This window comes from Boleophthalmus pectinirostris, unplaced genomic scaffold (assembly GCF_026225935.1).
Source record: "Boleophthalmus pectinirostris isolate CB_2022bp ecotype Guang Dong unplaced genomic scaffold, ASM2622593v1 HiC_scaffold_11, whole genome shotgun sequence".
Classification (NCBI taxonomy): domain Eukaryota; kingdom Metazoa; phylum Chordata; class Actinopteri; order Gobiiformes; family Gobiidae; genus Boleophthalmus; species Boleophthalmus pectinirostris.
The window spans coordinates 13991308-14135486 of NW_026570994.1; the positions used below are offsets into that span (position 1 = coordinate 13991308).

Genomic DNA, 144179 nt, shown 5'->3' on the forward strand with positions numbered 1-144179 from the left:
CATAACGATAAATATGAATCACTCAGGACCCAGAACGACAGTTTGAGAACCACTGCTTTTATCTCATCAAATTGAAAATCTTTGCTGTGTTATTTTCTGAAAAAATACCATGGTATAAACCCCCCTTTAGAATACACGATAGCTTATTTTTTTTATTTTTTTTCTCTCTTCCTCTCACCCAAAGCAGGCTATATTCATTGACACACGAAAACTCACAGAACTGTTATTGTAGCTACATTGACTCTGCAGCTTTAAGCATCTGAGTGACTGTAGATCGGTCATGCTCATTTGCACGTCTGGATATCTGCAAGTTAACAATTGGCACGCCATAAAAGAACACAAAGATACATTCATAAAAAAGGATTCGATGAGTGCGCTGATGTGGGTTTTGGATCTGCGCCATCTATTACGGCAGGTAGGTAGGTCTGTATAAATATGCCCACATTAAAAAGAATGATAAACGGAAAAGTTACATGCACTGACAGCCAGCCTAGCCTTCCCTTCCTCCTTCCATCCATCCTTCCGTCTACATTTACGTTTTTTCCCTTTCTCCTTTTCGAACATTTTCAAAACAACAAATACAAATCCTAACTGCAGATTCACAAAAAATAGAGAAATGGCACTTTTGTAATAGTCATATATAATTCTTAATATCTATATATAATGTCATATTGATATAACATGAAAGGTTGGTTATGGTGGGCGTAAGTTTCGGCCAGTGTGTCGAAACCATGCGAAATCTTATCATGCAGATTATGATACAACTGTCCAGTTATTTACACGTACATTCATGCTTTCTCGTGCACCAATCCGGTCTCACGCCCTCCAAGATCCCTTTTTTTCAGTTTTCTTTTTGTTGTTATGTCTCGCGTAAATCCATATTGTCCGGTTGCGGCAACATAGCAGAGGAGAGAGGACAGAGGAGGCCAGGGTAGGAAAAGGAAAAGTGGTCGGGGGTAGTCTCCTAGGGTGGCGGGCATGTACATATAATACAACTGTGCAGCGAAATAAAGTCTTTCAAGTTGTTTTTGTGTGTTTTTTTTAAAGTTTTGTAATCCGATTGTACAGTTAAAAATCGTCTCTACGCGTCATTCGGCGAGGAGAGGTGCGTCGTGCAATCAAATCCTCTATGGGCACCCCCGTCCTGATGGTACGCTCCACTGTGCCAGTAGGAGGAGTCACATACTGTCTGTAGGGAGTTGATCTCGGACGCGGACGAATTCCCCTCGCGTCGCTTTGACCTCTTCCGGTTTCGCAGGATGAAAACTAGCATCCCCACCACGGTGAACGCGGAGGTGACGAAAACTAGAAGCAGCCCGGGCACCAACACGGAAATGGACACCCTGTTTGGCTCTACGAACGAGTTTGAGCGCGTTCCAGAGTCTAAAGTGTACGTGCTGTTTTTGGATAGCGAAGTGGGGGAGATTTTGTCGTACATTTTGGGGCACATGAGGTCGTTTCGGACGTAGCGGAAGTCGCGTTTCCAAAATTCCTCGGGCGACTCGCACTTAAGGTCGCTCACGATGACGTCGGCGCCCAGCTTTTCCGTCCACTGCTTGAATGGGATGATGTTGCACGAGCAATCCCACGGGTTCCCATGCAAATCGATCTGAATAATGGAGTTGAGCTGGTCCAGGACGCCGGCCACGGGGAGATACGTAAAGTAGTTGTTGTGTAGGCTAATTTTGGATAGCGAAATCCCATAAAACGAATCCACCGGTAAGGATTTGAGCAGGTTGTTATTGAGGAACAGAACTCTCAAATTGGGCATGTGGCTGAAGGCGCTCGCCACTATCAGCTGGATGTCGTTGTATTCCAAACTTAGGTATTCCAGGTTCACAAGGCCGGCGAACATCTCCGCTAGAAGTGTATCCAGATAGTTCTTATCCAAATACAGCCATCTCAGCTCGCTCAGGTTCTGAAAGGTGCCATTGTCTATGACCTTGATGTTGTTGCCCCCGAGGTCGAGCAGGTTGAGGCTGGTGTAGCCCAAAAGCTGGTTCTTTTTCACAGCATGTATGTTGTTCTCTCTCATGTTGAGTTCATGAGCTGAGAGGGGTTTAGGTTTTAGGTTCGACAGGCTTTCAATCTTCTTGCTCTCACAGTTGACCCCCAGCCCCTGTCTGGAGCCCACCAGTTTACACGTGCACGGCTGCGGGCACGTCACGTTGTGCGCCTGTTCTCTGTCGCTGCTCATGCTCGTCACTACCGGGGTGGGCTTGGTCTTCAGCTGCCAGTTCTCGCGAGATTTGGAGCGTGATTTTGGCCCGTGCCCACCTCCCCCTCCTCCTACGGGCGTGGGGGGTCCGCTGGCGTCTTTGCCGGGCTTGTAAGGCGTGGGACGGGGGTTGGGAGCAGCAGGGTTTGAGGTCTGGTCCTGGGTGGGCGGAGCTACCAAGCTTGTGTCCGCCCCCTCGCCCTGTGACGGGCAAAGCTCCGCCTCCGACGTCTCGTTCAAGTCGCTGCCCTGCAGGCGTGTGGGCGCCTCGCATATGACCCGGCCGATCAGAGCGTTATGCGGTATGTTCTCCAGCCATTCCTTCAGAGAAACCAGGTCGCAGTTACAGTCCCAGGGGTTGTCCTCCAGCAGCACCTCTGCAATGCCCGGGATCTGCTCCAAAATCCCCTCATAAGGCAACGTTTTGATCCGGTTCCCTCTCAGGTCTAAGTGCGTAATGGGCACATTCTGAAAGACGTTTATAGGTAGTGCACTGATGAGGTTATCGTTCAATATTAACACTTCAAGTTTATTTAGGTCCCTGAAAACAGCGGGGTCAATGTCCCTCAATAGATTAAAATCAGCTTGGAGATACTCCAAGTCGTCTAATCCCAGAAATGTACTCTTCCTGAACGAGCGGATCTTATTGTTATTGATGTGCAGCCGCTTAACGAGCTGCAGTCCCAGAAACGCGCCTGGCACAATGTCGTGCAAGCCGTTGTTTTCCAAATGCAGGCTCACCGCGTTGTAAAAGTTGGCGAACTCGTTTGGAAAGAGCCTGGACAGAGAATTCCCGTGCAACAGCAGGTGATAGAACTGCGAGCTGGGACCAGTCAAATGCTGCAGCGTGGTCAGGCTCCGTTTTTCGCAGTCTATGTGCACATCGCCTTCGATCTCGTTGCAAGAGCATATCTGCTCCTTACAAACGTCCCTTGTAACATTTCCACTGGCAACACAAAGAGCCGCATTCAGTAGAACAATCCAAAGCAGCATTTTTCAGCGTGGGCAATTCATTCCCGCTTTAAGACACACGAGCTGGGGCTGTAATCACGCGGAAAGCAGCCGTGAAAGCACACATAGACGGCGCGCTTGATAAAGACGCACATCCACGCTGCGTCTGACCTGCTCGTCTCGTGTCCGGAGTTTGAAAATGACCACATAAACGTCTCTTTCACAGCGGAGCGATCCCCAGAGCCTCGGCGCGGTGGCGAGGGCAGGCAGGAGCGGTCAAAAGCGCCGAAAGCACCATGGCTCTGTCCCGCATCGCTCAGTTCATTTAACACTGACCTTGGCGAGGGAAAAAGCCGAACAAATCCTCATATGTTTCTCTGCGCTTTCCTCCGCGCTGCCTCTGCTGCTGATGCCGCTGCGTCGGAGCTGTTCCCTCTCCCCCCGGTGCTGAATTCACACACCCAGCGCTGGCGAACACCATCCCCTCCTCTCTTCCTCTCTTTCACATTCACCCCTTTTTTTGCTTTCTTTGTGTTCACATAAAACGGAACGCGCAGATCATCCTTTACGCGGTGCCTCTTAGAAAGATCTGACACCCTCTGCTGAGCTGTGAAGGCAAGCGGACTGAGGGAATGCCGAGGGGAGAGCGGAGAATCAATCCACGTCCAAATGTCCACACTTTTAGTCCGATCACTGCAGAGTTTTTTCTTCTTCTGAAAGCGCAAAAATGAGTCAAAAAGACGCGTTTTTTAATCCGTTCCTTCCATTACGCGACATCCTGGTGACTTTTGCTTTCTCCTCTCGCTTGGGAAAACACTGTTGAATGCGGTAGAAAAAAACAATGCTCCGCTACAGGCATGCCTCGGAAAAAAAAGCACACACAACAACCGATGCGTCAGAGCGGACTCCGAACATGCGCAAGTGTATGTGGCATTCAGTCCCTCTTTTTCTACCCTTCCAGTCTCGTCTTTTGACAAAAATAGACCCCGAAAACGAGTATGTTTACGCAGATGTCCCAGCCTGCGTTTTCATCTGCTCCTCTTTGCGATACATGGAGTTTTGAGGTAGTTATTTTACCCCAGCCCTCACGCATCTCACGCACCGCGCCACTCGCCCCCTCCCCTCCGCTTCATCTGCAGTGGAATTAAGAGGAGGGCAAGCGAAGCAAAAAAAAAAAAAAAAAAAAGTAGGAAGTTAAATATCCCTCGTCGGTGGGAGCTGACATCATGTCGAGAAGCGGAGGAGACGTGGAGGAGATTCGGGCGGTGAGGATTCATTAGGACTCCCAGATCGTGCGCCGGTGACTGGGCTCGTCTCTAACCACGGTCTGTCTGGGTCTAACCTGTTGGTTTTAAACGCTGTCTGCCTCGGCAAATGTCTCATAATGGCGAATTTATGTCCCCGCGCGCTTTTCCCTTTTTCACACACACTAAAAGCTGTCAAATCTCCACAAATCACGGACAGGCAAAGAGGCACTATGCGCACACACTGTTCAGACTGCGTTGAAACTTGGTTTGGGGCATAATTTAGTGCCATCTCTGCAGTCCTTGTCCCTAAGTAAGAAAACATCAAGTGCGTACGATGTCCAACTTGTGGTCCCAGGGCCAGAAATGGTCCGGGATTTGCAGACTGACGGTCCACTCATTCTGTATTGACACCCACACAGTATAATGTAATTCCAAAGGTGCCATAGTATAGTAATACATAGTAATTCTTTTTTTTTTCTTTTAAATTAAATACAAACCCAGCGTAACCTTCTAAACTGTATTTTATTTTATTATTTATTCATTAATTTAAACTTTGCGGTACTTTATTTGTATTCATTTTCATACATGCATTTCCTATTTTCTTCTTCTTCTTTAAATACAAACTGAAGAACCAAATATAACCGTATAAACAATTTTTATTTTATAATTTGTTTATACATTCAGCCTTTGGAATACTTTATTTGTGAACATTTTCTAATATTTAAATGTTTTCTTTTCATTCAGTACAAACAGAAAAAACAAACATAACCTCATAAACTATATTTCATTTATTTTTATTACTTTAGTTAATTAAGTAATTCAAGCTTTGGAGTACTTTTGAGAATATGTGCATCTTTTTTTGAAGAATCAAACATAACGTTAATTTTATTTTATTCACATTTTTATTTTATTCACAGTTGGAGTGCTTTTTTGAGAACATGTGCATACAGCTTTTTTTTTTTTTTTTTTTTTTTTTTTTTTTTTGAAATACAAACAGAAGAACCAGACATAACACATAACCTTCTTAATGTGACTTTATAGACATTTGGATACTTTATTTGGGAACATGTTAACATGCTTTTTTTTTCATTGAATACAAACAGAAAAAAATAAATAAATAACCACATAACCTTATAAACTGTACTTTTTTTTTTTTTTTTTTTTTTTTTTTTTTTTTACTATTATGTATTAATTAATTAATTCAAACTTTGGACAAATTTATTTGGGAAAGATTTTAAATTTTTATTTTTATTTTTATTTAATTAATTTATTTTTTTCAAATAAATACAAATAGAAGAACCAAACATTACCTTCTAAACTGTACTTTACACCAAATCATTGCACTCAACATCTGTCACTGTTGTCAAATCAAAACACAATACGTCAAGGCTACTTCTAATGACTAGCTTTAATCCTTTTCTTTTCCTGAGTAGCAGACCTTAAAAAACCTGTAATTTAAAATAAAATGTTGAAAAGTTTCCACTATTCACACTCTCCTGATCTGAAACTTCTGCGTGAACTCCAAACCTTACCTCACCCCGGAGACTCCAGACTGTATTGACAGAGGCAGTCATTTAAACTTGTTGAACGGGGCGCTTTTGGCCAATCACTGTCTTAATGTGCGGATCGCCTCATTAGGCTGTATTTACAAAAAGAGTCTAGAAAACTCACAGAGAAAGTCCTTGGTGTCTGGGGAATATTCTTGTTTTGTTCAGGGACTGTGAGGGCAGCAAAGGGAGCGCAAAACTGATGGATCTGAACTAACTTTTCTATTTTGTGTTTTAGGACAAGACAGGTGTGTCCAGGAAGTGTCACGTGTCTCTCAATTAACGGAAGAAAATGAGGTAAGATCAAGTAAGGTAAAATTTAGTATTTTTGTTATAATGTTGACACAAACCCTGCGTATTTAAGATGAGTTCTTCTCTCAAACATAAAACACTCCGTCCCGCTTTGTGATGTCATGTGATCTACAGTGGTCCCTCGTCAGTGTTGGGAAGGTTACTTTTAAAATGTATTCCCCAACAGATTACAGATTACATACACCAAAATGTAGTTTGTAATGTAATCCATTAAGTTACTTAAAGTGAGTAACGTAATCTGAATACTTTGGATTACTTGATACTTGTAGAGCAGCAAAGTCGAGGATATCTTCACATAAGATGTTTTGTCTGCTAAAAGACAATAAAAAGCCCAGACTTTACTTAACCAAATTAAAAATGTTATTGATAGAAGACGAGGAGACATGGTCCGCACAGCATGGTTAAATCCTGTTAAGTCCTGTTTGAGACATAGTTTAGACCTGGTTTAGTCTTGGTTTAGTCCTTGTTTAGTCCTGGTTTGGACCTGGTTTAGACCTGGTTTAGACCTGGTTTAGACCTGGTTTAGACCTGGTTTTAGACCTGGTTTAGTGTCGGCAATGAGTGGAATTACCAAAAAAAAAAAAGAAAAAGAAAAAAAAAAAGGGATATAGCCCAAAATGTGAAAACAGGAAAATACCTCTGTGTAATCCATTTATTTCAACAAAGTAACTGTAATCCAATTACCACTCATTGAAACAGTAACTGTAACTGAATACAGTTCCTCATAATTTGTACTCTGATTACGTAACTCTGGTACACGTAATCTGTTACTCCCCAACACTGTCCCTCGTTTATCCCGGGGGTTACGTTCTAAAAAGAACCCCCAATAGGTGAAATCTGTGAAGTAGTCAGCTTTATTTTTCACAGTTATTATATCTGTTTTAAGTCTGTAAAACCCCTCACCACACACTTTATACACTTTTCTCAGAGAGGACAGTTACAACCCTTCTTAAAACTTACTGCTGCTGTCATCCTGATGTTTTCCTCCTTCTTTATGTAACAAACCGAAGATTAATTTATTCCGCAATGGACCCCTACAGCCACGTAACTTCTTACTTTCCTTCAGCATGTCCAGAAGTCCAAATTTTTGTGCGATGGTTTGCATCTTCCTCTGCCTTTTGGGTGCGACCGCAGGAGCCTTTGACGGTGCAAAATGTTTTGTCGACTTTGTGGGTTTTGTCGGGGAGAAAACTTGCAAACATGCAGCACTTCAGAATCACACTGCTAGAGATTGAACATTTATGTAAATTTTGCAAACCGGACGCATTCTGTACAGGAGACACAGCACAGATGAGACTGATTGAATACTAGTGGTCTACAGTCCCTTAGCCAATCAGGACGCAGGGGGAGGAACACAATGCAGGTTCATCTAAAAAAATATCTGCGAAACAGCGAGGCAGCGAAAGGTAAACTGCGTTATAATGAGGAACAACTGTACAGGAAGTGCTCCACTGAGTATTTAAACTCCATACACCTTCTCTAGAAACATTTGGATAACAGGAAGTAGAGTTACGATCGCAAATCTGCAGCTTTACCTCGATCCGTGCGCTGTGTGGATGTAAACAGACACACGTGGAACTACTCGCCTTTTTACTTTTAACGCTTCAAACTGGATTAACAGCGCAGTTTTGTGCACTGGATGACATTACTTGCAGAGGACAATTTCTATGGATAATGTGAGTGAGATGCTGCACTTTAAATTGACCACTTTATGACAGGTAAAATAAAGTCTTCTCATTATTTTCACTATATCCCAGGTTTGTATTTTGCATCTCTGTGTTCGTTAGAGGCTGCACAAACAATATCCTACATGTGTCTTTAGATTTTAATTGTTTTGGGTTTGGACACAAATATCTTAATGCTTATTGGGCTTGGGTCCGATTCGATCACTGCTCTGTCGGACGAAAAATTCAGCGTGATCCACACTCAAGGCTGGACTGAGTTTTTGTGAATGAGTTGAATAAAGTTTGATTTATCTGACTGTTTTGTTTCGCTTAATATGGCCTATAATCCGGCGCGCCTTATGTATGAAAATAGACAAGAGAATTCAGCATTATTGATATTGCACCTTATAATCCGGTGTGCCTTATAGTCCGAAAAATAAGGTAGCTGAAAACTACCTCTATATGAAATCAAAAGGTGGGGCAGAGCATTTTGAGCTTTGGAGATGTAGACAGACTAATAATAAAGGATTACTCAGACATGTGGGAATGAAACAAAACAAAACAAAAACATGACTCCAGGTATGTTTTTGAGGAGGAAACAACATTATAACATGGCTAAAAGTTCACAGGAATAAATTTTGCATAATATAGACCCTTTAAAATATGTAGTGTAGATATCCAACAAAGGGCCCAGGTACTAACTATGGTCCGAACTTGACAAAGTGTGGCCCCCTCATTTAACGTTTTCTCCTATCACGATAAAAACATACTGTATTTTCTGCACTATTAGGCGCTCTGGATTATAAGGCGCACTGTCATTAAATTATCTGTTTTCAAACTTTTTTCACAAATAAACCGTCCCACCGGACGTTAAACGAAACACAATAGTTAGATGGTTCAGTCGGACTTTGTTTGGTGCATTCACGGTGACTCTGGGCTTTGTTCAGTTGTGGCGTGTAGGGAGGGTGTTGTCTGGGACCGCTGGATTGTTGGCGTGTTCGCAGTGACTCAGTTGTTCAGTTGTGGCTCAGAGTGGCGCATTGCACTCGCTTTTTCGGTTCGTTCCTCCGTTCCATTCCTCGTCTGTGTGGAGTGATGAGTGCGGCTGCAGGTGTGTTTCGCTGTGTGGTCGCTGTCTGCTCCGTGCGTGTTTGTGTGCACTGCGGGTGGTGCGGCTTTGTAGTTTACTGAAGTCATGCTGGGACACCCGAATGGATTCGTGTATAGGGTGCTCTGGATTGTGGGGCGCGCACTTGTTTTTTGATAGGGTTGGAGGCTTAAGAGTGCGCCTAATAGCCCGGAAAAAGTGCATTATGTAACTTTTCTGGTGAAGAGTCTGCCATCTGTTTGTTTGTTTTTTTCTGGAATGTTCCACACTGTGACATTAAACCAGTGCTTCTCCTGTAGGAAGGAGGGCAGTAATGTCTTTTCCTTTGATAAAATTCACCAAACATTCTCTTTGTTCCAGCTTTAAATCCTCAATCTCGAGAATCGTTGCCAACCCAGAATATATGGCTCTTCGCTGATTGGCTGGTGCCCAAACTCACACTTCTGGGGTTTTTGCGAACCATCTAGTCTATTCTGATTCCTGACCTAGTCGCTGGAGAGAAATGAAATTGAGCGGAGGCACTAGGTGGCGTCACCCTGACTCGTAGAACATTGCAGGCAAAAGAGTAATATCTTTATGGAGACACGTGTGCGGTTGTGTCTTCATGGTAACTTGTAAACACTCCACCATTAGAGATACATGTAGAACACCCCTAGCACAATGTCACGTCAAACTAGTGTCGAATTTCACTACTTCTCTTTGTTTGTATGAATCTGTTTGGCCAACATATTATTAAGTCTAAATAGAAATGCTGTAAACACATCTGCAGCTAAATCACCTTGAACATGAATCCATTATGATCAATTTTCACTTCAATGACACGTAATACGACCTGCTAAGTGTTTGTTTGACACCCCTGTCTGCCCGGTACGTGCAAGCTTAACAATATATAATGCTTCTTTACGTTACTCCTTCAGGGACCATTTCCTGTGACGCTCCTGGTCTTGCCTCAGTCCCTCCTCGCGCCGTAATGGCCGCTCGGCTCGCGTACGCTCAAATTGGCCGGGACCCCTGCGGAGACGGCGATCAAACGTGCGCGCCGGTGTTGTCTGTGCTAAAGCGAGTTAGCAATAGTCGATGGCGGTCCCTGGCGAGCCTGAGTGCAAACAGGAGCGCGGGGAGGGGGAGGTGGCGGAGGGGAGGGGGACGGGGGGGGTTGAGCGGACTGGCGAGCTGACCGGAGCCAAGGGCGTATCACTCATTCAGGCTAATTAATTGGATGTGTGGTGAGCAGTAGGGGTGTAGGTATGTGAAAAGGCCTGCTGATTTTGTCTAGTGTAGTGGACGAGTTTGTATTATTATAGGCTTGTCAAAAGTATCGAAAAACACATACTAATCGATGCTTAAACTAGTATTAAAACTACTTGAAGATACTCATTTGGGCAGGTTTCGATACTAAAAAAGTCACATTCACAGGACAGAAGTGAACTTTTCTTGAATACTTAGACAAACTTTACTGATCCACAAGGGAAATTACTTGGACACAGACAATATGAAAATAACAAGAATAAATAAATGCTAATAATCAGGGATGTAACGATATCCAAATCTCTCGGTACAATATTATCACGATATGCATCTCATGGTTCGATATTTATTGGGATATTTTGGTTTGGACAATTTAAACGTGCAGATAAGACATGTTTTTGCTTTTAAAATACCCTGACAAGATTTTGGTGTCAGTTATTTCCATCATAATCTCAAGAATTCAAGTAAAAACATATCTCGTCATGTTGTCTGCACTGAAATGAATTATGGGATATGTAGTTCCCTATGTTTATAAGCTGTTTCTATTGTAAAACCATGTATTGAAGCAAAGGAACTTGTAATAAACGATATTATTGTGAGACTTTTGACGATACCATATCACAATATTTCGGTTATTGTTAGATCCGTACTAATAATACATTCCAAAAAATAAGTAGTAAAAATAAGAGACTCCTGTCAAATAAGGCATAACTATATAAATGTTTATGTACAAGTAAAAGTAAAATAAAATAGAAATAAGTACTAAAAATATCTTCTCAGAATACAAGAGGTCATAAGGAAAACAGTGCAAAGATAATATGGTGATTGACAGGACATAGAGTTATCTGTTATATAAGAGTAAGTTGATGTACAGTTTTATGGAGTATGGTATGAATCTAGTCCTGTATCTCTCACAAATCAGATACTAATTGATACTAAAACTATTATTGAAACTAGATACTCATTTGAGCAGGGATCGATACTAAAAAGTCGCATTCACAGGACAGTAATGAAGCATTCCCGAGTAGCTTGAGCTGTATCAGAACAAGAAAAAGAGCACATAGACTAGTATACACCCATGGACCACTATGGGACCTTCCTGGACCACTGAGGGATTACACCAGGGTTCTCCAACCAGTAGCTCTCCACCCCCTTCCAAGTAGCTCGCCAAGAGATTTTAGAATTATATCATTGTGCTGAATAACAACAGTGTGGTTAATTTACTTGTCTAACTTTGTGCACTAATAAATGGACACTGGTTTATGTTTTATAAGCATCTAACTGTACCCTGTGCCCTCTTTATTATAATAGTGTCAATTTCTTGCAACCGCTAAAATTAGTAGCTTTATCGCATTTTTGTTTTGTAAATGTAGCTTACCAGAGGAGACCAGGACCAGGACTGAGACAGGGACCAGACCTGGACCAGACCAGGACTGAAACCGGTTTAGTCCTGGTTTAGACCTGGTTTAGTCTTGGTGTAAACCTGGTTCAGTCTTGATTTAGACCTGGTTCAGTCCTGGTGTAGACCTGGCTTAGTCGTGGTGTAGACTTGGTTCAGTTTAGACCTGGTTTAGACCTAGTTTAGTCGTGGTGTAGAACTGGTTCAGTCCTGGTTTAGATCTGGTGTAGACCTGGTTTAGACCTGGTTTAGACATTGTGTAGACCTGGTTCAGTCCTGGTGTAGATTTGGTTCAGTCCTGGTTTAGACCTGATGTAGACCTGGTTCAGACCTAGTTTAGTCCTTGTGTAGATGTGATTTAGTCCTGATTCAGTCCTGGTTCAGTCCAAATGCGGCGCAAAAGTCCGGCATTGCAGTTTAAGTCACGGAAATGGGAAACTGTGGTTATTTGTTTTTTCCATTATTCATTTAAACACAAAATCAAAAACTGGAAAAAAAAAAAAAAAAAAAAAAAGCAATTTTCATTTTGGTTTTGGAGACAAATAATGAAGAAAATAGCTTTTTAGTTTTCTTATTTTTGGTTTTATTTTGAAAAATGAATGAACGAATGATACATGGATTGTTTTTGATGAGGAAACAACATTATAACATCTGTAAACAGCATAATATGAGAGCTTTAAATAATGAGTTTTATCTATCATATATTATTTGCAAATTCATATTTTCCAAAGGGCAGTTTATTGTAAAAAATATTTCGACTTCTGCTGCTGCTTTAGTCCGCAGCTCAAAACAAACACATCAATCCATGAATTAAACGAAATAAGAATAGCTTTGTACACTATAGCAATTTGCATCCTTACCTTATACCTTCCTCTCTCATCCCCTCATCCTCTCATCCTCTCATCCTCCTCCTGTTATCCTAAGACCCCCCGCTGCTCCTGTTGACACGACCTACCACATATTCACTGTACACATGTCCCGTACATTACATATGGGCTTTTTCCATTGTCAACTTGGTCACGCTTCACTGTCCCAGCTAACAGCCCAACAATGCTGACACCACCCCCTCTTCCCTCCTCCCCACCTCCCCCACCTCCCTCCTATCCCACCCCCCCTCCCCGAATAATCCTCTAAACAGGATACATCGCATTTGTACATTGAGGGGTGTAGAGAGAGAGAGAAAAAAAAAAAAAAAAAAAAAAGCGCCCTGATCTTATAGTCAAAACTAATTGGATTATGAATATGAATTTATCCCGAGGAGCAGATTGCGCGGGGCTAGCAGATACGATGCGACGCGGATACTGTCGGCCGGCATTAGCGTGACGCAGGACCAGTGGAGCCTGGATGTCACTTGCATATAAAGGCGCAGGGCAAACAAATGGCACCAGGGATGGGGTCTGGAGCATCACATGGGACCAAGGTGAACGGTGTCAAAGCGAGAGGCTAAAGAGGGTGGAGTCTGGAGCTCTTATTAAAGGTCCTATGTTAAAAATTAACTCTTGTGAGGTTAGTTGTTGTGTTGTTACCTCGTCTAAAATATACTCAGAGTTGTGTTTTGTTTCATTCACACGTTTTAGCATCTCTTGATTATTAGTCTGTTTATATCTCCAAAGCTCAAAATGCTTGGTTCAACTTGTGATGTCATGAAGCAGTGGTTTTGTTGTTAACAGCTCCTTTTAACTTTCGTTCAGTAGAGATTGGAAATTCCGGCTCTGAATTTATCCCAGCGATTCTAGTGAAGTGTATGGAGTTTAAAAAACAGAGGTTGGGATTTGGACTCAAGTCAGACTTGAGTCTCTATTTTTAGGACTTGAGAGTTGACTTGATAAAATGGACTAAGACTTGGGACTTGACTGGGATTTGAAGATCAGTGAGTTGGGACTTGACTCAGACTCAATGCTCCTCCTAAAAATATATATATGTTTTTAGAAAATCGTTTCTCTTTACAGTTGATTAATGCGGTGCTTAATTTTACAGGAACAAAGTGGAACATGTCCCTCCCACTTCTGTTTGTTACTTTGGCTGCAACTAAAGTACTGTGAGATGGCATCCTTAAATGTACTACAGTAATATACAGTACAATACAGAAAAAACAGACATAAAATGACATAACATAACAGCATAAAATATAATCCCTCCATTTCAGTGCAGCCTTCAGGACAAAATAACTGTTATTTAGCACTTTTAAATCTTAATTCTTTCTTTTCTGACTGTAATGATTCACACTAAGATCTTGTAATTTAAAAAGAAAAAAAAAATGCATTTCTACAACTCTTATATAAATATACCATGACTTTTTAAGTACAAATTATTTAAAAGTCATAGAAACTGCAAAAATCTAAAGACTTGAAATGACTTGAAGCTCAAAGAAAACAACTTGGACTTGACTTGGACTTATGGGCCAGTGACTTGAGACTCGACTTGGACTTGCCTGCAATGTGACTTGGGATTTGACTCAGACTTGAGGTCAAAGACTTGAGACTTGCAAAACAATGACTTGATATCACCTCTGTTAAAAACACAATAGAGCACTTTCTGCATTACCATATGACATCACAAGGTGGAACAGAGTGTTTTTAGTTTGAGAGAAGAGCTCCTGATGAGAAAACAACATTATAATGTACAGTAAATCAGGAAATAGCTTATGAATACCATGGAATTGTAAAGGCAATATAGCTTTTAACTTACTTTAACTACCACTTCATGACATCACAAGGTGCAAGAGAGCATTTTGAGCTTTGGGGATGTAGACAGACTAAACAAAACACAACTCCAGATATGTTTTTGATGAGGTAACAACATTATAACATGACTTAAAGCTCATTTTGTGTAATAGGACCATGACGGACGTTAAAAACACAAACTATCCTGGCTTCTGTATAATTTGACTTGTTATAAATAATATCCTTAGCTACAATAATTAGACACAAGCCTTATATATTATTTAGTGTTATATAAAGCTTACATTTGCATGCCATTTCTGAATGACTTGGCTGGTAATTCAAAGCTCCACTCCGCTCTATTTGAAATGTCCAGGGAGCCAATAATATTTTTAATCAATGCAAATTCATTAAAATCGAAAGGTCCATTCACCGGTCTGGCTGTCTATTACAAAACCTACGTCATAGCATAGGATAATTTGATTTGTCCGTAGGTTGTCAAGGTAACACCAAGGCCAGTGACTCTAAAAGTTTTCACACCATCTAAGGAAAGAATGCCAGATCTAAACCAGGTCTGAAATAGGACTATTTGTGGTCTAAGGACAAGGTCAAAGTGGGACAAAAATATGAACAATGAACAAAATAAGCTCTTAAAGGGACAGTCTTGAATTTTGGACATAGGACCTCATTTCATAGTGAGTCAGAATGTTGGAGTTGTGTGGAGAAACTTTTTTTTAGTTTTTTAATATTCCGTCCAGTCCTTGTATTTGCAGGACAATTATTAAGCCAGACTGTCAATGTGAATATCTGTGTTGATAGAATAATTTTAGAAGTAAAACCAACCTTGCATTTGAAAGATTTATGTCTGAGCAGCAGCAGTGAGTTGTACTTCCTGATAGAAAGCTTTGCAGCGGCGGACTGATATATGAGAAAATAGTCCCTCAAAATGTGACGATTCATACAATGCAAGGTTAGTTTTTTTCAAACATTATTTTATCAACACAGACATTCACATCGATAGTCTGGCATAATAATAGATTTGCTTTGGGTCTTTTGTGAAGTGGGAAAGACTGTTTTTAGTGGGAGGCTAACTATGGCCATTGACTTGCACTAGCCTAGCACTAGCCTAGCGACCTCTGCAAATACTCTCTGCAAGGACTGGATGGAATATTTAAAAAAGTGTCTCCACACGTCTCCAACACTCTGGCTCACTAGGAAATATGGAGGAGTCCTATGTCAAAAATTCCAGCCTGTCCCTTTAAAATACTACAACAATTAATATGTTTTTCCTTTTTTCTCGTACTTCTTAAAAGGCCCATAATATGCTATTTTTTGATCTATGTTATAATGTTGTTTCCTCATCACAAACAGACCTGCTGAGTTGTGTTTTGTTTCATTCACACATGTTTAATGCACAAACCCTGCATATTTAAGCTGAGTTCTTCTCTCAAACTGAAAACACTCTATTCCAACTTGTGATGTCTTGTGGTAATACAGGAAATGCTCCACTGTGTTTTTAAACTCCACACACCTTCACTAGAATCATTTGGATCATTTCAGACCTGGAATTACAAACACAACTCTGGGTAAGTTTAACGAGGAAACAACATTATTACATGACTTAAAGCGCACAAGAGTCAATTTTGTGTCATATAGAACCTTTAAATTTGAAAATAAAAAGTGTCTATAATTTAAAACGACATGCAAAATGCTAACAAAGCTACGTTGTCTATATTGTGTCTTCATCATCATATGTGCAGTCAAGCTGGGGGAAAAAAAAAAACAGTTAACTCACCACATTAGTTTCATTGCTCCCTTTTCTCCCAAACACATTTCTTGCCCTGATGGATCTGTGTGTGTAAAGAATGATATCATTATTATTGACCTGTGAGATGGAGTGTTTTGTTTATGGTGAAGTTGTCACTGATGGGAAAAAACACAACACAAAAGCTGATCAATATCATTCAATCAGAGGCTACAAGATGGCTGGCAATTTCACCTCTCCCCCATTCCTCCACTCAAATCTGGTGAGATTCTGAACCTGCTATTAACAGTAATCACCACTAAGAGCCACAGACAGAGAGCCCAGGGAGATATATACTCCGTTATATGACAGAGCATTTCTGTAGTGGGCCAGACGGGCTCTATGCTATTATCTGCGTGATCAATTATTGTGGCTTCTGATACTATAGAATCTAATAAAGAAATTGATGAATAAATGAGCAAGTGTGAGCCAGTCAGAACGTGGCGATTTAAATTTTGGAAGAGTCAATAATTAGGTTTCAGAATACAAAATTCACTCCATGCAATCATGTTAAGAGCTCATAATATGCTGTTTTCTGAGCTGTTATAATGTTGTTTCCTCATCAAAAACAGACCTGGAGTTGTGTTTTGTTTTGTTCACAGATGTTTAACACGCAAACACACTGTGCCACCTTGTGATGTCATGTGGTAATACACAAAGTGCTCCACTGTGTTTTTAAACTTCTTACACCTTCATTAGAATCATTTTGATGATTTCAGCCCTGGAACTGCCGATCTCTACTGAATTAAAGGTAAAAGGTCTTGAAAACTACATGACATCACAAGGTGGAACAGAGCATTTTGAGCCTTGGAGATGTAAACATATTAATAAACCAGAATTACTCAAACAGGCGTGAATAAAACAAGACACAACTCCAGGTATGTTTTTGAGGAAGTAACAGTATTTTAACATGAAGAAAAGCTTTAAATATTCAACTAGTAGTAGTAGTAACAGTAGTAGCAGTAGCAGTAGTAGCAGTAGCATTAGTAGTTGCAGAAGTAGTAGTTGTAGTAGTTGTAGTTGTAGTAGCAGCAGCATGAGTAGTAGTAGTAGTAGCAGTAGTAGTAGTAGTAGTAGTAGCAGTAGCAGTAGTAGTTGCAATAGCAGTAGTAGTAGCAGCAGCAGTAGCATTAGTAGTTGCAGTAGTAGTAGCAACAGTAGTTGTAGTAGCAGCAGCAGTAGTAACAGTAACAGTAGTAGTAGTAGCAGTAGCAGTGGCAGTAGCCGTAGCAATAGTAGTAGTAGTAGCAGTAGTAGTAGCAGTAGCAGCAGCATTATTAGTAGTAGTATTAGTAGTAGTAGCAGCAGTAGCGGCAGCAGCAGTATCAGTAACAAAAAAGTAACACATTTGTTTCTGAAAAACAAGAATTTTAGCATTTATTTAATTAGAATTATTTATGACTATGTTTTATTTAAAGGTGCACTGTGTAATATTTCTGGTGAAGAGTTTGCCGCTTGTCTCCATGGCGATGCTGTTCACGGACCTCAAGCTATGGCAACGGTCTCCATCATCACAGCAATTAAGCAAGTTAATTCCAAATATTATATCTTTTGAATAGTGAAAGGTCATCACGAAATCCTTCAAACCAGGAAGGAATTTTTAAATTACTTTATCGAGAATGTTCAACAGCATTAATGCATTAATCTTAACCATCTCCACGGAGACAAGAAGGTTAAGCTATTGGCATATCTGATCTGATGTGATCTGTGTAAAGATGGCCGTAAGAATGCATGTTTTTCTAGTTATCTTCAGACACTTTAGTTTGTATTTAAATGCAACTGTCATGTCTAATAATTTATTTCCTAAACTTTTTTTTCCTGGACCTGTCATTTCTGCTTCAAAACTGCTTCCTCTTGTCACCAGTAAGTTAATTCACATATAATCCTCCCCTGAGAGAAACCTATTCAAAATTCTTCAGTGCGGCAAATGCTATTGTAATATTGCGGAGCTTCCTGACCCAGCCCCCGGCCTCCTCTTTTTAAGTCCGCTTTTTGAAAAGATTAAGATATTTGGAGATTATACGATTTATCTTTTAGCAAGCACATCAAAACCACCTCGCCGCTAACACCATCGCCACGGCAACGTCAACAAAACACTCCTTTAGTTTAGAAGGAAAGTGCCGCATCGAGAGTTTGGCCCCGGGCTCGTCTCTTCTCCTCCTGAGATTGTCACATGCCATGAAACTTTGGTATTTCTGAGCGTCGCGTGTCTGCACACTTATCTTCGGTTGACCTGGTTTCAACTACGACAGCTTGAGTCTGGAGATGTTTAAGTGTTCAATTAATTACAAATGACTCACCTTCAAGACAAGTCGTGGTTTGTTTTAATGGCGCACCGTGTACATTTTCTGCTTGTTTCCACGGAGATACCCAGAATGTTCCACAGCATGGTGTTAAACTTTTATATCTTACTTTTTTTTTTTTATTATGTGTGGTTTTATTGCTAAAGAATACCTGGAAAGTATGCATTCCTGCTGTGAGTGTGGTCACCTCTCCACAGCTCTGATCTGTAACTTCTAAACATAGATAGATATGTTTAATGCCATACTGTGGAGTAGTGAAGCAGCAGCATCTCCATGGAGACAAGGGCAGATGGCTTTGCTTTATTTATTAAAATGGCAAGAAATGTATACGTTTATGTGCAAGTATAAGTATTTATATGATAATATACAAATACATTACAGTATACCAGCAAAGTTATTAAGTAGCAGTAGTAGCAGTAGTAGTAGCAGTAACAGCAGTAGTAACAATAGCAATGGCAACAGTAGTAATAGTACTAGCTGTGGTAGCAGTGGTACTGGTAGTAGTAGTAGCAGCAGTAGCAGCAGTATGAGTAACAGTAGTAGTAGTAGTAGTAGTAGTAGCAGAAGCAATTGCAGTAGTAGTACCAGTAGTAGCACAAGCAGTAGCTGTAGTAGTGTTAGCAGCAGCAGAAGTAGTAGTAGTAGCAGCAGCATTGGTAGTAGTAGTAGTAGTAGTAGTAGTAGTAGTAGTAGTAGTAGTAGTAGTAGCAGTAGCAGCAGTAGAAGCAGTAGTTGCAGCAGCAGCAGCAGCAGCAGCAGTAGTAGTAGTAGTAGTAGTAGTAGCAGTAGCAGTAGCAGAAGTAGTAGTAGAAGTAGTAGGAGGACCAGCAGTAGTAGTAGTAGAAGTAGTAGTTGCAGCAGCAGTAGTAGTAGTAGTAGTAGTAGTAGTAGTAGCAGCAGTAGCAGTAGTAGAAGCAGTAGAAGCAGTAGAAGTAGTAGTTGCAGCAGCAGTAGTAGTAGTAGCAGTAGTAGTAGTAGTAGCAGCAGTAGCAGTAGTAGAAGCAGTAGAAGTAGTAGTTGCAGCAGCAGTAGTAGTAGTAGTAGTAGTAGTAGTAGTAGTAGTAGTAGCAGCAGTAGCAGTAGCAGTAGCAGAAGTAGTAGTAGAAGTAATAGGAGGAGTAGAAGCAGCAGCAGCAGTAGCAGTAGCAGTAAAAGTAGTAGTAGTAGTAGTAACAATAGCAGTAGCAGTAGCAGCAGTGGCAGCAGTAGAAGTAACAGTAGTAGCAGCAGCAGCAGCAGTAGTAGTAATAATAGTAGTAGTAGTAGTAGTAGTAGTAGTAGTAGTAGTAGTAGTAGTAGTAGTAGTAGTAGTAGTAACCTCAGCATATCCAGTTAAGTGCCTTGTTTTGGTGAATAAAATCTTCTTATTACTTGAATCAATACAGCGTGTTATTTTTCGCTTTGTAACCACTCTGTCCGTGTAATACTCCTAAGGCAGCCCTGAACTGATTAAGCACTAGACAATGAATAGAATATTTTTAATTTGACCGTTTTAAACCAATCAATACTTGTTTTTCTACAATTATGAAACTCCAGACAGTACAACGGATTCAAAAACAGATCAATAAACAACTATCATCAAAATAAATATGTCATGGATTTGCTTGGAGAAATCTTATCACTAAAAGCTCTCTTTAACTTGGAACATTTTAGTCAATTCTTTCTAATCCTCGTGTAATATTTTGAAGTATTCTAGCGCGGGGGTCTTGGACGTGTCACGAGGAGAAAAAGATGGTTCAAGTGCGTAGTGGAATTCAATATGGCCGCCGTGCCCCCAATGCAACGATCGGCGGTGCTCTATGAAGAATCAGCAAGACAGGAGACTGGAAATCAATACACATCTATCTGCAAATGTACACACAAGCAAGAGCTGGGCGCGAGCAGTTCAAGTACAGCTCAGAAATATAGGCGCAATACATCGGAGGGTTTTGTGTTTTGGTCTCGTACTTGTGTCGGGCAGGTGATGAAAAATTCTCTTTTTTTAATGCAACAGATGAGTACGTTTAAGGTCTCAGAGGAGTAGTTTTAGGTCTTATATTACGCAAATTGACTCTTGTGAGCTTTTAACCGTGTTATAATCAAATCAAAAACATACCTGCAGTTGTGTTTTGTTTTATTTACACGTTTGAGTAATACTTTAAGAAATAGAATAAAAAAATAAAAGGAATAAAATCAAGCTAGAACCAATTAAAGGAAGGCCAAACGATAAAATTAGTCTTCAGAAGTCTGAGTCTTATCTCCTCGGGCAGGTCGTTCCAAAGCCGAGGCACCCGGACCAAAAAGGCTCGATCAACCTTCGTCTGGAGCCTGGTGGTTTTGGAACAGTTAACAGTGACCCGGCTGAGGATCTAAGGTGCAGGGAGAGCTCGTACGGGGTTAAAAGTTCTCAAATGTAACTTGGTGCAAGACTGAAACGAGCTTTAAAAGTGATCAGTAAAATCTTAAAATCAATTCTAAAACACAGTGTCAGTCAGTGAAGTTCACGTGACATCACGAATATGGCTAAAATTATGATAGATTTTACAAGGTCAAGTATAAGTACTCAATATACAATAAAGTATCAGAATACCAGCAAAATTATTATTGCGTCGTTAGTAGTAGTAGTAGTAGTAGTAGTAGTAAGTAGTAGTAAGTCGTAAGTAGTAGCAGAAAGTAGTAAGTAGTAAGTAGTAGTCATAAGTAGTAGTAGTAGTAATAGTAGTCATAAGTAGTAGTAGTAGTAGTAGTAGTAGTAGTAGTAGTAGTAGTAGTAGTAGTAGTAGTAGTAGTAGTAGTAGTAGTAGTAGTAGTAGTAGTAGTAGTAGTAGTAGTAGTAGTAGTAGTAGTAGTAGTCATTAGTAGTAGTAGTCATTAGTAGTAGTAGTAGTAGTAGTAGTAGTAGTAGTAGTAGTAGTAGTAGTAGTAGTAGTAGTAGTAGTAGTAGTAGTAGTAGTAGTAGTAGTAGTAGTAGTAGTAGTAGTAGTAGTAGTAGTAGTAGTAGTAGTAGTAGTAGTAGTAGTAGTAGTAGTAGTAGTAGTAGTAGTAGTAGTAGTTAGTAGTAGTAGTAGTAGTAGTAGTAGTAGTAGTAGTAGTAGTAGTAGTAGTAGTAGTAGTAGTAGTAGTAGTAGTAGTAGTAGTAGTAGTAGTAGTAGTAGTAGTAGTAGTCAGTAGTAGTAGTAGTAGTAGTAGTAGTAGTAGTAGTAGTAGTAGTAGTAGTAGTAGTAGTCAGTAGTAGTAGTAGTAGTAGTAGTCAGTAGTAGTAGTAGTAGTAGTAGTAGTAGTAGTCAGTAGTAGTAGTAGTAGTAGTAGTAGTCATAAGTAGTAGTAGTAGTAGTAGTAGTAGTAGTAGTAGTAGTAGTAGTAGTAGTCATTAGTAGTAGTAGTAGTAGTAGTAGTAGTAGTAGTAGTAGTAGTAGTAGTAGTAAGTAGTAGTAGTAGTAGTAGTCATAAGTAGTAGTAGTAGCAGCAATAGCAGTAGCAGTTGCAGTAGTAGTAGCACAAGCAGTAGTATTAGCAGTAGTAGTAGCAGCTGAAGTAGCAGTGGCAGCAGTAGCAGCAGTAGTAGTAGTAGTAGTAGTAGCAGTAGCAGTAGTAGCAGTAGTACCAGTAGTAGCAGTAGCAGTAGCAGTAGCAGTAACAGCAGTAGCAACCAAGCAAAAACCTCTTTCCAAAGTCAGAAAATGGGTTCATTCGGACTGTCTACATTTTTCAAGGCCCATTCCACAATTTTCACAACAATGCACAAAGTGAATTGGTGTCATGCAAAATGCAAAATCTTTATTTGTTTTTGTTTATGGTGTTATTATTATTTATTATAGCAATACAACAGGGAGTCATGGGTAATTTCAAATTTTATGGCAGCATGGCTCACATCCAAAAGTTATGTTACTGTCCATTTACAGTAAAGTTGTATAATTTTAGTGGTTGTAATAATAGAAGTAGCAGCACTGGCAGTTGTAATGTGGCCTGAATATTATCTCAAATGGCCCATATTAGACTATGGTCTGTGTTATAATGCTGTTTCCTCAGCACAAACACACCCAGAGTTACAGTGTGTTTTGTTTCATTCACACATGTTTAACACACAAAACGTGCATATTTAGTATTCCTCTGAACCGAAAAACACTTTGTTCCACCTTGTGATGTCATGTGATAATACAGGAAGTGCTCCGATGTGTTTATAAACTGTATACGCCTTTCATCCGCCGAATTCTATCTTCTCTCATTTGTCTTTGTGGCGGGTTTTGTAGTGACGACACAGATTATATCCTTTGAAAAGCGTCACATTTTCAGACAAACTGCATAATCCTGACACTGAACAAAAAAATAATAATCGGTCATCCACTGTTCTTTGAAAACTCGGCACACTATAATTATTTAAATATAAATACATCATATAAATATTGTTTTTAATTGAAAAAATCAATAATTACAAGATGCAGACATGTTAAAATAATTAAAAAAAAATAGGCCATGACAACTTTTGAGGATTGATGATTGATTGATGACCCCTGCACTAAAGGTAAACCATAGATGTTAACTTGAAAACTACTACTTCATGACATCGCAAGGTGGAACAGGGCATTTTGAGCTTTGGAGATGTAGACAGAGTAATAATAAAGGGTTATTCAGACATGTGGGAATGAAACAAAACACAACTTCTGAGGCGGTAACAACATTCTAACATGACTAAAAGCTCACAAGAATCCATTTTGTGAAATATAAGACTTTTAAAGCTCACAAGTGTCAAGTTTGTATGATGTAGAACCTTTAAATGGCAGGATTTCTTGCCAAACAAACCTTCTTAAATCACTATTTTGGTAAGTAAACTCTTGAAATCAGTATTACTCTTTGTACACGTGAAGTGAAGTTTCCCCGCTGTTTACCCCGGAGAGCTGCTTCTACCTCTCACTGCGATAATAACTGCGTCCAATTACTTTCATATCTGTGTGTACGTTTTCAAGGAGACAGAGCTAGACCAGCATCACTGTTGAGTTTGTGAAGTACCATCGCATTATTTTTCTCAAGGCCAGTGACTAAAGCGCACGCTGGAATCACTCTGATGAAGAAGAAGTCTTTTTTGTAGGAGCACAGATGGAGGGCTCCGAATGAGTCAAATGCCAATTGAATCAGCCTCTCTGCTCTCTGTGGTAGACTACAGCAGGTCAGGAGGGACAAAAGACACTAACAATGTAGTTTTCTGAAAGGAGCTTAAAGGTACATTGTGTAACTTTGCTTGTGGAGCGTCTGCCACCTGCTCGTACCTATGGATGTCATTTCTCCACCTGGAATGTTCCACAGTATGACATTAAACAGCTTTACTTTATTTTTATTAAAGTACAGGTGGTTTTATAGCTCAAAAATACAGAGAAAAACAGGCATTCTGACTGAGCGGTGTTTCATCTCCACTAGGCATGGGCGTTCGATAAAATTTTCTTGATTGGTCATCAGGAGCATTAATGTTTTTATATCAAAATTATCATCGCACTATTACTAATAAACTCAACTTTACAACATATAAACCATCAGCCCGTTTGAGATTAAAATGTGTTTAATGCAGCTTTGAGCACATTTGTTTACGTTTTACAGAAACAAAACTTAAAACCGCATGGCTCATTTGCATAAACTATCAGCGCTGCTCTTAGCTCTTTATTTCATTTCAGTCACTTCACTCACTTTATTTATGTTGCTCACCTTAATTATTTTGGCTACTGTTGTGATGAAAAGACTGAAAAGTGATTGTCTTTTGGATGCTCAACTTTAGGTTGCAGTAACCGGGATATTGCGTGTACGTGCACCAACGACGAAACCGGGATACTCAAAAAACCCGATCATAACCAGGATACTGATACTGATGTGCATGAAAACGCTGTCATTGAGTAATATAGTGATCTCCAAGGAGGTTCTAGAGGCCAAACTTGGGACTGTGAGGCTTCAACTCCGGTGTTTGCACTGTCAGACGCAGCCTTGTCTCCTTACGCTACGCACCTGCAACCTACAATCGGTTTGTTGATTAAAAACGAACGTGATCCATGAAATTCTTAACAATCATTTATCAATTAATCAACTAATCATGCCCATCCCTACTCTCCACAGATCTGACCTGTAACTTGGTTTGGTTTGATCTCCATAAAGATAGAAAGTCTAATGCCTCACTACTAATCGTTCCAAAGCAATAACATCTCCACAAAGAAAAGCATTTGACTGACCCTCCACCAGAAAAGTTACACAATGCACCTTTACCAAGAGGCAGCTGTGATGAGTTAGTAACTTTGGAGCATCAAATGATAGAGCGTTTGGATCTAAAGTTTGCCGGTTCAATTCCTGCTCCTATACGGCATAATATTTTATTTATTCATGTTTGTTTTGTTTTGTTTATGCAATTATTATTATTTATTACAGCAATAAAATGGGGAGTCATGGGTAATTTCAACTTTTATGGCAGCGTGGCACACATCCAAAAGTTATGTCATTGTCAATTTACAGTAATAATAGAAGCAGCCGCACCAGTAGTTATATAGTGGCATGAATCGTTCTAAATAATAATACTTAAAGGGCTCATATTACACTATTTTACGATCTGTGTTATAATGTTGTTTCCTCATCACAAACAGACCTGGAGTTGTGTTTTGTTTCATTCACGTTTAACAAACAAACCCTGCATATTTAGTAGGGATGTATCCAAATCTCCCGGTACGATATTATCACGATATGTGTCTCACGGTACGATATTTATTGCGATATTTTGTAGAGGCTAATCAAACTGTAGAGAGGACACTTTTTTGCTTTTAAAATACCTTGACAAGATTTTGGTGTGAATTATTTCCATCAAAATCCCAAGAATTCAATTAAAAACATATTATTTCATGTTATTTGCACTGAAATGAATCATGGGATATGTAGTTCACTATGTTTATAAGCTGTTGCTGCTATAAAACCACGCATTTAAGCAAAAGATCTTGTAATTCGATATATTGTGAAAGTCCATGATATTATTGTGAGACTTTTAATCTACAATCTCTGGCCATTCCTCTGTACCATTTGTCATAACTTGAAGCATTAAATCAGACTTGCGCTGTCTCAAATCCTCTCCCAACATTAGTTCAGTTGCTTGTAGAGTCCCCTGCTGCCACTTTAGAGCAGGGCCTTCCATCACTGTCCCATTTAAACATTCATGAGGAGCTCGCCATAACGTGTGGCTCTGGTCCAAGACGAGAACTGTCCACAAAACTCTCCTCTAATGACAGTTTAAGAAGAGCCAGCGATACTAAAGACCGCTGCGCTGCTCTGTCTTATCCAACAGGCTGTTTTAAAGGTGCACTGTGTAACTTTTCTTTTGGAAGGTCTCCCAGTTTTTTTTGTCTACATGGAGATGTTCATATATTTTGTATCTATTCAGTTACAGATGTTTGTATTGCTTAAAATTACGTAAAAAATGTCTATAAGCGGGGTTGTTTCTTATTTAACAAGCTTTAACAGGCAGGTTTTAAAAGTGCACTGTGTAACTTTTCTGTTAAAGGGTCTGTTAACTTCTTATTCCCATGGAGATGCCCACATATCTTGCATCTATTCAGTTATAGGTGTTTTGTTGGTTAAAAATACCTAAAAAAAAATAAAATAAAAAAAAAAGCAAAAAAAACATGCTGCTTCTATTCAATTACAGATGTTTTTATTGGTTAGAAATACCTAAAAAAAAAAAAAAAATGCTATGAGTGGGGTTGCATCTCATCCAACAGGCTAGTTTAAAGGTGTACTATGTCACTTTTTTTTTCTGTTTGGGTGTCTATGAACCTTCTTGTATCTATGGAGATGACCACATATCTTGCATTTATTCAATTACAGGTGTTTTTATTGCTAAAAAATCTTTAAAAAACATGTATGAGTGTGGTTGCTTCTCATCCAACAGGCTAGTTTAAAGTTGCACTGTGTAACTTTTCTTTTGGAAGGTCTCCCAACTTCTTGTCTCCATGGAGATGTTACATATCTTGCATCTATTCAATTACAGGTGTTCGTATTACTCAAAAATACCTATAAAAACATTGCTATGAGCATGGTTGCTTTTCATCCAACAGGCTAGTTTAAAGGTGCATTATGTCACTTTTTTTTTTTTTTTTCTTTTTGAGGGTCTGTCAACTTCTTGTATCCATGGAGACAGCCACATATCTTGCATTTATTCAATAACAGGTGTTTTTATTGCTTAAAAAAAAACAAAAAAAACTTAAAAAACATCTATGAGTGAGGTTCTCATCCAACACGATACTTTAAAGGTGCACTGTGTCACTTTTTTTTTTTTTTTTTTTCTGTTTGAGGGGTTGTTAACTTCTTGTCTCCATGGAGATGTTACATATCTTGCCTCTATTCAATTACAGATGTTCGTATTACTCAAAAATACCTATAAAAACATTGCTATGAGTAGGGTTGCTTCTCATCCAACAGGCTAGTTTAAAGCTGCACTATGTTGCTTTTTTTGTTTGTTTTTTTATTTAAGGGTCTGTCAACTTCTCGTTTCCATGGAGATGTTCATGTATCTTCTATCCATTCTTTTTTGTTCAAATTACTCCAAAAATACCTTGAAAAACATTGCTGCGATGCCAGAAAAGTTACATAGCGAGCTTTTAACTTGTTATTCCATGTTATAACTCAGATTAAGATTTGCTTGTTTTCTACAGTCTACTTGAAATCATGTAGGCGTTGTTTTTTTTTTTTTTTATTATTTTTTATTGCTTTTAAAAATATTGTCCTCTGTGAAGGGAAGTTTTCAGTCTCATTATGAGTTTCCAGCTGCTAGTTACGTAAAGCTTTTCAGAGGACTGTTGGAAATATATTGTTTGGATTTAGTTGCTTTAAAAATGTATATATGAGAATAAATGGGTCTGTATTAACAACGGCGTTTTAAAGGGATCTGAGTCTGAAAAGCAGCTGTTTTTATGACTTTGTGTTCATCTCGATTTGAGATTGTCACTAATGTCTGTGGCTCCCCTGAATCACAAAACATACTTTGTCAATGGAGAAAACACTATTATGCAAATGGGACGTTTGTTGCAATTTACATAATAATTTCACACACACCTGTCTCTGCGCTTTTAACACTGGCTTACTTACAAGATTCTGATTTCTGCTTTAAAGGTGCACTGTAACATTTAAGATTAAACCTATGTATCACGATGGAGACAGGCAGGTTACAGTGCTACGGTACATTACAAATATGATCTGTGGAGAGGCGCCTCTATTCACAGAAGGAATTATTGTATTTTTGAGCAACAGAAATGCCTATAATGAATAAATTATAGATGGATATGTTTAAAAGATTTTCTGAAATGGTATAATGTTGTTTCCTCATCACAAACATACCTGGAGTTGAGTTTTGTTTAATTCAGTCATGTTTAACTAGCCTGATTCATCACTTCATAGAAACCATCTGATCTCGCAGTGTTAGAATTTGTTCACTCGATGGGAGGCGGGTACTTTTTATTATTTAACCAGTCGATGCTATTTGGTTGTGACGTATGTAATGTGACACTAACAGGGCTAGCTGGTATGTTAAGCTTTTTCCCAAATCCCGTAGGAAGAAGAGCAATAACGTCTTTCCCCTTGATGAAATTCACCAAACATTCTCTTTGTTCTGGCTTTAAATCCTCGATCTTGGGAATCGGTGACAACACAGAATGTTTGGCTCTTCGCTGATTGACTGGTGCCCGAACTTGCACTTCCGTGGTTTTTGCAAACCGTCTATTGTATTTCGATTCCTGACCTAGTTGCTGGAGAGAAATGAAACTGAGTGGAGGCACTAGGTGGCACCAGCCTGACTAATGTTTAACACACAAACCTGCATATTTAATATGAGTTCTTCTCTCAAAAAGAAAATACTCTGTTCCACCTTGTGATGTCATGTGGTAATACAGGAGGTTCTCCACTGTGTTTTTAAACTCCATACACTTTCACTAGAATCATTTGGATAATTTCAGACCTGGAATTGCCCATCTCTAGTGAACAAATGAACCACTTCAGCTTTACCGATGCAGACACACTAATAATCCAAGATTACTCAAATGTGTGAATGAAAGAAAGCACAACTCTGGATATGTTGTTGATGAAATATAACCATTATAACATGGTTACGGTGTAAGTTTTGCTTAATATAGGACCTTTAATGTCATACCATGGACCATTCCAGGGAAAGCAATAAGTTAGTTAGTTGCTTCAAACCTGTGCGTACAATTCACATAACAACATAACATAACAATACACATGCAGATACAAACATGGATGGTTTAAAAAGGGCATGGATGATGCAAATCTTATACATTTCCAGTCCCCTCCCACACTTCACAGAGCAACACTAACTAACTAACTAATAACATCTCCATGAGGACATGCAGAAATGTTACACAGTGCACCTTTAAGTCCATAAAGCACAGCCCATCCACTCATTTTGTCCAGCTCTGTATTTTCAACATGATGTAGAAAATTACATCATTATCCTGCACTTAATCTTACAATTTAGTGACGAATTAAGAGCCTTTAAATGGCAAAAGTCAAGTATTCTTTCATATTTTATTTCTTTTAGGTCGTCACAATTAGTGCCACCGTGTCTCTCGTTGCTGTGGAAACCGCTTCATCTTGCCAGATCAGATACCCCCTTCAAATGTTCATGTGCGTGAGCGGGCCTGATCCGATGGTAATTGGCAGAAAATGATATCAGAGAAGCCCTTTTTGGGGAGACATTTTGTTATAAAATGGTGTCAGAGAGATGCAAAGACGGGGAAGTATCAGGGAGGAGTTTTTTAAGTGTTTATCCAGATGTGAAGATTTGAATAAAATGTGTCGCCTCATCTGAAAAGGTCAGTGTCTGAAAGAAATGCAGAGATAGTCGCTAAGTGTCCAATAGACAAACTTCTTGAGCTTCTACCACTTTAAAAGGACCATATTACGCTTTTTTTCTGATCTATGTTATAATGTTGTTTCCTCATCACAAACATACTTGGAGTTTTGTTTCATTCACACACATTTAACACACAAACACATCAGCATATTTATCTTATTTCGTGCTTCTTTCAAACAGAAAACACCCTATATGACATCACAAATTTGAACAGAACATTTTGAGCTTTGGAGATGTAGATACACTAATAATGCAGGGTTACTTAAACATGTGTGAATGAAACAAAATGCAACTCCAGGTATGATTTCGATGAGGTAACAGTATTATAACATGGCTCACAAGAATCAAGTTTGCGTAAAATAGGACCTTTCAAGGTGCGTGCCAAGGGTACGCCAACAGATTTCTTCCATGGAGATGTTGCTACTTTGCACAAAATATTCTACAATATGACATAAACCCTGTACCCTTGAATTAAAATTTCAAGCAAACATACTGAAAAGACATCTGTTGTATAATATAAGAGCAAACTAACACTAGGGGTGAATGATCTATCATTTTGGACTGAAAATTAGGATCTCAGACATGATTTTAGGAGTGTCAAGGTCCAATTTAAGGGCGTAGTTTAGTTCTGTGTTGACTCAACGCACACTGTCGCCGTCGCCTTTGTTTCTGATTTATGGGTCTGCGTCGAGGTCAGTGCACCGCGAAGTAAGTCACCACCACAACGCTAAGAGGCGAGGATTTAAACCTGGCGTTTAGTTTAACATGAACCATCTCCAATGTGATAGAAGCACAGAACAGACTCACCATCATCAGCACATCCTCTGTCACAAAAACAACACATATAATCCACCGAGTCGTGTCCTTTAGTCCGACAAAAGTTGACCGCATCAGGTCACAACGAGCGAGGTAGAAAGAACCAATCACAGCCGTTATTGTTTGCGGAAATTGGACTTTACGATCCAGCGTCAAATCGTCTGTGCAGGGCCTTGGTATGATGTAAGTTTCTGTGGTGTTTACGAATGTTCATGTGCACTGAAACTTGATTTGAAAAAAAACAAACAAACATTGCAATATATACCATAAAAATCACAATTAAATTTTTTTCTTAAAATCGTTCAGCTCTAAGTAAAACTATAACTGTCTACATTATTGCTTCTTAAAGGTTGTATAGAGAATTTTCCAAGGAACGAGAAATCCAGCGACTGTTTGTCGTTTTTCAAATGTTGCGCATACGTGAAACCACCCCTCCCCCACAGCTCCCTACGTAGAAACGCCTCCTCCCGCCTCCTCCTTACGCCAGAAACAGGTTTGTTTCTTGAAAACAAGTACTCATCGCTGCACATGACTTGTAAACAACTAACTACAGCGTTGGTTAGGCGAGGTGGAGAAGTGAGGAGCGGGGGGAGCGGGTGCGTGGACATTTCGTGCACGGAGAAGAAGTGAGAAGCAACAGGAAGAGCAGAGCGGAGAGAGGATTCCGTGCACGGAGAAGTGAGGAGCGGTGCAGAGGAGAGAGGAGCGGTGCAGAGGAGCGGTGCAGAGAAGGGTGCGCGGAGATGCCGTGCGAATGAACTAGCTACAACATGCAGCGGCAAGCAGGCTCATTCTTTGCCTTGAAAATTACGTTTTCAGACATAGGATATTGCATTCGTGTCCTGAAAAATGTTTGAATAGCTCTTGGAAATAAAGTACGTTTTCATAATAAGCAAAACTTACCTGTCCAGGAGTAATTTGTGGACCAGTGCGTCAGTCTTTAGACCCTGCGTCTGCTTCAGTCGCGCCATCGCTGGAATGAATCTCCAAGAATCACCTTAGTTTGGCTTCGCTGCTTTTCCCCTTGTCTTCTTCTTTCAGCGACCTCAAAAACTGACTTTCTTTTGGGGCTAACTGCTCCTGGATTCTTGTCGCCATTGCAACAAACTTTGTGCGAACTGCGAGGAAGATATAGGTCAAAAAAGCCGCTAAGAACTGTTGCGTTGGTGGAGTAAACAGCGTCTGTGCGTCTTGCGTCTTGCGTCTGTGGACTGCGTGACAGGTCGTACGTAAACCACGTACCGGCGGCGCGCAGGCAAGTCAGTTACGCTAGAAACGTAGGGAGTTTGATTGACAGCCTGTCAGCTCACAGATAACGAGGCAGTGTCGTTATCTATTGGCAAATGTTTAGCCCCACCACGTCCAGAGTTGATGAATTTTTATTCTCTTTTTTTTGGTCATCATAATTACAAGGCTACTATGTCTCTATAATGCTATCATTGACAATTTGAAACAAAAAAAAATCCTCCATACAACCTTTAAAGTGGAGATTTGGGCCTATATTGAAACCAACTTTGCATTTCTGCTGGTGTAGTGTGTGTCCACTGATCTGAAGGTTGGCGGTGCGACTCCAGCTCACACAGATGAATACCTTTATTGTGTGCTTGGGTAACACACTTAACCCACCTGGCCCCAGTGTCTGCGTGCTCTGGTGTATGAATGTGGTGTGAACGGGTGAGTGGTTCCTTGATGTAAAGTGCTTTGAGAGTCTTGAAGGTGAAAAAGCGCTATTTAAAATGTGACCATTTCCCGTGACCTTTTAATAATAATAATAGCTATTACACTTCACAATACTTCTTACGTCACTAAGTTTGACTCAACATACGTGCCATTAAGGACTGTAAAACCACTTCAGAGGCTAGTTTAGCACCAGTGGTAGAAAAGTGACAAGAAAGTGTTGTAAATTGTGGATATTTGTACTTTACTTAAGTACATTTTAGAGTGTTTTACCTTTACTTCACTACATTTGAAAGCAGGTATCTGTACTTTCTACTCCACTCCATTTTGGAACATAACTGAAAAGTAAAAGTGTGTCTCAAAAATGTTAAAATAAACCAGAAACAAAACAAAATTCAGCACAAATCTATCAATCTATCACAACTTTTGAAGCTTTATTAGATCTGCGTGAAGCAATTTTACTTTTGACTCTTTAAGTACATTCTCAAACGGGTACTTGTGATACTTTTACTTATGTTTTTGTTACAATATCTGTATTTTTACTTTAAGGTACACTGAGTAACATTTCTAGTTGAGGGTTCACCTCCTGATGTTTACTTGGAGATAGTATTGTAGTATAGAGATAGTATTGTAGTATTGTAATGTTCCACAGTATAGATTAATCCTATCTACTCGGGGAGTAACAATAACCGAAATATCGTTGATATAGTATCGTCAAAGTTCTCACAATAATATCGTGGACCGTCACAACATATCGAATTACAAGTCTGTTTGATTAAATTAAGAGTTATGGTGCAGCAATAGCTAAAACAAGATAGAGGGAACTACATAGACCATAATCCTTTGCTGCATTTCAATGTTCAATACAAAATAACAGTTCTAAGCACTTTTAAGTCTTAGTTCTTTGGATTAAGTCTTGCCAAGTCATTTTAAAAGGAAAAAAAAAAGCATATTAACAGTTTTAGCTGTTTAGTTTCCACAGAATATTGCAATAAATATCATACCATGACATGTATATTGTGGAAAATCTGTCATTGTTTAATAGGGTTAGGTGTTATAAGTATTTTTTATTTATTTCTTTTTATTTCAACCTAAACCCTTTCAGTCATGATCTATGGGATTGGAGTCTATGTTTTGTTTTGTAGTGCTGCAAAATGACCGAATAAACTACTACTACTCCTACTACTACTACTACTGCTACTACTACTACTACTGCTACTACTGCTTCTGCTACTACTACTACTACTGCTACTACTGCTACTACTGCTACTACTATTGCTATTACTACTGCTACTGCTACTGCTACTGCTACTACTACTGCTACTACTGCTACTACTGCTACTACTATTGCTACTGCTACTGCTACTACTACTACTACTACTACTACTACTACTACTACTGCTACTACTGCTACTACTATTGCTACTACTACTACTACTACTACTACTACTACTACTACTACTACTACTACTACTACTACTAAAATATCGTACCAAAAGACTTAGATATCGTTACAGCCTTACTATCTACAGTATCATGGGCGAGGCAATCAGGTTGGAGCACTATACTACATTACAAGTCAGATCTGTGGAGCGTCGCCCCTGTTCACTGAAGGAATTATTGAGCCTTAGAAACACCTGTAATGAATAACTTGTAAATGAAACATTCCAGGCAAAGCAATAACATCTCCATGGAGACCAGCAGGTAGCGGACCCTCCACCATAAAAGTTACACAATGCACCTTTAAGTCACACAAATGAGTACTTCTTCTACCACTGCTCACCACTATACCATTCTAATTTCCATTTTGTGAACTCCTTTCTCGCTGTGGTCCATCCGTGCTCTTTGACAAGCTCCTGTCTCACATCATATTTGTTTTTAGCGTGAAGGCTTGATGCTGCTGACAGCCCGAGCAGAGGGAGGAGAGAGAGAGAGAGAGAGAGAAAGAAGGAGAGAAAGCGAGGGAGAACAAGAGAGAGAGAGAAACTGACATCTTGTAGCAGCGCTGAACTTTGGCCTCTGGGTTGTAGCAGTTGTGTAATTACCTCCTCAAAGCTGAAGGAAAACTGAACAGCGGATCACGACGGAGAATGGTTCAGACAATCAGAACGCTACAGAATACTAGTCTCTGGAGGTTAATAAGGGCTCTGGGGGTTAATAAGGATTAGATTGGCTTGGCCTCTATTGTGAATAAAGACTCATATATATTCAAACCATACACTTTATTCCATTTTAAACATAATGTAATTAATCAGAGGTGCGGTAAATACACAGCGCTTTTCAACTTCCTGTTTATAGGCGACATTCTGAGGACTTTTGACCATCCAAAATATAACAGGCTATTTTGTTTTGAATATTTAAAGGTCCTCTATTACGCAAAATGGACTCTTGTGAGCGTTAAGCATAGATCGTATATTAAAATGGACATGGCTAACGTTTTAACCTCGATGTTCCAAATAGGGAGTGTGCCAAGAGGCTCTTCCGGCTCCTTCCGACCCCGTCTCCAGTTGACTTACATTGGGATCTTGTTGCCCCTTTTTCTGTACCTGCTGTGAGCCTCGTTGTTTCGGTCTTAAAATGTTCGTATTTGCCCGCTCTACATGATCCTGAATGTTTCATTTCGCCATTTTGATCCTAAATCCATATATGAACAAAATATATGAAATAATGGACCAATCAGAAGCCTTCATTCGCCAAGGTCGCTCCCTCCAGCGTTAGCAACAGGTTTGATTGACAGCTAGGGCGTTTCGTTGCTGAGTAAGCCACCCCCTTCCCGCTTTTCGGGGAGAAGGGCGGGCACATTTAGAACAGAATAGAATAGAAAGCCTGTATTGTCATTATATACAGTATAATGAGATGCAGAGCTGCTCCTTCAAAGTACAAAAAAAAAGTGCAAAGTTGAGTTCAGTATAGTGACAGCTTTGGGAAAGAAGCTGTCCCCGAGTCTGTTTGTTGTGGCTGGTAAGGCAACAGGTTGAAGAGGTGGAAGCCGGGGTGTGTATTATCCTTTATGATGTTCCTAGCCTCAATCATGATTGGCTCTTGTAGTTGTGTTAATATTCACAATGTATAGGTGATGTCACACTCTCTTAGTCCACTTTTTGCTAATACTCTGTAAAGTGTCTTTGTGACATTTGTCTGTGAAAAGTGCTATATAAATAAAGACTTACTTACTTACTTTTTATATACAGTTATGGCGTTAAGTTGTTACCACATCAAAACCACACCTGGAGTTGTGTTTTGTTTCATTCACACATGTTTGAGTAATCCTTTATTATTACTCTATCTACATCTCCAAAGCTCAAAATGCTCTGTTCCACCTTGTGATGTCATGAGTTGGTAGTTTTCAGCTACAGTATTTTTCGGACAATAAAGCGCACCGGATTATAAAGTGCATTATCAATAATTTAGTAGAGATTTGTAATTCCAGGACTGAAATCATCCAAATGATTCTAGTGAAGGTGTATGGAGTTTAAAAACACAGTGGTGCACTTCCTGTGTTACCACATGACATCACAAAGTGGAACAGAGTGTTTTCTGTTTGGGAGAAGAAATCTGTCTAAATTTGCAGAGTCTGTGTGTTAAACATGTAAATTAAACAAAACACAACTCCAGGTATGTTTGTGATGAAGAAACAACATTATAACATAGATCAGAAAATAGCTCAATATGGGCCCTTTAGTTACTATGGCAACAGTACACATTTTTATCACTCTGAAACCCATGGATGAACAATGAACAATTTTTAACATCATTACAATTGCCTACAGTATGATTTTTATTATTTATATTTCACTTACACAATATATTAAACAATAAATAAATAAATAAATAAAATTGCTTTGTAAACTGAAATTACAGACTTCAGTTAAAGATTCAACCTTTACAATCTCGGTGCATTCAAAACAGCAGGCCTATGGGAACCAATGTTTACATCTTAATTTGCATATTTTATATTTAAGTAATTATTCTTATCTTTGTTTATTTATTTTTTTATGTGTTGAGTAATTCAGCTTTGTCAATTGTCAGTTCTGCTTCCTGTTTATATGTTGTGATTTTACTTTTTAAATCATTCCTCTCTATTGTATTTCCTTAACTTGACTTCCTGTTTTCTTCTTCTTCTTGTGTTGTTGATTAGCCTCTTTAGCTTCAGGTGTCCCACAATCCTTCACTCCAGCCCCTGCATTTGGAAACCCCTTTTCCAATACCAGCTCCTCTCCTCTAAATCCTTCTCGGTCTTTTTGCAGTATTTCACCCACTCATTTGGAGCCGGCTGCTTTGGGGATTAACTTGGACATTTCATTGTATGTAAATGACAGAGCTACATCCGTGCACTGTTGTCATGTTCGGCTGCAAATGCTTTGAAAACTGTCGCTTTTATCATTACATAATTATTTATTTTTAATTTCACTTTGTACCTACAGGTCTTTGATGCTGTTTGCAGTACTTTGGCCCATGCTGTGACAGGTAGGAAGCTTTAGACTTTATTTTCTGTTGGTTTAATGTGTATAATATGAGACCACATGGAAAAGAGAAAAACAAAAAAACACAAACAAATCTGATTATTTATTATTTTGAGTTGAAAATTACATTCTACTGTCTAAAAAATAGTATATGTTTTATCATCATAATTTCACTATTATCAATGTGGTGCCAACATCTGTATAGAATATTGAGAATTTTCTTGAAATTTGATTATTTTAGAACAATTCTAATTTTAGAAAGAAGCCACACACATTTTGTATTTTTTTATATTTCACATTTGTATTGTTTCTGTAGTTTTGACATAATAATCGTTGTATTGTGAGCAGTGGCAGAGTTAGTAATTTGGGGGCCCTAGGTGAGCTTGAGTTTGGGGCCCTCACTATAATTTTTTTTTTTTTTTTATTGTCTGTTTATCCCCATTGTTCTTGAGACATGCACATGGTGGATTGGAAACTAGTCGCTTACTAGATAACCAGAGGTGGAAGTAATTAAATTTTTTTGCATCCATTGTTTACATCCATTACATATGATTATTATTATTTTTCTTATGATTATTATTGTAAGTAAACCACTCTCAGAGAAAATCGAATTGCTCTGAGGCCTCGATCATTACTGGCACTGAAGGCAATTGGTTGAGGGCCCCCCAAGGCTTAGGGGCCCTAGGCAGCTGCCCACTTTTGCCTAATAGTAGTGCTGCCTCTGATTTTAAGCCACTTGTGAGAAAGTATCATATATTTTCAGCATAAAAAACAAAAAAGATAGTGCTGTTGAAGACACATATTTTCTGATCTATGTTTTAATGTCAGACATACTTGGAGTTGTGTTTTGTTTCATTCACACATGTTTAATACACAAACCCTGCAGATTTAGACTGAGTGATGTCCACCTTGTGATGTCATGTAGTAATATAGGGAGTGCTCCACTGTGTTTTGAAACTCCGTACACCTTCACTTGAATGATTTGGATAATTTCAGCCCTGGAATTGCTCTACTCTACTGAACTAAAGGTAAAAGGTGTTGTTAATTTAAAGCTATCACTACATGACATCACAAGGTGCAACAGAGCATTTTGAGATACGGAGATGTAGACAGACTAATAATAAATGATGAAATGAAACAAAACACAAATCCAGGTATGTTTTTGAGGATGGAACATTAGATCGAAAACTCACACATCAATTCTGTGTATACTAGGACCTTTAACTTAACTGTACATTGTGACAATTTCTTAAAAATGCCTTTATAACAGATTTGACCAGCCTTGATTCTTATATAACCCATTGTAACAGTTATATAAATTGACCTCACATAAAATAACACATCATTAGGAGCACATATGTGGCGGATCTTATTCTTAGACACATGGAACATTATAGCATCCTTTGTGTCCATGCTTCCTCCTTGTTCTCCCAAAGATCTGAGCTCTCCTCCTGACACGGCCAAGGCCCACTGACAGGCCTCAAGATCACATGAGCTCAGCTTTTACTGTCTTATGTTATTTACAGTTAGACTTTTTACACGACGGCTTTATCATTGAGAATAGCTTTTATTGTCTTAAAGGTGCATTGTGTAGCTTTTTTGGTGGAGCGTCCGACCTGCTTGTTTTCTATGGAGATGTTTTTACTCTGCCTGGAATGTTCCACAGTATGACATTAAACAGCTCTACCTTACATTTATTCAATTACAGGTGGTTTTAGAACTCAAAATAAAACAGGCATTCTGACTGTGAGCAGGGTCGACTCTCCACAGATTTGGCCTGTAACTTTTTCTGGTTTTGTCTCCATGAAGATAGAAATATTTAATGCCGTATTGTGAAACATTCCAGACAAGGCAATGACATCTCATTTGAATACCAGAATAGTTACACCAGAATAGTCGCACAATGTACCTCTAAGCTGACCTGGAAGATACTACTGGACATTTTTAGTCATGGTTAAAGGTGCATTACATCACTTTTCTTGAGAAATTTCCACCGCCTACTTGACTCCATATTATTGTTTTGCTTGAATGTTCCACAGTGTAGCATTAAACATAGATTGCATATTTCCAATTACATGTGTTTGTATTGCTAAAAATGTATGTGACCTGTCATAATATGCCAGATGCTCTTTAAATGTTTTAGATTATTATTAAATGTTAAAAGCAAAAAAAAAAAAGGGTCATTGATTTATTTATTTATTCAACTTTAGCTAAGAATACCATAAAAAGTTTGGGCCCAAAGCATGAATAAGGCATGTCTCTAACCCATGAAGTTTACATTGATTTCATATACAACAAAACAGCCCGCATAGAAGAGGAGAGAAAGAGTGGGAGAGAGAGAGTCGGGGAGAAAGTGGAAGAGAGCTCGACATTTAAAGGTGGGAGAGGAAGAGGGAAAGGGGGAGAGTGAGGTAGATGGATGGAGAGAGTGGAGGAGAAGAACGGTGAGGTGAGGTAGGTGGAAAGAAGGAGGATGCGAGAGAGAGAGAGAGAGAATGAAAGGGAGGAAAAAGAGGATATACGGTATATGGAATTACACAGAGACAGAGAGAGGGTGGAAGGAAAAAAAGGGGGGAAAGGGGAGATAGTAGGGGACAAAAGAGAGAGGGAGGAGAGAGGGATGGGAGGGATAGAGGCAGAGAGGGGGAGGGGGGTATAGATCGAGAGAGCGAGGGTGAAGTATAGTGAGTGGAGGGAGGTGGAGAGAGATTGGGCGAGGAGAGAGTCGTGAAGAGGGGGGAGAGATGGGAGGAAGAGAGAGAGAGAATATGGATGGAGAGCGTGGGTGCAAAGTACAGTGAGATGAGGGAAGTGGAGAGAGGAGAATGGGAGAGGGATGGAATTATAGAATGACAGAAAGAGAGAGGTAGAAAGGGAGAAAAAGGGAAATAGAGTGGAGAAACAAAGGAAGAAAGGATGAGAGAGAATCAGAGAAAGAGAAAAGCAGATAGGACGAAATACTCCTGGGAGAGACGGCCAAAGAGAGGCAGAGAGAGAGAGTGGTGAAGTAGTGGAGAGAGAAGGAAAGAGGGAGCAAAAAGGGGAAGTTTGGAATTACAGAGAGGAAGAGAAGAAATGCGGGGGGATAAAGGAAGAAAGTGTGAGAAAGAGTGAGGAAGAGAGAAAACAGGAGAGAGAGAAGCAGATAGGGTGAAAATACACATGGGATGGACGCAGCCAAAGAGAGGGGGAGTACAGAGAGGTGGAGAGAGAGAGAGAGAGAGAGGGGGAGCAGTAGTCACGCATTGCAGAGGCCATTAAACTGTCTGCACACAGTAAATATGCATGTGTGTGTGTGTGTTTGGGCTCTTATCATAAAACAATAGAGTCTACTATATAGCCTACTATAGTGGGAATCTCCACTATCTCAGCATCTGTTTACCTAAGGCTCAGAATCAGGTTTAAAACTCACCTGCATGGAAAATGGGTCAGATATTATGACACGAAACAGCTCGACTTTATGTTTATTCAATTACAGGTGGTTTTATAGTGCAGCAAATACCTAGATAAACAGGCGTTCTGACTGTGAGCGGGGTCGCCTCTCCACAAATCTGACTTGTAACTTGGTCTGATTTGGTCTCCATAATGGTAGAAAGATTTAATATCATACTGTGAAACATTCCTGCTCGATTATGGAAAAAATCATCATGATTATTTTGGTCAAGTATTGAAATCAGGATTATTTTTTAGTTACACGATGCATTTATACAGCATTTTTCTCTCTAAAAAAACACTTTGTTATTGATGATTTACGCAAAACTTCCAAACTGAAAATAAATATAGGTTATAAATACGTACCTGAAGCATTACTGTGAAAAGAGTTCATTTATGGAATAGTCTTGACGAAGATATAAACGAATCAAGTACAGTGACGGCATTTAAAAAACACATTAAATCAAACGCAATGTGTATGTATGAAAAAGAAAATTAAGTTGATGTACATAATCCATGTATCATTCGTTCATTCGTTTTTCAATACAAAAACCAGAGTGGGACCAGAGCGAGACCAGGGCGGACTTCGAGCTTTGACTCCAAGCCTCCGCGGGGTCCGAGCCTCAGCTTCTAGCTCTGGACCTGCCTTGGGCTCTGAGCCTCTGGTCTGGTCCCAGTCTGGTCCTGGTCTTGTCTCGGCCTCAGGCCTGGTCTGGTCTCGGACCTGGATCAGTCCTGGTTCAGTCCATACGCAGCGCAAAAGTCCAGCATCGCAGTCAAGGAAGTCAAGTAAACGGGAAACTGTTATCCGTTTTTTCCATTCTTCATTTAAACATAAAATTAAAAACTGAAAAAACAAATTGTTATCTGTTTTTTCATTTTGGTTTTGGAGACAAATAACGAAGAAAACAGTTGTTTTTTCATTTTCTTATTTTTGGTTTTATATTGAAAAACGAATGAACGAATGATGCACGGATTGTACATAATAGTGAAGATTTCTGTTTGCAATTGATTAATAATTGTGCCTGAACTGAAATGTACTGATTAGAAATGTTGTAAAGTAACTATCGGTGTTGATGTGTTGTGTGGAAAAGGGAAAAGGGGGCAGATAACAAATAAAAGACGACTCTTCTTTCTGCTCCTTTTTATTCATTTTTTTGTATGTTTGATGTTGTGACACTGTTGAGGTCTTTTTATACTTTATAAATGAAATAAATAAATAAAAATAAATGAATAAAAACACCTTAGAGCAGTTTTGCGATGTGTAAAGAATGAATAAAATATACTTTGAACATGAAATAAATCATAGAAAAACATAAATGTACCCAAAATTAACTATATATCCAGCCGTTCTATAATCTCTATATTTTAAATAAATAAATAAATATACTTATATACGTCTCCATGGAGAAAAGTGTTTAACAGACCCTTATAATGAGTAGAAGAACTGAAATTAGAGCTGGACATGTCAAGAAAGACTGATCATTTTTCATGGCAACTCGTAAATGACAACAGCAACAAATAAATAAGCAATCTATATTAATACGTGCACTGCAATGCCAAGAACTCCATTACTGGTGCATGCTATAGTTTTTATGTGTCAATCTATATTCAATAGAACAAGTGTCGCTGTATTAAAATTGTATATTTCAATCACGCTGTTGTATTTAGTTTTCTGTGTTAAGAATTTGAATTTTTGTAAATTCAGTATTTTTTCTCGGTCCAGTCAGTGCCTTTTGGTTGTCCGTTGGTTTGTAGGCTCGCCGGGCTCATGTCCAGCCATTTGAATTTGAATCCTGGTTTTCCTGTGAGCTCAGTGTAGCAGGACTAATGCGAGCAGGCTGTGTCACAGACAGTGTGCAGGGTGAGGAGAGGAGAGAGAGGACAGACTGACAAGAGCAGAGGGGCTGCTATACAGGCTTTGGGCTGGAGAGGAAAAATGAGCAATCTACAAACTCATGTTTTATGGAGATTTGGCTTTATTCGACCTTGCAATAATCTGAAATAACCATAGTAAAATAAATGACTGCGAAATGACTCAAATAAAAGTACAATTGTTTATTTTATTTCAAAGGGCCTAGTAAAAAAGTATGTGCATTGAAACAAATGCAAAAAAAGAATATATTTTTGTCTCCCCCTTGAACTGCCACCTCACTGTGGTGGGGGAGTTTGTACTTGAATCATACTAGGAGCGACTATGATGCCAGGCCTGGGGTTGGGTCTTGTACGCGGGTGCATGGTGCCCGAGCCTTTGCCCACGGGCCCGGTTAGGCTCATCCCCACAGATGACGGGTAGGTTCACTCACAGAGGGGCAGAGTCCTGCACGGGTCCATTTTTGAAGACCTGCACCCACCCGCACCCGTTGACCCGTTGACCCGTAATTATATCAAAGTTAATCCCGCACCCACCCGGACCTGTTAATGTTTCACCCGTCACCCGCCCGTGCCCGTGATAATCTAAAAGCATTCTAACTGAAGCATCCATCAAAATATGAATTGAAAAGTTACGACTTCAAGAATTACAATCACGAAATTAAATGAAACGAAACAGTTCCACTTCAGTACAAATACGAATTCACAGACACGACTCGACGTCATCACTTCACAGGTTTTATTTACTCAGCTGAAGAAATATTGAGCGAGATGCCGCACTTTTGCGCCGCACACGCCACGGACTGAACCAAGACTAACCCAGGACTAACCCAGGACTAATCCAGGACTGATTCCAGGACTAACCCAGGACTGATTCCAGGACTGTACCAGGACTAACCGACGACTGTACCAGGACTAAACCAGTACTAACCCAGCACTAATTCCAGGACTGTACCAGGATTAAACCAGGACTGAACTAGGACTAAAACAGGACTAAACCAGAACTGAACCAGGACTCACTCACTACCCGACCCGGTGCAGGGCTCTGTAGTTAACAGGGGTCAGGTGCAGATAGGACCGGGCAGTGGTTGAAGGAGGACACCTCAACATCCTCCTGTAAGGTTAGGAGCTCAGTCGCACAGAGCTCGGAGTAGAGCCATTGCTCCTCCACGTCCTGGGAACACCTCAGGGTCATTCAGGGATTTTATTTTTTTTCAACAAATGAAGATGTAGATGTGTGAATTGTCAATCTTAACAAAAACTGGTCCGAAATTGGTTCAAATAGCCTAAATTGCTGCCCTTTAAAAAATATCCATACCTTTTACTTTATATAGAAAGAGCCATTAACCTGAGTCGATGTTCAGTGGACCAATAGTTCTGTCAAATATGGTGAGTCTAAATTCAGCCTCTGTATTTCTAACTTTACAGAATACCATGTACCAAGGCACTGACATCTGCTGATTATCTTATGCAAAAAGATTTCAATTGCACTGTATCCATGGTTACCTGTAGATAAATGGAAACAAAAAATGAATGCTGTTTTATTTGGGCTTCCAGGAAAATTCAGTTTCTACATGTTTTCATTGCACTTTTTCACCAGCGGAAATGAAGGCAAGTTCAGGTGGCCACGATGTTACTAATCTCTAAATACTTTCTTTTTACAATGAAATTTTAATATCAAAAGCAACAGAAATCCCAGAAGGCGAGCTTTGCGATGTTGAAAATCTCATTCAAAACACCAAATGGGAAACTGCTCGCTCAAAATCACCCCAAAACAAGCTCCAATTGTTTCATAAAAAGACACATTTTCTGCAGCACCTGTTCCTTATGTGGTCCCATCATGGCCGCCCCCTCTCTCGGTTTAATGAACGTAGGAAGAGCTGAGCGAGCCAGTGGTGGATGAACTACTAGTTTTGTCATTTAAAGGTGCACTATGTAGCTTTGGTTGGAGATCCCACACCTGCTTGTTTCTATGGAAATGCCATTGCTCTGCCTCGCATGTCCCACAGTATGACATTAAACAGCTCTACTTTACATTTATTCAATTACAAATGGCTTTATAACTTAAAAATAAATAGAAAAACAGGCATTCTGACTGTGAGCGGGGTCAACTCTCCACAGATCTGACATGTAACTTTGTCTGGTTTGGTCTCTGTGAAGATAGAAAGGTTTAAAACCATATTGTGAAACATTCCAAACAAAGCAGTAGCATCTCCATGGAAACAAGCACTTGAGAGATCCTCCACCAGAAGAGATGCACAATACACCTTTAAGTACAAGTAAAATACATCCTAATATCATTTTAAAAGTACTTTTTACTGTTCAGTCCAGTTCAAAAATGTAGAGTAGAAGAAAGTAAAAATACCTTCTCTCAAATGTAGTGAAGTAAAAGTATAAAGTATCCACTGTAAAATGTTAAAACAAAAGTAAAATGCATATACCTAAAAATACTACTTTAAGATGTATTGCACAACTTTTCTCCATGGAATGAAACGTGCTATGACATTAAACATATCCATCTAGCATTTATTCATTACGGGTGTTTCTATTGCTCAAAAATACAATAATTCCTTTCGTGTATAGGGGCTAATCTCCACAGATCTAAATCGTAATTGCAGGTTAATGCTGTGACCTGCTTTTCTGCCCGGTGATAGATAGGTTTAAGCTATACTGTGGAACATTCTAGACAACGCAATAACATTTCCACTGAGCTAAGCAGGTGGCGGACCCTCCACTGCAAAGGTTACACAGTGCACTTTTACATATAGTACTTTACTTCTTGTACTTCATTACCTTCCAGCACCGGAGCTCTCACAGATGTATTGACATTCTCGGCACTGGTCCTGCACAGTAATTGACAGCATAAATGAATACGTTGGAATAATCAGGTGTAAAGGTTACCCTCCAAATGTGATTCAGCACATTGGGAGAAATACAGGAGAGAGTATGGGGGATAGATACATGGAGCTCCAGAGATGTCCACACTGCCTATACTAGCATGGAGGAGATGGAGTTTATGATTCGGCGCGGCGTAGTCTAATACTGTACATTCTTTTTCGTTGCTGGACTAGAAGTTGTCAGTGTAGTAGCATTAGTAGTAGTAGTTGGTAGTAGCAGCAAGTTTTTTGTTTTTTTTTCCCTTTTTTGGCCAGATGGCTCGATTATTGTCATCATACACTGTTCAAAGAAGTAAACTAAGCCTCCAGTCAAATGAAGCTCATCGAGGATTGCAGGTAAACGGGCAGATTTGGACCCGAGTTATGAATGCAAATTTATTTGTGGACAAAATTGCAAAATAAAAACACCAGGAGTGGATTAATACGAACATTTTAACACCAAAATAACGAGACCCACTGCTGTTTTCCAATGTAAAGCCAATTGGAGCCAGAGTCGATGGAGCCGAAAGTGCCCCCATGCTCATTTCCTATCTGTTTAGCTATGTCTTTATACAGTCTATGGATTACGTTTAAAAGTTCAGTAATGGGTCAATATAGTGTGAGTTGTGCTCTTTGGCTATACACTTCACCCACCTTGTTTGGTTTGGATGCAGTGTGGTCCAATGGCACAGATTGTCAGGCTTGTTTCCATGACTCTACCCCAGGGCAGATCTGGCTACAGAAGTTGCTTTACCACCATCTGCTGTGGAGTGAATGAATAATGACAAAATGTTGTGTTCAGCTCTGTAATCACATATTGTAACACAAATTGATGGTGCTACGAAATACGAATATTGGAAACGTCAATTGATTAAATGTAGTGTACTTACAAAAGAGAACTTGTACTTTGACTATTTTATTTCTATTATAGTTGAGCTACGTTACAATGTTCGAGATTATTTTAAAGGTGCACTGTGTACCTTTTCTAGTGAAGGGTTCATCGACTGCTTGTCTCCATAGAGCTGTTATTGTGTCACCATTGAGACACGCAGGTGATGAAACCAGGCTAAGATATTTATGACCAATAAATACATCTGACATGAAATAAACGCTTGATAGATAGATTCATACATACATACTAGGGGTGTAAGAAAAAATCGATTCAGTGATATATCGTGATACTTCATTGCACAATTCTCGAATTAATTCAAAATGGATCCGAATCGATGTTTTTTTTCCTCATGATTGAAAAAAAAATAAAAATCTATTATATTTCATACTATTGTGTTCTTGTGAAGATGTAGTTGACTGTATTATTAGAAGTAATTATTGATAAATTATTGATATATCATCCATGGTTTTAGTATCGGGATATATCGTGATGTATTGAATCGTAACATGTGAATCATGATATGTGTTGTATCATCAGACTCGAGGCAATGCACACCCTAATACATACATACATACATACATACATAGGGATGTAACAATAACTGAAATATCATGATATTGTATTGTGAAAAGTCTCATAATTATACCACGGGCCATCACAATGTATCAAATTACAAGTCTCTTTGCTTAAATTCATTGTTTTGGTGCAAAACACCTGAGTGAACTACACATACCATGATTCTTTGTTTCATTGCAATGCAGTATACAATAGAAATAATAATCATCATCATTTTTAAGCATGTTTAAATCTTAATTATTTGGTTTATGACAGAACAAAAGTCTCATCAAGGCATTCTAAAAGCAAAAAGTTGCATTTTCACAATTTTGTTAGCGTCTACAAAATATTGCAATAAATTCCATACCGTGGGAGATATATCATTAAAATACCGTTTCGAGAGATCTGAATATCATTACATCTCTATACATACATACATATAATTATTAATGCTCTAATAATGAACATTTGAAACGATACAGTCTCAAAGTAGCAGGCTGTGTGTGTATATGCAGTGTACCTTTACAAAGAAAGTCTGGAAAGCCTATTTATTCATTTATTTTTTTACATTCCTTGCTTATTCATTTCAAGTAATTGCCCATAACACAGATAAACACTGTGGCATACTCCTTTTATATATTTTAGTTGTAATTTGGCCAGTACACATAGACGTCCTTCGCTTCTTAACTGGAGAATCCTCAGCCATGTTTCGCCATGTGTGTGAATGCTTTTTAATTGGCTTTTCACTGTGGATAATTGAACATAATTGATGATCCTTTTCTAGTGGCCATGTTGTGTGTGTATATTCTGCCAGCTTTATCGCACCACAACATACACAATGCAAGGGTAATGTACCAGGAAAGAGACAGGGACCACCGCATACGTTTTTCATTATTTGTGTTTTGGACAGCGGTTGCATTCATTTCACATGCATCCAGAGAAGACTTAGCCTGAATATGACTAAATCCCCCATAGTGAGTGTACAGGGATGTATTTAAACACCCACATGTAAAATGTCAGAACATATCCTGTATAATTTTGTTTTAATGTATTTTAGGGTCAGTCATTTCATATGCATCTATATTTTAGCATATATACTTTGCAGTGACATCATGCTGGGGGTGTTATAAATGTATCTCTATTGGCAGTATATTTTAAGATAATATGAAAGCTCATGGCAAAAGACAAAATGGATTTTAAACACACATTTTCAGGAGACTGTGATCATTATGAGCGTTCATGGTCCTGTTTAGGTGTTTGATTTTCAACTAAAAGGTGTGTGACTATGTGAGAAAGACTGTTGTAGTTCCAACCAAGTGATTTCTTTCTGATCAGATTGTGTTAAAATAAAGATCAGATCAAGTCTAAATTGAGTAACAGAGTTTCAGACACAGCAGGGCTTTCTGTTAACGTCATACCTCCCGGGAATGTTGATGACTGCAAAGTATCAATCATAAACTTCAATTGTTTTGTTTGTAGTGATAGTAGTAGTGGTGATTGTGGTGGTTGTGATTGCGATTGTTGTGGTTGTTGTCGTTGTTGTGGCAGTTGTTGTGGTTGTTGTTGTTGTGGTTGTTGTTGTTGTTGTGGTGGTTGTGGTTGTTGTTGGTAGTTGTTGTTGTTGTTGTTGTGGTAGTTGTCGCTGTTGGTTGTTGTGTTTGTTAGGGTGGTGGTCGTGGTTGTTGTGGTGGTTGTTGGTTGTTGTTGTTGTTGGTGTTGGTTGTTTGTTGTGTTGTTGTTGTTGTTGTGATGGTGGATGTTGTTGTGGTGGTGGTGGTTCTTGTTATTGTAGTTGTTGTTGGTTGTTGTGGTTGTTGTGATGGTGGTTCTTGGTGGTGGTGGTTGTTGTGGTTGTTATCGTGGTGGTTGTTGGTAGTTGTGGTTGTTGTTGTGGTGGTTGTTGTGGTGGTTGTGGTGGTTGTCGTTGTTGTTGGTTGTTGTGGTTGTTATGGTGGTGGTCATGGTTGTTGTGGTGGTTGTTGGTTGTTGTTGTTGTTGTTGTGGTGGTTGTTGGTTGTTGTTGTGGTGGTGGTTGTTGTTATTGTGGTTGTTGTGGTTGCTGTGGTGGTGGGTGTTATTGTGGTTGTTGTGGTTGTTGTGATGGTGGATGTTGTTGTGGTGTTGGTGGTTCTTGTTATTGTGGTTGTTGTTGTTGGTTGTTGTGGTTGTTATCGTGGTGGTCGTGGTTGTTGTGGTTGTTGTTGTTGGTTGTTGTGGTCATTGTTGTTGTTGTGGTTGTTGTTGTTGTTGTTGTTGTTGTTGTGGTGTTGTTGTGTTGTTGTTGTTGTTGTTGTTGTTGTTGTTGTTGTGGTGGTTGTTGCTGTTGGTTGTTATTGTTAAATTGATACCTTGACACTAACCAGTAGTAAAACTAGTATCAACATGAGAAAGTAAACTGAGTAAGTACTGTGTTAATCTACATCTAAACTAGTTACACACAATATTACACAAACTACCATCGTTATGTGTTGAAAATGACATTCTGTTGTACAAAAAGTCTTTAATTTTCAGAATGTATTAAAATGCACAAGAAGAAAAAAACATGCAATTCATTAAAAAGTTTAAAGCTGAAAATAAGTTAAACTAAAATAACACATTATAACAAATTGGTTCCTTCTTGTGTGTAATTATTATGGGAACATGTTTAATTAACTTGAGTAATATTTGAAATTAAAAGTACTCTTACATGACGGCTATTGTATATTGACTGTATGAACATTTAGTCATGATATTAGGAACATCTGGAAAGTTTCACAATATGGCATTAAAGCTTTCTATGATCATGGAGACCAAAGTAGATCAAGTTACAGGTCAGATCTGTGGAGTGACGACTCCGCTCACAGTTAGAATGCCCGTTTTTCTAGGTATTTGTAATGTAATTGAATCCATGTAAAGTAGAGCTGTTTAATGCCATACTGTGGAACATTCCAGGCAGAGCAAAGAAATATCCACAGAAACAAGCAGGTGACAGACCCCCAACCAAAAAGTTACACAGTACATCTTTGTGGTGCTTTGATGATTATTAATATATTTTTTTTGCAGATAAGTTGTGGTTTCTTTAGCGAGACAGTATTTAAATAAGTGTAGACAGAAGGACCCTGGTGTGACCCTGTGTACTGCAGTAGAGTTCTGTGTATCTGTTGTATTGTTCTGTTTAAGCCTAGCCTAAAGCTACAGACGCAAACTCAGCGGGAGACCACATAATCCACACCAATATTGATTTTACAGGTGCACAGACACACGGCTGTATGAACAACACATGGTGATGGTATTATAATAGTACTAGTAGCAGCAGCAGCAATGGTAGTAGTAGTAGTAGTAATAGCAGTAATAGTAGCAGCAGCAGCAATAGCAGTAGTGGCGGCGGCGGTGGTGGTGGAACAAAGCCGCTTCAAATTGGAATAGATTACCCACACCCTTAAAAACTTGAACTTCATTCTCTCGTTAATTTTAATTATCTTTGTTTTCATATCTTCTTAAAACTACTTGCATTTTTAGTTTCTCTTTTTATTTTTCAGTTTGTTCTGTTATTATTTTCCATTTGTTTATATAATTGTCATATAAAGTATATAATATATATATATATATTTTTTAAATAAATCAGAAACAGTTGCATGAGAGGAGCCCCTGAGGGAGCAAGTCTGTGTGTATGTGTGCATGTGCACATGTGTGTGTCTGTATTATAATGTAAACCACTAAGTTTTGTATTTTATCTATTTTATTGTACTGTGTTGTGCATTACTAATAATTTGTGTTTTTTGGACCCCATCGAAAACGAGATTGCACATCTCAAGGGGCATTCCAATAAAATAAAATGAAATAAAATAACAAATAAATAAATAAATAAATAGCAGTGGCAGTAGCAGTAGTAGCAGTAGTACCAGTAGTAGTAGTACTAGGATTGGGGAAAAAAAAGTGCAAGCCATAATAGTACAGTATATAAGATCAAATGTAGTAGTAATTGCAGTAGTGGTTTATAAGCATTTACAGTGCTGTTAATATAATAGATAGTAGTTGTAGTTTACAGTAGTAGTTACAAAAGTAGTTGCAATACTGGTTGTTGTAGTCATATGGAAACATCATCAGTAGTAATATAAGTTATCCTTGAAGTAGCTGAAGTAGAAAAAGGTCAATTGTAGTACTCTTTGTAGAACATGTCCAAGAAGGAGTAGTCCTTTCACCGTGAAAGTGGTAGCAGCAGTAAAAGTAGAAAAAGTACATTTATGGACTCACTGCTTTCACAAAATGACAAAATATGCACTCAATATTTTTCAATCCACACTTTGAGCAGCCTCAGCAGTTTTGAATTCCTCCTCTAATAATTTCACATTTCGAGTTAAACCCAGTTACAGTCATCACTCGCCCGGGAGCAATTAATTACACTTTTACCTTCCCAGTTCAAAGTCTATTACGCTCAGAATGATGCTAGGCTAAGATTCCTTTGATAAAACAGCCCTTAAAACCGTCCCCCCGCGCTAACCTTGTCTTTCGTTTTTGCTAATTTCATTTCAAAACACTGCTCTAATTCAGGGGACACTTAAGGCACTTCTTTGCACTGTCCCTTGGCCCATTAATAATACAGCTCCATCACTGAATCTGTTTGTTGTTTTGAGTGATGCGCTGCCAAAACTAAAAAGGCGAAGATCAGAACTAGTAAACAGAGATCGCGTTTCATTATAACTAGAGCGATGCATTGTCTTAAAGGTGCACTGTGTAACTTTTCGGTTGGGGGTCTGTCATCTGGTTGTTTCTATGGGTAAGTCATCGCTTTGTTTTTTTTACATAAAGGTAGAAAAAGCACGATAACGACGCAACGCTGCTTAATCCTACATGTATCGAATTAAAACTGGAGAATGAAGTACAGACCCGTGTGCACAGACACCGGAGGCAAAGTGTCTTGCTCAATGGCACAACAACAGCTGCACTCTCTTTGGATCTGACAGCCAATGATGTGGATTTGAACTGTTACCAACTGAGCTTCTGATACCATTTTAAAACATCTTTCATATGGTTTTAGAAAATGCATTTTATTTTTATTTGTGCGTTTTTTTAAACTACGTACTAAAATTGGTCAGTGTGGTTATTCGGAATTATTCTCTAAGGCTTTTAGGTGGAAGAATACACACGCACTACTACAATTTCACTTTTTAAATGTGCAATCTTATGATAGTGCGTAATACCAATTAAAATGTGTGCCACAGGGTCGGAAGATTTTCATAATTACAATCAGTGTGCTAAACAAAGCACTAAATCCAGCAATAGAAAGAATAATTTAGGAATAGTAGTAGTAGCTGTGTTAAATGTTGCTTAGTAATCATATAATACTCCAGAGGTTGGATGTTTGCTTTTTAATTCATAATATCGTGTTGATGTTTGTGACTGAATATAAATGTGTTTTTCTGATCTGTGTTATAATATTGTACTGTACCTGGAGTTGTGTTTTGTTTCATCTACCCATGTTCTGCATATTTTAGGTGACTTCTTCTCTGAAAATACTCTATTCTACCTTGTGATGTCATGCGGTAAAACAGGAAGTGCTCCACTGTGTTTTTTAACTCCATATTCATTCTCTAGAGTCATCTGGATATTTGGAATTGCCCATTTCTACAAAACAAAAGATAAAAGGTACATGAAAACTACTGCTTCATGACATCACAAGGTGCAACAGAACATTTTGAGCTTTGGCGATACAGACAAACAAATAATGCAAGATTACTCAAACATGTGTGAATGAAACAAAACACAATTTCAGGTTCGTTTGCAGTGAGGTAACAACATTATAACATGGCTTAAAACTCTCGAGAGTCAATTTTGTGTAATATAAGACTTCCTCTAGCCTCCGCATTCCAAATAGGAAATGAGCATGTGTGAGATTCGGCTCCATAAACTTCAATTCATTGCTAACATCAACCAGCTTCATTTGGCTGGAGCTGAACGTTATGGGTGACGTCACCTTACCTCAACTCCACTTCTATATGCAGTCTATGATGGCAATATAATCTTTTGTTTGACTTGAAAAACACCATTCATTATGTAAATGCTTCTTACAAAAACGCTTCATGTAGTAATTTATTGGGTTATTTATTTCTTTTTATTTTATTTTTATATTTGTGTGTGTGTCTTTTGGGGATGTGGAGGCTGGAAGGGTTGGCGAGAAATTTTCATTTATAAATAGCACTTTTTGTCTAGTCGTAAGTAAGTATAGTCTGCACTGAATTCTTGAATGAATTTAAGCAAATACTAAAAGTTCATTTGAAACAGCTTTAATATAAGATTAATGTGACAGGGGCAGACTTCCTTTATGACTTTGGCACTGTATTGTCCTGGAAGTGATTTTTGGACTTTAGATAGATTAGTTTAAAGGTCCAATATTAGAAAAAAAATGACTCATGTGAGCTGTAAGCCATGTTAGAAGGCTGTTACCTGGTCAGAACATACCTGGAGTTTTGTTTTGTTTCATTCCCATGTCTGAGTAATCCTTTATTATTAGTCTGTGCACATTTCCAAAGCTCAAAATGCTCTGCTCCACCTCATGAAATGATTATTTTCAAGTTAACCACTACCTTTTACCTTTTGTTCAGTAGAGAATTGTAATTCCAGATCTGTTTTCGGTCTGAGAGAAGAACTAAATATTCCAGATTTGTGAGTTAAACATGTCTGAATGAAACAAAACACAACTCCAGGCATGTTTGCGATGAGTAAACATTATAATATAGACCAGAAAATATCATAATATGGGCTGTTTAATGCCATATTGGCCATTTAATGCATCCTAAATTTGCATTTTCTGTCTGTATACATAACCTACCTTGCATGAGTAACCTGAATCTCCCTGTACTAATATATTAACAGCTCCTGCACCATCTTTTCAAACCCTCGCAGCAGTCTCTCCTTATCAGAATACGCGGGCCATACAGATAATAATGAATACACAGGAGCACATGACCGCAGATTGTTGTGTGTTGTGGGAATGCTGCAATAAAAGACAGAGAAGAAGAAGCGAGGAGGTTGCTCTGGATACCTGTCACACTATTGACCTGGCTCATGTTTGATAGCGCAGATCGGTGTGTACGCGCGTGTGTGTGTTTTATTTGTGTGTGTATGTGTGCGTTGCCGTGGTAATAAATCGATGGTGATGAGAGGAGAGGGTTCACCTTGAGAGCGGCTACAGGTGAGGTGTCAATCAAAGGGAAGCATAGAGAGCCATTTTAATCCTGACAGATAACACGGGGAGATGCTAGTGCAGGTATCATGGTGTGAGAGATTGCGCATTGTTGAGTTTTCGATCAGTTTATAACTTGTAGTTGGTGTAGTATAAGTATCACTGAAATAGTAAGAGAAACATTTAGCAGTACTGGACATAAATATGACTTATCACTTCTCAAGTATGTTAGATCTACAGTTGGAAAAGTTGCTTGTGGGGTTTTGTGTTGTTGGTTTAATATTGTTGGTAGTATTTGTAATGATAGTAGTAGTAACAGTGGTGATGGTGGCAGTAGCAACAGTACCAGTAATGCTAGTACCAGTAGTTGTGCTAGTAGTAGCAGTAGTACCAGTAGCGGTAGTAGTATTGGTAGTAGTAGCAGCAGTGTCGGTAGTAGTAGCAGTACCAGCAGTAGTAACAGTGGTGGTAGAGGTAGTAGTAGTAGCAGAAGTACCAGTAGTGGTAGTAGTAGAAGTGATGGCAATGGTAGTAGTAGCAGTACTAGCGGTAATAGTAGTGGTGGTAGTAGTAGTAGCAGTGGCAGTAGTAGTAGCAGTAGTAGTAGTAGTAGTAGTAGTAGTAGTAGTAGTAGTAGTAGCAGTAGTAGTAGCAGTAGTAGTAGCAGCAGTAGTAGCAGTAGCAGTAGTCGTAGTAATAGTAGCAGTAGTAGTAGCAGTAGTAGTAACAGCAGCAGCAGTAGTAGCAGTAGTAGTAGTAGTAGCAGTAGTAGTAGTAGTAGTAGTAACAGCAGCAACAGTAGTAGCAGTAGTAGTAGCAGTAGTAGTAGCAGTAGTAGTAACAGCAGCAGCAGTAGTAGCAGTAGTAGTAGTAGTAGTAACAGTAGTAGTAGCAGCAGCAGTAGTAACAGCAGTACCAATAGTAGTAACAATAGTAGTAACAATCATGGTAGTAATATTACTAGCAGTACCAGTAGTAGTAGTAGCAGGGGTGGTAGGGGTAGTAGTACTAGCAGTAGTAGTGTCACTGGTGGCAGTGGGGGTGATGGTACATGCCACTTTTGGGTTTTTAAAGTTGTATGGATGTTGTCTGCATGAATGGGCGGTGCTACTTGCAGTACCTCATAGTACTCACCAGACCTGATCAGATAAGGTGGTATGGTCATATTGTAGTATTAGTTGGTTTGGGAAAGAATTCTGTTTGATTGGAGAGATTACAAAATGATGCTGCTATTGTTATTAAGTAGTAGTATTCTTGAATAAAAGCAGAAAAATAAAAAAAACAAAATAGATAAAACCACAGAGTGCAAGACTGTAATTATCCATTATGAGAGAATCTAATTGAATGTGGACTCAAGGTGCCATGAAAGCGTATACATTAACTTCATTATGGATATGTGTGAGGATCACGTCTCGGCTCGGCCCTATTCCCACTTATCTCCACGCTCACTGTAGAATGCACAACTCCACTTCCAATACAAGCCAATTATAAATCAGTAATTAGGTCCCAGCACACATCTGATAGTTTTATTAGCAGCTTTGTGGGAAGTTAAGATTCCAGTATATCAAGTACGGGGCCAGTGGTCAGAAGCAGGTCAAAAGAAACTTATCTTAAAGTTGCACTGTAGAACTTTTGTGGTCGACGACAAGCTTGTTTCCATGGACATGTTATTGCTTTGTCTAGAATATCCCTGAGTATTGCATTAAACATTCACAAACATAACTATTTTATGTATCGGTTCTGGGCCAAGTTACAGGTCAGATCTATGGAGAGGCGAACTCACTCACGGTAGGAGTGCATGTTTTTTTGTAGTATTTTTGAGCAGCTAAACTCCTCTAAGTGAATAAATGCAATATTGATTAGTTTAATGCCATACTGCGGAACCTCTCAGGCAAAGCAATAGCATCTCCATGGAAACAAGCCTGTCGCGGGCCCCCTACCAGAAAAGTTACACAGTGCAGTTATTGTGCGATGGTGGTGAAGGCACTGAAATTGGATATTGTTTTTCAGTGGTTTATGCAAATGTTGTAATTCTGAACAAAATAGCTTTAAAGAGAGTGAATAGTGAAGGATATTTGTGGAGTCACATTGCCAAAAAATCTCAGGATAATAAAAAGATTTGTATTAAAGGAAATTGCATTCTATTTTACAAAAAAAAATTAAAATAAATACATAAATAAAATTCCATAAGAACAATCTGTTTACTTGAGTAATAACTGACATTAAAAGTACTACTACTACTTTTACTATTACTACGTTATAGTTGTCTATACTATTATATATTGACTAATGAATATTTGGGTTTAGTCATATTTTGAAGAAGTAGTAGTTGTAGTTGTAGAAGCTGGCTGAGAAGGTCACTCATTTTCCTGCTGCAATGGAGTTAAAATGAACAAACTATTGTATACTGACTACTGTGTGAACATCTGGGTTTAGTCACATTTTGATAAAAAAAAATAAAAAAGTAGTTGTTGAAGAGGCCACTAATTTTCCTGAGTTGAAAATTAACTGTTTGTGTTGAAAAGGTTAATAGTGATAATGTCAAATGTCAAAGCCTCTCAAAGCTCTAGACTGCAGTTTACTCCTATACTTTTACTTTAAACTTGATTTTTAACTATGTGTCTTCACTTTTCGAGCACTGCATGTTTTTTTATTGTTTGCATTTTTTTCTGTTTCTAGTTATTCATGTAAAAAAAAAAAAAAAAAAAAGTGTGATTTTTATTTACAAATCAAACTGACTTACTAACTAACTACTGCAGTCATAGTTGCCCTGGGGTAGACTTTAAATGAATAATGGAAAAAACGGATAACAGCCTTTTCCCGTTTCCCTGACTTAAACTGCGATGCCGGACTCTTGCGCCGGATATGGACTGAACCAGGACTGGTCTAAACCAGAACTGAACCAGGACTAAACCAGAGCTAAACCAGTCTCAGTCCTGTTCTGGTCTCAGTCTCAGTCCTGGTCTCAGTCTTGGTCTCAGTCCTGGTCTGGTCCCGGTCACAGTACTGATCACACTGGTCTACAGTCAGCCAGGTGCACCTCTGGGCCTGTCCCGATACTCAGTCCTGGTTTAGTCCTGTTTTCGTCCTGGATCAGTCCATATGCGGTGTAAAAGTCTAGCATTGCAGTTTAGGCCACGGAAATGGGAAACGACCGTTATCATTTTATTATTATTATTATTTATTTTTTATTTTTTTCCATTATTCATTTAAACACAAAATAGAAAACTAAAAAAAAAAGAAAAACAAAAAATTGTTATACATTTTTTCATTTTGGTTTTGGAGACAAATCATGAAGAAAATAGTTGTATTTTCATTTTCTTCTTTTTGATTTTATTTTGAAAAATGAATGAATGAATGATACACGGACTGAGGTGCCCAGTCTGTGCAATCGGTCTTTCTGATCACAGCATTTGTTCAGTGTGATTGTCAAGGGCAAATGTAGCAGACTGTAACCTGACTTGCTGTTTGAACGTGTTCTTATTCATTGAAGGTCATTGAGAAAACATTTTAGCTGGAGTTTTTCTCATACAAAGACAAAGCACTTACGCACAACAAATCTGGTTTAGCCAATACATCTTAAAACTATTTTTGAATTAATCTTTTGGATCCAGCCACCAGAGTAAATCAGCTTAAATTGGACGTGCATTCCTAATGACGTTCCAAAGCTCTCTGTACATTTCGCTGTGGTCGCCGTGGAGACTCTGATTTCTCTGGGATGCCTTGTTGGCGGCGTGCCTGGGCAGGAGATGGTCACCGGCCCATTGGTTTGGCAAAGAGCTCCCATGTGGGCACCAGAGCCATGGATCAGAGTCAGGAACAGACCCAAGCCGACCAGAGCTGGGGGGATGTCAGGCTGCAGCGTAGTGTAAAATATAGAAGAGTGCGCACATGATCGAGCAGGCAGCGCGTTTCAAATCGGAGCCTATAGAAAAACCATCTGACATGCTGACCCTTTATTTATACACACTGGGCCTGGGAATATAATAGGTAGTAGTGGTAGTAGTAGCAGTTGTGGTGAAACTAGTAGTAGGGGTAGTAGCGGTTTCTACTTTATCCACTGGTGATAATAGTAGTGATGGTGGTAGTGGTGTCGTTTCTACTTACAAACTGGTCTAAGCCTTCAAACAAGTAATCATCACTTTGATTTTAGCAGAAGAGGAACAATAGTAGTGGTAGTAGTAGTAGTAGTGGCAGCGGTGATGGTGGTATTGTGGTACCAGTAGTTGTGGTAATAGTAGTAGTAGTGGTAGTAGTAGTGGCCATCTCAAATTACAAACTGCTATAAGCCTTCAAACAAGTAATGATCCCTTTAAATTTAGTAGTAGTAGTAGTAGTAGTAGTAGTAGTAGTAGTAGTAGTAGTAGTGGCAGCGGTGATGGTGGTATTGTGGTACTAGTAGTTGTGGTAGTAGTAGTAGTAGTAGTGGTAGTAGTAGTGGCCATCTCAACTTACAAACTGCTATAAGCCTTCAAACAAGTAATGATCCCTTTAATTTTAGAAGTAGTAGTAGTAGTAGTAGTAGTAGTAGTAGTGGTAATGGTAGTGGTAGTGGCGGTGATAGTGGTATTGTGGTACTTGTAGTGGTAGTAGTAGTAGTGGTGGTGATGGCTGTATTGTACTAGTAGTCGTGGTAGTAGTAGTAGTAGTAGTAGTCTCGTCTCTACTAACAAACTGGTCTAAGCCTTCAGCAAGTAATGATCACTTTAATTTTAGTAATAGTAGCAGTAGTAGTAGTGGTAGTAGTAGTGGTAGTGGTAGTACTGGTGGTAATAGTTATTTGTAATATTGGGTGAGTACTATTCGATCACAAATCAGTGGAAGATTTAAAAAAGTTACAGCTGTAGTACTTAAGTTGAAATAAATTGTACAAACTACTATTGTACTTCACATATTTCTTGGAAACTTCATTGTGTGTTTTCTCTGTATTTCCCCTATGTATTTTCTCCAACTCTTGTGTCTATCACTGAGAGAAAAACATAAAAATCAAAACCAGCGTAGGTGTAGACATTCGAAGTATATATATAGAGCGCTATACTGTAGTACTGTGTTTATGTGGATTCAACTGTATACTAGTATTTAGCAGTAGTACTAGCAGTAGTATTGTTGTAGTAAAAGGGGTAGTAGTGATACTTACAAGCTGGTCTAAGCCTTCAACAAGTAATATTCACTTTAATTTTAGTAGTAGTAGTAGTAGTAGAAGTAGTTGTCTTTGTATTTATATTTGTATGTGTATTTGTTATAATAGTAGTACTGGAAGTGGTGGTAGTGGTCTCTTACAAGCTGGTGTAAGCCTTCAACAAATATATTCACTTAACTAATTTTTATAGTAGTACTATTCTATTACTCATCTTACTAAGCAGTACAAGATAAAAAATAAAAATAAAAAGTTATACACGGAATAGTACAAGCTACTTCTTCATATACTTCTTGGAAAACACATTGTACACTTTTACTATGTTTTCCCAAATGTATTTTTCTTTCACTCTGAGAGAAAAAAACATAAAAATCAAAACCTGTGTAGGTGTGGACCACTACTTCACCCAGCACTGTTCTGAACTGAGATCCGCAGTATACGTATAGAGCTATACTGTAGTACTGTGTCTATGTGTATTCCTCTATATTCCTGTATCCGGTGAAGAGTGGAGGACTGCTCGGCCCACTCAAGGTCTGTCAGCTCATTAGGCGTCTCCTCTCGGTGTGAGCCAGAGCCTGCAGGTACCAAAGCTCAGCTCTTCAAACCAGAGATCTGCAGGAGATGGAGAAAGACCCACTATATCTCCTGTACAAGTCTGGGAAATCGCAAAAGGAGAAATACAAGTAATACTGATTTGTACTTGCTTCAGATGTAGTATTCAGCAGTACTAGTTTCTTTAGACACAGATTTGTTGCATATTATCTTGCAATTTCTGTCTAGTTAAAATATATTCGAGGGAGAGTAAATTGTAACGCAGATTGTAATCACAAAAAATATTTAATTGTTAACTTCTGACCTTATATTCTACCTCCAATCTGCTCAACTTGATTTGGCTTTATGCTTGATGTTATATAGCCAGACTGGCGCCACCTAGTGTCTCCTCTCAATTTCTTTTCTCTTCAACGGCAGAACCCCGGAAGTTGTACACCGCGCAATCAGCGAAAAGCTGTGAAGTCGGCAATTACTTAGGCTACGTTCAGACAGCAGGGCTTAACGCTCAATTCAGATTTTTTTGGGAAATCCAATGTTTTTGCGAGGTTGTTCACATTTCCAATTAAATGCGACTTGTATGTGATCCCCTGTGTGAACATTAAACGGCCCGAAAGTGTCCCGCATGCGCACTGAAGGACATGATGACGTCAACCACAGCGAGCGTGCTCTGTGTTTACCGAAGTTGTCCAAACATGGACGCGGGCATTGAGCACCTGGCGAATTTAAAGTTTCTCTTGTACCAGAGCCAGAACATGAACAACTTACTTGTTTTAAGGAGGAGATTGAGAAGGAGAAGGACAAGGTTTTTGGCCGTGGTGTTTTGTTGGACAGCGGCAGCGACGTCTGTTGAAAGGAACGTGTGGATGTGAAGATGTAGCCAAGAGTGGTGAGTGGTGATGTGCTTCGCTTCAGTGACACGGAGTTCATTAACAATTTTCGCCTACTTCAACGCAGAATAGTGACGTTTGTGGACATTTGAAAAAATTGGATCTGTGTCGTTCAGACTGTCATTAAAAGATCAGATACAGGTCACATAGGGCCAAAAAAATCGGATTTGGGTCACTTCAGGCTGCAGTCAGAACGTAGCCTTAGACACCACTGAGCGTTCCGGAGCATTACATACATCATGACAAAATAGCAGTGATTGGTTAAATTAAAAAAAGTGCCTGCTTACTTTCAAGCGAACAAATCCTAATGCAAACTCAGACGGTTTCCACAAAGTGAAACTTGCGGATGAATCAGGCTATGATTTTATAACCTGACTAGAAAATTTCTTGAAAATGGTATGTCTCTTAACTGACATATTATTTATTATTTTATTTATGTTTTTATTTCTGGCAAGTATTTACATTCTTATACAATGGAACATATAACATAAATGAAATCATAATTGAAATAAAAATAGCACAACAGAAAACAGTACAGTATATTCATAAAATAAGTAATATTGGCACAGATACTGAAAAACTTGATGAATTGGGTATCGGCTTGCAAATATTCGGTTAGTCGATATAGTGGTTGGACATATAAACTGATGTAATAGAAATATTTCCTGGTCATGATCAGTTCAGAAAGTCAATTTGTCAGAAAGTCAAAATTGTTCTGTGGTTACTTGAGGGATAAATAACTGCGACATAACACTTTTGGATCAGTTTTGTCTTATTTTACTTTCGGTTTAAACTATTTTCAATTTTACAATTTTCAGTCTCTGCTCTGGAAAAACTCCAAACTTGTCATTTTAGATTAAAAGTAGTAATAATACTGAAATAGCCACCCTTTGCTTTGCGCCTTAGTTTGCACTTCTGGCATTTCTGTGAAGTGAAAACCTTTCCAGGACACTTCTTCAACAAACTCATTGAGAGAAGGCCAAGGGTTTGCAGCACTGTCAACAAAGCAAAGAAAGACCACTGCGAGGATCTGAATCTGAATTATATCGAAAAAACTGTTGACTATTCCATACATATATAATATCTTGCGTCATATATGTGATGTCTTATGTATGTATATCAAATGCAAACAGAAGTAAACATGAAAAAAAATCAATGAGAGGGGGAGTTCAAACACTGTAGTTGTATACATATGTCATATTCTTCTTCTTCTGATCACATTTTCAACCGATGAATTCAGATGTTTTCTTCTGAATTTTGCGTCTATCTCTGTATGTACTGTAGCTACACGTATACTGCGGTGAAAAGCAGATAGAGCGGTACAAAAGCCCAGTCTTCAGGCCATCCTCCAGCATGTGTTGTTGGTTACATCAGCCTCTCAAATGGGAGAGCCAGGGAGCCGTGCTAAAGCTACATTTCACAGCCTAAGTGAGATTTTCTGCTTTTGGCAAGACTCGTTTCTCCCTTTTTATCCAAGGATGCTTCTCTTTTGGCTACGATTTAATGATAGTGGACCGTCTCCGATCCAAAAGTCTCCAAAAATATCAGTGTTTCATCAAAAAGACTCCCCAGCACGTTTGTCCAGGGAGAAGCCAGAGTTTGAAGTTCTCCCATTTAAAAGAAGCGTGACAGGTTTTTATGATTCTCTAATTTTTACTTAATTTGGCCGGATAATACCTGCTGTAAATCCAAATTATAGTTTTACACCAATCAAGAAGCAGTTTGCAAAGGAAAATCTGAAAATATGTTGAAAAATGCAGGAAGTCGAGCGTTCTCTTTTAGAGTTCTGTTTTTTTTCTGATACTTTAAACAGTATATCAACCCAAAAAAGGTGTTTTCTTATATTTTAGTTTGTCAGATAATAATTTCTGTGTACATTAGATGTGTTTTGATATGGTTGCTAAGTAACAGTTATGGAATTTCCTAGTGTGATGTCATGATTTCCAACCAGGAAGTAAACATTTGAAATTCCATATTACGCCTTTTTCTGATCTACTTTTTTTTGTTGTTTGTTTTGTTTTTCTCTTCACAAACCTGGAGATGTATTTAGTTTCATTTACACGTTTCACACACAAGTCCAACATATTTAGGCTGAGTTCTTATCTCAAACAGAAAACACTCTGGTCCACCTTGTGATGTCATGAGGTAATACAGGAAGTGCTCTATTGTGTTTTAAACTCCATACAGTTTCACTAGATTTATTTGGATCATTTCAGCACTGGAATTGCCAATCTCTACTTAATAAAAGATAAAATGTAGCTGTTAACTTGGAAAAATACCACTTCATGACATCACAAGGTGGGACAGAGCATTTTGAGTTAAATAAAGGATTACTCAGACATTTGTGAATGAAAGGAAACACAACTCCAGCTATGTTTTTGATGAGGTAACAACATTTTAACAGTACTAAAAGCTCACAAGAGTCAACTTTACGTTATATAGAACCTTGAGATACAATCAAGTTAGACATCAAATTCTGTCTGTCACGACTGAATCAATGAAAGTAGCATCAAAACAGGGCTGTGCTGGCTGGAGCAGACAGACTGAAGCACGCCATTTAGCGAGATTGACCATCGTCCAATCGAATTTGCCTTGAGAGCCCTGTGCGTCCACCGCTGACCCCGAATCGTTGGCGGCAGCGAAAAGGCACGTTGATACACTCAGGTTGGGCTTTAATAACGCACATAAGTGGACAATTTTATTTTGATTTTTTTTTTGTCTCCAAACAAGTTCAAATCAGGGCACAGTTGGACTTCTGCTACTGCTGCTATACTGCTTTACTTATATCTCCAGGAATGTAGTAGTATTCACGTCTTTGTAAATTCAAATTAAAGGTGCACTTTGTGGTGGGAGGAATTGCCAATTTTTGTCTCTATGGTGATGTCATTGCCCTGTTTTGAGTGCTCCACCATGCATTATCTTGCACTTATTGATCCAAATGCATACATTCTTAAAAGTGCGTTGTGTTACTTTTTGGTTGATGGTCTGTCATCTTCTTGCTTCTAGACGTCATTGCAGTGACGGTGTGACATTAAACAGCTCCACCTTACATTTAGTCAATAACAGGTGTTTTTATAGCTTAAAAATAGTTAGAAAAACAGGCATTCTGACTGTGAGTGGGGTTGCTTCTCCACAGATCTGACCTGTACCTTGGTCTGGTTTGGTCTCCATGTAGACAGAAAGGATTAATACCATACTGTGGAACATTCCAGACAAAGCATTAACCCTCCACCAGAAAAGTTAGCTGGAATTGAAATCTAAATAAATAAATAAATGATCAAAATACAATACAAGAGAACAGAGTTTCCCAAACTTTTTTTTTATTTTAAAAGTCACAAACCTTTGCGCCCCAAGTCAATAGACATTATTCGTGAATCACAAAATAAAGATGGATTTATTTGAGCATTATTGAACATTAATGAGGATATTTTAGTGTTGACTGAGTGATTGTGTCCCTCTGAAAAATTTGAAAAATTTGTCACTGAACCAGCAATAAAAGGGCTCCATAAGTTGCCTATTTGAATTAAATGTAAATGTATTAAATTGTAGCCCATTTCTTTTTCTTTTCAACATTCAATTGAACCAGCAATATTGGAACAAATTAGTCAATAAAATGATTACAAAAATATTAGAAATTTCAACATGTGTCAGAAGTGGGTCACCGACCTGAGGATCGTGACTCAGTCTTTGGGAAACACTGCAGTAGAATACAATAGTACAAAATGCAATACAACATTCAGTTCAGTTCAAATAAATGCCATTTGTAGGTACAATTCTGGCCTTGTATGTTTGTTTTTCACATCACGTATGTCTCATAAAGTCAAATTCTCCAAAGTTGTCCTACACAAATGTTTATCCCAGCTGTAGATCGCTCGTACAAGAACCAAATGCAGAGGACATATTTTCCAACAGGGACAGCGATAAACTTCAATTAAAATACAATAAAATTTAAATTAAATGAAAGAGAAAAAAAAAGAAAAAAATCATTCATGCACCTCACATCATACACTCAAAGTCTCCAAAGTTGTCGTATACGCATGTTTATCTCAGCTATAGTCCTTTACAAGTACCAGATGCAGGGGACATACTGTATTTTCCAACAGGAACAATAATAAACTTACTTAAAATAAAACGAAATAAAGTAAAATAAAATAAATACAATTCAATTCAATCAAAATGTTGTCAAAATTCAGTACAATAGGACTCTAACCTTGTATCATTTTTCATTTCTTTTTTTTGTTTTCCACATCACATGCGTCTCACCGTCAAAGTCTCCAAAGTTGTCCGCTACACGTGCACGTACAGTAGACTCCGCGCTGGGGGATTTAACCATATCTTTGTTCCCAGTTATCTCTCCGAGCGTTGTCCAGGTGGCGCGCATCATCTGTTGGGAGCTCTTCTCATTATCCCCCCCCCTCCTACCTCTCCTCTCCAGCGCGTAGACGGACATACACACACGGAGAGGATATAAAATTGGAAATTCAATCAACCTCCATCCCTTTGGCTCTTTCATTGTGCCGATGGAAGATCTGTGTGGGTTTGAGCATCTTGGGAATTATCTCACGCAGTAGGAGACTCATGCATAGTACTTGAATGCAGTCCCAACGAATAGATCAAAAGTTGCCAAGTCTTTCGGAGGCTTTAAGAGATAAACTGGAAGGGGACTTTTTTTTTTTTTTGCTCTGTTTGGTATTTATGTACGCGCTCCCCTGCGTGGCTTTGGCAGGGACCTTACTACATCTGACAATCCGCTCTGGTTCCCAACACATGGCAAAGAATGCATTTGTAATCACACACACGGGACAGTACAAATTCAAGTCTGATTTTTTTGCAGTTTTTGGTTATGTTGGTTTACGAGTCCAAGATTTGTAATGGAACCTTGATTACTGCAAGTTAAAGGTCCTATATTACCCAAAACTGACTCCTGTGAAGCTGTAAGCCAAGTTAGAATGATGTTACCTCCTCAAAAAACATACCTGGAGTTGTGTTTTTTTTCACTCAAGTTTTGAAAATGTTTCGTAAGTTTCATTTTCGTTTTTCATGCTCCATGGTTCAAATAGTTTTTGACGCTTTGGTTTATGAGTTCAAGCAAGATTTGTTATGGAATCTTGATTAAAAGTTCACTTTTGTAACTTTTGTGGTCATGTAAGTGTGGTCTGTCTGTCAGTCTCCAAACATTTTTGCTTTGCCTGGAATGTTCCACACTATGGCATTAAACTTATCTCTCCTCATTGTCTATTTAGCATCGCTCGCTGGAAGTAGGAGGCACTGATCCAGCTTTTTCACTTCCAATACCGATATCACTTTTGACTTTTGGTATTTGCTGGTTCTCGATATTGACCGATACCAGTGTAAGGATGGAAAATGGCACTTATTTCTTGAAAACACATTTAATTTATTACACAAGAGATCTAATTGTGTTATGTAACTGTTATTTATCCTCCAAATAACTACTGAACAGCTTTGTATCTATTGTAGTCTAAATATTATGAGATGTTCTAGGCCAGGGGTTTTCAAATTGGGTGAATGTGAACCTCCACTTAGAGTAGGTAAAGAAAGCCGAGCCAAACCCCCCTTCTTCCCCAAAATGCCGTCCTCCTGCATCTTTTGTGTTCCTGGTAATGATGAGTTTCAATAACAACTGATAATATATATTTTTAAATATTGTATTTTCTTTTTTTTTTTTTTAAAGAAAGAGAGAAAGAGAGAGAGAGAATCCTGAGGCCACAGAGCAGGGTGTCTGCAAAGCGCATTCTGGCAACAGCTGTGCTTGGGGTGTGGAGCTCTGCGCTGTTCGTTTCGCCTGCGGTCACCCTACAGTCTGCAAGGGCACATCTTTGGGCACATCCTGACACTCAGTCCTGGTTCAGTTCTCTTTTAGTCCTATTTTAGTCCTAGTTCAGGCCTGGTTTAGTCCTCCTGGTTCAGTCCTAGGTTCAATCCTGGTTCAGTCCTGGAATAAGTCACAGTTCTAGTCCAAAATCAACCTGTAAATAGTCTAATTCCATCCAATTAAAGGCCCTACCAGAGTATCAGTATAACCAATACCATGGAACTGATAATCGATCCAGCTAGCTTTCTTCAGTATCAGCGCTGATATTCGATAATAGTATCAGTATCGGTGCATGCCTAAATGAAAGAAATGTGTAAAAGGTGGAATATTCACTCAAATAAAGGTGCACTGTGTAACTTTTCTGGTACCTTGAATGTTCCACAATATGGCTTTATACTTGTTTATCTATATGGACACAACAGGTGACACCACAGGGCCAGCTTACACGTCAGATCTGTGGTGAGGCGAACCCATTCAGGTCAATGTTAAAAACCCATATTGTTAAGTAAATGCAAGACGGGTACGTGTAATGCCATACCGGGACATTCCAGACAAAACAATAACATCTCCATGGAGACAAGCCGGTGACAGACCCTCCAACAGAAAGGTTACAGAGTGCATCTTTAAAGCACAGAGCAGAGTGGGCTGAGAAATAATGCTTTTGCTTATGCCGTTGAGAGAAAAGTGCTTTAAAAACAAATGGTCCATATTTCTACAAAAAACAAAAAAACAAAAAAATTGCCAATTCACGTCCATCAGCGCCGCCATTTTTGTTTTGGCTCATTTGGCATCTTCACCTTTGGCTCCCTCCCAAACCACAGTGCTCCCCTGTGATTACACTGGCTCAGACCGATATTATTTATATTCCTATTTACGAATTTGTCTGCAAGGCCAAATGCATCTAGAATGAAATCAACATTAGTCTTACCAATTCGACTTTTTCCAATTTACAGATCTTCTTTGTGTATGTATTGGATCTGTAAATATGTTCAGCAGTTTCCATGGTTACACAACACACACAGACAAAAATGCTTTAGGATCATCTGAAAAAAAAAAAAAAAAAAAATGGATTTAAACAACACATTTTCAGGAGCTTGTGATTAATATGAGCATTCATGGCCCTGTTTAGGTGGTCAATGCAAACCACGTCTTTCTGGTCAGACTGTGTTAAAACAAAGCTTAGATTAAGACAAACTCAAATAACAGAGCATCAAACAGAGCAGTGTTTCCATTTAGCGTCACAACTGACACCCACACGTGAAATCAGCTGCAAAGTATCAATAGATGAGACAATGTATGCGTCAGCTAAGACACGAGAGGCCATCTTGAAGGCCCCTTTGACGTCAGCGCATTATGCCCCGAGAGGGGAAGTGCACTGGTCTGTGTAAGAACATGTGGCAGCCTGTATTGATATGGTAAACATCCTCCTTCATTCTACTCAATAAGACTCACAGCAGCAGCGCAAATAAGCATGACTCAATACTGCACACACACACACACAGCACCTACAGCACCTACCTGTGCATTTGGAAAACTTTTCACTTCTATAATCCATGTGACGATTGTTAAAGAGCCCATGTAACGCTATTTCCAGATCTATGTTTTCAACCGGTGTTATAATATGGTTTTCTTGTCACAAACTTACCTGGAGTTGAGTTTTGTTTCATTCACACATGTTTAACACACAAATCCTGCAAATTTAAGTTGAGTAGTTCTCTCAGACTGAAGACACTCTGTTCCACCTTGTGATGTCACAGGAAATGCTCCTCTGTTTTTCAGAACAAAATACAAAACTAACTTGGCTACAGTAAACAAATGAGAAGACAGAATTGAGAAGAAATCCACTGTGTTTTTAAACTCAATTCACCTTTACTAGAATCATTTGGATAATTTCAGCTCTGAGGTTCCGTGTACGTGTAAACGGGGCCTCAGAGCTGAAATAAATTAATTTGTTTTTAGTTTCAGTTTTTTTGGTTTTTTTTAACTGAGACCTTTCCCTTTGTTTGTACCCATCTTTTACATGCAAACAGTGAATTTACCTCTAAAAACAAATCTTTCTAAACACTAGGGTGAGAGACAGGCTAGAGTGGAGATTCTGGAAAGCTACAGTTTCGCATTTACGTGCTAAGTGAGATACTTTGAGTTTTAGGCAGCTGATACGCCGAAGGTTCGACCAGTGTTTACCGTTTGCCCTGATGATGATCATGGAAGCATTCAAAACAGCAATTCCACTTCTTCTGGTGCAAACACTTTTCATGTGTTTGTATTTGCACACAGCTGATGAATCATACTGATAACCAGAGACGAAGGAGCTCGGAGGTCAGCAGTTTTGCCACTTCTTTAACAGATCTGTGGTTAAACGAGCCCGCTCAGTCATGTACATTTTTCAAGGTATTTTTGAGTAATACTTACAACTGTAATGAAATAAATGCTACAGGTTTGAGTCTAATCCAGATGCCGATCATAGGCTTGACGTAGTGACGATGGCGCTCGATGGCGTATTTATGCGAGTTGAGTTATAAACGAAAACTTTTTTTGAAAACAATGCTGTGTGCACAATGTTATTTTGAAAAAATGGAGGGACTGAAATATTTCTTTCTCAACATACCGGGCTATGTTTAAACGTAGTCTGAAATTTCCAATCTCTGCTGAAAGTTTTAACTTGAAAACAACCAATTCATGACATCACAAGGTGGAACAGCATTTTGAGCTGAGGAGATGTAAACAGACTAATAATAAAAAATCACTCAAAATAAAGCAAAACACAACTCCAGGCTTGTTTTTGATGAGGTCGCAACATTCTAACATGGTTTAAAGCTCATAAGAGTCCATTGTTTGTCTTTTACCCCAAACTTGATGTGATTAGGGGTACAGGGAAAAAACACTCTCCTTTCCGTAGCAACCAAACAACAGCAGCGTTAGCCGAGCACAGCACTATGCTAATATCTTGCATAATGTACACACTTAGCATCCCACACAGTTAAATTATCAGGTATGAGGTGAGCGCCGTTTCAGGGGCCAGCGAAGGTTTGTTTGGAGGTGAAGAAAATATGAGTGCGCGAGGATGCCAAGAGATGAGACGGGAGCCACGGCACGAATCTGTGGCGGAACATGACGAAGTAAAAGTGGTAAAGTGCAGTACAGTAAAGTGCATTGTGTCTGGAATGTTTCACAGTGTGATATTAAACCTTTTTATCTACATGGAGACCAAACCAGGCCAAGTTAGAGGTCAGATCGGTGGAGAGGCGACCCTGCTCACAGTCAGAATGCTTGTTTTTCTACGTATTTTTGAGCTATATAATCATCTGTAATTGAATAAATGTAAAGTAGAGCTGTTTAAAGTCATATTGTGGAACATTCCAGGCCAAGCAATGACATAGATACAAGCAGGTGACAGACCCCCAACCAAAAAGTGACATTGTGCACCTTTAAGACTTCGTTTTAGGTATCTGCACTATCTTACTCCAATTCATTTTTGAAAAGACTTACAAGCAAAAGTATTTTTTATTATAATTTGAGACCTGCTGATAAGGCTGGGGGATATTTTTAGCACATTCATAGTTTGGGCAAATAAAAATATACAAAAAATAAAAATAAGTAGAACAAAAACTGATGGATTCAGTTGTATCTGTTGAAGAAAATTCTGCACAAATCTGTATCAAAATCACTACATCAGAAGCTTTATTAGACCTGAAATTCTAGACAAAATACCTTTACTTTTTACTCTTTACATGCATTTTTAAATAAGTACTTTAATTCTTTTACTTAAGTAGATTTTTCATGTGGATTAAGTTGTTTCTGTTGAACAAAATTCTGCACAAATCTGTATCAAAATCTGTACATTTGTAGCTTTATTAGACCTCAAAATCTGGACAAAATGCCTTTACTTTTTAATCTTTATGTACATTTTTAAACAAGTACTTTAATAGTTTTGCTTAAGTAGATTTTTCATGTGATACTTTTACTTACTGGGGATATTATTTTGGTATTTTGTAGATCCAGAATTCTACAATGTTTACGTTTTAGTGGAGCTAATTTACCAGGCTAATGCACAATACAAAGCAGGCTCTCCTTGTTGCTACTGGAGACATGTTCTATCTTTTCTCCCCATTATAAGATCATTATCAAACTAAATAAACCAACTAAATCTGACCAAAACAGCTTCTAGATGTTTCACAGTGTGGCATTAAACACATTAGGTTCCATTAACTTTCAATCTGAGCTATTTTCACTCGCCTAAAACACCTTACCTGCTTGTTTCCGTGGAGATATAAGGCACGTTTGTAATGGCAATAATGCAGCACTGTGGAAAATTCCAAGCAACATATATTGAGACAAGCAGGTGGCGACATTTATGACTTTTAAAAATGTATTTATGATTCCTTGTCAATTTGTAGCTGTCTTTTGTTTTGTTGTGTCTTATGATCGATCAGTTTCAGTATTTGGTCCTACATAGGTTTGGATTGTGAAGTTATAGGCAAAAAGTGACTGAACAAATGAGCAAAGAAAAGTTGTAAATTATGAAGTTGTATTTGCTCCATGTGTTTCCATTTGTTTTTGGATTTATTTATGATATTTTAAAGGTCCTATACTATGCAAAATTGACTCTTGTGAGCTTTAAACCATGTTAGAATGTATTATTTATTATTAAACAGACCTGGAGTTGTGTTTTGTTTTGGTTATGCGTGTTTGATTCACCTTTTTTTATTCGTCTGTCTACATCTCTAAGTTCAAAATGGTCTGTTCCACCTTGTGATGTCATGTAGTGGTAGGTTTTTATTTCAGTAGAGATTGGCAATCCATGAAATTATCCAAATTATTCTAGTGAAGGTGTATAGAAACAGTGGAGCACTTCCTGTATTACCACATGACATCACAAGGTGGAATAGAGTGTTTTCTGTTTGAGGGAAGAGCTCAGTTTAAATATGCAGGGTTTGTGCGTTAAACATGAGTGAATGAAACAAACTCCAGGTATTTTTGTGATGAGGAAACAACATTATAACATCAGAAAATAATGTAATACGCCTATTCCTTTTCAGTCATCGTGAGACGTCCTGTTGTTTTAATTTAGTTCATTGAATAAATTAGACTGAAGTAATGTAGCGTAACATCTTATGCGAAAACATCACCACATTTTTCCTTGGATAAATCAATTTTTGCATTATTTTTGTGGTTACCTTGGAATAGAAAAGCTTAAAGGAAGGAACACCAGAAAAACAAACATCTAATCAAAACAGGCCCATTTAAAATCATCCCAAAATCAAAATGGGACGTTAATTTTGCTGTGGTTTCTGGAAGTGATTGCTGCAGTATTGGGAGGAACAGAAGAGGTTGTTGAGGTCAGCGGTTCTCATATAGTAGCACCGATTGAGGAAATGCTCTGTTCCATCTTGTGATGTCATGAAGTGTTTTTTTTTTTTCAAGTTAACAGTCAACTTTTATCTTTAGTTCAGAAGAGATTGGCAATTCCAGGGCTGAAATGATCCAAGTGATTCTAGTGAAGGTATATGGAGTTTAAAAACACAGTGGAGCACTTCCTGTATTACCACATGACATCACAAGGTGGAACAAAGTATTTTTAGTCAGAGGGAAGAACTCTGAATTCTAAATATGCAGGATTTGTGTGTTAAACATGTGTGAATGAAACAAAACACAACTCCAGGTACGTTTCTGATGAGGATATTTTGCCCCCAACTCGATGTGTTGAGGTGTTGGTTTCTATAGCAATATTCATTAAGTTATTTGTGTCCGAATCCGACACAATTAAAATCACACTATTTTATAAGCCTACTAATGACACACGTAGAATATTGTTTGTGTGGCCTCTTAACGGACACAGAGACACAAAATACAAACTCGGGATACAACGAAAATAATGAGAAGACTTTATTCCTCACCTCTCGTAAAGTGGTAAATTTAAAATGCAGCATCTCATCCACATTATCCGTAGAAATTGTCCTCCGCAAATAATGACATCCAGTCCACAAAACAGCGCTGTTAATCCAGTTTAAGGCATTAAAAACAGAAAGGCGAGTAGTTCCACGTGTGTTTGTTTACATCCACACAGCGTGCAGATCGAGGCGAAGCTGCACATTCGCGATAGTGGCTCTACTGTGTACTTTATCGCCAATCTTTATGCTTTAAAAATCATGTGTTTGAAGTGTTGCACCATATTTCACAAATAATAACACGGTTTTGACTTGTATCTAAATTAGAAGTGCAGCGCTCTGATGTTTTGAACACTTAAGAGTTTCAGTGTGAGTGGTTTTACTTTGACAGGAAACGGCAGATGCGCTGATGTGTCTGAGTCCGTCCCGAGCCCAAACATAACCCTGCGTTCGATTATCTTCCGACTCCCACTTGGAAATCGGATTTGATGTCATGTACCAGATCTGAGTCCCAAGAAAAGGGGCGTGTCAAGAGTGTCAATAGACAACTTCCTCGGAAAACCAATTCAGAAGGATAATCGAATGCAGGGTAAGTTCTAAATATTTGCCCGAACCGAACCAGTCGGGTTCCATCGGACTTTGGTCTGGTTTTTGGTCAGGTTTTCATGCTCTAATCTTCATGGAGACCAAACTAAACCAAGCTACAGGTCAGATCTGTGGAGAGGCAATGCTGCTCACAGTCAGAATGCCTGTTTTTCTAGTATTTTTGAGCTATAAACCACCTGTAATTGAATACATACTGCAAACATTTGAAGCAAAGCAATGACATCCAGAGAATATATCCAAGGTTTGACGGACCCCCAACCGAATTGCTCTACAGTGGCCCTTTAATTTTGCTGTGGTTTCTCGAAGTGATTGCTGGAGTCTTTTGAGGAACAGTTGGGGTTGTTAAGGTCACTGGTTTTCGTAGCATCTCTTGAGGAAATTTCTTGATCTATTTGGTCCGATCTGTGGTCATCAAGGGTTTGACCACGCTTCACTGGAACGCTTCTCCTTCAAAGTCTATAAGACAGATGCTCGGAGACAGAATACACGGGCTAAAAATAGCAGCTGGCGCAATCATTCGGATACAGTACATGCTTGAAGTAATAGTACAAAAGGCAGTGGGCGGATATTCTGTGTAGTCCTCCCACACATATTTGTAGACTCTTTAAAATCTTATGTCATCAGAATTAAATGTTCAAAATTCTGGAATAAAGGCAATTGGAGCCAAAGTGAAGCGGACATAATAGAGAGGGTCTGTCGAATGCTTTTCTCTCTGGAGACGCCATTGCTTTGCCTGAAATGTTCCACAGTATGACATTAAACATCTCTACCTTACATTTATTAAACTAAATGCAGAGTTATAGCTCAAATACTTAGAAAAGATCTGACCTGTAACTTGGTCTGCTTTGGTCTTCATGAAAATGTGAAATATCCCAGACAAAGCAATAACATCTTCACGGTGAAAAGCATTTGACGGAGCCTCCAGCAGAAAAGTTACACAACGCACTTTTAATATTTAACCAATAAACACATCTAAATGCTAATGGTTTTGTGGCATTATAATAAAAAATAAACAACAAATTTGGATTTTCAAGGTACACATAATAGTCAACTTTAAAAATTCTAACCTCAAATTGGATTTGAGCTTCACAAAAAGTATAATTTATGGAGAAATGTGTAACTGTATCACTAACTGTAGTGGGCTCAACTTTTTTTGTGAGCATTTGTCCAGTAAAACCTAAAAATCTGAATGTTTCCTTTGTCAAAAATCCTTAGTGTCTATCAAAGGCTACGTGCATATGATGACGGTCTGAACAGAAGATGCAAAAGCCGCGTCGGGTTTTCACTTTTTATTCCATGTTTAGACAAGCGTTTTCAGGACGCGACGTGAGCAGATCTGACCAGAGTTTTGCGTCTTGGGCCGTGTAAACGGAAACACTACGGCGGAGCATATTCAACTTTTCCACTCTGGAAGGTGGTTTCAGATTTTTGCATTTTTACTCTTCAAAAACGCCGTCACCATCTAAACGAGAGGCACTTCCGATAAAATATTTTGTCATTTTTACCCGCAAGTGTTGTCATGTAAACAGGCCCTTTATAATCTCTTCTTAAATTAACAAATAACATAAAACACAATTGTAAATGTTCCGAAGTATGGCATTATATGTATCCACCCCACTCAGTCAGAATGCATGATTTTAAAGATATTTTTGAGTAATAAAAACACCCATAATTGAATAAATGCATCTTATATAAGTTTAACATCATACTGTGGAACATTACAGGCAAAGCAATAGCATCTCCATGGTAACAGAAACCTGAAAATCACGCAGTGCACCTTTAAACATGAATCTGAGTAGTTTTCATTTGCCATATGTCCCTTTATTGTTTATATTTTTGAATTTTAAACGCTTTAAGGGGTCTATAGTAAATATCCACACATCCACAAATCTGTTATGAACAAACAAAAAATAGAACAAAAGATAAAGCACACTTTAATTAAGCAATTTTTCAGCGAGAGAAAGCACGCTCCTGTTGATTGGGGAATAAAATAATACGGAAATTCACAAAATAAACATAATTACTTCAATCTGAAATAATTATTGGACTAATGTATAATAAAGTGTACGTAGTTATATTTTAATCAGCTATTGATCTTTCTGTTTACTTCTAATTATGTTCTTCTTAAAGGGCCCATATTACGCTATTTTCTGATCTATATGATATTTCCTCATCACAAACGTAGATTTAGAGTTGTGTTTTGTTTCATTCACACATGTTTAACTCACAAAAGCTCCATAAACCTTCACTAGAATCATAATTTCAGCTCTGGAATTGCCAATCTCTACTGAACTAAAGGTAAAAAGGAGTCAATTTTGCGTAATGTAGAACCCTGAAGTGCTGTCATACCATGATAACTTCCTTCGAGTACTACACATGTGGATATTTAAGTCATTTCAAGACATTTAAACAAGTGGAAATTAATTATGAAAACCACTCTTAATGAAAACACAGGATCTTCCCATGGGGGGCTCATTGCTTTAATTACAACTCACATTAAAGTAATAATATGTAGCCTGTATACGCATGGGTCTATGATGAAAAAAATCCTCCCACGCTACCTTTTGAACTGAGGAAGACGTGGTAAAGGAAGAGCGCGTTATAAAAGGGGATTTGATATTGGGAAGTGTAGGGGAATATATGGAGCCTCTGTGGTCTTGATCAAACAAATTTCGAGAGGATTATCAAAGTAAAAGCGCTTGAAATATGACGATGGTTTCACAGGGACTGGCCATTATAAAGAGTGGGCCATTTCAAACAGACCTGTGGAGAGGAAGAGGAGGAAGAGGAAGGGGAGGAGGAGGATGAAGAGGTAATGTAAAGGTGCTTGATGCTACGCTAACCACTTAGAATTCACTAATATGTTAATGTAAGAAATGAAAGGGCTGTAAATGACTCGAGTACCGTCGCTGTATGTGTATCTGCTCAGTGGAAGTGATTCTGCTGCAAAGTATTATTACTACTAATACTGCTACTGCTACTACTACTATTGCTGCGACTAATACTGCTACTGCTATCACTGCTACTACTACGATGACTACTACTACTGCTACTATTACTACTGCTACTGCTACTGCTTACTACTACTACTGCTACTACTACTACTACTGCTACTGCTATTACTACTACTGCTACTGCTATTACTACTACTGCTACTATTACTACTACTACTGCCCCTGCTACTACTATTCCTAGTACTGCTACTGCTATTACTACTGCTGCTGCTGCTACTAATACTACTACTACTATTACTACTACTACTACTGCTGCTGCTGCTGCTGCTGCTGCTGCTGCTGCTGCTGCTGCTGCTGCTGCTGCTGCTGCTACTACTACTACTACTACTACTACTACTACTACTACTACTACTACTACTACTACTACTACTACTACTACTACTATTAGTACTGCTGCTACTACTACTACTACTATACTGCTACTACTACTACTACTACTACTGCTACTACTACACTATACTTGACTACTACTATACTACTACTACTACTACTACTACTGTTACTACTACTTCTGCTACTACTATTACGATTACTGCCACCACTACTATGAGTACTACTACATCTTCTACATCTTCTACTGCTTCTATTGCTTCTACTATTGCCACTACTACTACTACTACTAATACTGCTACTACTACTTCTACTACTACTGTTAGTACTACTTCTGCTACTACTATTACTGCCACTACTGCTATGAGTACTACTACATCTTCTACTGCTTCTATTGCTTCTACTATTGCCACTATTACTACTACTTTTACTGCTGCTACTACCTCTACCATAGGCCCTAAACTTGGGTTTAACAGATTAAAAAGCATTTTTCTAGCTGTTGTAAATAAATAAGTGACCCAACAATATCCTCAATTCATACGTCTATAATGTTTAATACAATTAGTTCCGTTTAAGTGGATTTGTATTTTCTCGCGCGCAGAATGCTAGAATGGGGCTAATCTTGGAAAGCGTAATGTCTTGATGCTCTTGAGTGTGATTGACAGGGACGTGTGGTGATGGAGTCCTTGGGGGTTTTATGTGTGTGTTATAAACGGCTTTGAGAAGGCTCCACAAACTCCTCTGTGCCATTGATTCTTTTAGCACTACCTCCACCTATAGTCCTTAGACGGATATTAGCCTCATGTGAACCTTTTGTGTGTGTCTGGAGGGAAAACAAAGACTTTTCTACTGTTTCCTGGGAGTATTAAACCAGTAGTGACGGCGGGAATACTTAGAAAATATATTTGGTTGCTGAATACTGAACAGTTAAAGCCACACGAGTCCATTTTGTGACTTTTAATGACATGTGTTGAATCAAATAGAATTTCATGGGTTTTTCTACCAGTTCTTCATGATGTTACTTCATTGACTTTTTGACTGGCGTCTCTAACAAGGCCCCACTGTGGAAATATCTGGCAGATTGGCTCACCAGAACCTTGTGATTGCCAGAAGATTTGAACAAATTAAAAAGATCTGTGTAGAGATTTAAAATTCAAACTGCAAGATTTGAAAGATTTCATTTTGATTTGCAATTATTTTTGTGAAAGAATTTGGAAATTTAAATATTAATTTTGCCCAAAATAATGAGGAAAACAGTGCTTCAATTAAAATCCAAGCAAAATGAAAATTACTAAAACGGTAACAATGAAAAGTTTATTTTGTATCTACTGTACACTGTGATTCCAAATGCAGAGGGAATAAAAAAAACAAAAAAAACAAAACAAAAACCCAGTAGAATAGTAACATAATTGGGTCTGTGTATAATACATATTGTGTTTCAAAGAAAATGCTAACTTTTAATTAAACAAAATATAAAACAAACAGCCAATTTAAATTAAAACTAAATATTTCAGATGTAGATTACTTCAGTTAGTGGCATTATTTTAGTCGCGTTAGTATTGAGACAGAAGTATTTGCAGTCATGCCATTTTTGGTGGTGTCCCAGTTGGTGAAAATGTAGTGCACTCAAAATTCTGTGCTGTGTGTGTCCTGTGCTGGTCACTAAACCAGTCAGTATAGACCACAATGCATTGCGAGAGTTGGACAAAACAGCAGTAGACAGATACAGACTACTGCAAAAGTTTGGGATCAGGAGTGCTACTTGGAAAAACAAAAAATGTGCAGAATTGTCCTTTCGGTGTTCCTTCAGTGTAGGGACCCGTCTCTGAGGCACTCAAAAAGTACAAAATAATAAAAAGCCGTTAATACCACATGGCAGATAAAGTTCAAATCACGGCAACGCTTTTCGACCCTTCAGCCTTCATCGGGGCAAACTGACAGACTACTTTTTTTTGCACCCTAAAATGTTTAGACACTTAAAGATAACGCGGTGGACAGCAAGTTGTCTGTGAACGTCGCTGACATATTAAAGACTTTACAAATGAGGCAGGTCTTTAAATGGACACAACACGACTGAAGCGAATCGAACGAAGCGGAGAGAAGCGCTGGTTTGTGGCACCGTTGATCCTGATTCTGAATAAAAACAATCAACACTAAATAAACCGTCATGATGTAAAGATACAAGCCTTAGCTGCTTACTTTAACCAGAGCTGTTAAAAGATCATCAGTTTCCACATGTCAATCAAAAAAATCAAACAGTCCAGTCCATTTATATTATTATATTTTATCTGCGTAACAGAAATGTGAATGATGATTAGTAGTCTATAATAATAATGGTGGAGCATCCATCAAATGCTTGTCTCCATGGAGATGTTGTTGCTTTCTCTGGGATGTTTCACAGTATGGTATTAAACATTTCTATCTTCATGGAGACCAAACCAGACCAAGTTACAGGTTAGAGAGGCGACCCCGCTCACAGTCAGAATGCCTGTTTTTTTGAGCTGTAAAACCACCTGTAGTTTAATAAATAGAAGAGAAACAAGCAGGTGACAGGTCCGCAGTCAAAAGGTTACACACTGTACTTTTTAACAATGCCAGTTCATTTTTGTAGAACTTATTTTACCATATTTTATTTCAGCCATATTTTCAGGCGTAATTCAAATTCATGGAAATAACTCCCACCTATGGCTCATTCTATGCTATTGTGATTCTCTTGCTTGTAGAGTTTTTGGGTTAATTACGTTTTTGTTTAGAAAAGCCTTTTAGGAAACAGACAGAAACAAGCCAAAAAAAAAAAAAAAAAGAAAAAAAAGCAGCAACCACTTCACTGTACCATAGCAGCTCTACTTCTATAGGAGATAAAGGAATTTTCCACTACAGCGATTCGCAGGATTTGCATGAATGGAGAGCCCCAAACAAACTTATCACAATACATAACCTGACATTACATGGCAACGTGCAACAAAAGCGAAAAATACAGGATTTCAATACAATAAAAAAAACAGGGAGGATACAGAAGAGGTTTTCATGAAATTCCCACATTTTACTCTGTTTTGTGATCTATGTTATAATGTTGTTTCCTCATCACAAACACAAACATACCCAGAATCCAACACTGCATGTTTAGGCTGAGTTCTTCTCTCAAACAGAAAACACTCTGTTCGACCTTGTGATGTCATGTGGTAATACAGAAAGTGCTCTACTGTGTTTTTAAACTCCATACATCTTTACTAGAATAATTTGGATAATTTCAGCCCTGGAGTTGCCAATCTGTCCTTAAGTAAAGGTAAAAGGAGCTGACATCTCAAGGTGGAACAGAGCATTTTGAGCATTGGAAATATAGAATTATTATAAAAATAAAAAAAATCCAGGTGCCTTTTCAATGAGGAAACAACATTCTAACATAACTAAAGGTGCATAAAAGTCAGTTTTGGATAATATAGGACCTGGTGACATAATTTATACTACCTCCTAACCCCTCAGTTAAGTAGTCACAAAGTCTGAAGCATTTTTGATATAATGAACCACAGTATGTAACTTTCTGGAGGTGGCATGTCACCTGCATAATCCAATGGAAATAGAAAGTTAAAATCACACATCTGAGCATTTCTATAGAGTTAAATGGGTCTTATGTGTAAAATTATAGCCAAAGCAACAACAACAACAACAACCACAATGACCACCACAAGATCCACAACAACTATTAAAACTACAACAACAACCACAACAACTACTACAACTACTACTACTACTACTGCTACGACAACCACAACAACCACCACAACAACAACCACAGAACAACCACAGAACAACCACAACAAACACCACAACAACAACCACAGAACAACCACAACAAACACCACAACAACCACAACAACCAACAACCAAAAAGAACCACAACCACCATCACAACAACAACCACCACAACAAAAACAACAACAGTCACAACAACCACCACCACAACAACAACCACCACAACAAAAACAACAGTCACAACCACCACAACAACAACAACCACCACAACAACAACCACCACACAACAACAACCACCCACCACAACAACAACCACCACCACAACAACAACCACCACCACCACAACAACCACCACCACCACAACAACCACCACCACCACAACAACAACCACCACCACAACAACAACCACCACAACAACAACACCACAACCACCACAACAACAACCACCACCACAACAACAACCACCACCACAAACAACCACCACAACAACAACAACAACCACAACCACCACAACAACAACCACCACCACAACAACAACAACCACCACCACAACAACAACAACCACCACCACAACAACAACAACCACCACCACAACCAAAACAACAGTCACAACAACCACAACAACAACCAAAAACAACCACCATAACAACAACAACCAAAAACAACCACAACAACAACCAAAAACAACCAAAAACAAACACCACAACAACAACAACCACCACAACAACAACAACAACAACAACAACAACACAAAACAACAACAACAACAGCCAAAAACAACAACAACAACAGCCAAAAACAACAACAACAACAAAAATACAACTACTACACCAACCACCACCACAACTACAACACAACTACAACCACAACAACTACATGTTATTTTACTTTATTTCATGGCTAAATAGTTTCTAATTAAGTATTTAAAAGTGCTCTGTGGAACTTTTCTGGTGGAGGGAAATGTTGTTGCTTTGTCCAGAATACTCAGCAGTGTCACATTAAACTTATCTATCTCCATGAGGACAAAAAAGTGACATAACCACGCCAAGTAACACATCAGATCTTTGGCGAGGCGATCATACTCATGTTTTAGTAAGTAATAAAAGCACCTGTAATTGAATAAATGCAAGATTGATACGTTTAATGCCATACTGTGGAACATTTCAGGCAGAGAAATAAAACCTCTATGGAAAAAAGATCAGATGACAGACCCTCCATCAGAAAAGTTACACAATACACCTTTTATTAAGACTAGTTAAAGAGCAGTTATCTTAAATTGTGATTGTAACTATTGCTGTGACTATTAGGAAACAAATAGGCTGACTCAAATGCAAAAAAAAAAAAAAAAAAAAAAAGGCCTGAAGCGATCCACAATATAATTTAATATTTGGCTGCAGGCAAGGTGGTTGTGTAGCCTCCAAAAATAAGTGTGTTTGAGCAGTATCTTTATTAAAACAAATATATTAACAAAAATAAAAGCACTGACTGTTTTCAGCTATTCACCACAAGTAATTACAGCTATAATTCAAAACAATGGACCAGAGGTGACCAGAAGTATTGATAGTGCCAAAGCTTTTATTACAATATGAAATGAAATACAACCTTTTTTCTGTGGTCACTCAAAATACAGAATAATTATATTGGTTGTGTTTTGCAAATTAGAAATATATTCAAATGGTCAAAGATGATTCCAGCCACAACAACAAACAAGTCTAGATATTATTCACATCACTTAGTTAGATTTTAAAGGTCCTATATTATTCAAAATGGACTCTTGTGAGGTTTAAGTCATGTTATAATGCTGTTACCACGTCAAAAACACATCTGGAGTTGTGTTTTTTGTTAGTTTGTCTACATTTCCAAAGCTCAATATGCTCTGTGTCATGAAGCGGTAGTTTTCAAGTTAACAACTACCGTTTACCTTTTGTTCAGTAGAGATTGGCAATTCCAGGTCTGAAATTATCCAAAATGAAGGTGTATGGAGTGTACGGAGGCAAGAAGTCAGCCTAAATATACAGAGTTTGTGCGTTAAACATGTGTGAATGAAACAAAACACAACCCCGGGTATGTTTGTGACGAGGAAACAACATTATAACAGATCAGAAAATAGCGTAATAAAATCAATAAAATGCACAACTGAATAAATGCATTACGAAGTGCACCTTTGAAACACTTACAATTGGATGAATGCAAGATGGTGATTATAAGGACATTCTCCACGCCAAATAGATGTAAACCCCGCTCAGAATAAGGTTAAAATAGTTAATTCAATTTTCAGTGCAATAAAAAACAACAACAACAAAAACATGTTATTTTAGTCTACTTCATGGCTAAATAGTTTTCTAATTCAGTGCATTAAAAGTGCTTTGTGTAACTTTTCCGGTGGAGGGTCCGTCATCTTCTTGTCTCCATGGAGATGTTGTTGCTTTCTCCAAAATATTCCGCACTATAGCATTGAACTTATCTATCTCTATGAGGACAAAAAAGTGACACCACCAAACCGAGTTACACATCAGATTTGTGTAGAGGAGATCATACTCATGTTTTATAAGCAATAAAAGCACTTGTAATTGAATAAATATGACAGTGATATGTTTAATGCCATACTGTGGAACATTTCTGGCAAAGTTAAGTTATTCAAAATCCTTCTAAATGTAGCCGTGTAATCCTCAGAGCCATGTTCTCTTTTATTTTCTCACGCTTTAGGCAAAACTTCATAACATCTTTTATCAAAGTTTGCATAAATAATATTGTTATTTCACATTTTTGCTGCACTATGTAACTAGTCACCTCCTTGTTTCTATGGATACACCACCACCTGGAATGTTCCACAGTGTGATATTAAACAGATCGACCTTACGTTTATTCAACTACAGGTGGTTTTATAGCTCAAAAATACCTAGAAAAACAGGCATTCTGACTTAGAGCGGGGTCGCCTCTCCTCAGATCTGACCTGTAACTTGGTCTGGTTTGGTCTCGGTTTAATGCCATACTGTGAAACACTCCAAGACAAAGCTATTCCGCTCTCCTTGCGTGTTTCTAACACAATTTAGCAGTAAGCGTAACTCCTTTTTGGAAACATGCGCAGAGTCACGATGTAGCGTCCATAGCTCCAATTTATTTCTCCACAAAGGTTCCAAAAACAGAGTAAAACTGCAAAACAGAAAAAGCTGCATTTAGCACAGTGCAAAATATAACAGAGGTTAGCTTAACTACAAGCTACTACACCATATGATACTTAATCTTCAATAAAAATAAATTTCTAATAACCATCTATAACAAATAAAGCAAGGATATTATACTTCTTATCTGTATAAAAAACAACTTACAGACAGTGAGGTCAAAGGCTCGAACAAAAAGGCAGATGTTAAAGGATGAACACATGTGCTGCTCAGGGCAAACAAAAACAACATAAAGCTAACTTCCTGTCATGACTTCCTGTCTGTCAAGAGACCTCCAAAATAAAAGACAGGCAGCAACAAATACAATCTACTGTTAAAAACAAATGTATAAAACAACATCCCAAACATTTTTAGGGCAAAACAAAAGCAATAACATCTCTTCAGAGAAAAGCATTTTATGAAGCCTCCACCAGAAAAGTTCCACAAAGCACTTTTAACCTTTTGATTTTGACCCTAAATAGAGTTTAAAATCCAACCTTTCTGTGACGATATGCGTATTGTTGAGTGCCGTATTAAATCCATTATCCAGAGAATTTAACGCTATTTAAGGTGAGTAGAAAAGCGTAAAAGGTTTGTGGCTCGTGTTGAATTAGCGAAGAGGCGTTTGAGGACAGAGAATAATAGGAACACTGAAAATCCCTGGGTCATGAAAGTTCAGAGTCAACAGAAAAAAAACCTTGGAAAAGACTACACCAAATGTCTCATGCATAAACAAAAGAACTGCGAACAATAAATTAAGTTGTTCTGGCTGACACCTTTCTTTGCAAGTAAATTACAGTGGGCAGAATAGTTATAATTACCTCGAGATTGCTTCTGCTACAATGCCAAAAAATCCAGCCTCTGAAACTGTGCACCTGCTTGTGAATGGCAACTAGAGAATCGTTGGCCCTGAAAAGCTGAAAGTATGCACCTAGGAGACGTCAAAAAATCCACAAATTTCAAAAAATGATTCCGCGTTATTATTGCATTTAAAGTATAATCTTTTGTGCGAGCCTGCTAGCCAAGCCCGAATGTCATTTTAGATAAAGCGGGAGAGAATGTTTTTCTAATGGCAGGGTTTAGCAAATGGGAGAATCCAGCTCCCTGTGTCAGCGGCGGAACATAACGAAGTAAAAGTAGTAAAGTACTCTTTGTAAAGGTGCACTGTGTAACTTTTCTGGTGGAGGGTGCGTCAAATGCTTTTCTTCATGGAGATGTTATTGGTTTGTCTGGATTGTTTCACATTATAATATTAAACCTTTCTGTCTTCATGGAGAAAAAAAAAAAAAACAGAAACCACAACCACAAACCAGATCAAGTTACAGGTCAGATCTGTGATTGAGATGATCCAACCACAGCTGCCGGTTTGTAGCACATGTATCTCAAATGCAGAAGTCTAGAAAATTATTTTAATAATTTCTTTTACTTGAAATCAGTGATAGTTTGTTGCTTCGATTGTTGATTCTCCAAAAATCCACACTATTTCTCAGTTTTTTATGTTGTTTTTCTCACTTTAGGTCATGGTGGAACATAACAAAGTAAAAGTAGTAAAGTACTCTACGTAAAGGTGCATTGTGTAACTTTTCTGGTAGAGTGTGCATGCTTTTCTTCATGGAGATGTTATTGCTTTGTCTGGATTGTTTCACATTACAGTATTAAACCTTTTGATTTTCATGAAGAAAAAACAAACCAGACCAAGTTACAGGTCAGATCTGTGGGGAGGCAACCCTGCTCACAATCAGAATGCTGGTTTATCTAGGTATTTTTGAGACAATCCAACCACAGTTGCCAATCTAGAAAATTATTTTAATTCTATTAATAATTTCTTTTACCTGAAATCAGTCATAGTTTGCTGCTTCGACTGTTGATTCTGCAAAAAATCCACTCTATTTCTAAGTCTTTTATGTTGTTTTTCTCCGTTTTTCCATGTAAGCAGTCATGTTTGTTTTGACGCAAATGTACCATGTGTCTCTCTGATTGGTTAATCTGCCTGTCAATCACACCTTTTAAAATCAGGGAGACAGGATACATCTCTAGATCCACTCCTCTTTGTGAAGTTTTGTCAAAGCTTGTGGTTCTAGCTGGCAAGTAGTTATATCGAACAGGGATCCCACTGTCATGGAAATCCTGGAAAAGTCATGGAAATCTGTAAATTCAATGAACGTTTTCAAAAAGTCATGGAATTTTAGTATCTCTTTCACGCAACTACAGCATTCTGTTAAGTTATCAATAGACTGTTATGATTATTTCCAAATGTACTTTATGCACGTTTTGTTTAAAAGAGACAACAACAAATGCACTGACAGTATTTTGAATGTTAAAAAACTATAATACCAAACCATGAGATGACAGGAAAGGGTTAACATTTCATATTTAGGTTGCTGTATAGTCATGGAAAATTCACTCTAGGTCATGAAAAAGTCATGAAAAAGTTTTTAAATTTTGTCTGCAAAAGAGTGGGAACCCTGATCGGAGGAAACATTGTCATACAGTTTACTTGTGCTACTTTCTTTGCAGTAGAAATATGCTGTGTTTCTTCTATATTTTCCTATATGATGATGCTTCACTCTCCAGACTTGAAAACAATAAGTATACAGGCAGCGTTGTCCGATAAGCGCCTATAATCTGTCCATGGGGGCTGACATCCACATGCATCTTCGTACGCTACATCAGCTGGCTCAGATAAGACACAAAACAGCATTTTAGACAAGTACGAGGCTCCCATTTGAGCTGGGGTCACTCCATCACCGCCGCTGTTATCCGACCGAATGTAGAGATGTCTCAATTCAAACAAAATCAGACGGTGAAGAGAGGCATTGTCTGAATACGAGTCTGCACACGGAGAGGGGAGCATTCAAAACTGTTTACTCCCATGCATTTCTAATAAGTTAGTTTCCTGTTTTGGCGAGGTTTTGTGCATTGTACGAATACTACTTTTTCATTGCCCGGTCAGTCAAGTCCATACACTTTTACAAGACTTTACAAAGGTGTATTATGTGGAACTTTATCCTGGCTCCTTGATTTCCTATGTACGTTATATAGGACTAACATAAAAGTGCATTGGAGGGTCTGTCACCTGCTTGTTTCCATGGATACGCCATTGCTCTGCTGGGAATGTACCACAGTGTGACTTTAAACAGCTCTACCTTACATTTAAAAATTCAAGTTTAATGCATCTGATATTAAAATGTATTCAACAGATAGCATATGTACTCTAGTTTATGAAACCGTTTACCTTTTTTCTGTACCATTTTTGGTTCTAAAGTTCCATATGTTTTAAACAGACCATGTATGAAACATGGAACAAAAATTATTTCTCAAATTTCAAAGACCTGCAAATCATGTAAATAAATTGATGTATTTCATCATATCTTGTGTTATTCCATCTTTGAACTCTTGATGAAGGTACATGATTTAAAAAAATATATATATTTAAAATGATAAAAATTTGCTTGGAAGGACTGACATATTTTATAGAAATAGTTTCCTTTCATTTTGAAGTAATATTAAAGTATTCGGAAGAAAAAAGCTGACAAATTATGCAAAATCATGCACCTTCTACTTGTTTGCACAGTTTTTTACTTTTCCCTCCGTTACCATGACCTTTCTTAATAAAAAATCTCATTACTCAAAAAGTAAGAGGTATATTAAGCAAATATTCAAACCAGTTTGTTAAGGATATGTAAGTGAGAACCGCTAGTTATCACTGTTAGTATTTATTGCCCAAAAAGTGCTGCATATTTCATTCCCTCCGTTACTGACATGAGTTTTAAAAATTTTTGTCAATAACTTGAAAAAATATCGCAGGGTTAACTTTACCCTGTTGGAGTGTTAACTCTTTAATACATTCTGATACTTTACTTATTTCAATAGTCCCTCTAGTTTCTGAATAAGAGCTGTTTGAATGTAAAAAAATCTGCCCCTGTTTCCCTCCGTTACCACTTGACCGGACCCATTTGTCAAAGTACATATGGGTTTATAGCTCAAAAGTTGCTACAAAAACAGGCATTCTGACTCTGAGCGGGATCGCCTCTCCACATATCTGACCTGTAACTTGGTCTGGTTTGGTCTCCATGAAGATTTAAAGAAAGGTTTAACACCATACTGTGAAACATTTCAGACAAAGCAGTAACATCTCGACGGAGAAAAGCATTTGATGGACCCTCCACCAGAAAAGTTGAGCCATGTTTGAGAAACCAAAATAAACTTTTGAAATGTTTTTTTTTTTTTTTGATTAATTGAATAATAATAAAAATGCTTTTGATATGACCTGGTCTACAGAATGAGCTTGCCCAATTAAGAGAGGAGCTCCACAAAAGGTTGAGATGCTGTGTGTACAAGCTGCTGGCATGCTGGTTTTTAACTTTGCCCTTGCTTATTTATTCTTTTTTGTGATGGTAAAATGAAATGCACTTGGGTCTGCACTGGAAAATCAGCTCAGCTCTACTCTTTTCTTCCTTAACCCACCATAAGGTTGTTTTCCGGGCTATTAGAGTGATTGACAGGTGGATTCAGCAGTCAGAGAAATGCCTGGTTCATTCATGTCTAACCAAACATGGCAATTTACAAGTGAAAAAGAACACAGTGGACGAAGAAACAGTATGGATTTGAAGTTACAGATTTGAAATAGGTCAAGAGGAGACGTCTTCTGTATTTGAGAGACACTTGAAACAAATGAGCTGTAATTGGAATGCCCCAAAATTGGACTGTTGCCTTGTGACCATCAAAGAGCCGACCCAAACCATCTCCAAACTCATAATCGAGTAGAAATGATTTAAAGCTTTTTTTGTCTTTTGTTTTTTTTAAATACAAATAAGTATATTTATTTCATGTATTTTAAATATAGAGATTGTAGAACAGCTGGATATATAACTTATTTTGGATGCATTGATCTTTTATTATGCCTTCTTTCATATTAAAATATATATTTATTTATTTTATGTTTTATACATTGTAACACTGGTCTAAGATACATATTTGTAGCCTATAGTAATTGTCAGTTTGACAGTGCCTAAATTATCAGTGAGAGAAATGCTGAATAAATGCATTGTGTGACAAAAAAAATAATAGTTTTAATAATCGTGATTTCAATATTGACTAAAATAATCGTGATCATATATTTTTTTTCCTATAATCGAGCCCTATTTCACTGTGTAGAGGTAAAAGGTAGCATTAAACTTGAAACTTACCTCTGCGTGACATCACAAGGTGGAACAGAGCTTTTTGAACTTTGGAGATATAGATAAATAAATAAACCAAGGAACAAAACACAACTGAGGATCTGTTTTTTGATGAGGTAACAACATTATAGCACGTCTTAAGGCTCAGAAGAATCCATTTTAAGGTTCTATAGACCCTTTAACTTTACTTTGAAATTATTATTTAAGTAAACACATGTTCAGGGGTATTTATCATTTGGACCTTTTAGATATGAAGGCCCAACACATTCTGGTCTTCTCTATTCAAGCCTGGTTATGCTTTCATTGTAGGGAGTATTATATAACAGGCCAGATAACAAGGACAGAGCTCGAGGAGTCCTTGGTAGAGTAGAGCAATTTCCCCATCAAAATACGAGCACAATCCCAGCTGTAATCTTGTGTACTTATTTGGTTTACTTTTTTAGCGGTGAGTGATGTTTAAGAGTAGTCAAGTAAGGCCAAGTTAGATGTTATAAATAAGCGTTTTATGTGCAGATTACTTAGAAAATGACGGTTAGAGGAGAGGAAAAGAGCTGGTTTGACGAGGTTAAAGTGAGTTTCTTTACCTCTCTGCGGAGTTTACAGCTCTTCGTCAATTTTGCTGAGAATCAAAGCGTCGTGGCGTGTTTGGCCTTTAAAATACTCCTTCCTTTAAGCGATATTATGACTGCAAAGCATCGTAAGAAATTCACGGGGGTGCACGTAGTATGCAATGCAGTAATGGCAGGGAGGGCTTTTTTAAATACCTTAGCTGGAGACACAGTGAACACACGCACGCGCTCATAACCCTGATTTATTCATAGGCTTTTACAGTGCTAGAAATGCTCCCTTTTCTAATGCATCTATTATTTAAGCATAGGACCCTGCAGACACAACTCAACAGATTGTGGTGTAAAAGATAAATGCGAAACCAAATTGTGTGTGTGTGTTTTTTTTTCTTTTTTTGTGTGTGTGTGTGTCTGTGTGCGAATTCTCCAGTTGTGTATTCAAACTTTGTACTTTTTGGCTGCTCTATAATAGATGACAATCGCAACAGTTGCCATGAAACACACCTGCTCCTCTGAGATAGTGCTCTAGTGGTGTTTTTGTGCCCTGGAACACATTTCTTGATTTCTTTTAGATTGAAGACTTGATACAGACAGTCCAATTACTCGTGCTCGCTAACTGGAGCCCTGTTTACTGCAGCCGGGAATTATCACGTTTGCAAAGGTTGTAGCAGTATTTATGGACCGCTCATAAGCACGTACAGGTAATCAAAAAGGATTATTTATTGTATGGCTGTCCGGATATTGCATTTTGAGATTGTACTTTGAGTCAGCATACTTTTAAATCACAAAGGTTTCAATTATTTAGAATGTCCCTTGTAAAGATGGCCAGTCTTTATATGGAAAAATCATGTTGTACTAGTTTAGATCTGTACAAACATGTTCTGTAATGCATTATAAGGTAAGGTAAGGTACACGTTATTGTTCTTGTACGGAAATGTGTTGATTTGATTATAGCAGAACAGCTTGTTTCCATCTGCAGTGGTTTACAGAATAAATTACATTCAGCTAATAATAAGAAGCATTCACACTGTACACTCTCTGACCCTCAGACACTTACACGTCATCACACATGAACAATACAACCACGCACCTCAACAATGCATCTTGGTGACCTATGACCTATGGTGCATGTTTTAGGTTGATGGGGGAAACTATTAGCCAGGCTGGCACCACCTAGTGAATCCGCTCAATTTCATTTCTCCCCAGGGACTAGGTCACGAATCGGAATACACTGGACGGTTTGCAAGAACCCCTGAAGTTGTAGACCATGCACTGGCCAATCAGCGAAGACCTGTGAAGCCATGAGATCAAACTCAAGCACCTGTCTGGGTCCCTTTTGTGGTACAGCACAACAGTAAACAAAGCAGTCGAGATTGATGTAGACGAAGCCATACATTCTGTGTTGGCAACGATTCCCAAGCTCGAGGATTTAAAGCCAGAACAAAGAGAATGTTTAGTGAATTTTATCAAGCGGAAAGATGTTATTGCCCTTCTTCCTATGGGATTTGGCACATTACATACGTCACGATGAAATGGCAGCGATTGGTGAAATAAAAAAAGTACTTGCCTACCATCGAAAAAACAAATCCTAATGCTGTGACGTCAGACGGCTTTCACGAAGTGAAACCGGCTGATGAATCAGGCTAGGAAACTCCTAGGAAAATATTAAAGGTGCACTGTGTAGTTTTTCTGTTGGAGGGTCCATCATATGCTTTTCTTCATGGAGATGATGTTGTAGTCAAGACCATACTAAACAAGACCGGGACCTGTCTGAGATTATAGGGTCCCGAGTCCAGGACCAAGTCCCCTGAGGGTCGAGACCGAGATAAGACCGAGACCACGGCCCACTGAGACCAAATCAAGCTTTGTCATTTCCTGCATTTATTTGTATTTTACAGTTATTTTGGCAAATATATATCAGTATTTTTATAATCTATCATTTAGGCTTAAAATGGTATAAGCAAACCCTGCTGCACTTAAACACTCTGCACCCCACCCACAGTTTGAGAACCCTTTCTTTAATCCTACTTCCTACTTTCAAGTTACTAGAGTCACATGATCTTACTGGTTTTGCAGTGGTCTTTAGCAGCCTCTGCACATTCACTGGCCGTAATTAAAAATCTCTTTTGTCGAAGTGTCAGACCTCAAGTCCGCGACAAGACTAAGACCAAGCACCATCAAGACCGAGACAAGACCGAGACCAAATGTGATTGAGTCCGAGATGAGACCGAGACCATAAAAAAGCTGTCTTGAGGCTGGTTTCGAGAGCCAAGACTGTTCTCGAGTACTACGACACTACATGGAGATGTTATTGCTTTGTCCTTTTATTGCTTGTACCTTTCTATTAGTTACAGGTCAGATCTGTGGAGAGGCAACCTTGTTCATATTCAGAATGCCTGTTTTTTTTTGTTTTTTTTTAAATGTCTTTTTTATGTCTTTTTTTTTTTTTTTTATTGTATTTTTGAGCTATAAAAAACACCTCTAATTGAATAAATGTGAGGTAGATCTGTTTAATGTCATACTGTGGAACATTCCAGAGCAATGACATACAGTATCCATAGAAACAAGCAGGTGCCAGACCTCCAACCAAAAAGATACACGGTGCATCTTTAATGCTCCTGGAGTTGTTTACAATGTGCACTCTGGACAGAATCGTAATATTTACTCCAAGAATTTTTATTTAAGTCTGTACTGTGCTAATTGTAAATCTTGTAGAATATCTGGGGGGAAAAAAAACAAAAAAAAACCCATGTACAGTATTCCTGCTAGCCAATGCATGTCTTTGGCTCTCTAGTTAACATGTGTCAAATTACTATGCAAATTGGACCTTGAAATTGTACTTTAATCTCACCCTTAAAGCATGTATTTCAGTTTTAGCATTTCGCGTGCGTAGTCTCAAATGACGCCATCGGCCCTCTTTGCTTTCCTTCTCTAACGCCAGCTCGCTCCCCATTGATTCCCCCCAGTACCGTCATTAAGTCTTTCAAAATGTTCCCAAATGATTAGAACAGTGGGGAAACCTTTCAGATCAGATCAATACAAACTGCTTCACCCGGGCCGTGTCATTTCCTCGTTCCCCTGATCAATGGAGTTCAGTGAAAACATTATTTCACCACGCTTATGTTAATTCGAGCTTGTGTTCACTGCGTAATTCTCTCTGTATGTAAATATGTGGACTCATATTTATTTTAATTGGCTTTCTGAGTGATCTCACCGCTTCATGTATCCTTGTTAAACATTGCATGCATAATGTCACAACACTAAATCCCCTTGTCTCGTAAATATTTAACAATAGTTTTCCATTACTTAATAAAGTCGCGAACGTTTCCATCGGCGGTACGTCTGTCGTGTTCACCTAACCCAATCCCAACCGCCATCCGTCTTCATTTAAAGGGCCATATGCTCTTATAGTGGCGAGAGGTCAACGGTCAAGTGTCGTCGAGTGTGACATTTCGCCTGTCGCCATGGTGATTTATCACTACGGCGACACAGGGTGGTGCGACGTGTACATGAAGGGAGAGCAGAGGGTCGATGCATGTTTGAACACAATGCTTGTCCTAATACTAAGCCCATTGCGATTTAAAGATGCAAATACATTTATGGAGGGTACAACAGTTGCTTGTTTCCGTGGAGATGTCATTGCTTTGCCTGGAATGTTCCACCTAGTGATGGGACTGTTGGCGACTTTATGGCGTCTGAATCTTTTTGGATACGTTTATGGCAAAGAGCTGTTCAAAGACTGGCTTTTTTTTTTTACTATTTATTTATTTATATGACCACAGACTGTGTAAAGAAGTGGACTAAGAGAGTGTGATGTCACCCATAGTGTTCTGCTCCAGTCAAATGAAGCTCATCGAGGCTGGTGGTTAAGGGGTGAATTTCCATATTAGAAACAGGAATGTATTCACAGACAGAATAGCGTAATAACACCAGAATCACGTAGAGTCAGTTAAAGGATGTATGGAGGATTTTTTTTTTTTGTTTCAAATGTCAGTGAAAGTTTAAAATATCCTTACAGAGACGCAGCAGCTTTGTAATTATGATGACCAAAAAAAAAAAAAGAAAATCTATCAACTGTAGACATGGTGAGGCCAAATAAACATCATCCCTCATTATCTATTGGCTGTTAGTTTGTCAATCATACTCCCTATGTTTCAAGTGTAACTGACGCCGGCGTGCACGGATTATGTGGTTTATCCAGTGGTTCTTAGAGGCTTTTTCGGACTGTAGCTTCCTCGCAATTTGCACAAAGTTTGTTGCGATGGCGGACGAGAATCCACGACCAGTTCGCCGCCAAAGAAAGTCAGTTTTGAGGTCGCTGAAAGAAGAAGAGAAGGGGAAAAGGAGCAAAGCCAAACTGAGGTGATTCTTGGAGATTCCGTCCAGCGATGGCGCGACTGAAGCAGACAAAGAGTCTAAAAACTGACGCGTCGGTCACTAAATTACTTCTAGACAGGTCACTTCAACAGTAATTCTGGCTGTAAACAAGCGTGATTTCTAGAGTAACGAGGCAGGAGGAGATGTTTTTACTGAGGGAGCTGTGGAGGAGGAAGGTGGTGTCACACATGCACAACATTTGAAAAAGGACTGTCGCTGTATTTCTCTTCCCTTAAAATATCCTCTATACAACCTTTAATACGTACATTTTAAGGCCAAATTGACAAGGTTCACGGCAGCAGTTGCAGAGAGAGGTGACGATTTTTTTATGTAAAGTGTGTTGGAGCCAGAGTTGACAGAGCCAGAAGTGCCCCCCATGCTCGGCTTTGCTGCTAGCGGGTCAACTATGTCCATACAGTCTATGCACATGACGGAAGCCAAAAATGGATTTCTGGGCGATGTCACAGACAAGCTGCACGTTCAGCCGAGGAGCAAAAGATACACAGACAGATAAACAGACAGCAGCATTCCCCACGTTACAATGAGAAGTTGTTGTGTTGTTCACTGCACAAATAGAAGTGAGAATAGTATATGGATCAGACAACCGGTGCCACTGCTGAGGACCAATTTGCTTAGGTTGGCGGCACAGTCGGAACTATTCAGGGTTTCTGTTTAATTTGTTGCAAGGTTAGTCATCCTAAACTAGCAAACTTAGCCTCTTGTAGGATAGCACAGTACAGTACAGTAGCCAATTATGACAAGTCGTAAATGAAGTTGTCGTAAATATTTTAGCGACTTCACCTTAAGTTCATGCTCATGTTAATAAGATGACAAAGAAGCTCAGTAAAAACAAACAACAACATTCCAGTTTTCCGGTTCCATATGTTTTTATTCATGTGCAAACAGATATAGATATGTCATTCAAACAATACATGTACACACACTTTTTTCTCATTTTTATGCAGATAAAACATAACTAATACAATTAACTAACAAAAATAAATCACTCAAGAAATAGGAGTAGCTTCATACAGTATAATAATAATAAACATTCCAGTTTTCAAGAATTTGTTGGACATGCATCAGTGTCAGCATCCTATAAAGCGTTAATCATTCAGATAGCTCATTCGTTTTAAACTTTTCACTTGTGAGGACTCATTTTAACAATACAATAGTTACAGAGAGAAATTACCAAGACTCAGATTTGTTTAAAATATAATTCAAACTGAGTGTAAGAGTGTGTTTACCCTTTGAAATTCTGCTGAATCTAAATCAAATGTTGCACTACAGTAATAATGATTAAAAACTATTATTGCCATAGACTGTATATATAAATGGACAAAATTAAGCGTTCCAAATAGGAAGTGTTCATTTGGCTCTATCCACTCTGACTCCAATTGACTTTACATTGAAAAACTGCCACCCCTCTCTCTGTAACAGCTGCACCGAGCCTCGTCATTTTGGTCTTAAAATATCCGTATGAACCTGCTCTACATGATGTGTTTATTTCACTATTTTGTCCATAAATAAATTCCTATTCCTATTACAGAACTCAGCTCCGGGTTCAAATTCCTTTAATCACGTGAACAACATTTTAAAGTCTCCAAACGTGGCCTGGCGTGGCCGTAGACTTGGAAATAAACAGGAGCATAGATGGTGACAGGAGTTTGGAGCAGCTGTATTCTTGGATTAGCCGAGCGCAGAGCAGAGACAGAATAGGAGCCATTATCCCTGCGCACAGCTCCAGATTCTTCCCCGTAATGATCTCTCCTGCCTGTTATTTTAAGTATTGTTAAATTTGACTAAGCCCCAAACAAAACTCTGCCTTTGCCTCGTATTTCCAGAGACAGGCGTCAACTCCAGGAAAACTTATAAATACAGAAGAGGCTTAAAGGCGCTGTAGCTGATTTTTACTGTCTTTAAGAGTCCTATGTTACACTAAATGTACCATTGTGAGCTTTAAGCCATGTTATAGTGTTTTTCCTCAAAAACGTACCTGGAGTTGTGTTTTCTTTCATTCACATGTCTGAGTAACGATACATTATTATTCTCTCTACATCTCCAAAGCTCTGTTCCACCTTGTGATGTCATGCAGTGGCAGTTTCCAAGCTACCATCGCTCCAGTTTTTTTTTCAGTTCCAATACCAATTTCAATCCAAAACGTTTGAGAATCTGCTGATAACCAAAACCAAAAACAGTATTTATTTCCCATAAACAACAATAAAATAAGATAAAACTGATTAAAATGTGTTCCGAAGCTGCTTGTTATCCTCAAATAACTACAGAACAACTTTGTGTAAATAAAATTTCAAACATTCAGAAACTTTTTGAGCAGATTACAATCAGGAAATACTAGTCTTATGACATCAATCAAAATTCTAAGTCAAACCAAGATCTGTATCTTCTGAACCGATATGTAGAATCTGATAACAAATACCAATATTGGATTGGTACATCCTTACTTTTGTTAAATACAGAAGATAAATTACAAGTTTGAAATCATCCAAATGATTCTAGTGAAGATTTATGGAGTTTAAGGCTACGTTTATACGATGACGGTTTGAACAGAAGATGTAAAAGCATATGGTGATGCAACAGTGTGTGGAATTCAACTGGGTATGCTTGTACTTCAAGCAACAAGGGCATCTTTGGACAAACAGAAGTTTTTTCATCAGCTACTCCTTCCACAAGGTTGTCTGACCATCAGCTGGTTCTCCCAGGTCTCGTCCATAGTCGTCTGGCTCACCTGCAGCAAACTGGTGCATCTAGAATTGGACGGAGGTCATTACAGATCCTTCCCTGTTCATTAATAGTATCTCTGCATATTCTGTACATTTGCTGGGATGCAGCTTGAAGGTCCGACGCATGGAAATGATCCGACATGTTTATTTCTGTGTACTGTATGTATGTGATGTAAACACGTACGTTACCTGAGCTGCTGACCAGAGTTTTGCGTCTTAGTCAGCGTAGATGGAAACGCTACGGTGGACCGTATTCAGCTTTTCCACTCTGGAGGGTGGTTTCAGATTTTTGTGTTTTTAAGCCCCAAAAATGCCGTCACTGTCTAAACTAAAGGCACTTCTGATAAAATATTTTGTCATTTTAACCCTAAAGCATTTTCGTGCAGCCAGGCCCTTAAATAAGGTGGATCATTTTCTCTGTGATCACATGACATCACAAGGTGGAAAAGAGTGATCTGGTTTGGAGGTTTGACAGAGGAACTCACTAAGTAGGCAGGGTTTGTGTTTTAAACATGTGTGAATGAATCAAAACTAAAATCCGGGTATGTTTTTGGACTTGAAAACAACATTATAACATAGCTCAGAAAATGGTGTCTCATTTAACTTGCCCACATGTTCAAAAATAAAATGCCAGCCATAAATGAGATGCAAACTCCTCACTAAATCCTCGTTTTCCTCCCTCTCCAAACCCTCCATCTTATTTCTTTATTCACTATCATATTAATTTCAGCAAGACCTGCAAATCCACTCTGGCGCTGCATAATTCATGGACTTCTTCTGACAAAAATTCCCTTTCATGTGAGCGCCGAGCCCTCAACCCAAATCCTTGGAAACCTGGGATAAGGCAGGGGGACTCTTACCTGTGGGCCATATGCAGCTGCGCGAGTTCGGAGAGGGGGAAATAGGCTCAGAGTGGAATGTTTGAAGTGGTCCGATGGCGATAAGTGACGTGGCAATCAAAGCTCGTACGACAATGAGAGTAGAAAAAGAACAGATGCTACAGAACAATGGAGATATTATGTTTGTGATGTGAGCGGGGCTTTTGTGGAGCTGTGTGGGCCATTGTTCACACTTCTTTATGTCAGATGAATTCCCTGATGCAACCGTATTTTCATTTTAAAGTACAGGAAATATTGACTTTCATAAAATGTATAAAATGTCAGTCTGTTCCAGCCAAAAGATGTCATTTCAAGAGATATACTAAATATGAGCTTGTCAAAGTCTGATCTCATCACATCTCAAAAGCTAAGCTGGGCTGGGTCTGGTTAGTACTTCGATGGGAGAATGCTGGGAACATCAGGTGACACAGTGGGGCGCCGGTGACAAAAAGCTGTAGTTGTGTCCTTAGGCAAGGCACTTCACCAACATTCCCTAGTATCAAAGTAGTGCATGTGTGTGAGAGTTGGTTGTAGGTGTAGTTGTCAGAGTTAAGCAGCCTGAAGTGACCCAAATCAGATTTTTTCACCCCTATGTGATCTGTATCGGATCTTTTGATGAAAGTTTGAACGACACAAATCAGATTTTTTTTCAAATGCGACCCAGGCCACTTGGATGTGTGGTCCGAAAACTGATACATATCTGATCTTTTGACATGCGACTTCAGTCTGAACGGCCAGGTCACATTCATCCCACCTACATGTCAGGCTCGGAGTCTAGTCAACGGAGGGAAAGCGAGGTTAGCGAGTTTAATTTAATTAATATTTGGGGGGATCGCTGTATTCAGTGTAAGAGAATTTAAGTCATTTCTCTTCCACGTACACCTCAGTTTAACATTGATTCACAAAAACTATATTTACACCATGATCTTCCCTTGGCATACCATTGGCATACCATTATCTAAATTGTGGCATATTACTGACTAACCGGTGTCTACTGGCCTTCATACTCTCACCACTTGCTTTATAAACCTCCTCCTTTGGAAGCAGAGTCAAGGGGCTTGAAAACTCAAAGATCAAACTATGTTCACTTTTGAAATCATACTATGTTGACTTTTCAAATCCCCCCGGGCCCATATTATAGATGGTAAATAAACTTCTCTTGCTTAAGACTCCAGTTGGTCTCCAGCCTTTTACTTCCACCCTTTCTTGGACAAGCTGAAAACTTCGACAACATTCAGGCCAAATTGGAGGGGTCTTATCGCAACCGGGCGGTTTTTGAAATGATTGCCGAAGAAATGTCCGAGCGCTGCGACAGGTGGTCCTGGCTCCAATGTCAACAAAAAATAAAGGGCCTGTGAGACAAATACAAGGAGGCTAAAGTCTCAAACAAACATAACCGACCGTGGACATGTAACCTGTCCATTTTACGAAGAACTGAACCGTATTTTGGGAGACACGTCCAGCGTTTAGGCGACTTCCGTAAACACTGAGTACGCTGTCTGTCTTTGATGCCGTCATGTCCTCCAGTGCGCATGCGGGACACTTTTGGGGCATTTAAAGTTCACACTGGAGATCACATACAAGTCGCATTTAACTGGAAATGTGAACAATTGCGCAAAAAAAAAAAAAATCTGATATCACAAAAAAAAAAAAAAAAAAATTAAACATTAAGCCCTGCAGTCTGAACGAAGCCTTAGTGACCTTTTGGGCTTTTCTGTAAAATGTAATTGAAATTAAATGTATAGCTGAATGAATCATGACAACATTGGTAACATGGTTGGGGGGGGCCAATGGCACAGATTGGCAGCCTCTCTTCGGTCAGTCCGTCCCGAGGCAACTGTGGCTGTAATATTATCTTACCACCACCCTCAAAGTGTGGGGTGAATGAATAATGCAATATAAAGAGCTTGGGGTATCTTGAAAGGCGCTATGTAATATTTAAATCTAGACCAACATCAAATATTTAAATAGAAAAGGGTATCATATATAAGTATCATACATATTTGAAATTGAAATCTGAAAAAAAACAAAAAAAAACACTCATATTTCAGTTTTTCATAATTAGATAATAATGTTTTCTTTGCAATCATTAAGTTTTACCTAATGCGTTTATAATTTAGCTAATGATTTTCTTAATTGAGTTGTGTTTATTTTTGTTTTTATGCCGTTCGTTATTGGTTTATTTATTTATCTCTAGAGCTTTGAAGCAAATTTAAGAGGGAAAAATTTGTATGTTTTGAAATATCTGTCGTAATGTCCCATCTGTTTTTTAGATGTGCTGTGGTTCATAATGATACACACACATGCAGCTGTCAGATCTATACACAGACAGATGTAGATAATAATATCACTTAACTCCACTGTGTTTTTTGGGTGGAATCACACAAGACAGACCAAAACATGTGATTTTAAAGAGGCACTGTGTAACTTTTCTGGCGGGGGAGTGCGCTTTGCCTGGATTGTTTCACAGTTCAGCGTTAAACTTATAAATCTTGCATGTATTCAATTACAGGTGTTTTTATTGCCAAAAATAAGAAAACAGAAAACAAAAAACATGTCCACAGATGTGACAGTGAAATCGTGAGCTTGTCTTCGAGGAGATAAATCATTTTAATGCCATACTGTAAAATATTCTAGGCAAAGCAGTAACATCTCCAAGACGGTCAGCAGGTAGCGGGCTCTCTAGAAAAGTTACATTGTGGACCTTTTCATTTGTTTATTAAGTCAGTATTTCCATAACAACATATGCTAGATTATTGTCAATACTGTATAGAACCAAAGATGCGTATTAAAATGACCCAGGTTACACTATTATCTGATATGATATAATGTTGTTTCATCATACAAAAACCGACCTGGAGTTGTGTTTTGTTTCATTCACACATGTTTAACTCACAAATCCTGCATATTTAGGCTGAGTGCTTCTCTCAAACAGAAAACACTCCATTCCACTTTGTGATGTCATGTGGTAATACAGATATACACTCTTCACTAGAATTATTTTTGATAATTTCAGCCCTGGAATTGCCAATCTCTACATGACAAAAGTTAAAAAGTACAGTAGCTGTTAACTTGAAAACTACTGCTTCATGTCATCACAAGGTGGAACACAATATTTTGAGCTTTGGAGATGTAGAGAGACTAATATTAAAGACTTACTCAAACTTTTGAATGAAACATAACACAACTCCAGGTTTGTTTTTGATGAGGTAACTACGGAAGTCGAGAGGGGTCACAACAAACGCAAATGCCGCAACAAATACAAATGCGACAACACAACAAAAAGTCACAACACACCAAAAAAGCCACAACAGAAATGACCACGGGACTCTATTTTAATGCAAACGCCGCAACAAATACAAACGCCACAACACAAACACAAATGCCGCAACACATTAAAAAGCCACAACACATCAAAAAGCCACAACGGAAGTGACAGCAGGACTCTATTTTCCGACGGACCGATCAAGCAGCAAGTGAAGAAGAAGAACTACAACGTGAAATGAATAATGATAAAACAATACATTACTTACATTTTCTACTTCTCCGTTCCTTTATTTTTCACGTTGTAGTTCTTCTTTTTCACTTGCCGCTTGATCAGTCCGTCTGAAAATAGAGTCCCGCCTTCACTTCCGCTGTGGCTTTTTGATGTGTTGTGGCTTTTTAATGTGTTGCGGCATTTGTGTTTGTGTTGCAGCATTTGCATTAAAATAGCGTAACACGGTCATTTCCGTTGTGGGTTTTTTTGGTTTGTTGTGGCTTTTTGTTGTGTTGTCGCAGTTGTATTTGTTGCGGCATTTGCGTTTGTTGTGACCCCTCTCGGCTTCCGTAGGTAACAGCATTACAACATGAGTCTTAAAGCTCACAAGAGTCAATTTTGGGTAATATGGGACCTTTTAAGAAGCATTACGCATAGTACCAAAGTTCTATTTTACTTAAAACTACCAAACTATTTTCGATCAGTTAATTTAGATAAGATATAATTATATTTACAGCCCTATCCATTAACAGGCAAATTAAGATGCTTCACAGAGATACAGAGTTAACACGCAACAAGTAGAACGAATAAAAGCAGAAACAAAGCAATTCCCCGCTGTAGTCTCTCTCTCCAGGTCCTAATTGAGACATATAGCCTTTAAATCCAGATTGATGGACTGCACTTGAACACAACACGGAGCTGACTGGGATAATAAGGCCAATGATCCGATGGTGTTGAAGCATATTAGCTCTGACTGTTGATAGACCCATTGTATAGAGCTAATTTACTCCAGCAGGCCCCCCACTGGCCTCGCTCCCTTTTAACATCTCCACATAGATTGCTGTGTGTATGTGTGTGTGTGTGTGTGTTTTAATTTGTAGTGGTTTTATGTAGGTTGAGTGGAGCTCTTTACTTACATAAGAAGACTATTATCAACATAGCAACATATCGGTTACTTGGGGTGAGTTTTGTAATAATAATAATGATAGCTTCATAAATCCTTTCCAGTTGAGCCATTTCTTAAAGGGATAGTCCGGAATTTTGGACATAGGACCTCATTTCCTAGTGAGCCAGAGTGTTGGAGACACGTGGATAAACTTTTAAAAATATTCCATACAGTCCTTGTACTTGTAGAGGTCGCTGGTGTTAGGCTAGTGCATGTCAATGGCCATAGTTAGCCTGTCTTACCTACTCCACAAAGCACCCAAAGCAAAATTATTATTATACGAGACTGTTGATGTAAATGTGTCAATAGAATAATTTTAGAAGTAAAAACATGCATTTGAAGGTTTTATGTCTGAGCAGCAGCAGTGAGTTGTACTTCCTGATAGAAAGCTTGGCAGCGGCGGACTGATATATGAGAAAATAGTCCCTCAACATTTATGCGATGCAAGGTTAGTTTTATTTCAAACATTATTCTATCAACACAGACATCTACATTGACAGTCTGGTGTAATAATAGATTTGCTTTGGGTGTTTTGTGGAGTGGGTAAGACTGTTTTTAGTGGCAGGCTAACTATGGCCATTGACATGCACTAGCCTAGCACCAGAGACCTCTGCAAATACAAGGACTGGATATATTTTAATAACTGTCTCCACACGTCTCCAACACTCTGGCTCACTAGGAAATGAGGTTCTATGTCCAAAATTTGTAACTGTCCATTTAATGTTAAAGGTCATATATTAAACAAAATTTACTCTTCTGAGCTTTAAATTGTGTTTTAATGTTGTTACCTCCTCATAAAACATTCTTGGAGCTGTGTTTTGTTTCATTCACACATGTTTGAGTAACCTTTATTATTATTTTGTTTATCTTTTTTTTTTTTTGTTGTTTATCTATCACAGTGGGTGGAACAGAAAGGTTTCCTTGTTAAAAAAAAACAGCATTATAACATAGATCAGACCATAGTGTAATAAAAAACCCTATAAAGACAAATCAATGAAAAGTACAATACACAAAGGATAAACCTGTGTCACCCTGGTTTACAATACCTGGGTCATACGCCGGTAACTTTAAGCCCTCCTCCATCTTTATGTCTTATTGCTATTGACAGGTGAGCTGAACTGTAAGACCTGCCATCTGAATGAGAGTTAAAGGTCACGCTTTTATAAGAACAAACCAATATAGAGGGGCTTAAAGATCCTGGGAGGGGCCAACGCCGTGTGCTCTTGAACCTTATGTGTTAACCTTACGGGGCCCGGGCTGGAGCTGGCCTTGGATATACAGTATGTGTGCGGGCTGGAATATGTTTAAAGTATTTACATTGGTGCATGAGAGAGTGAGGGTGATATGAAGGGAGCTGCTTCTCCAATTTAATGCGCAGATTAGCCTTTGGACCCAGCGCTGAATATTGTATTGCAGTCATATGAACTGTGCGCCAAGCAGAATACAAATTCAGAGCAGAGGTAGTGTGGTATTAGATAAGACTTTTTCCAGCTTATAGGAGGTTTTGGCAGTAGTTTTGAATGTATTTTTTTAAGTTTGTTGGCAGGAGACTAATAAATATTTTTGTATATTTTCAGATCAAGCAGTTGTGAAGCACTGCAAGACGAAAAGAAGACATGCAAACTTCATCCAGCAAGAAGCCAAACCAGGTAAGACTCATTCATTTAAAGATGCACTGTGTAACGTTTTCTGGTAGCGAGTTCATTACCAGCTTCTCTCCTTGGAGATGTGGCCATGGAATGTTCCACAGTATGGTAATATGCTTTTTTTTATCTCTACGGAGACAGCAGGTGATGCCATAGGGTCAAGTCTCATGTCACAGATCTGTGGAGAGGTGAGCCCACTCACAGTAAGAATGCAGGTTTTGAAGTAGAGGTCTGCATGAGATAGAATTTTAAATCTTGCTCCCACCTGCGCCCGCAAAGAATTGTAAGTTTCATTCCCGTTTCCACCCGCATCTGCGAGATTTTCCTGCAAATCCCGCCCGCAAATCCCACAAATTCAGGACGTTCGCTTTCTTAAGCTCTATCAAACACTGAGAAGCGGAAAGGAATTGTTTAAAATGTGCACGCGAGAAATAGGCTTCGTAAAATGTTTTTATTAATGCCAAATAAAATATCCAGCACAAATGATGTATGATAAGGATACAGTAATTATTTGTGTATTTTACTTTCCACTCATATATAGTCCCGCCCACGCCTGCGTTGAACTTTCAAAATGGGTCCCACACCACACTGTTTTGAGTCGGGTCCCATAGGACTCTATTTTGAAGTAAAAAAAACAAAACATGATATTGAGTACACGCAAGACGGATATGTTTAACAGCCTCCTAGGGTATTCTAGACAAAGCAACATCTCCATGGAGACAAGCATAAGCACACAGTGGACCCTCTACCAGAAAAGTTACACAGTGCACCTTTAAGGCAACAATATGTAATTTTCTAGATCTAGGTGCCACATCATTTTCATAATTCCTTAGAAATAAAAAGTAAAACATTTTCTTTCTGGAGATTGATAAGTTTTATGGCATACTGTCAAAGGAAAAACATTTCCATGGAAACTGGCAGGAGGTGACCATCCTTCAGGCCAAAGAAGTCATTTTTGTGGAGATGTAAGGTTTGTTGTTTTCAGCTCAAAAGTTACATACTGGACCTCAGAAAACCCTGGAGTTTACAAATAAAATTGCACATCTTTCAGGTACACTGTTTAACTTTTTGGTTCCAAATCCATAGAAACTTCCTTGTTTCTATGGATTTGTCATAGCTCTGCCTGAGATTAAACAGCTCTACTTTTACATTTATTCAATTACAGGTGGTTTTATAGCTAAAAATACCTATAAAAACTCCACAGGGCTCCATGAAGATAGAAAGGTTCATTACCACACTGTGAAACATTGGAGACAAAGCAATAACACCTCCATGGAGAAAAGCATTTAAAGGACCCTCTACCAGAAAAAGTTACATAATGCACCTTTTCCTTCAACACTAATCACTACTCCGAGACATAGGACCTGCAGTATAAGTACAAGTTTGCTATGACTCATGTCTATCTGCATTCAAATGACACTTTCTATATTAGCAGCTATGACTGGATTATTAAGAAACAACATTTTATTTTTAGCTTGAAATAATAAGACAAAAATAACAGGGCTCATTAAAAGTTAAAGTTCTGTTGGGTCAGTTTGCGACGGTAGGGAGCATAGCAACGAGTACTTGTGAAATACTAGTACTTTCTGTGTGTACTGAAATCACACATGAGCCGCGCAGTTAAAATATTCACATAATCGTTCTAATGTAGTTTTAATTTACCCAGCATGCTTTGAGTAAAGGCTTTGTATGCACCACGGCAACAGCGGGAAGGACATTGAACGTAGTAACTCGGGGCCCATTCACTGACACCATCGCGCAGTGGGACAGTACGGCCTTCAGCACATCCCCGCGCCGTCACCATCAGGCCAGAGGGGGCGCTTGTCACGGCCGTCCTTTCATGTCAGATACAGACTGTTTATTGATTGATTACTTCAAACGACAAATGTCAACAGGAAATGTGGCAGGCATGGGAACTGTCCGCAACTGGAGGGTTCAATTGCACAAACAGACACAGACCTTTTGTACCACAGATATTATCAATTTTTTAAAAAGTTTTGGCCTCTGCTGTCCTCTAGCTCTCTCTGTTCACTAGTTTGGATTGGGAACAAACTCTACACGGGAGGAAAGCCTGATTTCAAATTCCGTCTATATTTTTTGGGGTAAATATAAGAACGGGTATAGCTGGTGTTCCTGGGGATGTTCTGATAAACTCTGAAATACACCGAGCATTTGTTTGGTCTTGAAAACTCCCATGTCAAAACTGAAGCAAACCCCAGTAAAAAATAGATTAAGAGGCTTGTAATGAGGCAAACAAGTCTAGGCGGAATGAATATAAAATACCTATTAATTAGAATCTTTTAGTAATTTTTTGATTTGTTAGTTTGCGGTACAAATTGGTCCAGATTCTTCTCAGAATAGTGGATTTGATTGAAAATAAGTGGGTTACAGATTTCCATTATTGTGTTACATGTCCATGATGAGATTGAGAGTTCCCTTTTATCAGAAGCTGGACAAACAGAAATTAATTAAGAAAAAGTACGGGGGCCCTGATCAGCCCTCTCAGAACGGTAACAGAACAGATGGAGTAGTGCTTGGATTGCAGTAAAATACAAGTTGTGCTATACAAGTGAACTGTAAACCTAGAAGACCTTACAAAACCTTAAAATAGCTCTTATCTGTTTTTGACAACACAAAAAAGCTCTTTATTAAAGGTGCACTATGTAACTTTTTGGTTGGTGGTCCGTCAACTTCTTGTTTCTATGGATATCTACTTCCTCGGCCCGGAATGTTCCACAGTATGACATTAAACAGCCCTAAACAATCTTACGTTTATTACACTACACGTGGTTTTATAGCTCAATAGAAAAATAGGCATTTGACTGTGAGTGGGGTCGCCTCTCCACAGATTTGACCTGTAACTTGGTCTGGTTTGGTCTCGATGAATATAAAAAGGCTTAATACCATACTGTGAAACATTCCAGACAAAGCAATAACATCTCCATGGAGAAAAGCAGATGCAACTTTAATAAATGGCTTCTAAAATATGAATTGTAAGTCGAAAGCAAGCACCTTTGGGCTTGGTATAGTCTCTGGACAGTCAACAGCGAAACACAATTGGATATAGTGATAGATAGCCCTTTTAAAGGTCTGTTATAGCTTGTTTTTTATAGTTTGCAGATTGACTGTCCAAGTTACAAGACTTTCTACATGGTCTAAAACCAGACAACTGTTATTTAGGCCTCATCCACTCTAGTATGTATTGAAGTTGTTTTCGTTGTGGATGCAGTGTTCGTCCACACTAATCTGATGGAAAACAGTTCCAGAGATAGAACGATCTGGATGCCATCAGCTCCCACGAATTCATCTGAGTACAAGTCTGATCTGGCACCGTGTGGATGCCTGAAAACGCTGATACGCTGATGTAGGTCTATGTGCCACGAAGTAATTCATCGGCAAATCAATCATTTGTCCATTCATATAAAGGGTCTATGCGTATGACCTGCAGATGTATAATCTCTGAAAAGTTTAACATGAACCATCTCCAAATTGATAAAAGCACAGAACAGACTCACTATTAGCAGAACACCCCTCTGTCACAGAAAGAACACATATATAATTCCCTGAGTCGTGTCCTTTAGTTCGACAGAAGCTGAACCGCACCAGCGCACAATAGCGAGATGTTTTTTGAGCACTTAGTTTGCAAGTTTTGTTTCTGTAAAACGTAAACAAATGTGTTCAAAGCTGTGTGGATAGGGAAGGCTTGCGGACACAGAAACGATGTGTCTGGACACAAATAATTTCCGATACGGTGATTTGTTTCAGTGTAAACGTAGCCAAAGTTGAAGAAATGATGTGCGTATCCATTCCTACTTTTAAACATGCACTGTGTAACATTTTCCATCTGCTTGTCTCCATGGAGATTTTATTGTGTTGCCTGAAATTATCCATCGTTGGCATTCTAACAAATACTTTCACTTTTATTTGCAGAACAGTTTAAAATCACCACATTCACCTTTTTTTTTTTTTTTTTTTTTTTTATCTCCATGAAGACAAGCAACTGACACCACCAGGCCAAGTTACAGGTCAGATCTGTGAAGAGGCGAGCCCAATCACAGTAGAAATGAATGTTTTTTAAATCAACATGCAGTTGAATAAATGGTGTGGAATAGTCGATCCAGAGCAATGACATGTCCATGGAAACAAGCAGGTGGTGGAAACCCATTCAGAAAAGTTACATAGTGCACCTTTATGTAATAAGAATAATAATTGGCCAATAACAATTCAGCGACACGCCCACATTTTGAACAAAGGAGGACTGTAGAGCTAACCACTCTGCCACAGTTCATTCAAAGTTTTTTATGGAATAAGACATTAAAATCACAATATAATCAAATCAACACAATAATAATCATCATGAAATTAGCATTAAAAGAAAAAAGTACAGCGTAAAAACATCTCCACTCATATGCACAGCTAAAAAGAAACAGATTTAACCTTGAAAAAACTCAACAAAAAAAAATATATATATTATGATGTGAGTGTATGTTAGGTACACAAATGCGTACAAATAGAATACAGTATTAGAAACCTAAATATGAAGTTTTGTTGTTTTTTTTTCTTGACTGGCTCAGGATCAAACATTGCCACAATCATACTAAACGATCCCAAAAACCTCGAGAAGATACATCGATTTCAGAAGTACTACATTCTCGCAGATTAACTCAAATGTCAAGTAAACGTTGCAGGCGCCGTAGCTTGTGGAGTAAGCACAGTGGTCCCCGGAGAAGTGTCTGTGCCGTGAATCGTCCAATTAAAACCCCCACGCGAGACCGGAATCAAAAAGTCCATTTGTGAGTTTGTGCTTGAAGTATGACTGTACAGTAGCTCTGGTGTATGCAGTACTGGGGTATGCAGTACTGTCATATGAGAGCGTGTAGGATGCTGTGTTCACGTGTCCTCATTATACTTAAATCTTACACTTAAATACACGTTTCTCTCATGTTTTTGTGTCAAGAAACTGCTCTCTCTCTATATTTCTGCCTCTCTCTCTGTCTCTTTTCTATTTCTGCTTGCCTGCTTTCTCTCTCTTTCTTTCTCTCTCTTTCTGTTTCCTCTTTATTTCTCCCTCCCTAATCTATCTCTCTTTATTTCTCCATCTCTCTCCCTCTCTCTTTCTCTTTATTTCTCCCTCTCTCTCTTTGCCTCCTCTTTATTTCCCTCCCTCCCCGTTTCTCTCTTTTTATTTCTATCTCCCTCTCTATTTCTCTTTATCTTTATTTTTCTTATCTTTATCTTTGCTTCCTCCATATTTTTCTCTTTTTCTCTCTCTCTCCCTTTTTTATCTCCCCTCTCTATTTCTCTCTATTTCATTTTCTCTCTCTCTTTCTGTTTCATCTTTATTTCTTCCTCCCCAATCTCTCTCTCATTATTACTCCATCTTCCCCCCTCTCTCTTTATTTCTCCGTCTCTTTCTCCCTCTCTCTTTATTTCTCCATCTCTCCCTGTCTCTCATTCCCTCTTTTTCTCTTTCTCTTTATTTCTCTCTCTTTCTTTGTCTCCTCTTTATTTCTCTTTCCCCCGTTTCTCTCTTCTTTTTTTATTTCTCCCTCTCTCTCTCTCTTTATCTCCCCTCTCTATTTCTCCCTCTCTCTCTGTCTTCTCTCTATTTCTGCGTGCCTGCTCTCTCTCTCCGTTTCTCTCTCTGTGTCTCCTCTTTATTCCCCCCTCTCTCTTTTCTTTATTTCACACTCTCTTTCTGTTTCCTTTTTATTTCTCCCTCCCTAATCTTTCTCTCTCTCTTTGTTTCTCCGTCTCTCTCTTCCTCTTTCTCTCTCTATCCCTCTCTTTATTTCTCCATCTCGTTTTCCCTCTCTCTCTTTATTCATTTCTCCATCTCTCTCTCTCTCTCTCTTTCTCTCATTCCCTCTCTATTTCTCCCTTTCTCTTTATTTTTCCCTCTCTATCTTTGCCTCCTCCATATTTCTCTCTCTGTTTCTCTCTCCCTTTTTTTATCTCCCCCTCTGTCTCTCTCTCTCCCTCTCTCTACCTCCCCTCTCTATTTCTACCTCTCTTTGTTTCTGTCTCTTTCTGTTTCCTCTTTATTTCTCTCTCCCCAATCTCTCTCTCTATCTCTCTTTTTTTCTCCTTCTCTCTCTTTCTCTCTTTCTTAATTTCTCCCTCTCTCATTCCCTCTCATTTTCTCACTCCCGTTTCTCTCCCCCCCTTTTTTTAAATTATATCCCTCTCTCTGTTCTTTATTTCTATCTATATCCTCTATTTCTGACTCTATCTCTCTCTTCTATTTCTCTATCATTCTTACAGTTAAATATTTCTCCGATGTTTGTGACTTAAGAAACTACTATCTCTCTCTTTTTTTCTTTCTCTCCCTCTCACTTTCTTTCTCTTTCTCTCTCTCTTCTCTATTTATGCCGGTCTTTCTTTATTTCTTTTAAATGTCCTCTTTACAGTTACTCTCTTTCCCTTTTTCCCTCTCCATTTGTCTCTTTCTCTTTATTTCTCTCTCTTTTTCTTTCTCTCTCTCTGTCTGCCTCCTCTGTATTCCTCCCTATTTATCTCTTTTTTTTTACATTTCTCCCTCTCTCTCGTCTCTATTTCTAGTTCTTCATCTGTCTCTCTCCTCTTTACTCTTTATTTCTCTCTATTTCTGCTTCTCTCTCTTCTCTATTTCTCTCTTTTTATTATTTTTTTTAAATGTGCCCCCTTACAGTTAAATACATGTTTCTCTGATGTTTTTGTGTTACGAAACTGCTCTCTCTCCCCCTCTCTTTCTCTCTCTGTTTCTCTCTCTCTCTTTATTTCTTTTATTTCGTTCAAATGCCCCCTCCTCTTACAGTTAAATACATGTTTCTGTGATGTTTTTGTGTGAAGACGGTGCGTTGCCCCTGGGCGTACTTTCCAACTTTCTCTCGGTGTACAGTACACTCGTGTAGGACAGAACAAAGCAGCAGAATATGCAGAGTTAGCAGTATCCAAGCATGTGTTTTGCAGAGAGACAAAGATAGAGAAGAATAGGGAAGAGAAGTGAGTCTGCCTCCAGGTGTGTCGCCGCGGAGACGGGAGTGGGCGGAGTCGAGTTTTCGCTGCTTCAGACTAGTGTGTATGTAGTTTAAAAGCTCCCATGTTACGCAAAACTGACTCTTGTGAGCTTTAAGTCGTGTTATAATGCTACATCCTCAAAGTGTATGGAGTTTAAAAACACAGTGGAGCACTTTCTGTATTACCACGTGACATCTTAAGGTGGAATAGAGTGTTTTCTGTTTGTGAGAAGTGCTAAATATGCAGCATTTGTGTGTTAAACATGTGTGAATGAAACAAAATAAACCTAAAAAGGTGTGTTTGTGATGAGGAAACATTAGAACATGGATCAGAAAGTTTAAACACTTTAAAGTTGCAAGTTTTTAATTTGTTTTTGGAATTAACTGTGCTTTTATCGTGCATTTTTATATATAAATATGCACTTTACTAGTACTTTTCTTGACTTGTTATTTCACCTTGGGTCAAATATATGGTTGGATCAAGGTTTTAGCGAGTTTGATCTTTCCACATTTCTCCCTTTACGTCTTCTCATCAGTTTTCAGGTAACCAAGTTTTTTGTTTTGTTTTGTTTTTATTTTTTAATTAAGATGTACTTTTAATTTTTCTAGTAGAGAGTCCCAGAGGTGGGGACTCGAGTCAGACTTGAGTCACAATTTTTAGGACTTGAGACTAGACTTGATAAAATGGACTAAGACTTGGGACTCGACTTGGACTTAAGGCCTGTGACGAGACTTGAGAAACACTTTTAAATCTGAATTCTTTCTATTTTGACTGTAATGATTCACACTAAGATCTTGTCAAGACATTTAAAAAGGAAAAAAAAATGCATTTCTACAACTCTTATATACTCTATAAATACTCATATACAAATATTCTATGATTTTTATAAGTACAATTTATCTTAAAAGTCATATAAATTGCAAAAATCTCAGCTATATTTGGTACTTTGGTTTAAAGACTTGAAATGACTTGAAGCTCAAAGCAGATGACTTGGACTTGACTTGGACTTATGAGCCAGTGACTCGAGACTCAACTTGGACTTGCCTGTATTTGTATTTGTATTTGTACATTCAGACTTGAGGTCAAAGACTTGAGACTTACTTGAGACTTGCAAAACGACGACTTGTTCCCACCTCCCAGAGTCCATCTGCTTGCTTGTCTCCATGGAGATGTTATAACTTTGATGGTGCCCCTATAACTAAAATGTTTCACAGTGTGGCTTTAAATTTAAAAACACGAAAACAAGACGTTGCCGCTCGCAGGTCAAATTTGTGGAAAAGTAAGAATGCACTGTTTTTAGCTTTCACACATGCAATTGGATACAGGCAAGATGGACGTGTTTAATGCCATAAAGGTAAAATAATAATAATAATATCTCCATATCTCTACAGCGTGACCTGCAGTAGAAAAGTTACACAGTGTCTCTTTAAATACTGGTTCAGTAATAGGCAGAGAAGTGCATAATTAGTGTTGCTGGCTTTTGGATCTGCAGCCAACAGTGACAAATTGAAATCAATATGAAGTTCTTTTCTTTTCTTTTTTTTTTAAACTTGGCACAAGATTCAATTTAAAAACAAAGAGGGAAAAAGTTTAAAAAGTTAAGTTATATAGTCCATTCACCATTAGACAATTTAGTACTTTTACTCTGCAGTATACATAAGTAATACGATAAGAAATATGAGGGACCATTTCGTGCTGTTTTTGGATCTGTGTTATAATGTTTCCTCATCGTAAACAGACCTGAAGTTGTGTTTTCTTTCATTCACACGTTTAACACACAAATCCTGAATATTTAGGCTCTGTCCCACCTTGTGATGTCATGTGATATTATAATAGTGTTTTTAAACTCCATACACCTTCACTAGAATCATCTGGATCATTTCAGCTCTGGACTTACCAATCTTTACTTTTCTGGTGTAGTGTCCGTCACCTGCTTTATTGGTTTGTCTAGAACAGGGGTGTGCAATTATTTATTTATTTATTTTCCATGGGGCCACAGGAGAAACAGAAAATATTGTGGATGGCCAAAATACTTAACTTTTTTCTGTATAATATTAATTGTATTTCTTTATAAAAAAGCAGTAAATAGCAGTTTTTGACAAGCTGGTAAGACTGGTAAGAATTTATGTTATGACTAAGCAATGAAAAAGTGAGCTTGCCTTACAAAAAATGTCATTTAATAAAACACCTCTAAATTAAAAAGCAATGCAGGTTTAGTCCATGCATGAGGTAAAAGTATAAAATATATTTATTCTGTAATTCCAAATTAGCTTAAACGGGCTGGTCGGAGTCAACCAAAGGGCTGTATGTAGACCAGGAGCTGTACAGTCCAAACGCTGAGAGGTCAGACGGTTTTCACGAAATGAAACCGTCTGACCTCGCAGCATTAGGATTAATTCGCTCGACAGTAGGCGAGTACTTTTTAAAAATGTACCCAATCGCTGCTATTTGGTCGTGACGTATGTAATGCGCCAAATCTCGTAGGAAGAAGGGCATTAACGTCTTTCCCCTTGATAAAATGTTTTGTTCCGGCTTTAAATCCTCGATCTCGGGAATCGTTGCCAACACAGAATGTATGTCTTCGTCTACATCCATCTCGACTGATTGACAGGCGCTTGGGTTTGACGTCATGGCTTCAGAGCTCTTCGGTGATTGGCCGATGCGCGGTCTATAACTTCCGGCATTCTTACAAACTTACGTCTAATGTATTCTGATTCCTGACCTAGTCGCTGGAGAGAAATTAAATTGAGCGGAGGCACCAAGTTTCGAAAGTCTGACAAGTACAATGCCCAGGTCTGGCCTCAAGCGAAAAACTATAGGCTACATTACAGGTCAGATCTGTGGAGATGCAACCTATTCACAAAGGAAATTATTATATTTTTGAGCAATAGAAACACCGGTAATGAATAAACGCTACATAAGTTTTTAACATTCCGGACAAACCGAAAGCATCTCCATTCCTTTTGTGCTTTTGAGATGTAGACAGACTTATAATAAAGAATCAAAACACAACTCCGGGTCTGTTTTTGAGGAGGTAACATCATTATAACATGACTTAAAGCTCAGAGTTTACTCAAGAGTCTCTTTAGAAAAATATAAAACTTTTAAACACTGTGTAATAAGTAAACGTCTCTTGCATATAGGTTTTATAGCGTAGAAGAGTATTAAAGCCAGTTCATTTGAGGTGAACCTTATAGACTATGTAAACACTTTCTACCTTATTTTACCCATCGCCGTGATTCTGTTTACTATTGACTTTAATGTAGCCTATATTCCTGATGCAGTGTCGGTGCTGTACCCTTGTTTTCATTATCAAGCTCTTTAGCCCTTGCACTTTCACACAGATGAATAATGTTGTACACTTTTAAAGAGGAGATGAGCTTGCATTGTTCCTGGAAATATTCAAACTGCCGCCGTGAGTCTTTTCATCCGCCATTTTTGGGACTGCACTTTGTAACAGAAGTACTTTGCAGACGCCGTGGGCCTCTCTCTTTTTCTCTGTCTACTCTCTCTTTCTCACTCTCTCTGCATCCCTTTTCACTGTCTTTCTTTCTTTCTCTCTCTACACCTCCTCATGTCTACTTCTCTATTTCCCTTTCAGTCTTCTTTCTCTCTTTCTCAGTCACTCTCTCTTTACCCCCCTCTCTTTCTCTCATTCTTTCTCTAAACGCCCTTTCTCTGTCTATTTCTCTCTCTCTTTGTCTCTCTCTCTACACCTCCTCGTTTCTACTTCTCTCTCTTTATCTCTTTCAGTCTTCTCTTTGTCTCTCTCTCTCTCTATACACCTCCTCATTTCTACTTCTCTCTAGCTCTCTTTCAGTCTTCTTTCTCAGTCACTCTCTCTTAACCCTCTCTCTCTCTTTCTCTCACTCTCTTTCTCTCTCTAAACCCCCTTTCTCTGTCTATTTCTTTTACTCCCTCTCTTTGTCTCTCTCTCTACACCTCCTTGTTTCTACTTCTCTCTTTATCTTTTTCAGTCTTCTCTTTCTCTCTCTTTCTCTCTGTCACTGTCAGTTAACCCCCCTCTCTTTTTTACTCTCTCACTGTCTCATTCTAAACCTCCTCATTTCTATTTCTCTCTCTATATCTGTCTTTGAGTCTTCTCTTTCTATCTCTCTGTCACTGTCTGTTAACCTCCCTCTCTTTCTTTCTCTCTCTCTCTGCCTCTCTCTACACCTCCTGATTTCTACTTATCTCTCTCTATTGCTTTTTCTTTTGTTTCTCTCTCTCTTTTAAACCCCTTCTCTCTCTTTCGCTCTCTCCCTCTCTCCTTTCTCTCACTCTCTCTCGACACCTCCTTATTTCTACTTCTCTCTCTCTATTGCTTTTCTTTTGTTTCTCTCTCTCTCTCAGTCACTCACTCTCTTTTAAACCCCTTCTCTCTCTCTCTCTCTCTCTCTGTCTCTCTGTCTCTCTCTGCACCTCCTGATTTCTACTTATCTCTCTCTATTGCTTTTTCTTTTGTTTCTCTCTCTCTCAGTCACTCTCTCTCTTTTAAACCCCTTCTCTCTCTCTCTCTCTTTCTCTCACTCTCTCTCGACACCTCCTTATTTCTACTTCTCTCTCTCTATTGCTTTTTCTTTTGTTTCTCTCTCTCTCTCAGTCACTCACTCTCTTTTAAACCCCTTCTCTCTCTCTCTCTCTCTGTCTCTCTCTACACCTCCTGATTTCTACTTATCTCTCTCTATTGCTTTTTCTTTTGTTTCTCTCTCTCTGTCACTCACTCTCTTTTAAACCCCTTCTCTCTCTCTCTCTCCTTCTTTCTCTCACTCTCTCTCGACACCTCCTTATTTCTACTTCTCTCTCTATCTCTCTCTCATCTCCCAGTCTTCTCTTTCTTTCTTTCTCTCTTTCACTTTCTATCAACCTCCCTCTCTTTCTCTAACTCTTTGTCTCTCTCTCTCTACACCTCCTCATTTTTACCTCTCTATCTTTCTTTCAGTCTTCACTTTCTCTCTCTTTGTCACTCTCTGTTAACCCCCCCCACACACACACACACTCTCTCTCTCTCTCTCTCTCTCTCTCTCTGCACCTCCTCATTTTACTCCTTTCTCTGTCTCTCTTTCAGTCTTCTCTTTCTCTCTCTCCGGCACTCTCTATTAACCTCCTTCTATCTCTTTCTCTCACTCTCTCTCTCCTTTTCTCTCTCTGCACCTCCTTATTTTTACTTCTATCTCTACGTTTCTTTCAGTCTTCTCTTTCTCTCTCTCTCTCTCTCTGTCGCTTTCTATTAACTTCCCTCTCTTTCTCTCACTTCCTCTCTCTCTCTCTCTACACCTCCTCATTTCTACTTCTCGCTCTCTCTTTCTCTCTTCTCTTTCTCTCTCTGTCACTCTCTATTAACCCCCTTCTATCTCTTTTTCTCTCTCTCTCCTTCTCTCTGTCTCTCTACACCTCCTCATTTTACTTCTCTCTCTATCTCTCTTTCAGTCTTCTCTTTCTCTCTCTCTCTGTCACTCTCTATTAATCCTCCCTCTCTCTTTGTGTGTCTCTACACCACCTCATTTCTACTTCTCTCTCTTTCTGTCACCCTGTCAATAACTATTTATCCCCCCCTTTCTCTCTCTCTCCCTCTCTCTCTTTCTCAGTCATTCTCTATTTATCCCTCTCTTTATTTCTCGCTCTGTCTGTCACTCTTTATTCATCCCCCTCTCGCTCTGTCTCTCTCAGTCACTCTATATTTATCCCTCTCTCTTTCTCTCTCTCTCTCATTCACTATCTATTTATCTCTCCCACTCACTGTCTGTCTCTTTCTCCTCCTCTCTCTCTTTCTCTTGTTTGCTTTCCTATTCTTCTTTTCAACCCCTTGTCAAGCCTCTCCCTGTTGCTTCTTTCTCTCTCACTCCTTCGCCAACCCCTCTCTTTTTTACTCTCTCATCTTTCACTCTCTTTAGTTCCAAATATCTCTTTCTCTCCCCTCTCTACCCCGTCTCTCTTTGCTTCTGTCAATCTCACTTTCTCTCTCCCTTTTCCATCTTTTCCTCTTCTTCTCTTTCTCTTTGTCATCTGCACTCTCTCTCTCTCCCTCCCTCCTCTCCTCCATTCTCTCTCTCTCTCTTAAATGTTTTCGAGTGGGTGGATATGCTGTCTGCTGAGCCTTGTTACAGTGAGCAAAGGCCTGTATTTTTGCTGATCCTGAATTCGCCGCTCCCATCTGCAACGCACTGACAAAAAAAAAAAAAAAAAAAAAAAACGAAGTGTGTTTTTGATCCACTGAAGCTCTTAATATCACTAAGCAGCTTTTGTCGTCCCCGGCTGCGACAGGCGGTCATGTGACGTGGATCATGTGACTCCTGGCCCCGCCCCCCGCCTGTTAAACTCTGCTGACGGTGCGTTAAGTGCGGTCGTATAGGGGGAGGTGGGGGCCGGGGCTTTGGGGCCAGTCCAGTGAACAGGGACTCAGGCCAGCTGGCTCAGGTCCTCGTGCATCACACATGTGGATAAGAGGTGCCTATAGAGCGGCGTTGAGCGTGCATGTATGCAGCGGGGGAGATTTCAAGTTCTAATTTAAGGACTTGGATGTCTCTTTTTAATAGAAAATGTTAGAAATTTGAATAATAAGAAGTCATATTATGCATGCTTTTCTTGTTGTAGTATTAGCATCTAGGGCTTTAGTCGACTAAGGAAATTCAAGTCAGATTTGTTAACGAAAAAAGGGGCGTCCCAAAAGATCTCAAAACTTTTGCATATCTCTATGTATCTGACCCAAACTGCACTCATAAAACTACACCTGCAGGGGGAGTTCATGTAAAAACAACTAGTTAAGAAGAAAAACAGTACTTGGAAGTAATGCATTTATACAAAGACAGATTAGATACCAAATCTTCAACTAACTAACTTCTCCTTTCAGCTGTTGCCTCATATAAATTCTTATAATCATAATAATTATATTATTTTAAATTATTAAAAAAATAAAATCATTACTGTATTTTTCAGACTAAAGGCGCACCTAATATCCTAAAGATCGACAGTGCGCTTTATAATCCGGTGTGCCTTATGTACTAATTCTGGTTGTGCTTACTGACCTCAAACTGATTTTATGTGGTACAAGGCGCTCAAAAATCTATCAAAATTGGTAAACTACGAAGCTGCCTCGTGGAATAAATCCAGCAGAAGCTGACCACATCAGCGCAGACGGAGCGAGCTGTTTTTTCAGTGCTTATAGTTTATGCAAGTGAGTCATATGGTTTTAAGTTTTGTTTCTGTAGAACGTAAACAAATGTGTTCAAAGATGCATTAAACACATTATTACTCAGTGTATATCTGAGTCCTCCTTGTAGGAAAAAAAAACCAAAACTTAAATGTTCCACCCACATTCACATTTATAATCCACATTCACCAAGACACGGAGGCAACGCCGGGTGAATTACGCCACGATCTGCCAATGGATCGTGGCTGCCTGGACTAAGGGATCAGTCTCAAGTGTCGTCTGTTTGTTTCACTTAATGCACCTTATAATCCTGTGTGTCTTTTATATGAAAATAATGCAGTGCACTTCAGTTCAAAAAATACCATATGATATATATATATATATATATTTTTTTATTGACTGGCAGCTCAAATGTGTCTGTTAAAAACTCAGGTGTAACTCTCGTAAATAAATACATAAAACACAAAACATTATTACATATATAATTTATATGTATTACATGAAACTGACTCTTGTGAGTTTTAGGCCATGTTACAATGCTGTAATACCCAGAGTTGTGTTTGGTTTCATTTACACATATGTGAGTAACCTTTTTATTAGTCTGTCTACATCCCCAAAGCTCAAAATGCTCTATTCCACCTTGTGATGTCATGTAGTGGCGGTTTTCAAGTCAACAGCTAAAAGAAAAAAACGCCTATAGCACTAAACATATGTTTATAGATTTTATTCACTGTAAAGAACAATATTGATCTAAAATGGCGTGGTTGAAATGGATCCATTAACTTCCTGCTTGAGACTGCAAAACTTGGCAAAAAGAACAGGGTCAGCCAGAACGACTCGAGATTCAAATGAAAAACAGAGCAGGATTACGCAAATATACATGAATCACTCAAATTACATGAGGAAAAACATTGGAACATGGTTAAAAGCTTGTGTAAAAAAAGTGAAGTGTCTCAGTCAAAGCCATGTAAAATCTTCAATTTTTGTTACTTTAAAAATTGCCTGTTTTATTGCATTTTCTCATCAGAATAAAATAGGACTGTAACATTAATAATTTTGTTGGACTATTAAGTAAATTTGTGAGCTGTACCTCACTGTACCCATCCAGTCTAATGAAGCTCATTGAGGCTGGAAGTTATAGGAGCAAATCTGGAGGCAGGTCCATATTATGAATAGGAATTTATTAACAGAATAGCAAAATAGAAATACCAGAGCGGAACATTTTAAGTCCAAAATGATGAGGCTCACTGCAGCAGTTACAGGGAGATGGGTGAAAATTTTACAATGTGAAATAAACTGGAGCCAGAGCCGATGGAGCCGGAAGTGCCCCCATGTTCATTTCCTGTTTGGAACGCGGCGGATAGCGGGTTAGCTAAGTCCATTTCTATATACAGTCTATGTTTGTGAGTCATTGTATTTGTGATGTAACAATGCAAAAAATAAATCCAACTTAAACTCCAAATCTTTCAACGTTTTAATGTATCCAAACATTGTCACCCATTACCTTTTACACTTTCCAGTAATGAGAAACCATTTTAACATTTAGAACAGTCTGAAAATACAAAAATATATACATATTATGATTTGAAATATGTTGTTTTGAAACAGCCATTTACCCCAACATGCCTCACTGTAGAGCATGTACGTCCAATCTATATGCAGCCATCAAAACATGTTATAGACGTCATTATAAAGCAATTCATTGTACACATTTTTACCTTAATTCAACCACTTCACCAGCCAAGAGAATACATTTTGCTTATAGCTGCTCTGTTTTCAACGTTAGCCTGGAGTAGCCTATGCTTTTGAGAGCTTGAAAATATATAGCAAAGTAACATAGGGACATTTTAGGACAAGATATGTTTATGGACTTGCACTGAGGGTACACTATGATTTTTATATCTCCTAAGTCTGCCAAGGCACCTATAGCTCTCAGTGTCTTTTCTTTATGACTTTAAAGTGGATTGGGTTTCAATTCTGTTTGCTTTGTTTGAGTCTTTTTTTTACAGTGTGTGTGTTAAGTGGGAATAAAACAGCAGTAAATTGAGGACAGCCAGCAACTTTTCACAGACCACAGGGTTTGTCAGTTGAAAGGATAGACTATTTGAAAGCTACAGGGATTTATCTTGAGCCAATTATCCACAAACAGTTTTGAGTCTTTGTTTGGTAAGTCTTTTTTTTTTATTAACTGCTGCTAATTATCAAGTTGGATTCAAATACCTTAATGATAGTAAACATAAGTTGTGAAAAGGTAGTGTTCAGGTTCAAGTTTTGCAGATATACAAGAACGTTCTATTTTTATTTTATTTTTTTTCATTATGGTTTTTTGTTTTTGACTGGCAGATCAAATTAATCTCCTAAAACCTCTGGTGTAATCTCCATAAATACAGAAATTCATACATAAATACATAAATAAAACTCTATATTTTTAAGGAAGTAAATCAAGTAGAACAAAAGTATTTATTTTTATCTAGCTGATGTCTAGAATGTGCAGTTTTATCTCTGTTCTTGTGGAAAAATGCACTAAAAACAACAAAAATACTCACTTTTTTTTTTTTTCAATTTTCAGATAACTTTACAAAAATCCAGTATTTTCTCTCTCTTTTTTTAATCAACTTGCTTTTGAGACTAGGGCTCACCTTTTAAACCCACCTATCCATCTGCATTGTTTTATTTTATCCTCCTCACTACAAAAGACTGTAAATATAAATGGACATTCTGTAACTTGCTATCCACAGCGTTGCAAAAAAGGCGTGAGCGTGGACGCACTTCTGCTCCATTGATTCTGGCTCCATTCGACTTTCTATGGAGAAAACATCTAGCCAGGCTGGCGCCACCTACTGCCTCTGTTCAATTTCTTTTTCTCCAGCGACTAGGTCAGGAATCGGAATACACTAAACGGTTCGCAGAAAACCTGGAAGTGCGAGTTCGGGCACCAGCCAATCAATGAAGAGCCATATATTCTGTGTTGTCAACAATTCTAGAAATTGAGGATTTAAAGCCAGAACAAAGAGAATGTTTGGTGAATTTTATCAAGGGGAAAGACGTTGCTTTTCCTCCTAAGGGATTTGGGAAAAGCTTAATATAACAGTTAGCCCATTAACTCTGCATTACATACGTCACGACCAAAGAGCAGCAGTTAGTTAAATACAAAAAAAGTACCCGCCTACTCTCAAATGAACCAATTTTAATGCTGCGAGGTCAGACAGTTTCTATGAAGTGAAACCGGCTAATGAATCAGGCGAGAAAACATCACCCCTCTCTGTCAGGGTCATCATTTTGGTCTTAAAATTTTCATATTAACCTGCTCTGCATGATCCTGGTGTTTTTATTTCGCTATTCAGTTCACAAAGCAATTCCAATTCCTAATCACAGACTGTATAAAGAAGTGGACTAAGGGAGTTTGACGTCATCCACAGCATTCAGCTCTAGTCAAGTGAAGCTCATGATTCTAGCCGTTATAGGAGCGGATTTAGAGCCAGATCTATATTACAGGAACAAAATAGAGAAATAAAAACACCAGGATCATGTAGAGCTGGCTAATACGAGCATTTGAAGAATGACGAGGCTCACAGCAGCAGTTACAGAGAAAGGAGTGAGAATTCTTCAATGTTAAGTTAATTGAAGCCAGAGCCGATGGAGCCAGAAGCGTCCCCATGCTCACTTCCTATTTGAAACTGGTTAGCTGTGCCCATTTATACAGTACAGTCTATGATCCTAATATGGAACTCACTCATTTAGTCCACTTCTTTATACAGTCTTAGCCCGCTACACACGGGATTAAGTTTGGCTCCCGTTGCCAAACCAAAGACCTGTATAACCGACTCAGAGGAGACTATGGACACACAAAGCTCTGGCACACTGGAGTATCTTACGTAATTCTGTTGGCGTATGGGATCAGAAAGAGCAGAAAATGGCTGACAGTTTGTGTTTCTTCCTAATGAGATCTCTGCCTGTTGGGGGTACAAAACTATAACTGGTAATTGCCACATTAGCGCTCATAGTTATAAATATAGAAATAACATAAATAACAGCACAGGGATGGCGGTAATGAGTGAATACCAGTGACACATGCTCAGATCTGATAAGGTCACGCAGTTCACTGTCTTCTGTACACTCTGAGTACATACAATATAGGCAATCTGGAAAAAAATGGTGTAAATGTATAATGTGAAAAATAAAATAAAAAGTGGATAAATATAGATGTATTTTGTATTTTTTACCCATTAATAGTGATCATATTATACTATATGCAATTTTTGCTTTTTACATTTCAGTCAATTTTGGCCTTAATCATGTGAATACCTAAAACACATCTTTTTTGAGGCCAGCATCAACCAAACTGCTAAAAGTATATCTAAAAATCTAAAAGGGGTGTTAGTTTCAGAGTAGTTTCAGTGTAGTTAGTTCTTCCCTGCAGGCAGATATAAGGAAGTGTTCACCAACATTCTGACCAGAAGCAGCTTGGATGAGCTGTGAAACGTTTTTGACCTATAAAAACGTTTGTCCAGTTGACAAATTGAATTTCTCTTCGCCGCTGGTGATTCATGTTTTCAAAGCCGCTGTAGCTCAGACCTAACCTTTCACAGCAAGATGGATTCTCACGATATTTGATATACACTATCGGTCAAAAGTTTCGTAACATCCTCATTTTTCCAGTTATTTATTGCAATTCAAGTCGTGCAAGTCCAATGAATAGTTTAAAATGGTTCAAGGGTAAGAACTGAACAGCCAGAGGTAAAAAAAAAAAAAAAAAAAAGATAGAACATAACAAAACACAAGTCCAAGCTCTGCCTAAACTACCTCAGGAAAAAAAAGTACAAGATGGTGAGCTTGAAAACATGGAGTGTCCAGCACAGTCTTCAGATTTAAACCCCATCAAGCTGGTTTTGGGATGAACTGGACAGAAGAGTGAAAAGCAAGCAACCTACAAGTGTCACACATTTATGGGAAATTCTGCAACAGACTTGGGAAGAACTTTCAGAAGAATATTTGTATTATTATTTCTATTGTAAAAGAATTCCACAAGTGTGTTCAGCTGTTGTACCTGCCAAAGATGGACACTTTCATGAATCAAAAATTTAGAATACATTTTGGTCAACAATAAAAAACTGGAAAAAGTGTGGTGTTCTAAAACTTTTGAATGGTAGTGTATGTCCCAAAGTCACAAGTCTTGGCGCCTGTCGGTGTGATAAGGCCCAACGGGTGATGACCAATCACAGAGCAGCACTGAGGTTTGTCAGACTCAAATAAGACACTATGACACTCCACGTTAGATTAGACCAGTGGTGTTGCTATAGTTTTGATGGGTAGAACGAGGACTCATTCAGAACAGATTTTTTGGTAACTGGTTGGAACAATAATTATAATCATGATTTAAATTCAATTAATAACGCAACCCTGTAACCTTAAACATAAAAGCCCTGTATTTTCAGTGTCAACGTGTGAGTTAAATCTATCAGTCGTCCAGTTAGAATCCATAGCAAAGGGAGAATTTTAATTTGTCAACTGGATAAAAGTTTATTTGATCAAATACGTTTCACCTGACCTGACCAACTTTATTGTTTTCTTTGATTTGATTTAGGTTTGAGGATGGAGTTGTAAATAGGATATAGATGGTGTATAAGGCCTCCATTTCTGTTTAAAGAAGGATTATTTTTCTTAACAAAAATAACTTCTTTAATGCTTGTCTCTCCTTTTCTCTGGCTAAGATCTGTACCTCACTGTCCTCAAAAGAGTGTGGCCCTTGGCTTTTAGACGGAGATGAACAGCAGACTGAGGTCCTGTGTTGGTACATCCTTTTATGAAGTGGCTGTTTCTTTTCTTCAATGTAGCGCTCACTGCAGTCTTCACTACACTCTTGGTGTTTGGTCCTTTGGGTGGACCAGTTTCTGTCTTAAAGTGTTTGTAGGTTTGAAATAGTCTGGGATTTCATGTTGTCTGAAAAGAAACAGAAACAGCAGCCATGTAAGGAATAATTATCCCCTTTCTCCTGGGTTCGCTGTTTCGCTGTTGTCTTGTTTTTTTAGGTCTTTGTGGATAAAATGGTCTTTCAATAAAACAAACAGAGGAGGGTATTTCTGCACATGATGCTCTTTCAGTTTCAGTGTCAATTCTTTCACTTTCTCCTCTTCTCCAATACCAACGCAGCAGCAGATCCAACAGCCTCCTCAGCCTATTCATCTCCCCCTTTTTACTTCCACCGCACAAACCCCATTATTGTTTTATCCCTTCAGTAATTCCCTCTCACCTCTCTCAATTCTCTGTTCAGACCATCTGAAAGACGCCTAATACATGACAATGACGACGCTCAGACGCATTGCTACGGACAGGTTTTGCATTCTGTTCCTAAGTCGACTCCGCTGCCATTATCTCCCGCGCGTGTGGGAAAAAAAAATAATCAAATGTATTCACAGTGATCCGAAATGAGCGACCATTTATGGGCGTAATGAAGACAGGAAATTGTCTCATCCAAGTCGAACTAGCAAACACATTTCAGATCTAATTCAAAATGGAGATTGGTTAGCGGCTGGCGCGCTCCTATCCATCTCCAGCCCTGTTCCCGTCGTGATGTACGGCTGGGTTTTGTTGGGAGTCATTAGCGGCGGATGCTCTTTTGTTTGCGCGTGTAGTCTTTCCCAGCGGAGGGCGGGCTGTGGCGCTAAATTACATGTTAGCGTGAAGATTGGTGAGCCCGCTGAGTCGCACAGCGTGGCTCCTTTTCCTCATAGATTCATGGCCAATGTTTCAGTCAGAGAAGGGCCGGTGGTAAAGCCAAAATATCTATATCTACATCTACAGTATGTCCTTGGTTAAACTGGTTAAACAGAATATTTCATAAATTTTTTAATGATTTTATTAATTTTCTATGCTGTATCTTTAGGCTTGAGCTTGTATTTCTTCATACTTCATAAACATGATGAAATACTCTTTGGTCAGGCCTGTCTGTGAGGATAATAATAACATTTTTGGGGGGGTTCAATCCGATACGATACTTGGCATTATTGCGCTTGCTGATACTGATTCTAGTCCGATTCTGCACAGAGTGAAGAAGTAGACTAAAGCTTTTCAATTTTGTTAAAGTACAAGAGCAAAAAATGAAAGGCTATCTGTAAAGAGATCCACTAGAATAAATGAGATTTTGAGGACTTAAGTATTAGTCAAATATCCAGCATAATGACCCTGATGGAGTTGTGCTGATTTAAGCACTTTTACTTTTCTACTTAGTCACTTTCTGCCACAGAGGATGGATAAAAACAGCACTGAGGCCTGTAAAAAGACGCTTTGTAAAACTAGATTCAATTTGTACTGCTTGAAGTATAGGAGTAATTCTTCTTAGCGTGTCACCACTGGTTAAGAAAATGTTGGTTCTGGAGAGTTGGCTTCATCTTATGTCATTTTCTCATTACCTCATCCCTTTGAATGACCAGTCACAGCAGACCCTCCCTTCAGAGCATACTAAAGAATGAACTTTAACAACTCTTGTGAGCTTTAAGTCGTGTTATAATGTTTTTTACCTCAACAAAAACAACTGGAGTTGTGTTTTGTTTTCATTCACACATGTTTAAGTAACCCTTTTTTATTAGTCTGTCTATATTTCCAAACCTCAGAATACTCAACTACATTTGTACTCTTCAGTAGAGAGTGGCAATTCCAGGGCTGAAATCATCCAAATGGTTTTAGTGAAGGTGTATGGAGTTTAAAAACACAGTTGAGCACTTCCTTTTCCACATGTCATCACAAGGTGCAACAGAATGTTTTCCATTTGAGACAAGAACCCAAATATGCACTTGTGTGTTAAGCATATATGAATGAAACAAAAAAGCAAGGGTGTAGGTTTGCATAGGGAACATGTCAACCAATATTTGGGGAAGACAAAATAGTCCCGACCAATATTTGCCATTTTATTTTAATAAACAAAAGTATACATTTATTCTGATATTTTTCCAAACTCAGTAGTATTAATTTAACACATTTTAGCTCACATTTTGTTTATTAGATGTTCTGAGATGTATTCAGTGACATGACGACAGCGTTACGCATGCCGCTATTTCATTGGCTACAACAGAGTGATGTCATTAGTGGAGCCAGGAGCGGCAGGACAGGGCCAGCACCTGAAGATGGCGGCTTGAGCAGGCGTGAGTGAAGACGCTGCGCACCAAACTTTGAAAAACTTTACAAAAGGAACTCACTTGGCTTCATCTTCAGTTAAACTTGCCTTATAATGAGTCGCTGTGGAAAAAGAGCGACTATCACCACAAGTGCACACAAGTCCACAAGTCCACGGAAAAAATGTTTGGACATGACCTCACAAATATGTCATCACCAACAAGCAAAAGGAAACCTGCTACAAACTTCTACATCGCTGTTATCTGCTAAAAAATCCTCTTAGAAGGACAACGGACACAAACTGTACATTTTGCAAACTGAAAAACGAAACCACCTCTCACTTATTTTGGACCTGCCCAGACTCTGTGTGTTTTTGGAAAGAATTCATAAAACATAGGTGGGGGGGAAGGGAGACCAAACCTACTCCTTGCAAAACACAACTCTGAGTGTGTTTGTGACGAGGAAACATTATAACATAGCTCAGAAAATAGTGTATTATGGGCCCTTTAAGATAACATATATTTAGAAATCCCTAAGCCAAATAAGTTTCTTGACTACTACAAATATTCTAGATTCGAAATGAATTTGGACCGTTGCCGTAATAATAACTCAAAACAAAATATATCTTCTAAATAGGAAAAAGTCCTCAAAATGCCCTTCAACCCGGGAATAAATAACATTACTGAAACCCATAAATATAATCGCTGTCGTTCTTGTTAGTTAATTCAGGTAATTGCAGAGGTTGTACTCATTAAAAATAATTGTCCACATTTGTAATAACATAGTGAAGTGTTATGATTTAACTTTGTACTTTTAATTATTCATACAAAACAATGCAGCGTATTTAAATAAGTCGGGGTTATAAATTGTTATGATACTCCAGTTTGCTTAGCTTGCATACATTTTTACAATCCTTTGCAAATAAACAATAACTTAAGTAAGATGCATGTTTGTGTCGGTTTTTATTAGCGACGGAGTGAAAGTGAATGTAAGGTGACTCCAGAAATGACTTGAATACGTGATTGTCCTTCTTGATATATGGCACAAATATGCAAATAGGTCTGCTGATGTTTGGGGGTAAAACACTGACGCTGTGAGTAATGTTGCCTGGGTTTGTTTTGGCACAGTGCATTCTGGGTAAGTCTTGTAATAGCATGGGTAATCTGAGGTCGGCCCCTGGATACTGCTGACCCCAAACTGCGGCGGTTTTAGCTCCGCAAATGGAAAAAATGTAAGATTATGTGTAGATAGTTCAAAATAAAAACAAGTAAATAAATAAATAATACTTTTCAGCACTGGAGTTGGGACTTTTCTGGTGGGGTTCAGTCCAGGTTTATTCATGATTTAGTTTGGTTTAGTCAAGTTTCAGTCCTTTTGTGATTTTGCTTCAGTTTTCTTGTTTTTGTCATAGCTTAGATCTGGTGTAGTCCCACTATTAGTCCTGGTTTAGTCCTGGTTTAGACCTGGTATAGTCCTGGTTTTGTTTCAGTCCTGTTTTAGTTAAGATTAGTCTGGTTTAGTCCTTTGTCAGTCCTATGGTTTAGTCCTGGTTTAGTCATAGTTCTGTCCTGGTTTAGTGCCAGTTTAGTACTGGTTTAGTTCTGGTTTAGTTCTGGTTTAGTGCTGTTTTAGGTCAGTTTTGATTTAGACCTGGTTTAGTTCTGGTTTAGCCCTGGTTTAGACCTGGTTTAGTCCTGATTTTGGTTCATTCCTTTTTAGTTTGGTTCATTCCTTTTTAGTCATAGTTCTGTCCAGGTTTAGTGCCAGTTTTAGTCCTGGTTTAGTTCTTTTGTAGTCCTGGTTTAGTACTGTTTTAGGTCAGTTCTGATTTAGACCTGGTTTAGTCCTGGTTTAATCATGTTTAAGTCCTGATTTAGTTTTGGTTTAGTCATAGTTCTGTCCAGGTTTAGTCCTGGTTTAATGCCAGTTTAGTCCTGGTTTAGTTCTGGTGTAGTCCTGGTTTTGGTTCAGTCCTGTTTTAGTTAAGTTCTTGGTTAGTCCTTTGTCAGTCCTATAGTTTAGTCCTGGTCTAGTCATGGATATGTCCTGGTTTAATGCCAGTTTAATCCTGGTTTAGTTCTGGTGTAGTCCTGGTTTTGGTTCAGTCCTGTTTTAGTTAAGTTCTTGGTTAGTCCTTTGTCAGTCCTATAGTTTAGTCCTGGTCTAGTCATGGATATGTCCTGGTTTAATGCCAGTTTAATCCTGGTTTAGTTCTGGTGTAGTCCTGGTTTAGTACTGGTTTTAGTTCTAGTTTAGCCCTGGTTTAGTCCTGGTTTAGACCTGGTGTTGGTTCAGTCCTGTTTTAGTTAAGTTCTGGTTTAGTCCTTTGTTAGTCCTATAGTTTAATCCTGGTTTAGTCATAGTTCTGTCCAGGTTTAGCCCTGGTTTAGTTCTGGCGTAGTTCTGAATTAGTACTGTTTTAGGTCAGTTCTGATTTAGACCTGGTTTAGTCCTTGTTTAGTCCCAGTTTTGCCCTGATTTAGACTTGGTTTAGACCTAGTTTCGACCTGGTTTCCACCTGGTTCTGGTTCAGTCCTGTTTTAGTTAAGTTCTGGTTTAGTCCTTTGTGAGTTCCACAGTTTAGTCCTGGTTTAGTCATACTTCTGTCCTGGTTTAGTGCCAGTTTAGTCCTGGTTTAGTACTGTTTTAGGTCAGTTCTGATTTAGACCTGGTTTCGCTTTGGCAAAGTGTTGGTTTAGTTCTGGTTTAATCCTAGTTTATCCTTGGTTTAATCATGCCTCAGTCCTGATTTAGTTTTGGCTCAGTTGTGATTCAGCCTTGGTTCTGTCCTAGATCTTGTTTTGCTCTGATTTAGTCCTGTTTCAGTCCTGATTTAGTCTTTGTCAAATCTTGGTTTAGTTTTAGTTCAGTTTTGACTAAGACCTGGTTTAGTCATAGCTCTGTTAAGTCCTGGTTTAGTCCTGGCCCAGTCAAACCAGACCAGTTATAAGTCAGATAAGTGGAGCTGCAATCCTGGTCATCATAAAAATGGAAATGTTCAAGTGACTCTGTGATAAATGCAATAGTTAGATCGTTTTAATGCCATACTGCGGATCATTCCAGGCAATCCAAGCATGTGGCCTGTAAAATCGTACCGTAACTTTTCATTTAATCAGACTCAAACGTGTTCATAACATTTATTAAACTTACAAACTGGGTAGTATGGCTCATATTTTTTATGCCGTTGTAGATTCTTCAAGTTATCGCCTGCCTTTTCAGAAAACACCTGCCACTTTATGCAACAGTAAATAGTAAAATTATACACTTAAAACCTGATGTTTATTTTTTACTAGACTCTATGCGGTACCCTGAGGTGACACTGAAGCTGACTTTCCAGTGACATTTTGCTTTTCCGAATGTCTCTTAGCCGTAAAGGTTAGCCATTAGCCCGTGCAGCCTCCACACCACGACAGGCTGCTGTATAATCAGGAGCACTTTTACACCGGAGAATGAGGTGAATGTCATTAACTGTAATTAACAAGAAGCTACAGCACAGAGATACCAGCGCCGGGCTCTCGGGGTTAGCCAAGAAGGTTACAGGATTATCAGGCTCCAGTCTCAATATTTGTTTACATTATGAATCACCCACCTGTTTGTGCGTTTGTGTTTGTGTTTGTGCGTGAGTATGTTTCCTTAGTTAACCCAGTCGACCCGGGTGACCCAAACGTAAGAGTTTTATGCAAATATACAAATAAACATTGTTCTTTTTATAACGCTCTAATGCACTTATAGAGACTGTTTGTTATTTATTTGTCTTTTCTTATATTGTGGGCTTTTGCTGACTGATGTGTGAGAGTGAGAGTACTGTTACATCAAAAGAATAGTTGAAGTACAAAGTAGTGTTAAAAGTGATTACAAGTAAATGGGGTACAAATCAGAGAAGTACAATTTTATTAAAAGTACAATTTTATTAAAAAGTAAATGTACTTGACAAAATATAGTACTGCCCTGCTCATGTATCAGCACCAATTATGACCCCAACTGTGCGTCCCCCAGTGACGTAGAAGTGAGATTGCAGTTTATATGCAAAATGTAATTAATTAAAAGTTTTTCAATCAAATGGATTTTAGCAGATGTGAGAACTGAAGAAACCACTGAGGGACTAACTGAGGAATTACACAGACAAATGAATTCAATTTTTTGTTTTGTTTTGTTTGCCATGTTTTCCATTTGTTCCACCCACTGGTAGTAGTCAGTGAGATTCATTTATTTATTTGTTTCGCATCCATCCATCCATTTTCTTCCACTTATTAGGGGTCAGGTCGCGGGAGCAGCAGTCTAAGCAGGGACTCCCAGACTTCCTTTACCCTGGACACTTAATCCTGTTCCTCTGACGGGGACTCCAAGGCGTTACCAGGTCAGATGAGAGACATGGTCTCTCCAGTGTATCCTTGGTCTTCCCTGGGGCCTCCTCCCGATGGGATTTGCCCGGAACACCTCGCCTAGGAGGCATCCGGAACAGATGCCTGAGCCACTACAGCTGCTCCTCTCAATGTGGAGGAGCAGCCACTCTACTCTGAGCCCCTCCTGTGTGACTGAGCTCCTTATCCTGTCTGTAAGGGAGCGCCCAGCCACCCTGCAGAGGAAACTCATTTCGATCACTTGTACCTTGTCCTTTTGGTCATTACCTAAAGCTCATAAGCATAGGTGTGAAAAGAAACATAGATTGATCAGTAACTTGAGAGCTTTGCCTTTCGGCTCAGATCCCTCTTCACCACAACAGTCCAATACAGCGACCGCATCACTGTCGACACTGCACCGATCTGCCTGTCAATCTCACGCCCCATCCTCCCCTCACTCTGAACAAGACCCCGAGATACTTGAACTTGTTCACTTGAGGCAGGCACTCTCCACCTACCTGGAGGTTGTGGGTGGAACTCTCACTGAAAGTGATCGGAAAACGAAGAATGTCATGACGACTATTTGAATCTGATAGGTCGAAGCATCACAACAGTGGAACGAGGCAGAAAATCAAACTTTTGTTACATCCAGTTGCAAATTTTTCATGAATAAAATAGTCCATATTGACGCTAAAACAGGCTGAAGTACATCTGTCTGTGTCGACCATGTCTGTTTTGGTTCATTTGGGCTCTTTGCCTTTGGCTTCTGCACAAACCTCAACGCTGTGATGTGATTGGCCGCCCACCACCTGTCGCACCTTGTCACACCAGTGGGGGCATGCCAAGGTGCAAGGTTATGGGACAATGACCTTTCATTTACTATGTTAAACTAAACTATACTGAGCAGATGAGTAACTTGCTTTTTTATTGATATATTGGTACCAGATTGTACTCACGTTGGTATTACTTGGTGTCAGATTGAAACAAAAATCACTTTCTAGTCATATCTTACTGTTTGTTTGACTTTTAGTAGTACATCTCCACCTTGTAAAGTAGTGACAAGTCTGGCTACACAAACTTGACTACACACAGCAGTGCATATAGCTTTCTGTGCGTGTTCAAACAGCAGTGACTTCCTCTTGTCCTCTCCAAGCCCTAAGCCCCTTTCAGTCCATTGTCCCTTATCCACATTGGCACACATTCTCACTCTTATCTCCACTCTTCACCCCGGCAGCGGCAGAGGCAGAACTACGATCCAGTAACTAGGGCCTGTTTGAAGTCAGTCCTCCAAAGAGCGCCCCCTAGTGATGGAATTTGTTCTGGCAGTTCAAAGCCGGGACCGCCATTCAAGACGATGTCCGCCATATGACACATTTAACCCAATTAAAACGCGTGTACGCCTCTCTCTCAGCATCTGCTCCAGTGAGTGTAGCGGCGGAATATGATACAGAGTTGATGATTTGAGTGGAAATGACTGAAATGGCGATGAAGCTTTTATTGTCTGGTCTAATTACACACATCTGCCCTTAATTTTGTCCATAAAGCAGTTTTAATACACTTTTTATTATAATATACGACTGCTGCAAGTAACTTTTAATTTAATGCGTTTTATAGTGTGGATTAAATGGGAGAGATGTTGAAACCGACTGCAAACTTTGATGATAACTTTGATACTTGATGCAGCGTGTGGTTTTCTGAACTTTATTTTCAGAATGTGCACTTTTGGTCCACGTTTGTCCGCTTTAGGCAGTAGAAAGAGGTGTGCAGAATTACTGACCATACTTGCAGAAAGATCCCCTAAACCGCAAAAGAATCAAATAATAATGCTGTTTTGGCTTGAGGTACTGGTATGGCCTGGAATGTCCTCAGTATGGCTTTATCCGTTTCCGTGGAGACAAGCTGGCACGATTATGCTAAGTTGCTCAGATCAGTAAGAATGAAACACTAAATACATTCAAGATATAATCAAACGGATAGTCCGGAATTTTAGACATAGGACCTCATTTCCTAGTGAGCCAGAGTGTTGAAGATGTGTGGAGACACTTTTTAAAATATTCCATCCAGTCCTTGTATTTGCAGAGGTCGCTGGTGCTAGGCTAGTGCATGTCAATGGCCATACTTAGCCTGCTACTAAAAACAGGCTCTTACCCACTCCACAAAACACCCGAAGCAAATCTATTATTACACCAGACTGTCGATGTAAATGCCTGTGTTGATAGAATAATTTTAGAAGTAAAACCAACCTTGCATTTGAAAGATTTATGTCTGAGCAGCAGCAGCGAGTTGTACTTCCTGATAGAAAGCTTGGCAGCAGCGGACTGATATCACCTAGCACCTACCTTACCAGCAAAGAAAAATTCTGCTGCTGCTGAGAAAATAGTCCCTCAATATACGAGGATTCATGCAATGCAAGTTTAGTTTTATTTCAAACATTATTCTTATAAAACATTATAAGACTGTTTTTAGTGGGAGGCTAACTATGGCCATTGACATGCACTAGCCTAGCACCAGCGACCTCTGGAAATACAAGGACTGGATAGAAGATTTTAAAAAGTGTCTCCACACGTCTCCAACACTCTGGCTCACTAGGAAATGAGGTCCTGTGTCCAAAATTCCGGACCGTCCCTTTGAAGAAATATTCTCGGACTTATCAGGCAAAGCAAACATTTTTGTTGCACTATGTAACTTTGAACGTGGAGAGCCCGCTACCTGTTTGTCTCCATGGAGATTATTATCATTATTTATTTTCATGTTCTGCAGTATGGCATTAAAGTATGGATAGTCTTGCATGTATTAAATTACAGGTGTTAGCCCCAAAACACCTTGAAAAACATAAATTCTTGCATTCTTTCTTTGGATCTGACCAGTAATTTGTTTCCATTATCATTACCCAAGCAAGTACGTTTCCATGGAGACAAGCAGGTGGCAGACCATTGACTTGAAAAGTTACACAATGCACTCCCACATCTGAAACATTAGGTAGTGCAACCTTAAAGAAATAATAATGGATAATCATAGAAATTATGGAATGCCAACAATATAAAAAAAATAAGAACTTACCACGCAACGCTTATATAACGCTTACTGTTTAAATTTGTACTAATGTTTAATGAAATGCCTTTAGCAAACTTTTTCGTGCCATTATATTACCTCTACAATATTAACTTTGCAGCAAAGATAACGCAATTAGCCTCTGCAGTGTCTTTTCATTACTGGTTTAACTTAAGAAAAATGCAATCAGTTCCAGTTTTGAATCTTTTCCCGTAAGATCTCGTTTTTCCACGGCTCTGAAATCACGTTAACATGGCAAACTGAGTCTCCCCGGTACAGCACAATCAAAGCTGGAGCGAGAGAGGAGAGAGGAGTTACAGATAAAGTAAGAATAGATAGAAAACTGCACAGGCTCCTCTTGGGACCTCTTTGGTACAACTTTGAACGCGCGCCAAGGCAAGCCCGAGCTGCAGAACTGCTCCGGTTTCAAACATAATTCTTGTCACCTTCTTGCCTGTAGTTGCCGCAGAGACCGGAGTGATAGCCTAAAAGATGATTTAACTGGATAAATAGAAAAACAGATAGGCTTCGGCTGGTGTCATGGGGGACTTTGAATCCGCGATCAAAGAAAGAAAATATGTGCGTGTCATCCAGGTGCGCCGGGCTGTTTTTAACCATGCATAAATTTCAAAATGGCCGCCCACACAACTTGCAAAAACATAAACAAATAAAGGCAGGATTTAACATGTGAGATAAATAAGAAGAAGCAATAAGTCAAAACATTGTGACGGTGAAGTTAATAGCAAGAAGAGGTGCATTGTAGGGACGTAACAATAACCAAAATATCGTGATATCGTATCGTCAAAAGTCTCACAGTAATATCGTGAGCTGTCACAATATATCGAATCACAAGTTTCTTTGCTTAAATGTATGGTTTTACAGTAGCAACAACTTAGAAACAAATGGAACTACATATCCCATGATTCATTTCAGCGCAAACAACGTGAAGAAATGTTTTTTTACTTAAATTCTTCAGATTATGATGGAAATAATTCACAGCAAAAAGTGTTCCATCTATAGTTATATTAGTCTCTCCAAAATGTCGAAATAAATATCATACCGTGAGATTCATATCGTGATAACGTCGTACCGAGAGATTTGGATATCGTTACATCCTTACAGTGCATTGTGGAACTTTTCTGGTGGAGGTTCAGTCAAATGATTTTTTAAAAGTGGAGCCCAAACCAGTGCAAGTTACAGGTCAGATCTGTGGAGAGGCTCTCACCATCCGTGGCTGTGTGGTCGCTTACAGAATGCCTGTTTTTCTACATATTTTTGAACTATAAAACCACCTGTAATTTAGAATATGTAAGGTAGACCTGTGTAAAAGTGCTTTGTGTAACTTTTCTTGCCTTCTCGTCTCCATGGTGATGTTGTTGCTTTGTCCAGAATGCTCCACAGTATTGCATTTAATCTATCTCCATGGAGACAAAAATTGACACCACCAAGCCAAGTTGCACATCCGATCTCGTTTTTAAAGCAATGAAAGCACCTGTAATTGAATAAATGCAAGAGAGATAAGTTTAATGCTGTTGTGGAACATTTCAGGCAAAGCAATGACATTTCCAACAAGCAAGTGACCCCCAACCCAAAAGTTACCTAATTTGGTCCTGCAAGTTTACAAATATGGAAGAAATTCAAACTTTGCTGATTTAATTGTAATGGTTTGGCATATGAAAAAAGCTGCAAAATGTGTTGAAAAGCAAATCTGCATACGCTCTCAGAATGTTTATTGTAAAAAGACTTTTGCATAGAACTAAATGTCCCAGTACTGTTTTTCATATTATGCTCTGAAAAACATGAGGTTCCTATTTCAGCTGTTCACTTTTCACAAATGTAGAAAAAGTAGAAAATTGCACCGCTGTGAAATGAACTGTGATTTTAAACAGTAAATTCATGTCAAAGTTGTCAGAGAAATTTGATATATAATTGATATATACACAAAATAGTTTATTGAATAGTTAAAATTTTAAATCAGTGTTTGTGTGGTGTTTATGATGCAATGGTAAGGTAGGGCATGTGTTGTAATACATCAAGTTTATACATTATTTAGTTCCACGCTGTGCTAACCTGGGTTGTCAGAGCCTTAACCTGCAGATGGATGACACATATAAGTTGTGTGTTCATTCTCAGTATAGAGCAGACATGTCAGACTCAGGCTTGGGGGCCATTTGGACTGCAATAGACTTATTTTTGGCCTACAAATCATGTCAAATATGTATTAGAGCTGGCCCGCCGGCTACAGATAGACTATAGAGACATTATTTAAAATTGTGTTATTATTTGACACCCCTGGTATAGAGGGATTTTCAGACTACGTCACTTGCCGCTCTACTGCACATGTCTCCTGTAGAAAGAGCCCCTGTCCTGCCTTGTATCATGTCAGGGTCTTGTAGATTTCAGGCTTGTCAATCACGTATGAATGGATGTTTGGTTACTGAAGTTTGAGCCATTTTTTCTCATTATTTTCCATTATGGGTCATTAAGCCGTATCCCACCCTCACAACATGTCTAGCTAGAGTTGCAACTTCATGTTAACCACACAGACAAAGGCGTGTTCCGCAGTCAGGGTCTGCGCGCATCCGCTGTGTCGATAATCAAATAATCCGTCTATATTGGCAGGCCATGGCTCATGTGAAAGTTCAGAACATCCAAATTTCACACAGAGGCTGCACTAGCACTGGTTCATGACTGACTGCGGGTGCTGGGGTTTAGGTAGTGACTATTCAGATCAAAAAGAGTTATTTTACCTTTTAAACTTACTGGATTTCATTATTGAAACTGGCAACGCAATTAGAGACTCGTGTGAGGCTCATTCTGGTTTCTGAGAACCCAAAGTAATTCTGGTTTCTGAGAGCCCAAACACCAAATTATTACATCAGTATGCCCAATGTTTTTGCAATGAAAAGCAGCAAAAGCTCTAGATATTTTGTATCTGTGGTCACAGTATTTCTAGGTATTTTTGAGCTATAAAACCACCTGTAATTTAGAATATAAGGTAAGGTAGAGCTCTTTAATGTCGTACTGTGGGACATTCCAGGCAGAGCAATGACATATCCATAGAAATAAGAACCCAAAAGTTACATAGTGCACCTTTAGTAGTAATTAGTAATTTACTATTAAAAGTTTACAAATATGCAAGAAATTCAAGCTTTACTGATTAAATAGAATACTGTAGTTAGAGAAAGCTGCAAGATTAGCTAGAACTACACATTTTCATACAACCCTAAGATGTTTATAGTAAAAAGACTTTTGCATAGAAATAAATGTCCCAGTACAGTTTATATATATATATATATATATATATATATATATATATATATATATATATATATATATTTGCTCTGAAAAACATGGGGTTCCTATTTTAGCTGTTCATTTTTCTCAAATGTAGAAAATGTAGAAAGATGCACTGTGAAAAGAACTGTGATTTTAGACAGTAAACTCCTGTCAAAGTTGTTTATAATTAATTATAATTTGAAATATATGCAAAATAGTTAATTTAATTTGAATTTTACCTTCTACCTGGGGTCGCAGTTAGGCAATGTTTATGGAATTTCAAATTAAAATTTCACGAATGCTTCTTTGTCTGATGTGTGAATATATTCCACTACTGCAAATCAGCGTTTTGTCAAAGCAACCCACCCCTGTGTCCTATATAAAAAAGCACATTGATGCTAAAAATAGAGGCAGCATGAGGCTACATGGAGCAGTGTTTGATTTGACACATGCGTCGCTAACCGTTTGATGCACGCTCAAACACCGGGCTGGATCTGCACTAATTATGACTGCTATATTTCTCCGAGAGGATGTGTCATTTTGCTACAATGGTTTAACGTGATTCGATCAGCTTTAATTAGACATGACGGTGCTGGCAGAATGCAGTACTTAAGCCTATAGGCAAAGCTTTTACCTCAAGGCACCCGAAAATGTACAGGCACATTTAAAGAGCCTATGCTTTCTGATCTGTGTTATAATGTTGTTTCCTCATCTGTTTGGTTGTGACGTATATAATGCGCCAAATCCTGTAGGGCAATAACGTCTTTCCCCTTGATAAAATTCACCAAACACTCTCGTTCCAGCTTTAAATCCTCGATCTCTGGAATCATTGCCAACACAGAATGTATGTCTTCTTCTACATCCATCTCGACCGCTTTGTTTACTGTTGTGCTGTACCACAAAATGGACCCAGACAGGCGCTTGGGTTTGACGTCATGGCTTCACAGCTCTTCACTGATTGGCCAGTGCACGGTCTACAACTTCCGGGTTTCTTGCAAACCGTTTAGTGTATTCTGATTCCTGACCTAGTCACTGGAGATAAATGAAATTGAGCTCTAGGTGGCGCCAGCCTGGCTAGACAAATATTGAATTTCCTTCCTGATCAATAAAATATCTATCTGTCTGTCTATCTATCAGATTCTTTGGAGCACCCTTTTTTAATTTTAGTTACACCACAACGTGACATTTCGTAGTCAATCCCTTCTTCAGACATGAATAATATTCACACCTGTTGTATATAGGCCCAGATAGTCACCTGACCAATCATGTGATGAATACAAATGACAAATGAATCCTATGAAAGATGTGTAAACAGGTGTTCACTAATATTGGTGAACACCCGGTGTATTAGTTTGCCATAGCTGTTAAGTTATAGGCAGGAAACTAGGTTGTCTCTTTTTTTTTTTTTAAATGTATTTTTATTTTTATTTTTATTTTTTACAATGGGACATAATGACATCCTCATTGACACCAGTGCTGCCGAATCAACAGAAACAAGAACATAAACAAAAAACATGTGAGTAGTATACATAGTTATCTTTACTTTAGCTCAGTGTGAAGAAAAGCGCATTTAATCCAACCCCATTAAGCTTATTAAAATGTCTTGTTTCATGGAGGAATTAGCTGTAGAAAGAGAAGGCAAAGGTGCACGGTATCTCCTCTATACACAAATATATGCACCGCTATGCTAATGGCTGCCTATAGGCTAATTAGCGAGCTAGCAGACAGGTTGTGTAACACTAATGAAACAAGCTACAGCTGTTTCTCCAAACTGTGTGATTAAAAAACTCTGACATTTAACTATGTGTTTTAATGGCAAATTCAATCACAACATTTTTACTTACACTTTTTCCATCTGTCAAATAATGTAATTGTTTAAGTTTGCGCTACACGAATCCAGAACTACAAATCACAAGTCAAAGAACTACAAAGGAAGCGTTTTGATGATGTCACATGCGGGTGTTGGTGTTTTGATGAGCTGCTTGTTAGCCGTTCGTTAGCGTGCGTTTTCAGTGTTCAGATGTATAGTAATGAGGGGTTTATTTTTAGAAGGAGTACTACAAAATCTTGTTAAGGAAGTTTCCATGCCAACCGGCCATCCTTGTTCCATACTTCCTCTTTATAATGAAACAACCATTGTAGAGATAAGTGACCTTAAAACTCAGAATAGGGTTTTACTTAAGAATAATGAGGCCACATGTGCTTTGATCACACTGAATCTCCATACTTTTTATATGAACTGTATGAGTGATGTACAGTACAACAGAAATAGGCTACATGATTTGTTCACTCATACTGTTACTACTTATCTTGATTCATTGTGAAGTGGTAGTGATAGTAGTAGTAGTAGTAGAAGTAGTAGTACTAGTGGTAGTGGTAGTGGTGGTGGTCATGGTAGTGGTAGTGGTAGTGGTAGTAGAGGTGGTGCTAGTAGTAGTAGCAGTGATAGTAGCAGTAGTGATGATGTTGGTAGTGGTAGTAGTAGTATTGGTGATAGTAGTGGTAGTAGTACTAGTAGTGGTGGTAGTAGGGATAGTGGCGGTAGTAGTAGTAGTAGTAGTAGTAGTAGTAGTAGTAGTAGTAGTACTAGTAGTAGTGGTAGTGGTAGTAGTACTAGTAGTAGTAGTAGTAGTAGTAGTAGTAGTGGTAGTAGTACTAGTAGTAGTGGTAGTGGTAGTAGTACTAGTAGTAGTGGTAGTAGTAGTAGTAGTAGTGGTAGTAGTACTAGTAGTAGTAGTACTAGTAGTAGTGGTAGTAGTACTAGTAGTAGTGGTAGTAGTAGTAGTAGTACTAGTAGTAGTAGGGTAGTGGTGGTAGTGGTAGTAATACTATTAGTAGTGGTAGTAGAAAGTGAGGGCAGGTTTCTCTGGCAAACACAAAGACTGTATCAAGTAGACTAAGGGAGTGTGACGTCACCCACATGGTTCAGCTCCAGTCAAATGAAGTTCATCGACGCCGGCAGTATTAATTTAGACCCAAGTTTCATATTTCAAATTCCCACAACAGAAATTTCCTTGGAGTCAACTGTGAGGCACAACTTTTTTTTTTTTTTTTTCTCACTGGGTTACTCTGAGCTAGGATCTAAAAAAATAAAATTAAAAATAAAAGTAGTAGCAGTAGTAGTTTCAGTAGTGGTTGTCGTTACAGGTGTAGTAGCTTGGTAGGAGGATTATAAGTAAAATAGCCATACATCATAGTAATAAGAGGATTAATTGCGTCAGTAGTAGTAGAAGTATGGTACATTTACTTCATTGATATCCAGACCTCAAATCCATTATAAACTAGTATGCTTGTTGATTTTAATAACTTTTGCTCCTGATGCCCTACCTTACGCATCACCATTGTACCTAACTTCACATAACTACCCTTCACTACTTCTAACTATTATTTACAATGCAACATGCGCAAACAAATTACCCTTGTATATACTAGTATGACCCACTTCTCTGCTTATCCTGCGTTATACTCTATACCAACACATACGCTAATACAGCATGCTTTTAAATTGACTGAGCGCTAAACCCCTCACATATTTGCATCTATTTTCTCATGACTTTGTTGCTTTTGCTTGATTCGGTATCAACAGTCCACAAACAAACAGCAGCCAGTCATTCTGCAGGAGGATTACGCGTGTAAGCCGTCACGCTCCAACGCCGCTCAGATGCGCCTTTGCTTTGCTAAACCTTTTATAATTGCGTTTTTTTTTTTTTTTTTTTTCTCGCATGGAATTTTCAACCATTACCGAGCTCTAAATGAATCAGCTCCAGCTTTATACAATGTACAACTTTTTGATTTTAGGTCAGGGAATAATTTGGAAAACATTTTACATTGTTTATGTTGTGGTTTTTAATGCTATTATACACATTGCAGATTAAGTATTAGCCTTCTTACTTGGAAGAATATCTCTTAATGTTTTTATATATCAGGATGTGTTGTTTACTTAATCATATTTAAAGCCATACTGAGAAACATTCCTGACAAAACAATCTTCAGTAACATCTCCATGGAGACAAGCAGAAAGCAGACGCTCCACCAAAATAATGACATACTGCATCTTTATTCCTTTATTGTATGCAAATGATTTAGTAGTAGCAACAATAGCAGTAGTTGTATAGTTGTAGTAGAAATTGTAGTTGTCGTAGTAATCACTGGAGTATTAAAATATGACATGTTACACAAGATTTTTGAAGATTTTTGTTGAGATTTTAGGTACCTATATGCTGGACTGACATATTGTGAACATTTTAAGCCTGATTTTTGGACATTAGAGTAACCACGGGATCTTTATTCTACAAGACAGGAATTTGTAGAAGAAGAAATTGTAACATCTTGATTGGTGTGCCGTATTCAACACATCAAGTATTTTCACAGCTTTAAACAGTGACGCATATTCTTGACTTGTTAATCTTTTTCACCCTGGCCATTCTGTTTGATTGGTCTGAGAAGCCGTAATTTCGGTCCCGCTTCAAAACTTCAGTCCTTCTCCAAATTGATCTACAATTTTGTTTTTTACTTGCTGTCCACCAATCAAGGCTAATTACTAGGTTTTAAATCCACCCCTGACTGATTTCTAATGTTTGGACTCGGCGGTGTGGAGTAGTTTGGGGTCCGAGTGGTCATCTTTTCATTTTGGACTTTTGTATTGAATTCTCCGAGGCTTTGTTATAGCCCTTCTCTGAGTTTGTTGTTGTTTGAAGAGTGTAGTTCTCCAGACAGTTGTCCCTGTCTAACCTGCAGAGTCAACAAAGAAAGACTTTTGTTCTGTACTTTGTGCCTGGTCTTGATTAAATGCCAGTACATGCAATAGTGGGCATTCTATAACCTCATGTACTGAAAGGAAAGATGTGATCAAGCTAATTATATACATTAAAAACGGTGACATATTGAAGTATTTATATTCCTTAACGTTGTTTTGTACTTGGCCTGACAGAGAAAATAATAGTGCCAAGGAGAATGAATAGGCTTTGTCCATTACTGTGATTCAAACCTTAATTTGCAATAATACGATGAGAAATATTTTCAAGACACAAAAAACATGCACATTTTAAGGGCGTATTCACACCTACAGGCTTTAGTCCGATTAAAACAGACTGGAGTTGATTCACCTGCAAGTCTGGACTTTATTTAAGGTGCGAAAAAAAGACAAAACAAGTGAACTCTGATCCAGACCAAACAACCGAGACCCGCCTGAAGAGGTAGAGCTTGATCCGAAACAGACTCAGAAAACATGCACCTTCTCGGACTTGACGAGACTCGGGTGGTTCTGTGGAGGGCCCATGGTCAAAGGGCCCACTCACAATGAGCCCCGAGCGTCCACTGGTGAAAATGACGTGACTTTAAATCCAAGTGCATAAGGAATTCCTCACACTATTGTTAAAAGTGGACATCTGGCACATTCTGGCGTTTGCTTTGTGTCCATGTATTTCATGCCGACAGTGTAAAGGCTGTGTGCTGCACAACAACAGTTAAATGCAATGATCATTTAACACACATAATGACTTTATATTTCTTACCATTTACAAATGTGGAGCAAGACTTTGAACAGGACACACAGCTACTACTGCTGCCAAAGATGCCCTGGGTCGGAAGCAAGTCTGCCAATCTGCGCCATCGGCCTCTTCGACTATCACCACTGTGACAATACAAATGTGTGCAATTTTTTATTAGGTTCAAATTAATGCATCTTGTAAGTGCTGCGTGCTATAAAGGTGCACTGTAAATTAGGGCTGGGCGATATGGATCAAAAAATATATCTCGATATATTTTGCTATATCTCGATATACGATATATATCTCGATATATGTTCAAGAAAAAATAACCCCCTAAAACTGAAAACTGCAAAAACAAATCTGCCAAATTCCACAAGGTCTTTTTTTTTTTAAGTGAAGTGTAAGAGGTCGGCAGTTCATATAGGAACATTTAAGATTACAAAAAAACCTAATTACATATAATTTGACTGTAAAATAAAATAAATAATACATATTTCCTTCTTTTCATTCATAAATAAAACAACTCAACACAAGCTCATCTTTGCATTAACTCTGTTATCCAGACCAGAACCAGAACCATGAGCTCATTTAGCAGATGAAGCTCAGGATGTTCCTTATTTCAATAGATCCATGTTATTATCCAGCAGTAAGGAGCTCTGAGATTTTCCACAATCCACTGCAGATCAAACCCAACGTTTCCAAACACTATTGTACAAGTTACACTGCAACAGATTATTAATTAAAATATTCTGCATGAATAAACTTTACATTGCTAAACTTTACAATGTATAAATAGCATAACAACTATGGAGCCACATCAGCCCGTTTGAGATAATAATGTGTTTAATGCAGTTTTGTGCTTGTGTTTACATTTTACAGAAACGAAACTTAAGCGCATGGCTCATTTGCATAAACAGCACTTCTCGTGCAGCTCAGCTCGTTTAGCTTCTTTCGGGCTAAAGGACACGACTCGGTGGAATATGAGGATGTGCTGCTGATGGTTTTGTCTGTAAATGGTGGAAAAGGTTCATGGTGCTTGGAGCTTTTTAACTAGCACCAACTTTCGGCGTTCACGGCGAAAGTGAGAAGTGAAGGAGACACGAGAGAACAAAATCAGGGAGGCGGCGGCGCGCGGGCGACGAGAGAGAAGGTAAACAAGCGAAGCGGCGAAATCAAAATTGAATATAAGCATTATATCGATATATCCGATATGTCAGAATTCATATCGAGTTTTAAAACTATCTCGATATATTTAAAATATCTATATATCGCCCACCCCTACTGTAAATATATATTGAGTGCAAAGTTAATGAAAGTGCACATGTTAATTTTCATACAGTAGCAAACAGGCCATTTGTTACAACCCCCAACACACACACACACACACACACACACCACATTCATACTGTGAAGGTGTGTGAAGTTTCTTATCTAAGGACACAACAACAGAACTTGGTCTGAGCGAGAATCGATCCCCCGACCTTCAGTGACTATATTAATACTGTATATATTCACTTTCACTTTCACTTTTTTTTTTTTTTGATACCCCCCAAAAATCTTTAATCTGGCTCTTCAAAATACATTTGGTTGAGTAAATCCACAAATAAAAATAAATCCCAACCTTGACTTGCCCTTGGAGATTTGCCATTTCCTCATCTGCTCTTTCATAATGTCCCAGTTTGCCTCCATGACTTCACTCTTATAGTTTGAAGGCACACACCATTATCCAAATTATGCCTGACATTTATCAAAAGTTGAGCTTGTCAGAAAATTACGTAGAGAGCCCCCGTGTGCAAATTCCATGTTTCTGCGCAGTAATAAATCTCCCAAAATAAGCACTGAATGTTTCATAGCTCCAAGTCATTTCGCCCCTGCCCTTCTCCGCGGATTGAAAAGTATACACTGGGAATATTGATGAATAGTGCTGCGGAAATATGAGGAAGTCTTCTATGGATCTGATAACAATCCAAGTGTCACATTTGAAATTATACTGGGGCCGACCCTGACACAGGCTTAATATGCGAGATTCAAGATCATTTTCAAAGCACGGCCCGCTGGCTAATGGATTCACGTGGCTACACTAGCGTGTCATACATCATGCATTTACGCTACACAGCGCTCTTCATTTTCTTATCAGAAGTAAATGCTGTGACCTCCAAATGACATTAGGCAGTTAGAAAAATGATTGATGCACAAGTCTGTAAGATGATTTTAAGAAAGATGGAAAGAAAAAAAAGTACCATTTCAGGAAACCACCGACAAGGCACTAGTCAGGTCTTCCAATGCCAATGGAGCTCAACAGTTCCTCATACTTCCAACATGGCTTTAGATCCTGAAGTAAATATTGAACACATCACTGAGGCAGCTATGCAGTAACTAATATCCACAATGTCATTTTATTTAACTCCAAAAAGCACATTTAGAATGCAAGATTCAGTGAAATGCATTAATAACTTTATAACATTTCAGAAACAGATTTTAGATCAAATGAGTGGGTTTGTGGTCATCAGCACTTACCTTACCTCATAAACAGACAAAATAGTATATTTGCTCAAATAAAGTGAAGTACATCTGTCAGCGTGGCCGTGTTTGTTTCGATTGTTTTGGGCACTTTGCCTTTGGCTTCCACATAAACTTCAATACTGCGACATAATTGGTCATCGTGTCTTGGCACATGCCAAGATGAGTTTGCGAACTCAGAAATATTGTGAGAATCCATCTTGCTGTGCAAGGTTAACCACAGAACTCTGAGCAAGCTTTAATTTATTTTTCTCCAGCAAGTCTATGGGAATAATGAATGGGAAATTTACCTCCAGAACCAGGGTCCAGACTCTTTTATCACAAGAAACAGTGATTTAGACTCACCGCTTAAATTGTGCTCACTGTTTTCTCTCTTGTACATTACATCTTGTCCATTATTATAATAAAAAAAATATATAAAAAATATAAAATGTGCTTTTTATTAAAGCGCAAATATTAGTTATGGACACATCTGACCAACACTTCACTCTGTTCCAACAGTCTGTGTATATTTAGCATCAGTTCCACATTCACAGTAATGACTCCAAATGCCCCTCGGTTCAGTATTGACAGGTAAGATTGAATTTTCTGAGCAGTGAATAAAAGAACAAAATTGCTCTCACAGTAGAAAGTTGTGGACTTGGTAATTAAGTTTAAACATTTGTCAATGCAAGACTATTTTCCAGATTTATTTTTAGTTTAGTTTAGATTTAACGGGCCAATATTACACTGTTTTCTGATCTGTGTAATAATGTTGTTTGCTCATCAAAAACAGACCTGGAGTTGTCTTTCATTTGATTCATTTTTAACACACAAACCCTGAAAAAAAAACCACTCTGTTTTTATCCATTCATTTATTCATTTATTTTTATTCAGGCTTGGGGCCAGCAGAAGAAGCAGAAGCAGCAAAAGCACGACAAAAGACCTGGCTAAAGAGAGACCTCCACTAACGGTAGGAAATAATAATCATAATTTTCTCTTTCTTGCTCTGAATGGACATAAATGTTTTGATATGAAATGACAAATGAGTTGGGCTTTTGCGTTTCGGCAAGTACGGTGGTGTACATTTTACTTGTTGACAATTGTACCAAGTATGCGCTATGTTATTACAGTTTTTACAGTTCAGAAACCACAGACAAAAAAAAGCTACTGAGGTGAGAATTATCCCAAACCTATTTTTAATCTCATTCAGAGCTTTGAAC

The 144179-nt window shown here is 38.6% G+C and overlaps 1 protein-coding gene and 1 long non-coding RNA gene across 2 annotated transcripts; one reads left to right on the top strand and one right to left on the bottom strand.

Moving 5' to 3' along the window:
- Positions 1 to 1081: 1081 nt before the first annotated feature.
- LOC110153321 (SLIT and NTRK-like protein 1) lies at positions 1082 to 3211 on the bottom strand. The gene has a single exon (XM_020917207.1). The coding sequence runs from the start codon at positions 3209 to 3211 to the stop codon at positions 1082 to 1084; it is 2130 nt and encodes a 709-aa protein (XP_020772866.1).
- A 32769-nt stretch (positions 3212 to 35980) lies between these two features.
- On the top strand, positions 35981 to 102028 carry LOC129412329 (uncharacterized). The gene is made up of 3 exons (XR_008633668.1): positions 35981 to 36119; positions 36240 to 36282; positions 101972 to 102028. It is a non-coding gene; the product is annotated as an uncharacterized LOC129412329 (long non-coding RNA).
- The last annotated feature ends 42151 nt before the right edge of the window (positions 102029 to 144179 follow it).

Coding starts and splice junctions, on each gene's coding strand:
- LOC110153321 (XM_020917207.1), bottom strand. CDS start 3,211: ATGCTGCTTTGGATTGTTCTACTGAATGCGGCTCTTTGTGTTGCCAGT.